The sequence below is a fragment of the Watersipora subatra genome, chromosome 11 (genome assembly GCF_963576615.1).
Source record: "Watersipora subatra chromosome 11, tzWatSuba1.1, whole genome shotgun sequence".
Classification (NCBI taxonomy): Eukaryota; Metazoa; Bryozoa; class Gymnolaemata; order Cheilostomatida; family Watersiporidae; genus Watersipora; species Watersipora subatra.
In genome coordinates, this window is record NC_088718.1 from 16,045,849 (window position 1) to 16,190,027 (window position 144,179).

Genomic DNA, 144,179 nt, shown 5'->3' on the forward strand with positions numbered 1-144,179 from the left:
CCTTGACAACATCATAGTCCAATCACAAGTACTTAAAAACCTTCAACAGCCAATCAGGACCACTCGTAGCACATTAACATAATTATCTAAATAATATCTTAAGTCAACAAGCATACGAGGCAGATTACTCTGCCTTTGTCTTCTGCCACTTCATCTGATGGAAAAGAGATTTTACGAATAATTTAACTTCATTCGCTTTGAGATACTAAACTGACTTCTAGTGTTTCGTTGGTCCTTCAGTTCATCCTTGTTAAGGTTGTTATGGTTACTCATACATCTTGAGTCAGCCAATTAGAGAAGAATTATTTTTTATATAATGGCTTATTGGCATTTGTGCTGACGTTTGCTTTAAGTGAGTAACTTCCAGTGTAAACAATTGTAATGTTTTTATAAGGGAGTCAGCATGATCCTAAATTATGCTTGATGTCAAAACTTGGTAATGAGATGGAAAAATAGCATAGCTCTATCAGGACAGAACTAAAATCTCAGTTTGTCCTTTAATAAACATATTATTTTTACATCAAATTTTTTTACATCAAGTTGACTGCCTTTTGTCGATAAGTTTTAACACATTTAAATCTGCCAGTTACTGTACAATGAAACAAATTTTAAAAGCAGTTCCAAAATTTGTTTAAATTTAATTTTATTTAATTTAATTCAATTTTAAAGTAATTGTGTTAAAGTTCAGTTGCATTCTTATTAGTTGTAAGAGGAAAAGATTTTTTCATGGGAAAATGAAATGAAAAACCAAATGTAAATATACTTTCAGAATCTTCCAACTTGGCACACTAAGTCTATTTTTTCTTTAACTTTTCTGATAGAAAAAAATTGTTCTAGTTTGATGTGAATATAGGAAACAGTGATTGATCGTGTCACACATTATATTTTTGAGTCAGCTCTCTTTTCCAGGTGACCAAGGTAGACAAAAAAGTACAACAGTTGAAAATAATTTTTGATATGAGTTGATTTTTTGCATCGCTAACTTTTAAAAATCAAAATTTAAACATAGTGATTCGTCGATCAACTAAAAAGTTTATTCTATGGTTTATTCTATGGTGAAGCCAATGATACACTCTATTTGCAGCAACCATGTTAATTTAATCAGGTCTATGTTCATTTCTTCCATTATTAATAAATACTTCACAAAGTAAAGTGCTTCCAAAAAGGTTGTAAAATGATTAACTTGTTGAACTGAGTTTAAATTTAACAATAACTGTGTTTAAGGACGTTGAATAACTACAAAACTTTTGAAAATCAAAAGCATCTTAAAGTACTCGTAAGTGAAGATTGTCATAAGGGGGAAATATTAGCAGTTAAAAGAGACAGCATTGTTGTTATAAAGGAGACATCATTGTTGTCATAAGGGAGATATATTAGCAGTTAAAGGAGGCATCATTGTTGTTATAAGGGAGATATATTAACAGTTAAAGGAGACATCATTGTTGTCATAAGAGAGATATATTAGCAGTTGAAAGAGACATCATTGTTGTCATAAGGGAGATATATTAACAGTTAAAGGAGACATCATTGTTGTCATAAGAGAGATATATTAGCAGTTGAAAGAGACATCATTGTTGTCATAAGGGAGATATATTAGCAATTGAATGAGACATCATTGTTGTTATAAGGGAGACATCATTGTTGTCATAAGGGAGATATATTAGCAGCTGAATGAGACATCATTGTTGTTATAAAGGAGACATCATTGTTGTCATAAGGGAGATATATTAGCAGCTGAATGAGACATCATTGTTGTTATAAAGGAGACACCATTGTTGTCATAAGAGAAATATATTAGCAGTTAAAAGAGACATCATTGTTGTTATAAAGGAGACATCATTGTTGTCATAAGGGAGATATATTAGCAGTTAAAAGAGCATCATTGTTGTTATAAAGGAGACATCATTGTTGTCATAAGAGAAATATATTAGCAGTTAAAAGAGACATCATTGTTGTTATAAAGGAGACATCATTGTTGTCATAAGGGAGATATATTAGCAGTTAAAAGAGCATCATTGTTGTTATAAAGGAGACATCATTGTTGTTATAAGGGAAATATATTAGCAGTTAAAAGAGACATCATTTATCTACATTTAGTAAACAGAGCGACGTGCAAATCAATGAAGGTCCAGTTTGTATATCTGAGCCCCCTGTTATGCAGTGCAGTATGCAGTAATTTTGCAATGCCTTACAACTTTCTAATGTGCAGTAGCCATTTACTGTTTCTGCAAATGTGTATTCCTAAAATTTTTAATGCTATGTTATATATTGGCATGGCCACAGTAAACTCATCTGCTTTGGCAATTTGGCAGGAGAAGCAGTTTTAGGTTATATTCTTTCCCAGTGACCACCGGTGATGAACTTTCAGTGGCTCTTTCAAGAATCGAGCTTTGGCTTGTTGACCTTCGACCAAATATTCTAGACTATTAAGCAAGGTGGGTCACTCTTAGTAATGCTGTTTACCTGCATCAATAAATTAATTGCACATTATTGAAAACGGATAATATAAATATAATTGAATGTTTGACTATATTTGCTGTCAACAGTCAAGAGAAAATATTCCACCAACAATTTGATAGATTTACTTTTCGTTGTAAAAATACGTTGTTATTTAAATTTTGAAGACAGCTCAAGTTTAAAAGTAATTTTTAACTCTATGAAATATAGCACCAAGAGTAACTCTATGAAATTTATTACATGTATTAAATCTATGAAATATATCACCTGTGTAAACTCTAGGAAATATATCACCTGGAGTAACTCTAGGAAATATATCACCTGGAGTAACTCTATCAAAGATATCACCTGGATTAACTCAATGAAATTTATTACATGTATTAAATCTATGAAATATATCACCTGTGTTTACTCTAGGAAACATATCACTTGGATTAACTCTATGAAATATATTGGTTGGCCGTGGAAACAATATGATAGTCCGGGAACTACAAGTCTATTCCATCATTTGATGAGTGGTATTAGTCTGTTGAAAAGTGTCTGTTGAAAAGATGAATGGGTCTGTTGAAAAGATGAATGAGTCTGTTGAAAGAAAATGGTGATTTACAGTATATATAACAAGAAGGACATAAGTAGAGGCTGGTTGTCTGAGATTTCTTCAAGAAAAGGGTTGGTTTTTGTCTACTCGTGACACGCATAAGCAAGTGGTTGCAATTTCGCAATTATTTGATTTAATCTATAATAGTGAAACACAAATGAGCAAGGATGATTATTTTGTAAGATTTTTCGAGCCAGAACTTAATCTGCAGTTGTGTTTATTTGCTGAGCAATATTTTTCTGTTAGAACTGGTCATTCGCAAGTCCTAAAAATGCCAAAGGGTAAAAGCAAACTGTGTGCCTTTTTTATGTAAAGACAATCACTTTGGCTGATTTTTTCCTGGTAATTATTTACGCCATTTTCAAAATCTCAGCATGGAAAATATCTGCAAGCTTTCGCACTCGTTTGCGTGTGGTACTAATAGAGAAAAATTAATTAAAATAACATAAGATATAAAGCGTTAATGAATACAATTTATTCAGCAATTAGTCACAAGGAAGACTACTAAGGGAAGCTGTTCTGTTAAGTAGTTGTGGTTAATCTCCTGCTGTGTGTTCAATTCTATCCATTTGTCTTAAATGCAAAACACTGGCTATGATCGCGTCTGTCCAATACTCCAGATGAGTGATGTAGCGTATTTTGTAAGAATGTGTAAACATCCTTCTAATAACATAAATCGTTTTCAAGGTGCAAACAAGAAAATTGCTAGTAATTGTAGCTGCAACGTTTCATGATCTAATTTTCTCCTTTATCCACAAAGGCAAGAGTCGTCTGCAAGCAAATAATTGGGCTAATTACAGCTGTACAGGGACAACCAATGCTCATCTTTGTCAACAAATACCATCACTCAAGCAAACTGCAGGTTTTAGAGCTTTACTCTGTGGAAGATTTACGCTGACCCTTGCTAAACTGCTTCATTGATAGATGTCATTTTAGATGGAAGTACGATGTCGCTAGTAAAAATGTGACTATTTTTTATGGTGAGAGCCACAGAGAGTGTCATGTCAAAAGAAAATTTTCTGAAAGGCTCCAATACTTTAGCCATTACTTGGATCTTGCGGAGCTGGCTTGTCGCTTCTCTTTAGTATATAAGGTTTAGGCAACAACCAAGTTCCATTTTTATTGCTAAACATAGTCAAAGGCTTAAAATCTTTGTAAAAACAGTAATAATTAAAACGTCGCATTATTGCAATTGAAAATCAGGCATTTTTGCCCATTGTCTAATAACTTTACAAATTTGGATTTTAAATATAATTTACTAAGAAGGCTGATTTTTATTTGCTTATGTATTGGGTCTGCTTATACAGAGCTCATTAAATGTTTTATCTAAAAATGAACTGGTGCCGGCTGACTCCGTAAAAAAAAACATAAGAAAATACATAAACATCAGAGTTTGGTAAAAATCTGTCAAAATTTTATAAAAAGTTTTTATTTTTATCTTCATGAATGCACAGTATTGTTCCTTTAAAACATTGTTCTGATTATCATTTTCAAAATTCAATAGTTTATGCTGCAGGTATAAATATTATTTTGTTAAATATTGCTATATCCTTTTCAGTTAAAGGAATATCTCCCATATAACAAGTAATACATTTAATTGAAGCATGAAATATTAGTCTTCTTGTTATTTCTGCGATGCAAGAACTCAAAGTAATTATATTTATTCTGTATTTTTGCACTCATAGTAAATGTAAGGAAAGAGATACATTTATATAGAGTGAACAATAAAACAAAAATACAAAAGTAAACTTAAAATCAAACTACAGTAATAATAAAATAAAAAATACTCTGAAAATTTCAGAGTACATTTTAATTTTTGCTTTATAACTCGTCTTTCCTTTACTACGATGGCAGCTGTTAGTTACTGTACTAGTAGTTAGTTACTGTACTAGTAGTTAGTTACTGTACTAATAGTCAGTTACTGTACTAGTAGTTAGTTACTGTACTAGTAGTTAGTTACTGTACTAATAGTCAGTTACTGTACTAGTAGTTAGTTGCTGTAGGCCTACTACAAATATCTCGCTGTATCTAAAGAGTTCTTGTAGATTTAGTTCACTTACAAATGTGTATTGCTACATACTTTAATATATTTTTAATGTTCCGCTTTCATGTAGGACATTTCAATGAGTGAATTATCACAAAATTCTATATTACAACAGGCTGGTAGTGAAAAGCAGTGATAGCTTTTGTAATGCTGAACTCTATGGCAGTGAAGCAAACCCTCAATATAGAGTATGACGTCTGCACACCCGTTTATGGGACGCCTTGTAAAGAGCCCCAGTTACATGAACAATGGCTCAGTGATCTTGGCTAGACATGCCTGAGCTAGGTAGCAAGAGAACCTTGACAACTAAAAACATGCTTTATGGCCATAGATATATAAATCATAGGCCATAGATATATAGGCCATAGATATATAGGTTTATATACCTATGTTCATGTCAGAGAGCAGCTTCAGGTCGGATGTCATTGCAGTCACCACACGTGGCCTTTTTTGGGAATTGAACACGAACATGTTGTTCGCAAATCAAGCATTCTAGGCCAGTAGGCCGCAGCTGCTGAATTAAAGAGAAAGCTACATGTATGGAATGTGAACTGAAAAGTCTGCCTCATGTATTATGAAAGTATATCATAAGAGCACAATAGCGAGGCAGTGTGTAGTCCCGGGGAAAGTCTATAATGAGTAGATATGCTGACACGAGCTGGCGTGACAGCTCCACGCTTCTAAGCGTGTAATCTCACTGTCATTCTATACCTGACTGTACATGATAAATGTTTATATCAAACTCATTATATAAACTTATGTTATATAACAGTGACTATTCTATACTTGTCAGCGTTATAGGATTATGATATAAGCTGATTTGTTGTTTATCACACGAGAAACGTCAGCGTGAGTTGTGTTCAGTGCTGCCATAAATTATCTATCATTTTCAGCCGTAAAAGAAAGACATTTTTTCGTTAAAAACTGTTAGTTTACTATTAACTAGCAGTAAACACTGAGTTGCGGGTGGTTCGATGGATCCGGAGCCTCTAGGAAGGAAGTTGATAGTTGGGTGCACCGTGATACCTCTAATAGATTGCACTGACCAACTACAAAAATGTTTATTTATCGTTAATAACCTTTGTTTATAATATTAATATTTTTTAATATTAATAATATATGTTAATATTAATAATATATGTTAATATTAATAATATCTGTTAATATTATTAATATCTGTTAATATTATTTATATCTGTTATATTATTAATATCTGTTAATATTATTAATATCTGTTGAACAAACACAGTCTGTATAATTTCCAGCAGTATAAGCTCGGCACTGCCCAGGAGTTTTTTCATTTCTAATCAGATAGCTCGCAGCATGTCTGTAGATTTCCAACACAAATTTCTTTCTTTCTTTGCATTTGCGGCAACAAGCCATGAACACGATGGTTGAAGTAAATTGTGTTTATTGCATGGAGAGAATAAGAGGGAGGTTCTCAAGAACTAGACAGAGTATTGAAATTAAATATTTTAGTGACCTTGCAGAAAGCAGGAGCATATGCGTGTAAAGCTTTGACAAAATCAGCCAAAAAATATGAAATTAAAGTATTTGATTAATACAAGAATTAATATAATACTCAAGCCTATTGCAGCACGCGTGACTCATGGGCCTGAGTGAGTTTTCTACTGTAATATGGGCTTGTGATTATTACTGTAATTAATATTATACTGTACCCTACTGCAGGTATAACTATATGTTACTCTCACATGTATACTGTATATGTATACTGTACCATATTGTAGTCTATAAGTATATGTGGGAGACAGTACAGGCTGTTTAATGTACAGAACTGTACTCAGTTTTCTCTGTTCAGATTTTTCCATTGTCTGTATTAGTTCGAACTAACAAGAGTTGTCTGTATCCATGCGCAGACGACCATTTTATTCAATAGTCATTCATAGGATGTTATTTTAGTCCAAAAAGATTTAGAAATTTTTGTTTTGATATGCCTGAATAAAAAATTCAATAAAAGTATTGATATATATATATTGTTATATATTGATATGTATTTATTAAATCTGGTACCCTGGCAGTCTAGTGTGCCATTTGAGATCAACAGATGTGCAAATAAAGTACAGAGAATAAGTATGTGCACAATTATTCTAACAAACATGAAGGTGAATGATCGGTGCAAGTATGGGCATGGGGGATGTCATGAGTTTGAATCCCAAGTGACACAATCTGTTTTACCCAACTACCAGATAGATGGACGCGGCTCTCATGTTAGCAAAGGTTTTTAGTTCGTAAGCTTTTTGTCAAGCATGAACATGTCATTCTTATATTTAATCATATTAAAAGGAGACCTTAATAAACTAAAGAACATTTTTTTTGAAAAGCTTGTACTAACAAATTTTAACCAATCTGAAAGAATTTAACTTGTTTGTTGAAAGTTCAAGAAAAGTTCTTGTCAGCAAAAGCCTAAATACATGCATGCTTCGTGATCACAAGTGTTAGGTAAGAAAATATTGAGAAAACTCGCAGATAATCTCTTTTTGACAGCTGTAATAAAGAGTTCACCGTGTTAACATAATTCATTTATAGTTTTTGATGATTTAGTTCGATAGAAATTTAAAAGTAAGCTTTTCTTTTAATATAATTTAAGATATTACAAAGGCCAGTTTTTGTAGCAAATAATTTTGCTATTGACTTGTACATACTTTTATATGTTCGACACTGACATGTGGCATGAAAGATATAAGGAAGTACTAGAGGTAAAAAAGTGTTGGCTATCTGGCAATCGTCAGGCTGTCTAGTTGATAAATATTGCAAGAAAGAAAAGTATAACCATTGTAATAGTTCATTTTGGTCATTATCTAAATTAGGAAAAATGTATCTTTGATTCTTATTTATGCGTAATAGAGAGGAACATTTTGGTCGAAATTTAAAAAGGGAAAAGTTAATAGAAGAGTTCAAAAATTATTTATTTATAATAAAAAATCAAGATTTGTTAAAATTATTAGGAATTTTAACAAAAAACTAAAAATTCCTAAACATTTTACGCTAAAATATTTTCTAGTTGCAATCTCTAAATTTAGATAAAATTGAGCTCAGCTGTTAAAAATTGTCGTTCCTACTAAACTTTCCTACATATTTGCTTTTGTTTTTAAAAATGTTTAGTAGACTCCCTACTTTTGTCTGGGCTGGAAAATATTCTAATAAACAAGGTGAGGTGAAAATAGCCATAAATCTTTTTTTGGTTTTCAGTTCAATGAGGCTGTTGTGTAAGTGGCTGATTGGCTTATTTTCTGACATAATTGGTGAAAGTATCAAATAACCGTCTGACAGTTGAGTCTGTCCACAGCAAACTAATATATTATGAATATGAAGAGGTTTATTTACACCCTGTGACATCTGTTGACATGTATTCTTCGTTGCAACAGTTTTTTTCTAAAACACAGGCTAGAAGTTAGCCTCTGTCCTATGTTTCGTTGTTGATATCATAGAACGCTCTTGTGCAGTGTCTACTTGTCTACCGCAGCAAGTTTTTTGGCTAAATATTTCCTGCGTGGGTGGCATTTATTGGTCATATCTTCGGGTAAAACTGAGAGCTCTTTAGAGGGATAAAGGAAATGACACGGTATGATATATTTAAATCCCCACACTTGACACGGATATATCACACTTCAAGCATTCATTTCTGACACGCAATTCATGCAGCGCCTTTGTAGGATTAGTCATCAGGCATCAGAAATAATTAACATATATTTCATTCTCTACAGTCACTCTACTATAGAAATAGCGATATTAGTTATTAGTAACATCAAATCAATTCAGAATAACCGTTTACTCGTAAAATCTGTATTTCGTCACAAACTAGCTGAGCTGAGTGGAATGCCTATAACTCTAATTGGGTGTTAAATTTCAAATTCCTGTTGACTGGTCGCCCTCTGAAAGGTATCTGTTGGGTCGCACAGCCTAGTATCATAAGCAGCTACAAAATAAATGGAAAGTAATAACCTATACTGAACTTACAGTAATACCAAATACATCGAAGTGACAAATAGACATCTATAATAGATCTGTTGAAATTCTAAAGTGTTGAAAAAATGAAAGCTGCAACATAAAGTAAATAAATCTAAAATAAAATGGAACAAATGTTATGCAGTGAAATAGATTTGACATTCTGCCTGCTATTCTTTTTCAAATGTTTTGGTTTTGCTAAACATTATATTATTGAGTAAAATTTTATAATACTTTTAATTTCAAAAGTTTGGTTCGTTGCAAAAATTGACTAAATGCAGTGGTTTAAAAATTATCTTAAAGTACATTGCAAGTGTGTGGCAGTCTAACATTGACTTCAGTTCTACAGTGATTAAAAAGCTATCAAGTTAATAAAAAAAATTTCTAATGCTGAAACAATTAGTTCAGAATGCAAAGACTTGTAGCAGACTAAACAAAGTCTGTTTTTAGTTGCCATGGAGACTCATAAATGTGAGTTGCAATGGAGACTCATAAGCGTGAGGTGGTGGCAAGCAGTAAGTACTCTGTTGGCTATTTAATTTGACAAAAAAACTTCAACAAGTGGTATAGCAAAACGTGCAAGTGACCTTCTGGCAGCGTAAATGCTTAAAAATGCTAAAATCGTCAGTTGTTTTGTTCTGAAATAATAGCTCTATTTACTAATGAGAATTGATTGCAGCCATTCACAGCGACACAAACACCAAAAGCTTTGACTTTTTGGCTTGCTATCACAACTTCATCAATTGACAGGTTCTCGACAGGTGCCCTTCAGCGCTGATAAGCAAGAAAAGGTGGTTTTAATAACTCAAAATTGATGGCACATATTAAATAGTCAAGTATTGAGACAATTTTTACAGTAACTACTGTATATCCTGCAAAAAATATATTCCATGAATTTTCCCCCTACAGCTTATTATATGTTTACACAAGAGCAAAATTATGCAGAAAGTGATTGGAGCGTAGCAACACTGTAATTGATGTGATCACTCTCACTGTAATTTATATGATCACTCTCACTGTAATTCATGTGATCTCTCTCACTGTAATTCATGTGATCACTCTCACTGTAATTCATGTGATCTCTCTCACTGTAATTCATGTGATCACTCTCACTGTAATTCATATGATCACTCTCACTGTAATTCATATGATCACTATCACTGTAATTCATGTGATCACCCTCACTGTACTTTTAGTTACTGTTGAAAAATATCGTAAATACCAAAATCAGATTTAATAAAAATATCAAATGATGTAAGTTGCAGATAATTACAGGTGTATTTAAAATGTATGATACCAAAATTGGCAATATAATACCTATTAGATCTAACTTTGGCTGATATGAATTCTCCCTACTTCTATGCAAATAAGTACATTTAAAGACACCTGCATCTACCTGCGCGGGGGTGGGACTAGCTTTTAATCAGTGTGAAAAAGGGGCGGAGCTAGATTGAAGTGTGCCATGGAATCAATTATATAAATTGTGTGATCGCAGCACGCGCCAGGCACACACCGCTACAGCTATCCAGCAGTAGTTATTTATAGCTAGTAACCATGCCTACAATTCAGCTTATTCCAACCACTGCTACTATTAATGGCACCAAATACACTCAGCTTATCCTCACTCCAGTCTCTCCGCAGCACAAACAGTCCAAGAATATTCTGCCTAAACAAGAACCGCTTAGCCCTAGCTCTAATGGCCATTCAAGTGAGAAGAAGGTCGAGGGGCAGAAGGGAAGGATACACTTCAGTAAGAAAGCTCTGACTCATCCTCGACCTCAATCTATCACGAGGAGAAACACGAGAGAGAGAAACAGAGTGAGGGCCGTTAATCAAGGTAATTTATCAAAGCTAACAGAGTCTGGGTTTTACAGTTTAAAAACATTTTACAAGCAGTTTCATACTACATTTCAACACAACTTAGGCTAAGCTAAGCTTTAGTTAAATCTAAGGCTAAACATTGCAATATAAACAAGAAAAAGTGTTTTTTCATCAAATATCATGCGAGTACAGATTTTATAGCAATTTTTGGTATCATTGACATATAATGTGGGCTGGTAATCATGGTAACCGGTCTAATTTATCAGTTATAATATCAGATTTCACTTTGTGTGCGAAGTTAAGAGTGCTTTTTTGTTTTTGAAAGTTAGCGAGTATATAGAAATCTGAAGATGGAGGCCCTTGACCTCCAATCAGCAAGCTGAAGTTTTATAAAAAATAGATAGTTGGTATGCGCCGAGAGTAGCTTCTTCAAGAATTTTCAACTTGAGATTTTTTTCCTAACAAATAAATAACATAAATTGTTGCCTGAACTTAATAGTTAGAGCAAAATAGCACAACTTTATTAATATATATGAAAAATAATCAACTTTTGTGTAACTTTTACCAAAAGTAAACTACTCTTGTAAGTTAGAATAGTGCACGAGCAATAGCCATACTCGGTCTATGTATTGCACGAGCAATAGTCATACTCAGTCTATGTATTGCACGAGCAATAGTCATACTCGGTCTATGTATTGAAATTTGTGATTCAATGTTTAATTTTATTGCATAAGAATTTGATAAATTTAAACGTGTTTGACAGCTACATGTGGCTGTCAAACGAAATTAGATTTATCTATTAAAAGTTCAAACATCGTGTTTTTGCAAGAGATAAATTCTTATCTATTAAACAAATACTAGAACTATAGCACTTCTAAAAACAGTCAAGGCTTCACCTATGCAAAGTCAGTTATTTTGAAATCCTTCTAAAACTTATATATTTACAAGGGATCAAATTGTCCTGCATGAGATTTGAGTCACACACTTGCCTTGATTAAACAACCATAATAAGCAATCAGAGATACAAATCATACTCTCTCTTTCTATTCACACTTTAGGGGCTGATCAAAGGAAGTTGCTGAACTTCACACAGAGCAGTGTAAACACGTGTGAAAACTAGTGTATGAGCATGCAAGCAGGTACTTGCAGGTGGCTTCCTGTTTGTATCCTCCGTATTACAGAGTGGTATTTCTTTTCTAGGTTTTGTAACGCTGGCTAATCATGTACCTTCTCACCTCAGAAGTAAGAAAATGAGTAAAGTGGACACACTAAAGGCTGCCATAGATTACATACACAGATTGAAGGAAGCCTTAGAATCGAACAATCCGGAAGAGATCTCCGATAATGACACTCAGCCAGAGCCTTCCCTTTCCCCGAGCTGTTCTAGTCCTCAGTCTACTAGTTCTACTGAGGCTAGTCCGACACCAGTTCCTCATTTCTCACCAATTACTTACCAGCAAAACTTCAGTCCTGTAGAAAATGCGAGTCTTCTTCAGACAGCCACCACTAACCTTACTCAAGAGTTGGCGCCAACTCAGTACGCCACACCCGATCTTCAACATTGTCAGCCCGATTTCTACCGAAGCTACGTAGATTCTTTCCCGTCTGACGAGCATTATTACTCCTATGGTCAGTTTCATCAAACGTGCAATAAAGAAGGTTTTCATATTGACTACAGCCGACCCCAAACCATGCCAGAGTTTCCTTCACCCTCCAACTACTCTTCCTCAAGTCCCTCAAGTTCCTCAAGTCAGCACCATTTGTCTTCAGATGATGCCGAGTTTTTAGAATTTGCATCCTCTTGGCTCTGCTGGTGAGAATCTATTTTTTTAGTTTGTTGACATTCAGCAGTGAAATTCAGTAAACTTGTGACATTTTAAATAATACTCATAGTTTTAAAATTAATTGTTTATAATGAGTGGATTCTGTAAAACAAATAAATTTGTAAAAACTGTTGATTTGTGCTATTTTGTGATTATAAACTGAAATATTTTGAAAAGATATGTATAATCTGAGAAAAAAGTAAATTACTAAATAAAACAACTTTTTTAATTTATAAATCTGAACATTAAATAAATATTAATTAATAAAATAACATAATAACAAAAATAGAATTAACAAAATAACTATTTTATTATCTAGGTCTTTACCAAAACTTGCATTTTAAATTTTTGATTAATAATGGGAAATTATTTAAAAAAATTTTAAGCCTTCACTATAATATTCTATTCTAATTTAATAACTTATTCCAACTTTATTATTGCAGTATACTCTTCTATAATATACAATGAAATCTTTTGAAAAGCTCAAGTGTTGAAGTAACTTTGCTGTTTTGCTGTTGTTTGTCAGCTTCATGTAGAACCTTGCACTTGTAGTGGATAGCAGCTAGAACCTTGTACTTGTAGTGGATAGCAGCTAGGACCTTGTACTTGTAGTGGATAGCAGCTAGAACCTTGTATTTGTAGTGGATAGTAGCTAGAACCTTTTACTTGTAGTGGATAGCAGCTAGAACCTTGTACTTGTAGTGGATAGCAGCTAAAACCTTGTATTTGTAGTGGATAGCAGCTAGAACCTTGTACTTGTTGTGAATAGCTCTCTATCTTTGGTTGCAGAACTCCAAGAAATAGCAGAGTCAGCCAACTTCTAAACAGCTATACAAAGTCCCACAATGCAATTGACAAGCAACATTGCAAAACTTCTTCCTTCTTGTACATTTCTACGCTATTTCTATTTTTTGTACAATATTTTTATTAAATTTTTACGGTGTGCGATATATTCTGTTTGCCTTTGTTCTTTCTCAGCAGAAGATCTCGAAAAGCTATTTGCAAGTGTAGATATTTGTGATTTCTGTATTTTTTTCCAGCAGTGCAATATCTTCCCACGCATTCTAATAATCTATTTATTTCATTCTTATAACTCTAATATATTCTTTGATTAGCAACGCTGAGCCTTGCTGTTCTTTGCTGTGATATCACACGGTGTAATCAACTCGAGATAAAATGTTCTAAAAAATCAATAGTCAAGAGTCTCTTAAGGTCCCATGGACTGCATTGTTGATCAGCCTTGGTCATAAAACCAGCTCCCGTGTGTCTTTTCATCTTATGAGTGAGCCATCACTCAGAGACCAAAATTGTTCTGCTTAGCTCACTGTAAGCAAAGGCTTTCCGGGTCTTTAAGAGCCAGTGTTACACAAACAATGGATCTGTGATCTTGGTTGGACATGTCTGAGTACACTGGCAAGGAAATCTTTACATTTGTAGGCATGCCCAGTTTCAGGGAGCAATTTGAGGTTGGATGCCATTCTTACCTTTTTTTGGGATGACCCGAATTTTCAGGTCATGCATTTTAGACTACTGGTCTCTTTTCATCTTAGCAGCACAGTCTACAGAGATTCACAGTTGCCGAAACCTTTAAACCTCAAAGGAAAAAAAAGATGTTGGCTGTACTAAAGGCAATTAAGCAAGACTGTCGGCAAACTTGGTTGTTGATTAGATATCATGTCGAAGTGTAGAAGCAGTTCCGAGTACATGGAAACTTTTTAAAACTCAATGTGACAGAACAAATGACGAAATGTTTAATGTTTTTGTCATAACAAGCTGAGAGCAAAATCTGAGAGTTTAATGTTCTCCCGTTAGGTTAAGTTTTAGCTGTAATGTCACTAAATGCTGAAAATGGCCAGCCTGACTTATTCTACTGCAACACCAAGTTATTTATATCTTTTGACAAATTTCTGATACACCAAAAATAATTTATCGTTGTCTGACACCCAAGTAAGCATGCAGTTGAGTTAGTGAGCTTCGTATAGACCAGGAAATGTGTTATGGGTATCTCAGTTTGCATACACTCCGAATTGATAGCCTGTATCCATAAAATCAAGACATTTTGGTTATGGGCAGCAAAAGCTGAGTGCACAGGCTCGCATACATTAATTAACTCTGGTTTTGCACCTTCAACCTAGCGGTAGCAGTTCTCAAAACTCAACAATTAGACACCTAGTTACAGTGTACAGTTCTATGACTATTGCATGAAGCACAGGCTATCAATAGTTTTAAAACTGTCACCAGACGTGATCAAGTTGTGATTTTAAAAGGCTTTATAGCTATGCTTTAGAGAGTGTTCCATCTAGACCTTCATTCAATTCATTATACTTGTTTGTTATACATTAAAATATATTATATATTATATTTGTTCAATCGTGCGTTGCTGTCTATCTATTGAACAAGTATTTTTGTCTCTGGTTATGCAATTCACTTTTCTCTAGCCTACTATCCGGCAGACAACATCTTTGGTAGAACAAAGTGTACAGTTGATAATGATTTTGATAATGAATGTATGTCACAACTAGTACGAGTGACAAGTGGTGGCAGGTGGCTGTCGATATGATTGGTCAATCTGACAATGGTAGACGCGTGCTCTCTAAGGAGCGTGGCTTGCTTACTAGATTTTAAGCCTGAGATATTGACATTGTTATTGAAGTGGGAGGCAAGCAATGACAACCCGCTCACATTGTTTTGAATGCAGATTGTAGGAAATTCAGTTTTTTATTTATGCGCAGGGCTAAGACAAAGAACATAAAGAATTTAATCTCAAGTGTTTTTTAACCTTATTAGTTTGAACAAGAGCATGAGATTGAAATGTTTAAATTAATGATCAGGACTTTGGCAATAATTGAATCCGAATTGACTTGAGATTATTGAAAAAATTATCTTTTCGCACTATTAAAACACCACATCCAGAGATTCTTCAGCCCACACCCTGCTCCCTTATCGACCTGTTGACATCTGTAACGCCTTTAAATTTTACCCCTTTACACTGCACATCTCTACACTCAGTGTATTCTAGAGTCTAGACTGATGTTCACAGCAATCCTTGAATTAGCAGCGCTTCAAGTCTGATGCCCTTCTCACTGAGACAGTTGCAGAAGTTCATTCTGAACTAATATACCAATAGACCTTAACTCTGTGCAGCAGTTGCAGTAAGGAATGGCATTTCTGGCATTTTATGACAAGTACTGGTGTTTGTGGCAATTGTTGCAAGTAATGGCAGTAATGGCATTACATGTACAAGCATGTACATGGCATGGCATGCAAGTACATGTGATAGCTTTTTTGTCGAGCGATGACAGTGTTGTCAAAATTTATGACAGTTGTGAAAATTGTGGCAGTTGTTGCTAGTGATTGTAGTGGCAGAAAGTGTTGGCAGTTACAGCGACTGACACTGTGCTAAAGAAAATGTTTGTTAAATCTTTTAGTTGGTTAAAAGATAATATTTGCAAATCCCTTTTATATCAAAAAACACCGACTAGAAATTCCATTGGGATCCTATTTTGCCATGTTTTATAGCTCCCATTAAATATATTAAAAACATATATTTAACATATTAAATAAATATATGTAGAAACAAGGATTTGGATTATTTGAATTATAATACTATTATAATTATATAATTATAATACACACATAATACTATTTTATTTACAAAACGTTATTATATCATAATTATAATAATGTCAACATTTGATATGACTATATTTATTATGTTTATTTAGAAAGCAGCCAACAAGCCAACATTAAACTATTGTCATTGTAGCTGTGAATCCCAAGAGACATGGAGCTCTATGTAAAATGTAAATGGCTCTATGTAAATAGCCGTCTTGAGCAAGTGTTTTGCATTTAAGACAAATGGATAGAATTGAACACACAGCAGGAGATTAACCACAACTACTTAACAGAACAGCTTCCCTTAGTAGTCTTCCTTGTGACTAATTGCTGAATAAATTGTATTCATTAACGCTTTATATCTTATGTTATTTTAATTAATTCCCGTTTTATAGCCTCAGAGGCAACAAACACTCATGCATCTACTCAGAACTACTCAATAAGATTAGTTGAACATCTTTATGTATATAAACACCCTACTAACTTTCCTCTCCACACTATGGTAAGTGAATGCTTGCTTCTTGTTACTGTTTGACTTTATCAGTGCTGCCACTCTGGTGCTGCCACCCTGGTGTTGCCACTCTGGTGCTGCCACTCTGGTACTGCCGATCTGGTGCTACCACTCTGGTGCTGCCACTCTGGTGCTGCCACTCTGGTGCTGCTACTCTGGTGCTGCCACTCTGGTGCTGCTACTCTGGTGCGGCTACTCTGGTGTTGCCACTCTAGTGCTGCCACTCTGGTGCTGCCACCATGATGCTGCCATTCTGATGCTGCCACTCTGGTGTTGCCATTCTGGTGCTGTCACTCTGGTGCTGCCAGTCTGGTGCTGCCAGTCTGGTGCTGCCACTCTGTTGTTAGCTAAATTCTTGTAATAATCAGAAAGGTTTTGCAACTAACTAGGCCGATTACTTTAGAAATACTCAGGGTCCTTCATTAGACAGTTGCTGAATAGCCTTCAGGCAGCAACCAAGAAGTTTTTATTTGTAGATGCACCATCTTTGGTATGAATCCACTAAATGTGTGCAAAATTGCTATATAATATTAAGTTTTCATGAGCTTCTAGTGTATAGCTTCAACAACCTGTGCCAGCGTGTCACTTATTGCGTGTCAGACAGTTTTTCACTCTGCTTGCATGTTCTAACGAACACAAAATCTCTTGAATTTTCAATTCTCACGTTTTGTAATTTTTACAAAGCGCTTGGTCAGTTATAATAATTATCATCATGGTTATCCCTGTTATTATTATTACTAGTATTATTAGTACTCCTATGTTATTACTCTTGTTACTACTACTATTATGTTAATGAGTTTAACAGCACTTTGTTTATATGGTTATATGCCTTTTTCTGCCTATTATAATTGCACATGAGTTGAGCAATTAACAAAACCACTGAACAGCTTAATTTTAGCAATTAATACTCGAAATATTGCAGCTTAATCCAACATTTCTCTCTATTATAATTTTTAAGCTACACATGGAAGCTTTATGAACCGGTAACAGGTTTTGAGGTTGTTCAATAACTTGTAATTAGTGTACGGAGACAATAAAAAATAACTTGAAACGTATTTGAAAGTCCTCTAATTGGCTGGCTCAAGTTGTATGAGTAACCTTAAAAAGGATGAACTGAAGGACCAAAGAGACACTAGAAGTCAGTTTAGTATCTCAAAGCGAATGAAGTTAAAATTATTCGTGAAATCTCTTTTCCATCAGATGAAGTGGCAGAAGACAAAGGCAGAGTAATCTGCCTCGTATGCTTGTTGACTTAAGATATCATTTAGATAATTATGTTAATGTGCTACGAGTGGTACTGATTGGCTGTTGAAGGTTTTTAAGTACTTGCGATTGGACTATGATGTTGTCAAGGACATCTTCATCAATCTGAAAGTGTTTGTACAAGAGTGACAGGCGATGTTAGATGAACTCTTATAAGAATTCAGTAAAGCATGGAATGGAGGGTTTGCATATAGACAACTGCTTGCTTTAGGCTACTCTATCAGTAATATGTCAACTTGTGTTTGTCATCTTTCATTTACACAACTGCACTTCTGAAAACAAATAATTAGACTGATGTACAACTGATCTATTTTGTTTAGAGTTTGGGATGTACCTACCAAAGGTTTGGGATGTACCTACCAAAGGTTTGGGATGTACCTACCAAAGGTTTGGGATGTACCTACCAAAGGTTTGGGATGTACCTACCAAAGGTTTGGAGTGTACCTATCAAAGGTTTGGGATGTACCTACCAAAGGTTTGGGATGTACCTACCAAAGGTTTGGGATGTACCTACCAAAGGTTTGGGATGTACCTACCAAAGGTTTGAGAAGTACCTACCAAAGGTTTGGGATGTACCTACCAAAGCTATACCAGTAAAGTATTTCCACAAATGCTGTTTAAATATGGTTTACACTGTTGCTAAAACAAGAACAGAACATGGATAAACTAGTTGTGTTGTAGTTCTACTGTCAGCATCTACAATATACCAATTTGATGTACAAAATTGAATATGATATACAAAGGTAACTCAGATATACAAAGGTAGCGAGTCCAATTCTCTCCGTGCTTTATGCAATTGTGATGTTGAATGATTAGTTTACAGTTTAGTACAGCTTACTTTGCCCTCACTCGCCACTTATGATGCAAATGCTAAAATTTGATGTTATTTTGTGTTAAAAATAAAATGCAGAAATTTTACTCTAACATGGTTTTGCAGCATCTTCACTAAATATTCAACAGTTAACATCCTTGCTATAAAATTAATAATAGAGGTATTTTGCATTTGAGTTTAGCATTGTCACAGTGAGCTAAAGCAATCTCTCTTTTTTCATGACGGTATCCCTTTTCAGTTTGTCAGAAGAAAGCACAGTTTCTCCTCATTTTTATGGCACGACAATTTAGTGCTTGTAATCCTAAATTTAGTTTCTTGAAAATGCTGTCATCAGCTTTTTATCTAGACAAAACTTGGCGGCTTGAGGTTACACGGCCCCAAATAAATTGATTAAAAATGACAAGACTTCAGACGACGGTTTAATCCCTATAGATTCAAAGCTGAGATGTTTTGACAAGGTATGAAAGCATATTCACAGACCTTTGATCGAGCCTGCATTGTGCTGGAAGGCACTCCTAGATACTCCAAGATAGATCCTATTTCAAACATTAAATTTAGTTTGTGTTTAAATTACCTGATAATCCAGCTAAAGTGTTTGCTAGTGCGTGCAGTTATCTACACTTATCTATATTTTGATAATAGCTGTAGGAGTTCGGAAAGGCTGAGTGACTCCGCGTTCCCTAATATGGAGATTTAGACTTAGGATCTTCGTTATATAGCATAGCATTGAGCGATATATCATATCAGTGGGCTAGGATTGGCACATGTTTCTGTTGGGACACGCATCAAGAGCAAACACTGCTGTGTTTACTGTCAACATGATTTCTTACTCGTGTTTATTCAGAGGATTAAAATTTCATGAAATAGGTGAAACTATATAACTTGTTTAGAGATGAATAGCTCGATGGACAGAATAGTGAGTGGCAGACGACTTCTACTTATACAGCAGACGTTTCCTGCTAAGCAGGCTAATATCAATAATAGTTTATCAGGTTTTGGCTTGAAGGAGAAGGCTTATTAGATTGTTAAAGTGGAGGCTAAGTGTAAAAGTAGCGAAGGCTTAAAAACAGACAAAATGGCTGCAGAATAGAAATAGAAATAAGCGGAAGCGTTTGTAATACATTTGGATTGTTTGAAGGGGTCACAAGGTCATTAGTAAATGATGCTTCTAAAAATGTACTTATAGGTACTGATAGGAGCATAATTTCATTGTCATATTCTATTGAATAAGGTTTTCCACTACTAAAAAAAGTAGATATAACACGAGGCAGTGAAATTGTTTGAAAGACGTGCTTCCTCAGGCTCCAACTAGTCAAGACACGTGTGTTTTACTAAGGGTCAGTAAATTTAACAACGAAAAGTTAATTTTATTATTATGTTGATGCACGTTTGGGTCCTACAATAAATCTGACCGTTAGGATGCTTCACATTTATTTTGCATAAGTATAACCATCTCCATTCTTTCTTTGCTGCAAGTGTGCTTCTGTTAGAGATTAACTTACAGAAAATATTAATAGGTTGCATCAGGAAGTATCGGTATTTTTCTACCAATTTGTGATTGGTTTTGGTGTTTGTGGAGAGCTGATTGCGATGATGTTTCAGAATTGAAGTTAACCAAACCTTATCGTGGTTATTTAGTCACTACTTGCGCGGCTGCCTGTCTCTAGTTACTCATATCGGCAGTCGCCGTTCAAGTTGCAACGTTGTACGTCTCTCTTCTTTCGATCTCTTTGCCGAAATGCAACTATAGACATCACAACCGCACTTGAGAGAGTTCCAAGAAAGGATCTCATTCACACTATTATATCTCTGAACTGAGTGGGTCTACAACAAAAAAAAGTATATCAAATTGAAGCTTGCTGTCTTAGCTTTATATTTATATTCTTTTCGTTTGCGTCACTTCATTAGTGCAAATAAAGGCGATGTCCTTTATTTATACTGAGCCTGTACTCAAGGCGATGTCCTTTATTTATACTGAGCCTGTACTCAAGGCGATGTCCTTTATTTATACTGAGCCTGTACTCAAGACAATTTAATAAATCATAATCTTGAAGATGGAGCAGACAAACTATGGCAACCTTTCCCTTTTTATCCCAGTTTTCCCATCGTTCTGTATGAAAGAATAAATATTCAAAACATAATGCAAAACAGACACAGTCAGAATGTATGAAGATAATATGTTATTGGAAGGTCATACTAAGGTCATTCTAAGAAGTATCTAATGTTTTTCACATAGCAACATATAAACAACAACTCACTTTATGATCTTATACTGTCTACCTGTCTTTTCTCTGCATCTGATTGAAATGTGGTTCGTTGTGGCTGAGTGAAATGTGCATATCATTTTCAGGATTGATGGTGTTATGATACATTTTTTTGATATGTAGAAGAGATGAAAGTTGATTCCTTCAAACGCCCCTTCAACCCATACATCGGTAGCGTCAAAAGATTTAGTGGATGCCATCAATCAGGTGGCAAAGGTCATAAATGATGACATCATCACAAGGCCTTGGAATCGCTTGCTTGTGTGGGCAGTCGTAGACCTTGGAATCGCTTGCTTGTGTGGGCAGTCGTAGACCTTGGAATCGTTTGCTTGTGTGGGCAGTCATAGACCTAATTTTAAATTAAAGATTATAAATAAGAAACTATTTGGTAAGTTTTGACTCAATATTTGATGCATTGTGAAACATTTTTTGAACAAGTTATAATGACCTGCGATGCTGTGTTACCATATTGTCTGGGATCTTGGCTAAGCTCTTGGGAGCTGAGACACAGAAGGTAGGAGAAAAGTGCAGAAAAGATATAATGAGCCCATTAAACCCTAAATTAAATGTCAATTAGTTGGGTTTTAGAACGGTAATCCATAAAAAGTAACACATTTGACACAAAGATAGTTCTGCAACTGCCTTGGAACCTAATTGCTTCAAGGTAATGCAAGCTCTATGTAGTGGCATCAATGAGCAGATTGGAAACATAATACATTATATGATTTAAAATAGATTTTTCATAACTGCATAAACTGTAAAGAGTGTGATAACATAATGACATTTGTTTAGGTATAACATTGCATAGGCACATGCTCTAGGTGTAAAGCTGTCATAACACACAAGTTAAGCAGCTCTTATCACTGTCTGTAAATTGAGACAGTACAAATGTCATATAGTGCAGGTTCATCCTATCTCTACCATCTCTTTATTCCATTCCACGAGGAACTCTTTGATGTTGAGGATATCATAAAGTCATATTTGTTGTCTGTTAGCTAATATGAATGTGTAATTGTGTTATAAATACTATTTGAAGTGCCGCACCATTACTAACTTTAACACTAAAGAGTCGCGTGCCTCGGTGAGGCGGTACACGCCAGTTTTACAAACTATTGTCTGTTCTCAATGTGGGCCTCTTCGCATATTTATAGTATTTGTAGGAGCGCGCCAGCGAGTACACCAAACACAAATACAGACAAGATTGCTGGCAGATAATGTCAAGCTTCAATAGCAGCGCATCTAATCGAGAAGGTGACAAGACACAGCGAGTGACATGAAAGGCAAAAAGACAAATGTCAGTTCAATACGGATGGCATGACATGTATGCAATAGAGGATTAGGTTAAGCCTCGATGCATGTCACTTTGAAGTTTATTTACTCAATGGTGATTGTTGGTGTTTTTGTGGCGAGAACCTGCTTTTGAAACTGCTGAGCTGGTCATAGAATGTAAATGATTAACTGCTGCCGATGTCACAAAAGTTCTGCAGTGGGCAGTAAGTCCGTAAGTCCGTGCATAATCATAAATGGTGGCAAGTGCATCTGCTTTCATATATTCCGAACATGCAAAGTGATTATTTATTTGGTCAACCCTTTTTACTAAAAACTATAATTACACAGTGATTGCGCATTATTTAATTTGACTAACCAAATAGTCAATAAACTACACAACTTCTTAAATTTTGAGCATAAATTTTGGTAAATGTTCGAAATGCGATTGTTAATATAAACAAACCTTCAAACATCTGACTTTTGACTTTGCAATTTACTCGGGGCTAATTAATATGGATTTTGGGGCAAGGAAAATTTTTAAACCACTAATCTTTAAGTCTTAAGATCACAAGATTTTACACAAATACTATGCAATAAATTGTTGTAATAATAATTACTATTTCGTTTTAAGTATTAAAAAACTTGCAACCAAAGAAATAGATGAGTGCTGATTTTATAAAAGTATTTATTGAAGTTGAGTTAATTGTTCACAACAGAGTAACAACATTAAAAAAGTTTAACTGTGCAGAAAAAGTGTTGCAATTAAAAATCTTAAAGTTGCATTTGCTCTTTTTCTGAAGATCGTAAGATATTAATAGAATAAAGACAGAATTTCTGTCAAATATACATACAGCATTGAAAGGTTTGCTATGTCAAGGTCAAAGTGTGGTATATTTATCAGTAAAAAATAATTGAGAATACATAAATTACTTATTTGATATGCATATCGCCATATCGAAATATATCTTGCCTATTAATGTCATTCATTATTTCATGATTGACTGGCATTATGGCTCTATAGTGGCAATATTTGCTATAATAAGAGCCATGATCATCCGTCTGCTCGCCTGAAGCCACACTAAAAGCAATAAGAAAAAAAAGCCTCCTACAGAACTTGAAATCATATATTCGGCTCACCAGTCAGGCACTCAACCACCTTACTGTATGGCGGAATAAGTATGCACATAGTTATTACACATGATAGTCTCTCACGGCACATGGAACTGCTAGCGTACTACTAGCTATATAATGTATTGCAGACAGTAATATCAAACACTTCTAGTACACTAGCATCAGCGGCAGCATTGACACGCGCAAATTCCTCTACAAGATTAATTGAAAAATAGATTCGAAGTTATAAAACTGCCAAACCTTGAAGGCGGTAGGCACCCACTAGACACGCGACCGTACTACTCTACATAGAAAAAACCTATTCATAGCGCATGAACATCAAAGTTACCATTTGCATTAGAACACCTGCAGACACCTGCTATTGTAAGCTAATGGAGATGTACAAAAATATTATTTCAAAATCTCATCAATTGAGAGAAAAAGTTAACGAGTGTTTTGTGCTATCCATTAGCGATGAGGAAACAATAGGATGGAGGTATGTAACTGTATTGGAGAAGATGTTAAAATAATGTAATCAGAGGGCATTCAGGGGATAATAAATCAGATAGTCAGCGACAATTGACAATAGCAAAAGGGCTAATTGCAAGGCAAACAAGGTAACTAAGCGCTAGCAATGAACTCGTAGTTAAAAACTTATCAATAGAGATGCTCACTTTGTGTTTTTTAGAATTTTGTTATCCAAATAAATTTTAGTAATTGAAACTTGATTGCTAGTTATTTTAATTGATTTTTTTGAGAAAGCTTAAACAACAATATTAGGCTACGTGTGGACTAGTCTAGCTTGATTGTTGGCATCCTGCCAGATGAATACACAGAAAAGTGTGTCTGTAATAGGAAACTAATGATCTCCGGCATGCTTCTCGCTTCAGTTCCTGGGAAAAATGACACAACTAATTTTTGCTGATAAGAATAGGTCTAGGCTAGTTGTCAATGTTGACATTTGTGTGACAAATTTGAACAAGTGACCGGTCTGAACATGTGACGTATCTACACAAGGTGCAGGTCTATGCAAGTGACAGATCTAGTAAAGTGACAGGTTTACGTAACTGACAGGCTTGTATCAGATGACAGGTATAACCTTGGGAGAGGTTTCAGTAATTAAAAGTTGAAGCAGTGACCATTACTATTTATAGCAACTTTAAGTAGCTGAAGTAAAGATAGACCACTATCTAACATGACTCTAGACATGCCTAAGAGTCTATAAAAATATACATGTATATTACCACGTGCAAATAATTTAGAGTTGTTATTACAGAGATTTTGAATGACTTTGCAAGCAATTTGTTCACGTTGTGTGTTAGTTTAAGTTACAAAATACTCTGAGTTAGTAAATAGTAGTCAATTTCAAGTGACAGATTAGCTAATCAAAGAGCGTAAAAAGAAAAATGTACTCTACCAATGAGAGAAAGCAATAGCAGTAGCATATAGATTGCATAAATACCTGCGTTCACTTAACTCAACTAGTTTCCAAGTAGTACTGGCAAAAGCAGATGATATTTTGGGCCACTCAAGGTCTAATGGTGTGCTGTCAAACCCAAGCTGGAGTTATGCTACCATCTAAATTGAGGTTATGTGTACCGGTAATCTATATATTTATGATGAATAATGGTGAATTTATAACAAAAAACTGATAAATGCTGATGAAGGTAAGTTTAGCTATTAATTCTCTTATAGCCTTAGCTCTAACTACTTATAGACTGATAAAACAAAGTACACCACCTTTTGGTGCATTGATTACAGTTTTGGTTTAATCTATGCTAATACACAAGCTGTGTCCATCCATCCGTTCCTCTGGCCTCAGCTACAGGTTGAAAAAGAAATTACTTTTTGCCGGAATTGAACCCACAACATTCAGCTTGATAGACTGATGCTCTGACACCAGTTCCAATCAACTACCTTCCAGAATTTATAACTAATTGTGGACATACTCTGTGATTTATTAGCCAGCCTGTCAATCTCTGCCAGGATACTCGTAGATTTAAAAGTTAGTATGCACAACATGCATATATAGCTCTGTTTCTTTATCTACAATGTAGCTTACCCAAAATACAGTTTGTTGCACAGGTTTAGGAAGATTTATAATAGAGGAACAAACACGAAAAGTTACATCTAACACTTTATCTTTACTAAATGTGTCATCAATTGCGATTCTAATTTTAGTTTTTAATGTGTCTGTTTCGGCTTATTATTTTAAATATTTATTGTACTGTATTGTTCATCATTTTATTTTTTAATACTATTTTTTTTGAAATTATACAAAGTAATTACAATTCATTCAGTTATTGCTTTGCATAATGATGAAATAATAATTATTCTTTGGTGGTTTTTTATTCAGATAAACCATGATCATTAGTATCTGGTACTGACTTGCATTTAAAACAACTATTTAAGAGAATGGTTTTATTTAAACAAAGTTGGCTAAACAACTGCGAAATGCTTATTTACTTCAATCATACGCAGTCTCTGGTTCTATGAAGGCTGTACGAGTTTCATCAGAATTTTATCAAGTAGTCTGTCAACTTGAAACACAAGCCTGTTATCCAAAAATGTACCTCATTTTCTTTCTTTCAACTTTGGTAAATTGAAAAGTATTTGGATATAGCCATCCTCATGCCATGTTTTACTCACATTAGTTAGGTGACCCATATCTAAACTACAAGAATACCTGTTATCCAGATAAAACCCTGAATTATCTGAATAAAAATACCTCCTGAAGAAATGCTAAAAACTGTATTAGCAGAGAGTGAGAGTGTAGTGAAGTGATGGCTAAAGAAAAGTAGTAGCCAGAAGCAGTGGCCAGAAAATTTTAGAATTTAAGACGTATAAGAATGAGGCCTCAGTGGGCTATATCATACAATAATAATCTTTACTTTTATAAAAGCTGAACCCACCTGTATGTACCCACCTGTTTGTACCCCCTGTCTGTACCCACCTGTCTGTACCCACCTGTCTGTGCCCACCTGTCTGTACCCACCTGTGCCCACCTGTCTGTACCCACCTGTCTGTTCCCACTTGTCTGTACCCACCTGTCTGTACCCACCTGTCTGTACCCACCTGTCTGTACCCACCTGTCTGTACCCACCTGTACCCACCTGTACCCACCTGTCTGTACCCACCTGTACCCACCTGTCTGTACCCACCTGTACCCACCTGTCTGTACCCACCTGTACCCATTTGTCTGAAGCCATGATTGGAGGTTAGGAAAAAAGGAAATCATACAAAAATCGAACCCCTTTTTGCACGGTAAGCAGACACTCTAATCAATGCATCGCTTAACCGTTGACTGGAACTCATACCTTCAAGGAGCATTAATAACTAAAATCACTTCATCTTTTATATTTCCGTGTTCCCATATTCAACAAAAACTCAAAAAGTTGACAAAAATGAAATTTATCTTAAACTTTGATATTAAAAAATTAGGCTGAACACTAATCAACTACTATAATAACAGCTACTAAAAACTAATACAATCTTTAGTTCTACAAACATTTTATTCATTTCAGTGAAAACAAAACTTTTCTAGCAATAGCCAAAGATCTGTTGATTTGTGTAGATTATTCTAAAGTGGCAACCTGACATCTTTATGGCATAAAAAGATCTCAACATCACAAATTCATTCAGTGCAAGCACTTCTGAATTTTGGGTCTATGCTTAGATGCTTTTATATCAAACAAAAGTTACAAAAACAATTTAATTTTTAATGTAAGTAATTTAGCCAAAAATAAAAATTTAGGATTTAATAACTGATCTTTTATTAAAAATTTGTCAAAAAAACTTTGTACCATCTATTTTTTATATTTTAAGCCTCTTGAAAGATATACATTTACGCGACAAGATGCAGCCAATTTGAAAAGAGAACACCAGCTTTAGCTCATCAAATGATATCGCGAGAATAACTTGCCTTTGAAATGGCGGGCGGGGTTAAAATAAGCGTGATTGTGAAATCTGATTCAAGTGCAAACAAACAAAACCTTTCAAAGAGTGAAGATTGTGGCACGCGCTCTTTAGTGTTAAAATTAATCTATTCATCACGCTTCAAGTAATGTTTATAATACAAATTGCCCACTTACATTAGCTAAATATGACAAATATGACTTATCCGCTATCTCCAACATCAAAGATTTTCTCAGAAAGAAACATAAAGAGATGGCAGGGTAATTTGTATTTGCACTGGCTGACTTTGTCGAAGCATTGAGCTAACTTAGCGCTGCGAAGGTGTGATTGTCACTTTGGATCGACACAAACAAGTTTCTGTACCAACAGAAGTTTTATCTTAGCTAGAAGGATATAAAATTGCAAAATCTTTTTTCAATTATTTAACTGCAACAGAATTTCATGATAGTTGATTGGCACTCAAATACCTGAATGTAGTAACAACAGCTATAAAGGTTTCTATTTTTGGTCTAAACGCTTCACATTTTTGTTGACTTGTGGACTTTTGAAAAGACTAAACGTTCAAATACAACTTGGTCATCAAAACTATTTGAGCTCCTCTTTAAAAAGGTGTTTTACCACTTTAATTTTTATTCTAGAATGGCAAAACTAAACAAACTGCGATCACTTGTGAATGTTACAGCAGTCTTTGCGTTGATTTAATGCACTACATAGTCACCAAATTTTCACACAGAAGCTTGAACAAACAACGATTGAGCTTGAATTAATTGATTGATCAATTTTTCAATTTATTTAATGTTTGACGACCTCTGAAATTACTGTGCTCACATTACCTATGAATTTGCTAAAGCCATGACAAAATATAAAATGTTTAATGTTGTTAAATTCTAACTTGTTGACACCTGAAGAAGTTGTCATTATCTGAACCAGGCTGAGATGGCGGCGCAGTAATCAAACTACACTTATCATTTTTTCGACAGGCAAACTTGTTTACAGATTTGGATTATCGGTGAATGGTAAGACAGGAATCATGACATATTAGTTTTTCTTTAGTTTTATTACTTTACATCGACAAGTTTTGTCGATGTAACAGGCATGAGTGAAATCAGTTCATAGTGGTAGTCAAAGGCAGGAAAGATGGAGCATCAATGTACATATTAGCTGGTTGACAAAACTATCGATGCTATGCTTCGAGTAACTTTAACTTTGTGTAGTTGGCACCTAAACAGCGGATACAAACAAATGAGAACAATGTTATAACCACCCATCCTTTAAATATAATATAAGGCTAAATAAGAGATGCTAATGATAAGTTCTCTAAACTTTTCCAGACCTTGAACTAATGACTCTCAAAGACCCGCTTTCAGAGTCATTAGAGATTAACATTTCTTTATTAAGTCTGACAGATGTGTACATGTAGTCCTAGATTACTATCGTTTTTAGAGCTGCTCTCTGTTGTACATCATACCTGATGAACATCTCAGTCAAACAGTTCGGTGAATTTAGCAATGAATATGTTCAACAGTCTTTAAATTTTCTTCTTTGGTTTGATGATGAGGCTGCTTTAAGAGTGCATTGATGTTGATGCATTGAGTAGTTATTGAAATCAATACAAAAATAAGTTTTTCTTTTTTGTTCTACTTTAAAAGGCAAAAAGTAAATGGTTATAGACACTGTGATATACTAATCATAGCAACATATGGCTTAACTTGTACAAATATAAAAACTTTGTTTAATCACAATAACTTTTTACTAATAATCAAACATTATTTTTAAGTTTATTGTCATTAGAATGTAGTGGAAAAAACTCATGCAGGTACATGCATACATTTGGAAAAAGTTGCGTAAAAGTATCAAACATTTGTTTTGCAGTCTAAGTTTTGCTTAGTTTTGCTTAATTTCACGTCTAAGTTTGAAATCTAATTTTTTTTTTAATTTTATAGATTTTTTAGTTATTTTATTTTATTTTAGTTATCGTAAAACTTGCAAAAAGTGTTCACTCAATGACTCAAAGCAGTGTTCTTTATAAATTGTAAATTGCGTGTACAATGTGCGAATAATTGATAAAGCCTTAGTTGTCTTTCCCTTTCGAGAAGCTTCTAAAAACTACGAGTTGTCGGCACGCTATGGAGATTAATATAGGTAGTTTGAAACCTTGTTTTCAAAAATATTATTATTAAATTATAATTTATATAAACAAAAAAATTTAACAAAAATATACGTCCTGTGAGTTTAATCTTTAATACGTATATATGTGTGTATATGCATGCATAATACGTATGTGGGCGCGGTTTTGCGGCTAAGCTAGCTATCGCTAAACGAGCTATGGTGTATTGCTGGTGTAAACTTACGGTTTATTATTTTATAAGTTATCAGAAATGCTGATAGTTAAAGCACTTTGGTGGTTTGAAATATAAGGAAACATGCCGAGAAGTAGAGTGGGTCGAATATTTGAACATTTTGTTTTATTAGGTCTGAAAACTGACAAAGGACTACTTCCGTTTAATGGATTGTTGGAAGGAATAAGCGACATCGAAGACTCAGGTAAATATAGCGACCGATTGCATTCACAAATTTGATATAGAAATATCTTTCTTATTTTTCTTTTTGTTTGATTAGTTGCATAAGAGGGATGCTAACGAACTAAAATTGTAATGCCTATATTATCGAAACAAATGTTCAAGCTGCATTTTGCAAAAATTATAAAATGTCCATTATGCATGAATCGCGACGAACTTGTGTTTCGTGAAGCTGTTTAGATTCCACTTTTCGTCTTTTGCTGATATTGAACTTACTGTTATTGAACAAATATATAATGTTAATGTTGAATTCATTTTAATGTTCATCCCTGTGGAACTACTAGCCTATAGCTTACTGCTGTTACCCTATGATAGTTCGAACTGTCTATTAATACGTTAACATTGCATATTCATTTGCTTTGAAAAGTATCTGTATTTTAGTTTGTGTATGATTGTGATGATATTGATGTTGCAGATCTACAAAATCTCGTTTCCCCATTGCAACAGACCTATCAAGCCTCAGTGTATGCTCACTATCCTTATAAGGATCTATTAACTAAATTAGATCACCAGGCAGTTACTACTGTAAGTCTGTTATAGAAATATGCAAACTGGTACTCTAAGTTTTTAGGTTTTTCCGTTTTCATCATCAATTGAGAAAATGTAGTATATATTAGATATAGATGCTTATATAGATATATCTCATACATATCTAATATAAATATTATATACACAGATATGGTATACAAATAGGTAGATATATTTGCTGTTCTATAATTTTGCCTGTTGTGCAAGGATGTTGAAGGAGTCACTTTATTGACAAATCACATCAGTAGAAGAGCTGCTGTAAAATCGTAAAATGTTAGAGTGTAAATACTTCATGAATCGGTTGAACAGTCATTGTGTATGGCGCCTTACAGTGCCTCGCGTTGCGTGTTCACAACTCGAGTTGTACAACTCGAGTTGCCCAACTCGAGTTGCACAACTCGAGTTGTGAACACGCAACGCGACTTTGTAAAAGTACGGTGCAATATATTGGTATTACGGTAGCATAACCATAGATCTGGTTATATTAACAATGGTACATCAATAGGCACCCGTTAGCTAATAGAAATTAAACTATGTATGTATGTACTGTAAAGCTAGAGCTAATGGCGAATTATAGTGTGCCGAGTTTGCAACTCGAGTTGTACAACTCGGGTTGTACAACTCGAGTTATATTTATCAACTCGAGTTGTACATGTACAACTCGAGTTGTACAACTCGAGTTCATCAAAAATCCAGGCCGAGTTCTTTTAACAGCAACTCCAGTTCAACAACTCGGCATGAGAACATCTCATCATTTCATTTTCTCTAGCTATATTTTTTATATGGAATTTTGGTGCATCATTAAACACCGTTGAAATAATTTCTATGTTCACTTTCGGTGTTCATTCAGTTTTTTGTCAGGTTCTAGAGATATAACTCCTTTTTCATTTGAAAAAAGAAGTGGCCCAGTTCCCACATAGATTGTTTTTTAGTTTGCTTCTTACATTCTACAATTGTTTTTGTCTCGTTATATTTATAGAAATAAATATGCATGCGCAAATATCGCCAATATATATAATTTAAATGTGTATATATATTTAAATTATTATTATTAAATTTCTGTAAATGAGACACTCCAATTACTCACTTTGCTTTTTTTACAAACCCGTGTTAGTTTTGCGTAACACAACTCGAGTTCATCAAAAACCCAGGCCGAGTTGTACAACTCGGCAACTCGAGTTGTACAACTCGAGTTGTACAACTCGAGTTGTACAACTCGAGTTGTACAACTTGAGTTGCTAACACGCAACGCGAGGCACTGTAAGGCGCCATACACTGTGCCTTCATTGCTATGCGAACTAAATGAAAATTAAATAAAAAAATTTGTTTGTTGACAAGATTTAATTTTTATTTCTTTTTGTTTTACTATCGCTTAGGCAAACTTATTAACAATGATGCCATATTGACATTTTCAGAGATTCTACTGACAAATATGGGTGTTCGTTTATTGCCTTTAATCGAAAAATGCAGTTTAAAATATTTAGATATTTCTGTTATAATTTCTGGTCATTATTTTGTAGCTGTGTTTCCCACATGGAGTATCTCTATATGAGCACCCACCAGAGGAAGGAAGTCAATTTCACCCATTCATCATCACAAGAGAAGATGGCTCTAAGGTGCACGGTGCAGCGCTCACATTTTACGAACAGGTTAGTATTGACCGGAATGTATCTGCTTGTAGTTGCGTGTGTCATTGTTAATATAGCGCAAAAGTTATATGTAGTCTATCTATGTAGGGTTCAAGTTCTTGTAATGGGCGTTTATGCGAGCTTGGCACAGGACATTAAACCGTTTATTTTTGTAAACTTCTATTTTTGGTAGTTTTAAAAGGTCACATCCCATTTTTCGCATGAAACATTAGAGGTATTATGATAAAACATGGAAATATGTTTGTGGTATTAAAAAATTAGAATATTTTTACTGATATTTTTAAACAAGTTTTACTTTAGTGAAAGTTCTGATCTGGTTTGAAACAAACTTAACATTTTCTTTTTCCTTTTTAAAGAAAGTAGAAAAATTTTCTAATTTTTGTCTATTCTTGACTGATTAAAAGAAGTCATCTGCTATGACTTCAAGTTCGCTGCTTGAATGATTAGTACATGCATCTCTCTATTTGCATCTTTTTAAAACTTAATTTGGATGTTTTTATGGTTCTTTTTCTTCATAACTCGTTGAACTTCGTACTTGTGCTAGCAAAGTCTGCAAACAGGCGTGCTAAACCACTAGACTACTGGCCATAGCGACAGATAATTGTTTACAGGTTCATTACATTAGTTAAAATACTCACTCTTAATTGCTATTGGTTAGTAACTAGTGCGCCTGATCATTATACTTTAATTATATCATTAATAGCAAAATGGTTATTAAGGTAGGCGCGCACACGGCTCTTATTATAGTAAAACTTTAAACTAGCTTAAGTTACTAACTTGGGCCTACCACGTAAATTACTCAAATTCATTGAGTAGATATTCTATTACTATTAAAAACTAGTCGTAGTCAATATTATTGGGCTCCTTGAGCTGCTAACATAACCTTCATCAAAGACATGCTGCTACTCTAGTGTATAAATGTAGAAGCGATACTCGCAGGGCTCTTTGCAAAGGTGACATCACATGACCTTGAGGTTATCACATGACCTTGAGGGATTATATTCCGGTCATTCTACTTTAACAAAAACTGCTATAGATGGATTTCACCCGACTTTTTAGCCTTAACAATATAACTGCGGGATGTGCCAAGTGGCTACTGGAAAAAATGCTTATTTCAACTGTCTCTAACTAATATACAGTAGGCCCTATTGCAACGTAAATATTCCGTTCTGGGGAAAGTTTATGTTGTAGGGATTTTACGTTATATGAACAGTAAAATATAAGTGAACTGCCTAATCCTATTCTAATATCATCTCAAACTCACCTCTTTGGCCCCTGGAAGAAGAAAAGAGCGAAAAGAAAAACTGTGATATTAACAGTTTGTGTCAACAACTTTTTTAGCACTTTTACTTGGATTAGCTTATATGATTACGGTAATTTTATGTAAGTTAAGGAGAGCGTACAGCTGCAATGTCACTTAGCATCGAATTTTTTCATATTTTCAGACAGTAAGGCTACTATGTAAAGAAAAATTATAGAAAATATTTTATATGTCTACAATAAAGTAAAACAAATACATCTTTAATATAATAAAAGCTATTATATATGTTCGCCTGTCTATCCGTTAGGGTTAGAGGTTAGATAAAATGTAACTTTCGATCAGAGATCAGACTGCCACTCGTGATATTCAGATTGGTATACTGACACTCCTACACCTGCAACAGATCAAATTTGGTCATTTCTGAATAATTGCGCAGCTACTTATTCTCTGTGCTTTACCGACACATATGACGATCTCTCTTGACGATCTCTCACAGCGAACTAGACTGCCAGATTACTAGTGTATATGTTGGAGATAACCTTTGATACTTGCCACTTTACGCTATATGGAATATCTTGCTTAGTACAAAGCGAAAACTTTACATAAATTTTTCACGTCAAGTGGAATTTACATTATAGGAAATTTATGTTATACAGTGGATCCAGGCATACAACACTAATTCGTTCCGGTTTTAGCGTCGTAAAGCAACGATGTCGTATAGAGAGTTATAGTAATATATAGAAACCCATAGTAATTATCTAATGCTAATAACTCCTGGTAAACATCAAAATTTTATGTGCATAACAAATTATTAACAAAATAGCATGTTAACCTTAGTAACTATAGTTACCTACAGTAACTTTAGTGTGTTTAGTGGTTATGATTTGCAATAAAATGTAACATTACCATGCATTATATGCAGTATGTACCGTAGAGAGTTCTTACCTTCGAGACAGAAGTGTAACATGAACTTGGAATTTAACATAAATAAGTTTAGCTTACTGAACACATACTGAAAGCAAAGTTTAAGTACGTAGTTTATAATAATGTATATAGTTTATAATAATATATATAGTTTATAATAATGTATATAGTTTATAATAATATATATATAGTTTATAATAATGTATATAGTTTATAATAATGTATATAGTTTATAATAATGTATATAGTTTATAATAATATATATAGTTTATAATAATATATATTATTTATAATAATATATATAGTTTATAATAATATATATATAGTTTATAATAATATATAGTTTATAATAATATATATAGTTTATAATAATGTATATAGTTTATAAGAATATATATAGTTTATAATAATATATATAGTTTATAATAATATATATAGTTTATAATAATATATATAGTTTATAAGAATATATATAGTTTATAATAATATGGTTCATACTAATAATAGATGAATGCCTGGCACTGCCCGGGTAATAAAATTTTTTTGCACAGAAAATTTATTTTTATTCAACATATACAACAATTACTATTCTATTAAATTTCATATCATGAGAAGAATGTTTTGTGCAGTTCTAATAACTATAGAGAAAAAATAAAACAAATATAAGGGTGTTTAAATGTGAGATAATTAGCAAGTAATGGCTAGATAGTCTGTTCTACTACAATGTAAAATGATTTGATACCAATTGATACAAACTTAGAAAATAAAATAAAGATCATGAATATGTTGAATTAACAATAAGAAAGATTACATAAAAGTGTGTGTATAAAAAGGTTACTGTTACAGCAGAAGCTATCCATCAAAATTTTGATGGTTAGCTTCTGCTTGATGGATACAACGATACTGATATCTCTCGATAATGCAAACTTAAACATGAGATATTAATGTTTACAGCTTTTAGCGATTGTCTTTACTGGAAATTGAAGGAGTGTCACGAGACATTTGAAATTAAAACAGCGCACTTGAAAGATAAGATAGTTGAGATTGATAAGGAAAGCTTAGCGTAATGTTTAGTCCCGCCTGCCTGTAGACTTCGAGGGTTCTGAGTTCAAACCCAGTGCAATGCATTTTTCATTCCTAGATTTTGCTCGCTATAACTTGACACACGGAAGACCAACAAACAGACAGAGGCTTAAATTTATTTATATAGATGCAAGTTTTATAATAATATTTGTACATGTAGTTTATAAAATATATATACAGTGAAACATGGATAACTCGCCCACGGATAGCTCGAACACATGGTTAATTCGAACATTTCCTTTGGTCCGTTCCCACATAATGATAAATTGCTATAGATAACTCGAACTCAACACTGTTAATTCGAACTGTTTTTTGCCCAACGACTACCGAAACGGTTGCTATCGCTTTAAAAAATCACTTTATTCCAAGCCATAGAGGTAAACCTCAACTTTTCGTATTTCATAAGCGTCGTTATTACCACCATTGGCAAAATATTTTTGTCAACGACTTTTCTAAAGGTTTGGTGAAATTTGAATTATACCAAACATCCGTCTAGCGATCGCTCTTCGGAAGCGAGGTAAAGTGAGGTAATCTTTGGATAAACTTCAAGAAAAATCGGCAAAATTGATCGTGGGGAAAACGCTCAAAAGAAAAAGATGTCTTTTCTTTTGAGCATTTCAACAACGATCAAGTTTTGCCAATGTCAATCTAAAAAACGTCCTGGCAATAACATCACCTCAAACAACGAACCAATCTAAAGTGATAGAAAAATCTTTATACTTTTTGATAAAAACATTTTAAACTTTACATTAGAAGCATTTAATTTGAAACAAGCCATTTGTGCTTTTGATTTATATTATAGTTTGTATATGTACTGATGTCTTTTCTTTTGAGCATTTCAACAACGATCAAGTTTTGCCAATGTCAATCTAAAAAATGTCCTTGCAATAACATCACCTCAAACAACAAACCAATCTCAAGTGATAGAAAAATCTCTATACCTTTTAATAAAAACGTTTTAAACTTTACATTAGAAGCATTTAATTTGAAACAAGCCATTTGTGCTTTTGATTTATATTATAGATTGTATATGTACATGTATCTTCTAATGAATAAGTAAATACATGGACTTGTGACAGTGCTCTGATAACTTGAACGCTCTGATAATTCGAACACTTTTGCTCGGTCCCTTGAAGTTTGAGTTATCCGAGTTTCACTGTACTTTAAAATAATGTGATTTGTTTATAAAGATAATAGTAGCTATTAAAGATGCTCGATAAAAATCTATGATTTATTTCATAGGAAACTACAATAATTTAACTAATTCTCACTCTATAAATGCATGAAAACTGGACATGAACTTAGAAATCTCCTAACATTATAGGATCCTATCCTATCATATTACCTATATTTTATAGCTCTGTTCTCTAGCCCAATCTCTTAAATTATAATTATAAGTCAAGACATTCACAATGGAATGAAATTTATTTAACTGACAATTCTGGTGGTTTAAAGGTCAGCAGGCCTATGATTTGGAATTAACAACAGACACAAGCTATAAAACTTTTTATGAACATATTGTTGTAATGGTGTACTAACAGCTTGGAGCTGTTAGTACACCATTAAATGATTAATAGTTTTTGAAGTGCAGTTGTTACGGAGATTCAATGAACAGTTTCTATACAATCATAACAGTTTTATACAGACAATTCAGTCTTCGTTACATCGTCAATATCAATGATATTTTAAGGATCTACAAATATCTTCTAATACAGTGTGGTAGTTGTTAAGCGTGTCACTTGTTAGCGGCGTGACACCATATGATTAACGATATACTGCAAGTGTCATCCACCTTTTTGTTTGGCAAGAAAAGTATTATATTATATATGTTGTTGTATTGTATTTATATTTGTTAAAAGACATCCAAAATCTGTAGTATATGAAGGGTAGTCTGAGCAAGTGCTTTTCGTTTGTAAATCAACCTTGCTTTGTTGGTTGCTGTGTTTGTGGATCTTTATCTCGCCCAATACGCTGTTGCATCTGTTGCATCGAGGCTAATATCAGTCTATTGATGTTCGTTTGAAGCGGTTTTCAAGTGCTTGCATCTCATTGGCTAATTATGTTAGTGCTGAGAATGCTGCCTTTTGCAATGCTTGAATCTCATTGGCCAATCTCGTTAGTGCTCAGAATGCTGCCTTTTGAAGTGCTAGCATCTCATTGGCTAATTATGTTAGTGCAGGGCTTGTCTCCTTGTGAAGTTTGAAAAGTTGTGGAAGTGGTAAGGCCGGCATTGCAATCATTTAGTACAGTAACAAAAAACAGGAATACAAATATGTAGTATATGATTGCGAGGGAAAACAACATTATATTGGTGACCTCTGGCTAATATATAGCTGGTGTCTGTGTTATTAAAAATGCTGTGTTTGTATTAGATGTAACGGAAATTTTGACACGCTTGACTGACCTCCGCTATATTGTCACTAAGACATTCCTTGCCAAACATCACCATTCTAAAGCATATATCACTGTGAGCAACAACAAAACTACTGCAGTGCAATAAAATAAAAACTTGTGTTTGAGCACTGCTGATGGCGCCTGTGATCATCGCAGGAGTTGATTGCTGTCCAACTTTCACCACAGCCACCGATGAAACTTTTCTGAAAGTCATGGTGAAGGCTAGTGCATGCTGCATGAGACTGTTGCCAGTTTTGTAGGTAATATGGGGACCAGATTTGTTAACTTCTATCTTTTTTGAAAATCGCCATTTTCGGCATTACCTAGGCAGTCTGGTCAAGTAATCAATGGTGATGAAGCTTTTTGTATATAAGCCACCATATTTTTACTTGGCATGCTGGCCTCTAGCTTCTTGCCAGCGATATGGGAACCACACAGTAGGCATAGGTCTATGTAGGCCTACATAAGTATGTGTAGGCCTACATAGACCTGTGTGGGTCTGTATAGGCGTTTATAGGCCTGTGTAGGTCTGCGTAAGTCTGTATAGGCCTATGTAGGTCTGCGTAGACCTGTGTAGGTCTACGCAGGTTTATGTAGGTCTGTGTAGGCCTATGTAGGTCTGCATAGGCCTGTGTAGGTCTGCGTAGGTCTATGTAGGTCTGTGTAGACCTGCACAGATCTGTGTAGGGTTGCATATGTCTGTGTAGGCTTGAATATGTCTGTGTAGGTCTATGTAGGCCTGCATAGGTATGATATTTTGTCAGCATAGACCTGCATAGTTTCATTTTGACTCCGACTTCGTTATCGCTCTGATGTCGTCCACTACTGCAGATATATCAAGGTTCATGTCAAAACAATCCTGTTGCATCCTATTTGCTAAGACAACGTTTTGATATTTGTTGACATCCCAGCAGCTACGTTTAGTGCCGCATGGTAGACAGGTGCTGAACTAGGAAACAGTTGGTAACACGAAAAGGATTTATTACAAGCACTAATCTATACCAAACTATCCCTACAAGTCATATAACCGCCACAGTCCTACCATCAAACATTACAATGCGAACCAACAGTTGTTGGTGTCCCACAGATCTCAAATACGATAGTGCGTGTTCATGAATAATTTACTGTGTTTCCAGGGTGTGATAACTCCGCAAGTTTCCACCATCCGCAAGTCCAGCGAGTTTTGTTACTCGTTATTTTTTATGGAATGTTTCATGTTTGTGAAAAATAAAAACGGCTCTGGCGAAAATATACGCAAGAAAATGCCACACAAGCTATTCCAATTTAAACATTTTCCACGCCCTAGTCATTATTATTCCGATTTGAGCAGTTCTGAATACGCGACTATGACCTCTGGCTTAGAAATCTCATTTTTAACAAAGCCCTCGCCTTAATCCATAACATGCAAATGTCCACACCTCAATGTCCACACCTCAATGTCCACACAACTCCAAATTCGCATCAAACTTACAATGGAAACTGGTAAAACGGAAAGGATCAATTACTAAGCTATACAGTCTATAAGCTATATCCAACTACTCTCACAAATCATATGACCATCAAAAAGTGCCATGCGAACTAACAGCTGTGAGTGTCTCACAAATCTCAAATGCAATAGTGCGTGTATTTCATGTGTAATTTAGACAGGACTGTATAACATAATGTACAATGTTTACTCACAAGCGTTTTGTAACCAAAGAGTTGCTAGGATCAATCTCTTGTCATACGTTATCAACCTTTGATCCTGTTGTTTGACACATTCTCAGGGTTCACACTTGCTTGCGTGTGTTTGGACTCTATGTGCGTGATAGCTTTTAAACCCTTTTCATTTGTCCTCTTCAAGCTAATGTTAGTTTAAGATTTAGTCTCGAACAAAAATTTTGGAAAACCTCTTGAAAGGTCAGGAATACAATGAAAATTCTTTCCAAGTTGGTGACTGCAAGCATTCTCCCAGCGTCTTCACGTAGGGTCATCGCACAGAGATTTTTCCTGTTCATGTTGTGAACTATGTTTCAATTGGACCTATTGAAGGCGTAAAGTTTATTTTTATATTGTTTTACTTGGTACATGCACCAATGACATTGTTCATTCGATTAGCTCTTGATTGGACAGAATCACTATGTTTCCATGATGCGCACTGCTTCGGAGTTGCGCCCTCTCCGAATCATGGAAACGGCGTCTTCGCACTGAAATCACTGCGCACTGGTCAGTGCGAAGCCAGTGCAAATTCGCAGCAAGGAAACAGCATTTGCGCAGTGGCTGCGCATAGCTCTCATGCCGTGGAAACAGATTCTTCGAGCGTCATAGACTAGTACAAAAGTTATCCTGCTTATCTTTGTTTTTGCTATTCTCCCGATATTTTTTCACTCAAATTTAATTATGGTCTGCTCCTACGAAGATGATGAAGTGATTACTTTCCTGGACTTTGTTATCGATACCAACACTTTTCGAAAAATAGGTGGCAAGCCCTAAAGTAACATTTCAATAATCTATTACTTAGATAAATATTTATTAAAAATATATTATTTGTAAAAATTGTGTTAAAGTTTGTAAAACATTGTGAATGTGTATTGTAAATAAAAGTATAATGATGACAAAAGCATAAAAAGACCGTTTCTGACGTTCGGTACGCATGATTGATTTCATGTATCCATCCAGCGATTCGATTTATGCAATTTCTCTATTCTGGCTAATTTGCTGAAAACCACTGCACAGCATGGAAACGTACAATCCCTCAACTTCGGAGGGGGCTGCTTCGCAGTACTGCGCATCATGGAAACATAGTGATTGAAACGCTAATTATTATGATTTGTTCATCATAGGATCAGTTTTTCTCTACACCAAACATTGCGATGTTTAATATTATTCTTCTTTGTCTAATGGAAAACCCCCCTACCCACCCCCCCCCCCCCCCCCCCCCCCCGATCGTAAAGTCTACCCATTTGCAAAAATAATTACAGTAGACTAAAACATATTTTAGTTTGAAATAGTGCGTATGTCTAGTCTTTGGATATCAATGATGTGCACAGGCTTAAGAGTCTGGCTCTCAGGCAGAATTTGCTGTGTAATCAACAGGCTTTGGATGCTCTAACACTCAGAAAGCAGACAAAAAACAGGCAAATTTAAATTTAGTTTAAACAAATAAGAGCAAAAAGTTGCGTATTAAAATTTCCATAAATCTCCTGTCACATTTCCTAGAACTGCTGCACATACCATTCAACTTCTTGCTACTTGAGTTCACACATTGTCTTCCATATTAACGTCCAGCAATACATAGTAATATTTTCATTACAAACCTGTTCAGTTTTGTAATACTCTGCATTTCAAGAGTTTTAGATATCAATGACAAACTGAAGATGCGCTTAAGCTAGGCATTTTGGGTAACTTTTGCAGTCAAAATTACAAAAAGGAGATAAGATAACATGCGATTGATGTGCATTGCATCAGCGGTCACATAGTTTTGGCCTTATGCCATCGTTACGGGATTCACACTCGTTTCAGCATAGTAGACTTACACTCTAACTATTGTATCATTCAACCCCTGTGCAGCATTTCAGAATAATTGTACGTATAGTTATTACACCTGACAGTTTCCTACGGCACACCGAAGTGCTAGGGTACTAGTGGCCATAATAAAAGTAAACGTTCTCTTAAAAATAAAAAAAAGTTGTTTTGCGGCAACACTTAAAAATGAGAAATGTGTGATTACTGGAAAGCAATTAAGATCTGCCATAGCTAAATCAATTGCAACAAATCTCCTGAAGCTACTTAGCAAGTATAACGTGTGCAATAGCAGTGCTACTCACTCTTTATAGTTTGTGCATGAGTTTTAGTAGCAGGCGAGTTTACACTAAAAGCCATTCACCAAATCATAGGAACATGCATTTAAAGTTCAATGGAGCTGCAGTGGATTATTACGGTGGGTTCCTGGTAGGGTACTAACACTGACTATAGGGCCAACAACCCTGCTTCCAATGGTGCTCAATTCAGGTTCTATCCATAATATTTTTCGTTGTTATCGCTACAATCCGACAGTCCGACAGTACATGGCGAGTTTCTGGAATCCTGCAGTTTCGTTAATGATGAACTTGCATGTTACCTAGTTCATCATATTTTATAAGAAAGTATCGACTTTTTCCATTATTTGCGATTGCTTTTTATGTCTGAGGTGATGTGACTGCCAGGATGTTTCAAGATTAAAATTGACAAAACTTGAGCATGGTTAAAACGCTCAGAAAAAATGTGCGAAATGACGTCACTAGTTGCTATAGTTGATATCGCCTATTATGTTCAAGTTGCAGCGTTACGCGTCTCTATTTTCTCAGTCTCTTTGCTGTTACCGATGTCGTAATCGCACTTTTGCTTAATCTGACCATTGTAACCGCAATAAAGTTTTATTGATTTTAATCTTGAAACATTCTGGCAGTCAGACCACCTCAAACACCAAAAACTATCACAAATGATAGAAAAATACCGGTACTTTCTAATGAAATCTACTGAAATGTTGTGTGAGTTCAGTTTCACTGTCACTAGTTGGACAACTAGTTGAACAAATCATTTCTTGCATATATATGATTGGGAATGCTAGTTTTGGCAGTCATCTATTTTCTGTTGTCTAGGTGAGAGACGATGGAATCTTAGACCAGATCAATACCCTTTGCAAGGAATTTCACAAGGAGCTACAGAAGACAAGCGTTGGACGCTTATCGAGCTATCGTCCCCTGCAGCAGGTCTATGCTGCCAAGTGCATGTGCTTCGTCATGTCCCTGCCATTCCACCGGTAGGTTGAGTCCCTTTCTTAAATCATGTGCTTTTGATGGCACGGTTAAGACAAGGTACTGAAATATCACTGGGAGGACTGGTGGCAGATTCCCTAAACTAACACATTGCGATGAAATGAGTAGCTATGCTAGTTTCCGCCGATGGGTGAGCACAAGAGTTGGTTGTAAAGGTCAAGGCCAGCACAAGCTGCATGTGACTGTTGTATAAGAGTTTCGTAGCTGATATACGAACCACGCTTATCAACTTTCACCTTCTTTTGGAAATGACTGTTTTTTACGTTACCTTGAAGCAAATGATAGCGAATCGAAAAAAAATCCAATCACAGTCACACCAATATGATCACGGTCACACCAATATGATCACGGTCACACCAATACAATCACAGTCACACCAATATGATCACAGTCACACCAATACGATCACAATTGCACCAATCCAAGCGTGATAGAAATTCTGCCACTTTCTCTGATTATTGGTCTTATTGAGGTGACAAGCGTTTATTAAGCTTTCGTTTTGTAAGCGAGCCCTATTTATGAGATAATAATTGTCTGCTGTTACTGTCTAACCACAATAGACATGGCAGAGTTTATTGCTTTACAAAAACAAAAAAGAGAAGTTTTGTGACGCTTTTAATGAATGCCACTCAAATTCAGTAACCTTGACATTAACCACAGTTGGGCTATAGTTATAGCTATAGTCGGGGATAAATTTATCATCAGTGACCAATGGATAGGTTTTGCTACTCCAAATTTCTTATCCACACAAATAACGAATAACAAATAACGAATACCGTTTTTCTATTCTTTCACACCAACATACTAATGCCTTAATGGATTTACTGATGTCAATAAAAAGAAATCAAAAGTTACATGTGCACCATCCTATAAACTGGCACCAATCACTTTAAATGTTACAGTAGTATTTAGGTGGTTCTAATACGCTAGACATTCTCCACATTTTCTTAAAGGTTGACTTGCAACAAAATTCACATTACAGTTATTTGGTATCAAAAGATTCATTATGTCTTACTCTGCTGTGTTGTAGGTGCAAAATATGTGGAAATATGATTACAAGCTCTTTAAAACTCAAAAGCGAACAGTTAATCGCCGCCATCACAAAACCGCAGTAGATTAGAATATCTTTCCAAAACGGCTCAAATGGGACATAGTTGTACAAAATGGCTTGTTTACACTTTCACGCAACCTCATTCGTCGAAGTATTTTCACAAATATACTTAACGCATTCAAAAAAATTATTGAATGCGTGAAGTATTATTGAACTATTGTTCTTACGCGTCTATTTCATCGTCATTGTAATGTTGTCACTTTCAACACTGATATCTTATAACTTAAACTTAAAATTGGTTTAATTTCTTAACCTTAGCTCAAAGGAGTACATATCATTGTCTAATAATCATGACGAGCCTGTTGGTCACCTGTGATAATCGAAAAGTGCTGCAGAAATTATTTGCGAAGTATTGGGTCACATGATCAGATTACGACTTGACGATTAGACCAAGCCGAAACTAAACTGTAAACTAGCGAGCATCTATATTTACTACAGGGTCTTCGGTAAAACCCAAAGTGTTTGTCATAAACTAGTGCTACGAGGAGTTTTATATTGAGCCTTTTATTGGCCTTTCAATTCACGTGAAAACATCACGTGACAAAACAATAACCAAATGTAATGACATCGGAGAAATAAACTGATTCCAATGTACGGCAATTTTTCGTTTTTGAGCTTTCAAGAGCTAACTCTCGAGCTGAAACTGAATGAGAGTAAATTAGTAGAGACTAGTACTGAGTACTGTAGTACTGTTGTACAATGTACTTATTTAGTCACTGTCTATGACCAAATTAGAACAATTTTCAAATTTATTTTCTGCCACCAATTTTTTTCAAGAGCAATATTTGTATCGATTCAATTTTTAGTGACCTTCGCTGGCACGATGTTGTTCCAACTTCAAAGTAATTTATAGAGTTCTCTTCTGACACAAGTAATTTATAGAGTTCTCTTCTGACACTGGTGGTCACTCTTCTGACGCGTGGTCACTCTTTGCAAATTTATGACCATCATGCAATGGTGTTCAAATGCTGCCAATCTGTGAACCAATCTTATGCTGATCAAATTTGTTTCATTCATAGACAGTGGTTTAACGTGTAAAAGAAGTCAATTTTCTCTTCTCCAATGTGCACCACCATGGGAATTGAATAGGTATGCTGAAGAATAGAATTGTAGTGGTGAATTGTTGAAGTCACGACCCTCGCCGTTGGAATAGAGCATTACAGAAGAAGGTTTTATTACTTGGAAGCCTGGGCCGACACAATTCGGGGAATTGTTTTCCCATCCGGTCTAGCGTAAGAGTAAACTCGGCCTAGTTTTGCTTCCCTTTTCTCTATATTTTCGGGTTACATAGGATGAGGAATTTTTGTTCACTTTCTGCGTATTATGTTTTTGGCAGTGTCGAAGTTTTATGTAGATTGGAATATTTGCTCTTGAGATATCATTGAAATAACGAGGCACTTCTACCCGATTGAGAAATTCAAAATGGCTGCTGACAAAACATTTGTTTGTAATGTAATTCACACTGATTGAAGTTTTTTAGATTCTGAGATATTAGTAAAAGTGCCTTTACCATGCCTTTTTTACAATTTTTTACGTCTACAGGGCGTCCGAAGCTAGCCTCCTCCATCTACACAAAATGGCCATGAAACTATCTGGATCGCTGCCGTTAGAGTCCTACATATATAACCTGTTGTATGAGGTGCAGCTGCCACCGCCTGCAAGGAGCTCACGGCTTTTTGTTGGCAAACGGAACATGAGCTGTTACCGACCAGGTAAGGTCTACATTGTATTCATCGCCTGTGTAGGCGTTACTCCATGTACCCTACGTCATCAGGAATTTTGCAATATTCAAAATGGCATTTGAAGCCGTATTGACCTTTAGCTTTTGTAGGTTTGTTCTTTTCGTTTGTTTAAGGAGGTCAAGAGTTGCCCCTCTTGGACTACCCTCTGAGCACAGTCCTCTCGATGCTTGGCCCGAAGCAGTTGATCACCCTAGTCAATTGTGTCCTTCTTGAACAACGAGTGCTCGTCACATCCTGTAACTACTACAGGTTGGTTTTGTCTGCGGAGCTAGGTTATAGCTGGAGTTGATTTGTGGGTGGGTTTAATTAATATGTGCAGCTAGTTTATGGACAGAGCTGTATCATGAGTGGAGTTAGTCAATGGGCTGAACCAGTTATTTGAGGAGTTAGTCGGTGGGCGGAGTTATTCGATAGGCGGAGTTAGGATATGGGCGGAAATAGTATGTGGGCGGAGATAGTATGTGGGCGGAGATAGTCAATGGACGGAGATAGTCAATGGACGGATATAGTTATTCTTGAACCTGGTTATTTTTTAAATTAGCTGATGGGCGGGGTTAGTCGAGAAGCGTATTTACTCCATGGATGAAGTTAGTCAATGGGCGGAGCTAATCAAAGACAGCTAGTTATTGGTGACTTAGTTAATGGGTGGAGTTAAGTAGTTAGCAATGCTGATTCATTAGTGGAATTAGTTGATGAGCTTAGCTGGTTCATGGACACGATTAGTTCTTGAGTAAGGCGGGTTTGTTGAAGGATCAGTTTTATGTGCCGATGTTATGGATGTTGTACGTCAGAGGAAGATGGTGTGCGGATGTTATGGATGTTGTACGTCAGAGGAAGATGGTGTGCGGATGTTATGGATGTTGTACGTTAGAGGAAGATGGTGTGCGGATGTTATGGATGTTGTACATCAGACGAAGATGATGTGCGGATGTTATGGATGTTGTACGTCAGAGGAAGATGGTGTGCGGATGTTATAGATGTTGTACGTTAGAGGAAGATGATGTGTGGACAGGGCCGTATCCTCCTATACTGCAGCTACTGCCATGGCAGTACCATTTTTTGAGGCTCGAAAAAGGCTCATTTGTGCTTGATTGTAACACTTTGGCTAGGGAAATGACCAAAATGTCGTTTATCGGTTGCGTGGGAAAACGGCACTTATGTCGCTTTCGGTAGACGTTTATAAAGCTGCCATCTCGTATGGATATGAATGCTAGTAAGTTTAAAATATCATCAACAAGATATTAGCCGATAAGTTCCAATATGAAGCGATTATCCGAAAGGCGTTGCTTCGTGCTAAAGAAATCGCGCCTCCTTGGAAAAGAATAAAAGCTGGAAATACCAGTCAACATCGGCTCGACTTTCAAAACGGTAAAATAAAATAGTATTTGAACCTCCGATCATAAGTGATTTTTGGTGTGATTAGAATAACAATAATTCAGATGATAGAACTGATGTAAACTTTTTAGACTTTTATTATGCTTAGAATATACAGAGAAAAACAATCGTTATGGTAGCTCGCACAGCAACGTTATAGCATCGGACTCTACCGAAAGGAATGCTTCCAAGCATTTCATACAGAGACAATTGTACATGGTTGTATTTTTTGTAGTAGTAGATATGTAAATGAATGTTTCTGTACAAAAGATTTTGTTCATAGAAATAAATTTAAGTTTGAGCTATGCATGTAACATGCATAGCTCAAACTTAAATCTACTACTACTTGCTCTGTATTATAGACTATAGTATAAGTGCATTATTTTTAACATCGTGCTCTATTAATTTTACTTTTTAACTCTACAATATTATTTAATTGAATTATTTCATAGGAGACTACTCCTCTCCAACACCATTCAGCATTGTACCCGGTGATAATTCTACCTCATGCTAGCTGTGGCCAACCCCTTTAGCAGTTCTCATTCACATTATATTTTTAATAAGCATTGTTAAAGACAATCTCAATAAACAGTTTTATATTTAGAAAACTGGATTATAATGTCAAATTTGCTGTTAGAACATGTGCCCCATCAGGAGCCAAGTGTGCTAGATTTGCACCATTTTGACTAATTATACTAAAAAATTTTCCGAGGGAGAACCCCCGAACCCCCTCCCCCACCGAGAGGGCGCTCGGCACTTCTCTTGGACTATCCCTGCAGTACCATTTTCAAACAGGTGGATACTTCCCTGTGTGTGGATGTTATGGATGTTGTACGTCAGAGGAAGATGGTGAATGTTGGTAGAATGTTAGCAGAAGTGCAATCAGTTTAACTGTGTACATGGTAGACTATGGAGTTTTTGTTGGGGACCAGTTATTTTTTGATATGACCCAAAAATCATCAAAATGCTATAAAAACTGTGTGTCTGTCTGTGTGGCTTGTGATGTTTAAAAGTGAAGATCCTATGGTAACACATGTAGTTGAGGCGTCATAGCGCTCTATTAATAAAAATACATAGCTTGTCCAAACAATAACGTTTTTGTATCGTCATTGTGTATATTTAGACTGGTTTGATACGTTATGAATTGGTTACTATAGTAATGGTTGTCATACGTTGAGTACTCATTTGGCTGGCGATATTCGGAGCACATCGCGAATTGATCAAGCAAAGCGAGTCATTAGCTGTATCATATTGGTCTATTCAATGTTGAAGGTTTAATCTCTGGTGTGTAGAGATTAGTGGTACTGAAACAGTATATTGTATCACGTTTGAGAAATAGCCAGACGTAATAAAAGTTATATTTGTGGATGAGTTGCTACACGCTAGGACGCCTATGTCATACTGAGGTCATACCAGGAAATCGTTTGCTTGCTTCCTAGTTCTACGCCAGACTATGTGAACTCGCGGCTGTAATATGGATGAAGGCAGTGCGAGACAGATAGGTTTATAAAACCGGCTTTGTAAAGCTGGTCTCTATGCAGTTTCCCTGGCTACTAACAAAAGGATAATTTCTGGTAGGGGCTGTCAGATTGTTTCAGTAAAATACAGCTCTAAGATTTTCCCTTAAGTCTTCTAAAACTAATATTTTCAGTTGGGCTAGCTATAAGCAATATCTGCTGGCAAATTTTTTCTGGAAATCTGTTTTTTGGTAATTATACAAATGAGTGGATGATTCCATATTTGTGTTATCAATGTTTTTATAGTGAGATATAACTGGACCTGATATTTTGAGTCTCTTTTATAGATTTTTCGTGGCTGTTAACATGTTTATAGAGATTATAACATATGCCATTGTTTGTGCAACTGTGGTCTTAAAAACACACCCAGCCTGTGGTGATAATGTGTCCTTTTAATCCCGGGCTAGTGAGTTAGCTAAGCAGATATGACACTGAATCTTCGAGGGATTCCTTGCACACATCCTGCCCTGCTTCAAGGGATTGCTCACAGACTGTGGCCCTGGAAAGTAGACTGTGTCCTGCAGCTCAATGTTACTCATCAAGTCTTCTATCTACCTCTAGTCGTTCATCACTCGCTCTTCTCCTTCTAGCTTCATATTCAAATTTCTCTCTGATGATGTAGGCCTTTAATCCTGGGCTAGTCACTCAACATCAATATTTCTTGCTACGCCGAGTGGCGAGGGGCTTTTAAAGTGAGTTTTGCCAATGATTATTGATTTTCCTCGTGTCTACTCGAGTGGGCCGAAAGTTCTTTCATGTAGACCCCTACCGAGTAACTACAACTGAGGAAAAAGTAATAATTCGATTTTGCAAGAGGTCATTTTGTAGACACTATTGTACGTAGTTCAACTGGGAAAGTCTTGAAATGAATAGCTTTGGTCCAATTTGAATTCGCATAATCACCCTTGAGTTTACATATTAACAAGTGTTGGCTTTAGTTGATGTTTACTAGCTAACATAATTTAGTTGATGTTTACTAGCTAACATAATTTAGTTGATGTTTACTAGCTAACATAATTTAGTTGATGTTAACTAGCTAACATAATTTAGTTGATGTTAACTAGCTAACATAATTTAGTTGATGTTTACTAGCTAACATAATTTAGTTGATGTTAACTAGCTAACATAATTTAGTTGATGTTTACTAGCTAACATAATTTAGTTGATGTTTACTAGCTAACATAATTTAGTTGATGTTAACTAGCTAACATAATTTAGTTGATGTTAACTAGCTAACATAATTTAGTTGATGTTTACTAGCTAACATAATTTAGTTGATGTTAACTAGCTAACATAATTTAGTTGATGTTAACTAGCTAACATAATTTAGTTGATGTTAACTAGCTAACATAATTTAGTTGATGTTAACTAGCTAACATAATTTAGTTGATGTTAACTAGCTAACATAATTTAGTTGATGTTAACTAGCTAACATAATTTAGTTGATGTTAACTAGCTAACATAATTTAGTTGATGTTAACTAGCTAACATAATTTAGTTGATGTTAACTAGCTAACATAATTTAGTTGATGTTAACTAGCTAACATAATTTAGTTGATGTTAACTAGCTAACATAATTTAGTTGATGTTAACTAGCTAACATAATTTAGTTGATGTTTACTAGCTAACATAATTTAGTTGATGTTAACTAGCTAACATAATTTAGTTGATGTTTACTAGCTAACATAATTTTTAGTTTACGTAAAGATAAACTTACACAAATATTCAGTAGATTTTATCAGAAAGTATCATATTAATATACATAATGTGTATATTAATACATAATATGTATATTTAATTATTAATTGAATAATTTAAGTATTCAATTCACACATGTGTGTTTACATTAAATAATTATTTGATATACGCATTATGTATGTGTATATTAAATAACTTAATTGTTTAATATACACATTGTATATAATTATATAATTAAATAATAACTATTTAAACAATAATTATTTAACAATAGTTTTATGATATTTTTCTATCATTTGAGATTGTTTTTGATGCTTCAGGTGATCTGACTGCCAGGATGTTTCTAGATTAAATTTGACAACATTTAATTGCTATTAAAACGCTAGTAAGAAAGATACATGAGAAATGACATGACTAGTTGTTGGCGTGGTAATAGCTGATATCGGCTGTTGTGTTTATATATATCAATATATCTTATTGTGTTTAAGTTGAAGCATTCAGCGTCTCTATTTTGTTGGTCACACTTTGTCATAATCACACTTTTGTTTGATCTGAGTGTTTTAATCACGATCAAGTTTTATCGATGCTTATCTTGAAACATACTGGCAGTCAGATCACCTCAAACAACAACTATCACGAATCATAGAAAAATACCGATACTTTCTGATTAAATCTGCACAAATTTTGTACAAGTATATCTTTGTAAATTTAAACATCATGGCATTAACTGCCTGTAAGGAAAAAGTTCTTTGGTGATTTGGATGCTTTCCGATTTGGAATCATTTACAACTCATAGTCAGGGCTGTATCTACCTGTTTAAAAATGGCACTGCGGGGAGAGTCCGAGAGGGGTGCCGAGCACCCTCTCGGTGGCGGGGGTTCTTCCTCGGGAAATTTTTTAGTATAACTAGTCAAAATGGCACAAATCTAGCAAACTTGGCTCTTGATGGGGCACATGTTCTAACAGCAAATTTGACATTATAAACCACTGTTTTTAAAATATGCAACTGTTTATTGAGATTGTCTTCAACAACGCTTATTAAAAATGTGATGTGAATGAAAACTGCTAAAGGGGTTGGCCACAGCTAGCATGAGGTAAAATTATCACCGGGCACAATGCTGAATGGTGTAGTAGACGAGTAGTCTCCTATGAAATAATTTAAGTTGAATAATATTTAATATTCCTATTTAATTCTTATTTCTAATTCCTATTTAATAATTGCAGTTGAATTTGCAAAAAAATGCACTTGGTGATGAGTGGGATAGTTTAGACATCAATGATACCTCTCGCGAAGCGCGTGACTTAGTGTTGTTACTACAAATACTGATTCAAAATGGCGGCGCTCATAAGTAAAAATGTTGTGTTTTTTCAGCTTTTTAAAGATTTATTAAAATCAAGCAAAAATGATGTGAATTCGGGGATTTTGAGACTCAAAAAATGATACTGCCATGGCAGTAGCTGCAGTATTATAGGAGGGTACAGCCCCGCTCATAGTAAATTACTGTTGAAAATTACCTGCATTACGAGAGGTACTTGAAGCACGGAGGAAGAATACCATAATAAAGGTTTATTCGTATAATTGTCAAGGGCAAAATATTATGCTCATGTCGAGCATGTCGAGCGCCTGCGATGTAATCCGAAGGGCCTTCATCAAGCTACCACAAGCGTTGCATGTTGCCTCTTATTTCATCTTCACCTGGCAGGTCATTATATTTGTAGATTGATGCTGGTGTGTGAGTCTATATCTGCTCTCTTGTTTCCATTCAACTGGGCTCATGTTTACGTGCCAATACTGCCAGCTTCCATGCAGCACTTCCTTGATGCCCCTGTTCCTTTTATTATGGGCCTCTATAAGAAGGGCAGTGATCAGGACTCGGAAGAATTCACTAGCTGCGAGGTACTCAGGCTTTTTAGTTGTTTCATATGAGTGTTTGTATGAGCTTCCATTAGAATCATTGAAGGCTCACTCATGGCGATTTATAAAAGATTTTACCAAAAATTTACATACTTTTCTGTTCTTTAAGATTTTTTGTTGATATTTTCAGTCGTCTTACTGTTAGGATGTTTTAAGATAAATTGGCATCATTTGATCACGGTTGAAATACTCGAAAGAAAAAGTCGTCTCCGTAAAATGACGCCAGTAGTCGTGTTTCCTGTTTGTCCCTCTCGTTATGACATTGGCTATTGCTTTCAAGTTGCAGTGTTACGCATCTCTATTGACATATATTATATTGTGTATTTGCTCATGATTGTTATAATAAACATCACAAATAGCAGCTATACATTGCTTTAGATGTTGAAAATAATTAATCATACATTGATAAAAAAATGTCTCATTTTTTTCGCTAAAAGCTGTGTAAACATATAAGTGTCTGATACTGATGAGACCGCATATTTATTATCACTTATATACAATATGCATGACTACTAACATCATTTTTGAGGAAGTCTGGAAACGTATTTTTCTTTTGTGCAGTTTAGCTGAGATCAAGTTTGGTCGATTTGAATGGCAGGATTTTGAAACATTGTGCCAGTCAGATCACTTCAAACCACTAACAAAATCTCAAATGAAAGAATATCTATATTTTCTGATAAAGTCTTAAAATTTTACGTGAGTGACCCTTTAATCGCGGGAAGATCAGAAAAAAACACATTTAGTAATATAAAGGTAATGCTGACTTCTGGCAGCGATATATAAATGCACTCTAAAAGCCAATCCTAATTTCCTAGATGTCCAAGGGCGAACTTATTTCCTTGACTGGATGCTGCATGCCAGTCGTCGAAGACCTGTACAGAGAGTATTATGGTCATATTATGAACAATATGTTTTGCAATTATTGGTGTTGTCTATTTTCTGCATTTCGCACATAGGTATATAGTAGATTATAATTGCCACTGTCTGATGCAAGAGCCATGCATAACTGATCACAACTTGGATTTTTTCTCGCATGATCCGGGCACTTTATTGAAAACATTTTTGGGAATTGATATAGAAACCCACTGCATTGACGTGTTTGTGGCCGATATATGCATTAATATTCACAAGAAAAAACTGATGGTTTATTCATCTCCAGCTGGAAGCAGTTGAAAATATAGTGCCGTGTGTCAAGTCTGGTGAATGTTTGAATCAACTAAGTGAGACCCTTATATTTATAGTCAAATCTGGTGAATATTTGAATCAACTAAGTGAGACCTTTATATTTATAACTTTGGTTGAATCATCATGGTTTTATATTTTCCAATCTAATTTATTGACTTATCGGAAGCCTCCATGCGGGTGCCCAACCAGAGAACAAATCGGTTAGTCTCTAGTTATGGCAGCATGCTGTATCTGTAGCTCAAGTTACCCCACACAGTTGGTAGGCAACCATAAAATGCCAGTGGATGGTCAATTCACTGGCACGTCAGTGAACGTCAGGTCAATTCTATTCAAACCTCTACATACAGAGTTAATTCAAAAGGGAGATCTGCTTTGTATCTGGAAACTATATTAAATCTCTAAGAATACACAGTCATTTGTCTAATTTGTTCCACAATTATGCATATCATTAAAACCAATCATTTTCTAAAATTATGTAAACCTACAAAATGCATGCGTGAAAAACTAAACTTTTTGTTATAACAAATAAATAAAATAATAATCAATAAAAATATGTTTTTAGTGTTATTTTATCTGAGAGACACGCTTGCAGAAATGTAGGTTTGGTGATGCACCGGTTCAAAGGTAGATCTGGTAACAAGAATATTCAGAGGCAGATCTGATTTGCATATGTATATATACAATATATATATATGTAAATGTAAACTGTTATGGTACTAGTACATGTATATGTAAACTGCTATGGTACTAGTACATGTATATGTAAGCTGCTATGGTACTAGTACATGTATATGTAAACTGCTATGGTACTAGTACATGTATATGTAAACTGCTATGGTACTAGTACATGTATATGTAAGCTGCTATGGTACTAGTACATGTATATGTAAACTGCTATGGCTCTAGTAAATGCATATGTAAACTGCTATGGTACTAGTACATACATATGTAAACCCCTATGGTACTAGTACATGTATATGTACACTGCTATGGTATTAGTACATGTATATGTAAACTGCTATGGTACTAATACATGTATATGTAAACTGCTATCGCACTAGTTGATGTATATGTAAACTGCCATGATACTAGTACATGTATATGTAAACTGCTATGGTACTAGTACGTGCATATGTAGACTGCTATGATACTAGTACATGTATATGTAAACTGCTATGGTACTAGTACATGTACAGTCAAACATGGATAACTCGTCCACGGATAGCTCGAACACATGGTTAATTCGAACATTTCCTTTGGTCCGTTCCCACGTAATGATAAATTGCTATAGATAACTCGAACTCAACACTGTTAATTCGAACTGGTTTTTTGCCCAACGGCTACCGAAACGGTTGTTATCGCTTTAGAAAATCACTTTATTCAAAGCCATAGAGGTAAACTTCATCTTTTCGTAATTCATAAGCGTCGTTATTACCACCATCGGCAAAATATTTTTGTCAACGACTTTTCTAAAAGTTTGGTGAAGTTTGATTTATACTGCGATACGATGAATAACACGGGCTAGCCGGGTCACGCGCGCAAGGATTTTCGCCACGCACATACAAAACAAAAATCGCATGTTGTTTTGTATGTGCGTGGCGAAAATCTTTGAGTGCGTGACCCGGCTAGCCCGTGATGAATAGTTTTCCGACGTTGATTCCGTGTTGAATCGACGTCGGAATGTTGAATGTTTAAAACGTCTTAAAAAATGTTGTAATTAAACGTATACGTTGTCTGAGCTACAAAAAACTATTCATCGTTTGACCTAAACACAGAATACGTGTGTACATTCAATAAGTATCTATTAAAAAAGCGTGAGTGATATAGAATGTACCGTAAAACCTCGTAAAACTTTTAATTGAACTGCCTCGGAGTGTTGCTCTTAACGAATCCCAGGTAAAGTAAGGTAATCTGCATAAACTTCAAGAAAAAACGGCAAAATTGATCGTGGGTAAAACCCCAAAAAAAAAGTCTTTTCTTTTGAGCATTTCAACAACGATCAAGTTTTGCCAATGTCAATCTGAAAAACGTCCTGGCAATAACATCACCTCAAACAACAAACCAATCTCAAGTGATAGAAAAATCTCTATACTTTTTCATGAAAACGTTTTAAACTTTACATTAGAAGCATTTAATTTGAAACAAGCCATTTGTGCTTTTGATTTATATTATAGTTTGCATATGTACATGTATCTACTAATAAATAAGTAAATATATGGACTTGTGACAGTGCTCTGATAACTTGAACGCTCTGATAATTCGAACACTTTTGCTCGGTCCCTTAAAGTTCGAGTTATCCATGTTTGACTGTATATGTAAGATGCAGACAAATTTGTGAATGCTGCAGCACCTATTGCATGTTCGTCTTCTATAATACATGTAAGTAAGATGAGCAATGACTTATGTTTGAGTGTGTCATTTTAGTTCTCATCTTTTACTGTTGCAGATGTGCCGTGTGGACTTGGAGTCATGTACGGTCGAGCCTCCCGAGGAGCTACCGACATTTCCACATTCAGCCGAGATGGCCGAAGAACTGCATCAGCTTGCTGCTAAATATAAGATTGTTCTAGAAGGACGAAGTGAGATGCATGACAGCGAAAGTGGTAGGTCATCAGCGGTATCGCTACAATTTCACAAACGCTGTTAGATGTTACCACTCAACTCATATATGATAAATAGTAGTTAGAAGGCCTTGCCAGTCTTCCTAGCTGTCAGTCGATATTGTTACTAGTGAAGGTGTGGGATGAAGACTTTACAAGCTTCACACAGCGGTAACTTTTTCATATCTTAAACTTATGTTAAAGCCAGATTCAGATATGTATTTCTGAAGCTGTTGCCACATGGCAATCAAAGCATAGAGGTTTGCAGCCGAAGGGTCTCGTCAAAATCAATTTCGGTAGTCACGACTTAAGCTCATTCCAGATTGGACAGATAGCGATTGCAATATTTATTTTACAACATCTCAGGTCATTTATTTACTCGGTACTCAGAATTGAGAAAGTTGAATTGCACAACCTTGAAGCAGGAAATACAGTTGCAACCAAATTAATTTATAGAGTCATGTTCTGACACGCGTGGTCATTCTTTACAAGTTTATGCCCTCCATGTGATGGTGTTCAAATGCTGCCAACATTTTTACCTCTGCCTAAGCATTACTTCCGATTAAGCATATATAGCGAAAAATTGAAAGAGGTTGCTAATTTTATTTTCTTTATAAACGAATAATGGGAGATTTTGCATATATTTAAAACGATTGATGAAAGCAATGAAACTCTAGTTAGTTTTACTGGTAGGAGGCTGCATGTAATAGATTGAATTCCTTACTGAAAGATTAGGTGTGACAGCAGCACACTCATAACTCATTTTATTAGCAGTAGTTATTGTGACAGCTATTAGCTAGTCTCAAACTAAGTGCCACAAATTCTTTGGACAAGGCTTTGTTCATAGCATTCACTTATTTCAGTTGAGTTGATGATCAGACGCATATCTACATATACATGTAGAATGACAATACAGTAACCCCTCATTGTTTGCAGTTAATCAAGACTGGCACCCCCCCTCCTGACCCTCCCCTTCCTGACCCCCCTCCTTCCCCCTGAAAAATGAAATCTGTGAAATTGAAACTAATAAATCGTATCTAATAAAGTCAATTTTTTAATCGTAAGTATTTTCCCTCTTTACGTTCATTAAACAATTTAGAGAGTGGGGAGTGTTTGAGAGGCATGATGAAGGATGTCACAGGTGCTCTGTACTTGTGGCACTTGACAAAACATAGCAGGAAAGCAGTGAACCACGACGACTGCTATTACAATGGTGCTCACTGAGGGATCTGATTGCACCAGAGTATGAGAGAGGTTTATGTATTCTAGTTTTTTATTTTATATTAAATTTTAGTTTCTGTAAGTTTTTTAATGAATATGTTTTACCATACAAAGTACTGAAGCTGAAAAAGGTGAACCACAAAGTACTGAGAGATTACTGTATAAGAACTATGAGTATTGATGTAGACCAGGGGGTACAATATGCAACTTGGTGACGTGCAATTACTGTATAAGAACTATGAGTATTGATGTAGACCAGGGGGGATAATATGCAACTTGGTGACATGCAATTACTGTATAAGAACTATGAGTATTGATGTAGACCAGGGGGGATAATATGCAACTTGGTGACGCGCAATTACTGTATAAGAACTATGAGTATTGATGTAGACCAGGGGGGATAATATGCAACTTGGTGACGTGCAATTACTGTATAAGAACTATGAGTATTGATGTATTTTATGTAGTTTACTTTTTTTATTTTTGTCTAGTTTTTATTTAAAAAAAATTCAATGAACATTATTTTGCCCGCAAAATGCTGAAACCGTCAAAGCTTGAATGCGAACTAGCAAGGGATCATGGTAGTCCATCTACTAGCAAGGAATCATGGTAGTCCATCTACTAGCAAGGGGTCATGGTAGTTCATCTACTAGCAAGGGATCATGGTAGTTCATCTACTAGCAAGGGATCATGGTAGTCCATCTACTAGCAAGGGGTCATGGTAGTTCATCTACTAGCAAGGGATCGTGGTAGTTCATCTACTAGCGAGGGATCGTGGTAGTTCGTGTTTGTCATTGGTCTGATTTACCGCTCTCATTTTTCATGGTGAATGGTGATTGAATGTTTCACGAGGAGACTATTCCTCATTACACTAAAATAAACTTGTAAAATATGCATATTTTAAGTCTCTTCAAGATTGTGTTTATGCTGCTGTTATGGTGAGTTGAACAATGACTGTAGATCTTGACAAATGTATCATGAGCAATGCTTGAATGGATGGTCTTTACACTACTCATAATATCAAAATTAATATGATTATGATAAAAAAATATGATAACAAAATTTGAAAGTCATTCAAATATAAAATTAATAAGGTCATTAAATATATCGTAAAATAATATTAATGATATACATAGCATTGGTAATATAATAAAAATATTTTTTCAGCAGATGGCTTCATCTGAAACATGGTCTTTTTTATGTGGGTCTGACCCCCCAGAAATCCCATCTCTCAAGTTCAGACCATCATTTTTCAAATTATACGAAATGTGGCATTTGCGAAGTCTTCAGATGCCAATTGCATAAACACAGTCAATAGATTTATTTCTGTAGTGCAAATAACTCAATTTTTAAAAATGTCGAGCCAAGGAACTCTCAACAAAAATGACAATCAATATTGACTAATAGACCCAGCGCTATATATGACACCTAGCGCTATCTATGACAGCAGCTTTGCCTGTAATACTGCCAGTATGATGACGTCTTATGAAAATTCAGTTAATTTTATAGTTGCAGTTTTGCGGGTCACACTTATTTTACTGATCCGTGTATCTCTCTTTGTTGGGGAAAAAAGATTAATCTTGTTGGATCGAGTTCGCCTTCATATTCTGTCGACTAAAGTACACTTACAAACGCTCACCCTCTCAGGATTCACTTGTTGTTTATTGACAATGCTGGGTGTTCTTGTTGCTATTGAAAACAACAAATGACACTTGGCTGCACTTGACCCCGAGTGGCGATATCATATATTGGCTGGTAGCTGAGTTGAATATTACTGTTGTTTCTGGGAAATAATGTGTAGGAAGTTTCCAAAATGCATCACTGTACTTTGCACGATTCTCCTGATGATCAGAATTAAAAAAATAATTTTAAGACCACCCAAGATGTTATATAGTTCTCTATCTGAGAGTGACATAGACGCATTGGAACAAAAAGCCCCTCAAAAATGGATTATATTTGATATTTCCTTAGCCTTTTACTACACGAAACGGTCTCACTTCTCTTCAATAGCCTTATTTTGAAATCTGTACCAAAATATCATTTTTTATCAATTTAAAAGCAGAAAAGCTAAATTTATGAAGGTAGTTTTTGCTGAAGATATGAGAAGACAATTCCTGTACAGTAGCATTTTTAACTTGATCATCCACATGATTGCTACTCGGTTGTTTCTCAAAGGATCTTCATCAGCTGAGATTAAATGAGTTATAGAAGCCTTGTACCGGCCAGAAAGGGTTGTCGCTCGTCTAATGAATAGCATCAGCTGCCACACTCCTGACCATCCTCTCCGATTTTTTGTGGCCCTTTTCATGTAAGGAATAACAATTAGTTCATTACTCGCTATTTCAGTTTTTACCAAACCTACACTGTGACGTGGTCGATACATGACTATTTTTTCATGCTTGTGTACAATTATAACTTACCCATTTAAAAGCTTTTAGCTTTAGAACTCTCCTAACGTCAAATAAGTTTATGAATTAATTCAGTATGTCACCAGGAAATTCAATTTAGGATGCTTAGTACATTCGTTGATTATGAAGCTATGTGAAGCTCTGAAGGAAATCGGAATACATCCAACTCGTAATCTAAATGGCTTTCACTAATTGGCTTCAAGCACTTGAGACTAGTCATAATTTCTTATTCAATTGTTGCATTACTGCATTTATTGATTGCTTTCCTGCCATTAGAGTATGTCTACGCTTAAGGTTCCCATAACATCATCTGAAGCCGTGTAAATATCATATTTGATTTTGTTCGCTATTATCTGTAGTTTGTAGTTTTCTAAATTGAGAATAGCGTCTTACGGGACATTAATTTAAGAAGCTGTTATATCTACTAGTAACTACTGTATCTACTAGTAACTACTGTATCTACTAGTAACTACTGTATCTACTAGTAACTACTGTATCTACTAGTAACTACTGTATCTACTAGTAACTACTGTTTCTACTAGTAACTACTCTTTCTACTAGTAACTACTCTTTCTACTAGTAACTACTGTTTCTACTAGTAACTACTGTTTCTACTAGTAACTACTGTATCTACTAGTAACTACTGTATCTACTAGTAACTACTGTATCTACTAGTAACTACTGTATCTACTAGTAACTACTGTATCTACTAGTAGCTACTGTAACTACTAGTAACTACTGTATCTACTAGTAACTACTGTATCTACTAGTAACTACTGTAACTACTAGTAACTACTGTAACTACTAGTACATGTAACTACTGTATCTACTTCAAAAGGGTTTTATAAATTTGGTTGTAAGCAGGTATATACATGTCGGTGCTAGCACACAATGTATATCACTTAGTATAGATTCTAGTATGCAGTATATCATACAGTTTATGGTCTATGCACTACTATGCAGCCTTAATAATTGCGCCGATCAAAGAACTGTGATCTTTAGGTATTACCCAGCAACATGCTGCAGTTAGTACCACTGCTCCACTCACAGAATGCTGCAGTTAGTACCACTGCTCCACTCACAGCATGCTGCAGTTAGTACCACTGCTCCACTCACAACATGCGAGTTGACATTGTCTGTCAAGACTGCTATATAAATGCGAGAGATTAGTGGTCATGGTTGTTGACCAGAGCCTGGAAGGTCACCTCCTTTTAATATTTCATCAGTAAAAGTTATGGAACCACAACCGCTTTCATGCATCCGTTGATGCTTGCACTCGTTAAAATCCTTAGGTATTTTATGTAACTTCTGCTTTTGCAAACACTGGAGTCATTCTTTGCTTTCACCGACTCGTCTTTTGATGCCAACTGCCTTTTCGCTTTCTCAACCATGAAAATATTTTTACATTTCAATACAAGTTTTTCAAAACTTTTACGCTACAAAAGAAAACCCTTCAGAGGGTTCTTTTGACGATGCAATCTTTTTTCTAGCCTCTAATCGTGGCTTTAAACAAATACCACTATTATTATAGTCAAGAATATTAACTTTTCCACTTTTGGCAAGTCCATCATTCAAGTCCAAGGTCATTCATTCAAGGATAGCTCTCATGGGAAAAGCATACCGTAGTTTCTTAGGCCTCCTATGAAAGGCCAATCTTTGAAACGAAGATAGTTTGTCTGTTGATGAGAATGAGTGGCTAGCTGACGAAACCTTTTAAGGAGTTTCACCCTCTTGCATAGTGTTAGACATTGGTCTTAGGTTGCAATAGTAGTGGAACATGTAGTTCTGGATATCATTTGCTTTCGAGTGACCTTCCTGATATATCAGCTTTGTCGCTGTGCTTTAGTACAAGAAAATTTCACCCAAGTTATCAAATTCATGCTGTTATTACCTATTTGGCTGTTGCCTTGGGTTGACTCGTTCAACTGTGTATAGTGTGCCACTCTTTGCTAACATATTCATGTGTAAAAGCTGAACGCTTTCTAGAAAAGCATTGACACCTTAAATATGTGCTCATTTTCTTTGCTGTTGCAATGTTTAAAATGTGGCACGAAAATAACGCTTCCCCACCGTTATTAAATCCAAAACCCACGCGGATTAAGGTTTGTGCCTTAATGCTAACTAGAGAAAGGGATTTAATCCCATATCAGTGCATTCCTTTTTTTGAAGTCTGATCTCATCTGTTGAACTCTGTTAGCCATGGCGTTAAGCTATCAACGGTCATACATGCTTGTAGCGCATCACAAGAATAATTCTATTGTTGTGACAAGGCTGCCTAACATCAATGAATAGTTTCAAGTCCGCCTCGTGATTAGCGTAGAACTCATGATTAGCGTAGAACTGATATAATTGTAAATGTTAAAAGCTATCGCTGGGTCGATACGCCTTGACATTTGGTTTATCTTCATAACGTCATACTATTTTTTCAGCACCTGAAAAGCTTGTCCTTTAAATATGATTGAGGAAAAAACATGGCATATGGTTGGCCACAAAACTCTCAGCTATTGGCATGTCTTATCGGGTGCCACAACTGTCACTGTAAATCAAAGTTATTGATAGAGCGCTTCCATATTTGCAGGAATGAACAGTCAGGACGGAATCTCACTTAAGGATCACAGGCTAACTGAGATAAAGTCGGACATTATTAAGCTAGGCAGCAGCAGTCGACTGGCCGAATTGGAAGGTAGAGAGATTGTAGCTGTAGGAGCCTGAGTCTTTGGAGTTGTCCTACTAACATTTCACCCCTAGTCGGCTCTGTAAAGTTATCTTTAGCCGGTTGTACAGTCTAAAATGAAAAAGACACCTAGCTCTACATAATGGTGATGAAACAACGGTTTTATATTGAATAGGTACCTCAGTTGTTATGGGCACCTGCTTCATGTCATTTTAAACCTTGACATGCGAAGTTAACCTGATCTGATATTTGCTTCACATGTCGATGCTGTCGTATGTTGGATTTAGTGGTAAAGTATGTGATAGCAATTGATAAACTTGACTTACACCAATACAGTTTGAATTAGCTTAATACATGTATTTTTATGCGGTATTTTTAGTTTATATTATATCTATTACCTTTTCCACAGGGTAAAATTGTAATGTTTCAAAATATTTCAGAGCATTACATTAAAAATAGCTTTGTATAATGAGATATTAGCTCAAATTTTAAGTCATATATTGAAAAACTTAAGAGTTTCTATTATTTTTTTAATTTTTGACTGTTTGTAAAATTGTAATGTTTCAAGATATTTTGGATCATCATTAAAAGTTACTCTGTATGTCAAGACAATTATTTTTTCAACTTTTAAATTTTCTGTTGAAAAATTGGTATTTAGGGATTATTACAGGTCGAGTGATACAAACACTCGCTGAACCAATGTCAACAATTGAAATTTTCTACAACACCTGTGTGACGGATTGATCAAAATGGAAAGGTTGATCTTCATAAATTTCAGCCAATATCTGGTTTGGATTAAATTTTCCCTGTGACCTGCTGTATATTAGCTAAAGATATGACAATAATAATAATAATTAATTTCATAATTTGAGCAAGATCTACATTGTCATTAGTTATGACCCGAGTGCAATACTCAAATTCCAAAACTGCTGCAATGCTAACACGGTTAGGATCAGGAAACTCTAAAGATTGTTGGTCATTTTACAGCCATTGTGAAAGGTGTGGGAGTTATCAGCTCTATTGAAGGAAACCTACAGGAAGTGTTGGATGAGAAAAAGCAGAAGGAAGCGGATGATTATAAAGAAAGACAGATGAAAAACAAAGCTCTTCAGGTTGTTTATTTGGTTTGAGTGGACTTGGTATTACTTTGTAACACATATATTTATATATATATATATATATATGTATATTAGCTGTGCTACTCGACGTTGCCCGTGTAATAAAAAAGTTTTGGGTCAGAAAATTGATTTGTATTTAACATATAACAACATTTGCGTGGTGGGTGGGTGTGTGTGGTGTGTGTGTGGTTGCGTGTGTGTGTGTGTGTGGTGTGTGTGGTGTGTGTGTGGTGTGTGTGTGTGTGTGGTGTGCGTGTGTGGTGTGCGTGTGTGGTGTGTGTGTGTGTGGTGTTTGTGTGGTGTGTGTGTGTGTGGTGTGTGTGTGGTGTGTGTGTGTGCGTGCGTACGCGCGTGTGCGTGTGTGTTTGTGTGTGCTAGTATATATATATACTAGCTGTGCTACCCGGCGTTGCCCGGGCAATAGAAGTCTTTGGACAGAAAATTGATTTGTATTTAACATATAACATTTGCCATTCTAACTTTCAAACTACATATCATAAGAAAAGTTTTTTGTGTAGTTGAAATAAATTAAAGGAGAAAAAAAACAACTAAAAGTTTTCAAACTTAGTCAAATAACTTTTAAACTTCATATCATGAGGAAAATGTTTTGTGCAGGTCAAACAAATTTAAAAAAATGAAACGACTGTAAAAAGGTTTAGATGTAAATGCGAAATAATGAGCAAGTAATAGCTAAATTAAGTCGGTTTATTACGATTACAATAAAACATGATTGGGTAATGATGCAATTAATACGAACTGAGAAAACAAAATAAAAATCCTGAATATGTAGAATTAATAATGACAATTTTTACATAGAAGTGTGTGTGTATATAAAAAAGGTTACTGTTCCGCCAGAAGCTATCCATCAAAACTTTGAATACGACGATACGGAGACAATATAATTGTCTGCGTGAAAAGAATTGGCCTTGACCCCAGATATAGTAATTAAACCTTATGAAAAGTATTTTTTAACAGGGGCATCGTAACGCGTGGTCGCATCGATAAAGTAATCAGCGTGTGCTATAGCTATAACCAGAATGACAGACAGATCCACATACTCTGAGAAATATATATATATAGATATAGCCCGGGGATAGCTATTAAAATCTTGCTTATGAAATTTTGCATTCCGATGGATTTGAACTCACGACAAATACCACGAACGCAACAACAAGTGTCTTATCCGGAATCACTACCACTGAGCTAGTCCACAAAGACATTTTCATATACCGTATACACCATGTATATGGTATATGAAAACGTCTTTGATCACTACGTCTTTGATCACCATTATTTTAGCCTTGCGTCCACGAGTTACGATGCCTCTGTTCAGAAATATTTTGGGACCTAAGTATATGCAACACGATGCGTCTTCATTTTTTTTTTGTTGGGGTTAATAATTTATCTCGAACTTAAAATTTTTGCGATTTATGTACTGATTATATACGTTACCAAAATATATACGTTGCATCGACATTTCGTAGTTTACATACTTGCTATTACGAACAGAGATTTATTATACTGACAAAGATTTTGTTCGTTTAAAAAATCTTTTTACGTTATTTCTTTTAGTTCAAATTTTGATAGATAGCTAGCTTCTGATGGAACAGTATGATACATACAGTCAAACATGGATAACTCGAACTTCACGGGATCGAGCAAAAGTGTTCGAATTATCAGAGCGTTCAAGTTATCAGAGCACTGTCACAAGTCCATGTATTTACTTATTTATTAGTAGATACATGTACATATGCAAACTATAATATAAATCAAAAGCACAAATGGCTTGTTTCAAATTAAATGCTTCTAATGTAAAGTTTAAAACGTTTTTATCAAAAAGTATAGAGATTTTTCTATCACTTGAGATTGGTTTGTCGTTTGAGGTGATGTTATTGCCAGGACGTTTTTTTAGATTGACATTGGAAAAACTTGATCGTTGTTGAAATGCTCAAAAGAAAAGACATCTTTTTCTTTTGAGCGTTTTACCCACGATCAATTCTGCCAATTTTTCTTGAAGTTTATGCAACTTCAAGAAAAAGTTACCAAAGAAAAATCCCTTACTTACCTGGGATTCGTTAAGAGCAACACTCCGAGGCAGTTCAATTAAAAGTTTTACGAGGTTTAACGGTACATTGTATATCACTCACGCTTTTTGAATGGATACTTATTGAATGTACACACGTATTCTGTGTTTAGGTCAAACGATGAATAGTTTTTTTAGCTAAGAAAACGTATACGTTTAATAAAAACAATTTTTAGGACGTTTTAAACATTCAACATTCCGACGTTGATTCAACACGGAATCAACGTCGGAAAACTATTCGTCACGGGCTAGCCGGTTCACGCACTCAAGGATTTTCGCCACGCACATACAAAACAACATGCTGTTTTTGTTTTGTATGTGCGTGGCGAAAATCCTTGCGCGCGTGACCCGGCAAGCCCGTGCTATTAATCGTATAGCAGTATAAATCAAATTTGACCAATCCTTTAGAAAAGTCGTTGACAAAATTATTTTGCCGATGGTGGTAATAACAACGCTTATGAATTACGAAAAGATGAGGTTTACCTCTATGGCTTTGAATAAAGTGATTTTCTAAAGCGATAACAACCGTTTCGGTAGCCATTGGGCAAAAAAAAGTTCGAATTAACAGTGTTGAGTTCGAGTTATCTATAGCAATTTATCATTACGTGGGAACGGACCAAAGAAACCGTTCGAATTAACCATGTGTTCGAGCTATCCGTGGACGAGTTATCCATGTTTGACTGTATATTGTTAATATGTAATGTGTTAAATACAAATAAATTTTCTGTCCAAAGACTTTTTTATTACCCGGGCAATGCCGGGTTGTACAGCTAGTACACATATATATATATATATACATATACATGTATATATATATATATACATATATATATATATCAATTGTGATTGATATAAAACCTCTGTAAAACCTCTATTGGAATGCCATGGTTTTTATCCAGCGTTTTAATCATGATCAAGTTTTCTTGTGTTCAATCTTGAAACATCCTGGCAGTCAGATCACCTCAAATATAGAAAAACTATCGCAATTGATAGAAAAATACGGATACTTTCTGATAAAATCCACTAAAATTTTGTGCAAGTTGATCTCTAAGCTTGTGAGAAAATGTTTCCTTGTTCCTTTTTTATTTCGTCTTATCTATTTTTTTTACTCATTTAGGACACAAACCAGCAGAAGTTTTCGGAATGTGTTCGTGAAGTCTTCTTCAACTCACAGCTCCGCCTCTTCGGCCACTACGAAAAGTTTGTTATTTACCCCAGCCAGTGTGACATGGCCTCCTGGCTCTGCAGCCGAGAGATGATCTCTAACTTTGACAAAGAATCCTTTCTCGGGGATCAGCCCGGTATCCGTCAGCCGTTCCTCTGCCGGTTTCTTGGTAAGCGCATCATAGTCTAGGGCTATGTACCGTGTGACGTCTCATTTCGCTTTATTAATACAAAGGTATTCTAGGGCTATGGACTGTGTGACGTCTCATTCCACTTTATTAATACAAAGGGGGTTTAGGGCTGTGTACCGTGTGATGTCTCATTCCACTTTATTAATACAAAGGTAGTCTAGGGCTATGTACTGTGTGACGTCTCATTCCACTTTATTAATACAAAGGTAGTCTAGGGCTATGTACCGTGTGACTTCTCATTCCACTTTATTAATACAAAGGTATTCTAGGGCTATGTACTGTTAACAAGTCTACCAGTGATGTCCCAAATAATCAACTGTAGAATAGCAAGCCTATGCCAAACATGTTAAGGAAGTGATCATGGAAACAACGTGCAACTTATGAGCCAGTCTTCTGTAGTCATTGCCTTCTATTTTTCACTTACTCACACCTGACAAAATACAGCTGTGTGCATTATAATATATTATTATAATTATAATATATTATTATAATTATGGATATGTGTGTGCATTATAATATATTATAATTATGGATATGTGTGTGCATTATAATATATTATTATAATTATGGATATGTTTACCATCAGTGTATTGCCTGTTACTTAATTGTATTTTGTTGAAAAATTCATAGTTACTGTAAAACCTTTAATTGAATGCCATAGCACTTTATTTTTCAACCCTTCCTCTATAGCGGCGGTCAATTGGAAGCAGCGTTCAAATAGAGATTTTACGGCAAGCGTGTTTTCCTACCATAATACTGTAAAATCTACTGAGACCATAGACTGTTTTAGCTAATTCAAAGTTCACCCAGCCCACACTTCTTAAATTTTATTTACAGTTTTCAGGTTTTAAATTGAAAAGAAATTGTTAATCCACAAAGCATTAAAAATATCTTTCAAGCGTGAATACTTGAAATAGTTATATTTTCTCCATGATACTAATTGATAGGCAGGAAATCAATATTGAAGTCAGGTGATGATGTAACACAATGATGTAACACATGGTTGAATTGTAACACTTTTGATGTCTGTAAGTTGGTAGATACCGCGATAATGGTGGCGAATCTCAGCTCCATTTTCCTGTCTACCACCAAAATCTAAAATTTTTTCAGGCATAATTTCAATAGTTGTCGTTCTCCTTTGCTTGTACTTGGTCATTTATCTTTCACATTACTCATAGTGTTGTATTTACCTAGTACCCTGCAGTCTTGTGCGCCATGCGAGATTGTCATGCATAATAACCATACATACAATTATTATATAATGCCCGAAAGGTGATTAGGGTGGTGAACTAGTAAGCTGCATGTCGCAAGTTTGAATCCAGTATGATGCAATCTTTTTTCCCAATTTCTAACCATGGTTCTGATTGGATGGACACGGCTCTTTAGTAGTAAAGATTGCCTAACGATTATATGGCTGCGGAAAAAAGACTTTCTCAAATATTTATGACAGATGGCTGCCCAACAGCACAATGTAAGATCACATTTATTCGTGATAAACGCTTGAAAAACTCGCGCTGTATATTTCATGAGGTAATAAAATTTGTTGCTTAATCATATTTTATATATTTTTATGACTATATGACATGAGTCGTGGCTCACACTTCTTCCTCCACAATTCTGTCTCAGTTCGAATATGACTGGCACTATTTCACTTAGTTCCTCATCACCTAAATGTCTCAACGTTTGTTGTTGTAAGAGTGTGTCAGAAGAGATATTACATAGTCTGTTGGCATATAATAAAGGATAAGTTTTGACCTGTAGAGTAAGTTCCCATGCAGCGAAAGTTTGTTAAAATATTGCATCAGATGGGATTTGAACTCGCAACATACAAATTAGTTGACCAACACTCCAACAGCTGCACCAATCGACTGTCTTATGGTATTTTAGAATACTTGTGCATATACTTATTCTCTGTACTATATTTGGTGGTCTCTCACAGCACACTAGACTGTTTGAGTGTTAGATGTTGCTAACAATTAATAAGTCTACATACGCCGATAGTATAATGGCACCTGGGTGTGACAGTGTCAAAGCGTTACACGGGGCAGACAAGCAGGTAATGTCTCCATAGGGCGCTATATAGTTGTGCGACGCCTTATGTCAAGTTTGCCTTTTTAAGAGGTCAAGGACAATGAAACCATGAAGCAATAGGGAAGCAAGGCCTATACGCACGCATTTGTACGACACTGTTGGTCGCTAAAGCCGTTTCCATGGCACATAGATGGTGCATCACACTAGTGTTTCACTTCCAAAGAGCGACTCTGAACCATGGTAGAATGAGAGCGAGGCAACTGTTTCCATGATGACACATCGCAGCGCCGTATGGGGGGGGGGGGTGTGTCGCTACGCTATCGCTACGTGAAAACTTAACAGTATTAAAGCATGCAGTTGCCAGGAAGTGGCATGAGGCAGGCAGGTTGATGAGAAACTAAATATACAGTTTGAAAAATAACAGTTTAGATACAGTTGTGTTTGTTGTACAAATGTTGACTTGTATCGATATTGTCTTCTGGCAGTTGATGTTATCTACAGGATCAACAGACTTGACTTGATTTTACAGGATCATTTAATTTACAGGATCACAGACTATTCAAATAGCCATGATTTTTTAAGTGTGTGAAAAATCATGGCTATTTGAATAGTCTGTAATCCTGTAAATTGTTTAGAGATGTAGAGGTATACAGCAGTCTTACTATGAAACGCTACTATTAGAACTGCTTTGAATATTCGATACAGCTGAACCGCTGCATACGAATGTTAGTTGCTTCGAGATTTGCTTTGTACATGTATGTTGAAAATATTGTTTGTTGGATCAAATGGCTTCGTAAGAATACACCGTAACTCATTTAATTTGTTCCAATGCACAAACAATATTGGACTACTCCTTGATAAGCACTGCAGTTGCAAATAATTATATTTATGATTTTTTACTGTATAAAAATTAAATTGCATGTAAAAATAAATGAAGGTTTTTATTATTATATTGGAGGCTTGTCAAGGCATTGGCTCATTGGGTAAAGGTAGAGGCGGTAATAGAAGTACGGGACATGGAGGGACGTGACTCACTCCAACATAATAGATGAAGTAAATGTTTAAAAAACGTAGCTTACAGTTTCTTATTATTTTGTTAGTTTTTATATTTTTATTGTTATTTTAGATTTTCACAAAGTTTGATTTTAAACTTTAGCTTTTATTAAGTGTTAAAACATTTGAGCTTTAAAAAAAGATTTTTTGGCACGTAGGAAGAGTGTCATTTTGTTGACGATAACTAATAAGTTATACATGCATATCTCAGCATCTCATCTTTTCTAGCAAAACTGCAGTTTTGAAAACTCTGAACATTGTATGCTGAAAACCACTTATGATTAGAGTCCAATTTGTAAGCTGAGGTGATTGCAATTTGAGGTTTGACTGTAGTGGCAGGCATTAATGATGACATTCTCGCCTCTGAGTACTATTGAAATGAAGTTGTCTCCACCACGAAATAACTTGTATCATTAACCATTACTATACTCATCACTAGTGAATTTAATACTAATTTACTAAATTTATGGATTTGATCTCTTTAAACCTTTGGCTAGACAAACCGATGGTCAGCAAGTGGCATCCGTTAGGCCTCGTGTCTCTGGCGATGCCAGTATGCCGATAGAAAGCTTATTATAACTTATAGCTTGTGGTCTACCTTGTACATCACTAGACATTGCTAAAGTTGAAGACACTCATAGAAACGCATCAAACTAGAGGGAAGGCTTCCTAGAACCACACCCTAATAGAGCAGCAGCTGTGCAGGTAGATGTTTCTAGGTACAGATGTTCAGCAAGGGACACCATGTCTGTACATAATGAAGCAAGAGTAGCTACGCATGCCTACAGTGTAGGATGATGCCTCCTTCATGAGGCATTTTATGTACGAGCTATTTTTAGCACTGTTTAAGCTCGCCGCAGATACACTAATATTTTATAGTGATCCTTTCCTTGTTTAGGGAATTATTCTAGTGAGCGCCTGTTATTTTCAGTAACTTTACAGAATACAAAAAGTATGCTCATTGCTAACAGATATAGCCAATAGCAATGAAAAGCATTTCGGGCATGCACCAGGAAATTTGACCTGCATCAGTGCCAAACATCAGCATATGTAGCCACCCGATAGCACAGCGACATAATAATTCCGCCAACTCAGATGTCAAAGGTCAACAAAATCTGGTGTTCATCAGGGCAGGTGGGCTCTATGTAGCCTTATAAATTTGGTTTTAAGTATTATTATTTACATACAAGTTTTTTTATATCGTTTGAATTAATTTTTTGAGTAACATGATAATTATACTAGTTTGCATGACTGTTTGAGAGTATTTTTAACGTGTTTGCTGTGATAGTGGTGAAAGAAGAAGCCGAGTGAAGCCTGTGTGGTGAATAGCTGTAATCAGTGTGGCAGAGCAAAGTGCCTGCCGCTCGCCAAACTTGATAAGTAGGAACTATTTTGACTTGCTGTCAGATAACATCATCCCTTGGAGTATTGCAAGCGCTCTATGTCTTTATTTTCTCCACGGCACCTGCAGTCGTGTGAACTAATTTATGGTTGTGAGGTTGTTGGGTTGTGAGGTTGTGAGGATGTTGGGTTGTGAGGTTGTCGGGTTGTGAGGTTGTTGGGTTGTGAGGTTGTTGGGTTGTGAGGTTGTGGGGTTGTGGGGTTGTGAGGATGTTGGGTTGTGAGGTTGTGAGGTCGAGGGGTTGTGGGGTTGTGAGGCTGTGGGGTTGTGAGGTTGTGGGATTGTGAGGTTGTGGGGATGTGAGGTTGTGGGGTTGTGAGGTTGTTGGGTTGTGATGTTGTGAGGTTGTGGGGTTGTGAGGTTGTGGGGTTGTGAGGTTGTGGGATTGTGAGGTTGTGGGGATGTGAGGTTGTGGGGTTGTGAGGTTGTAAGGTTGTGATGTTGTGATGTTGTGAGGTTGTGAGGTTGTGAGGTTGTGCGATGAACTACTTGGTAAGTTAGATTAGTGCTCATTGTGGCTTGGGCGTGCGGTCAGCCATCTCATGCCAAATAAGGCTTACCACGAGTGGGCAGCATCTTACCACGAGTGGGCAGCATCTTTTGAAACAAGGGCAAGTGGGCTCGTTGTTGCTCTTTAGCTTATTAGGCAGTTTTGTCAGCAACCAGTTTTCAGTCCTAGCCACCATCAAGCGACCAGACTCAGGCTGCCGAATAGCTAGTAAAGGTCAAGATGCTACATTATTTCTGTAGAAAATAAGCTAAGGTGTATCGACCTGCAGTACCTATATATATAATAAAACTATTGAATATTAAAATTATATATAAATAAATGTATATGAAATGAAACTTATCTGAAAAGCGGATTTTTTCACTACAAATCAGTTTAGCAGAGTTGCTTTCGGGTCTCTTTGTGTCAACGACACATGGTGAGCGGCACCGCGAAAGGAATTTGTAGTGAAAAAAATTCGACTTTTCTGATAGGTTTTAGTATATTGTGTTTTAGTATTAATGCGTATATATATATACAACAAAGTATAGTCTAAAAGTCAGCATAAAGTGCTCGATACTTTTATGCTTTGTCAAATTTTAATATATCTCTTACCAAATATATATATGTGTATATATATATATAATAGTTGAATGCCCGGTGTTGCCCAAATAACAAAAAAGTCTTTGCACAGAAAATTTATTTTTGTCTAACATGTAACAACAGTTACCATTCCAACTTTCAAACTTTATACCACGGGAAATGTTTTGTGCAGTTTAAATAAATTGAGAGAAAACATAAAACCACTGTAAAAGTTTTTGAACTATTCAAACAACTGTAACTTTTAAATTTCATTTAATGGAAAAGTGTTTTCTTAAGAGGAAAAATAAAACGACTGTAAAAGTTTTTAAAGATAGCTGAAATAATTGGCGAGTATTGGCTAAACAAATTCTGTTCTGCTATGACTGCAATAAAAAATTATTTTGTATAAAGTTATATAATTTTAATTTGTTTCAGTGTTGCAGCAAAAATATCGTATAGAGTGATACAGAAACCCATAGTAATTATCTTGTGCAAACACCTCCTGGTAAAAATCATCAAAATTTGATATAAGTGTCGTACGTATTAAAAATAGTAACAAAACAATATGTTAACCTTAGTAACTATGGTTACCTACAATAACTTTAGTGTATTTTGTGGTTGTGATCTGCAAGAAAATGTAACCTTACAATGTACCATGTGCAGTACGTACCGTGGGGAGTACTTACCTTCGATACAGATGTATAACATAAACATTGAATCTAACTTAAATGAATTTAGTTTAATAAACACATACTTAAAGGAAGTTTTAGTTTGTATTTTAGTAAACTTCATTTTTCAACTACAATTTGATCACTTGTCTATTGTCGAATTCATTTTTACTATAACTTGTAACTATAACTTAACTTTAACTTGTAACGAATAACGCTGAACAGAAATAACGAGCGAGGTATATATCTTTCAGGCATTCAGGGAGGGACTTCACCGAATAGCATATTGACATTTTTGTCATTTCATTGTAATTGGTACACCAACTGTCCAATTTTAATTTTGTTGATATCGTAGGCCTATGGCCGAAACCAAATTCACCCTCAGACGAAAAGCATCGTGTTTCATAGAGTAAGGTATAAAATCTTATAACAATGGGTTCATAACCCATTGTTATAACCCATGGGCGCACAGTATTAATTAATAATTTAGCATGTGCAATTGCGAAAAGGGTATGAAGTATATAGAAAGAGCAATGGGAAAGATATGAATAGCGTAGCGTTGTGGTTAGGGGCACATGTCTACAAACTTACGGTTACAATCTTTGTGAGTTCAAATCCAGAAAATGCACTTTTCACCTAGATTTTAATCACTGTAACCGAACAGACACCGAACGACACAGTAATAATCAATAGTGATAATCAACAGTAATAATCAATAGTAATAGTAATAATCAATAGTAATAATCAATAGTAATAATCAATAGTAATAATCAATAGTGATAATCAATAGTGATAATCAATAGTGATAATCAATAGTGATAATCAATAGTAATAGTAATAATCAATAGTAATAATCAATAGTAATAATCAATAGTAATAATCAATAGTAATAATCAATAGTAATAATCAATAGTAATAATCAATAGTAATAATCAATAAAAAGGTTTCTCTTATCCCATTGCCTTGTGTTAAAAACGAACAAATTGAGGTGTAGCTTTGGTGATAGAGAAAAGAGATGGTGCCTCATTTTAATATTGTTAGTGCCTAAATTAGGTCGGAATTGCGTGTAGTGTATAAACACTGATTCACAAAATGTGTTGTTTCAAGAAACTTGACTATTTTGATGTGGGAAGTTACTATGTGTGTTGAGACCGACATTGTACAGTCAAACCGCTACTTATGATTGCTCTAACATATGAATTGTTTGACATGCGATACTGTACATGTGTATGGAGTACTCTCTACCGGTTGTGACAATACTCAGGCTTTAATAAAAACGGTAACCAGAACATTTTAGTTTGTATAGAAAAATCAGTCTTAAAGGTTACGACAGCTTGGCAAAACGCTTATTCCTTTTTGAGGAAGGTTTGCTACTACAAGCAGGTTTCGTTGTACTTAGTACTAACTCTTGGTGTACAATCAAGCATTAATTCTCAAGCACTGTCTGCGTAGCACCTGTTAGTATTGTCAGTCATGACAAGATATCTCTATCAGATATCTCTTGGCCAGTATAATTTCACACTGTATTTTGATGCCACATAAACACATCCATCATTGAGCGGAAATGTTACTCAAAGTACTTGTTTGGTTGGTGGGCTGTGAGCCCCCTTGTTGAGGTAATAGAGGCCCAGGCTACATCTGATTTTAATTAGACCCTTTAGTTCGCACTGAATGGCCAGTCTATGGCCCTTATCACCAGCCATTAGCTACGGGACGCAGGCAGCCGTCAGCTATTCTTTACTGAACATACCCAATACTATGCTATCTACTGTATACATTTAATATTGCCTATAATCAAATTGGTGTTTATCAGTGTTTTAAAGTTAGTCTGATCTCGTAAAAGTATAGCGATTCCTTTTGTTTTCTGGCATGTTTGCTGATCAGGTAGACTATGTTATGGATTTTTTAATCTGTTGGTTCAGAGTTATACCACACCCATCGACCTTTCTTAAATTCTCAGTTTTTCACAGGGCAGAAAGAAACCAGCTGCTTAAGGCTCGTTCAAATTATATCTCTGTATATCAGAGTTGTCTCCTTAGCGATTACTCGTACATGTAGATTATAGATTATGTGCACCGTAAACCAATAGTATGGTAAAGGCAGTGCAGACACATCAGACCAAACCAAACCTTTCTGATTGATCGCCAAGCATCAGCGATGGCCTGCACAATGTGCACCACTTCAACGACAGTGGTTGACTGTTGCGGACTGCGTGATCTATATTCTCTTTCATGACAGTTGCTGCGGGACTAGTATTTCATCATTTTTCCGACCGCATTGTATAATAAGAACACTATGTCCCACAGACTATTTACTGATGTAAACACAGATGGGTCAGTGATAGTGTGAACATTGTTATCACAGTTGATTACCAGAATTAGCATTGACATACGGATATAGTGTGCACCACCCTTGATGACAGTTACATTTGCATGTTAAGTAAGGGTCATGATTTTTTAATAAAAGGTCATGGAAACTCTGTTTCGAATAGATAAACATTATTTGGATATAGTTTAGCGTTGATCAAGATTAGCATGTGGGCAACTTTATATATTTATAGAATGCGGCTTTTAGCTGAGATTTAATAGGCTTGTAATGCTTTGTTGCTCATTTATCTATTCCCTGCAATACCTACATGTATATACGCAAGTAAGATTTGCTCCTCAGTGGTGCAGATAACTCCATTTATAAACATACCCACATAGTGAAACTTCCTTAAGAGTGTTGAGCAGCATCCATACAGTTTCATGGTAACAATAATCATGTAACACCACATCATTATAACACAGCGTTTGGAGTTATTCCACTACTGTTATCAAGGAAGTGAGTTGCATTATACATTTGATAATTGCCTAATTTTTTGCTAAAAAAAATCTTTAGTTGTCACGTTCAAGCGCCTGTTCTCTAAAGATCGCCAGGGTGTCACATAGCATTTCTACAAGATGATACGTCAATTTTCAACAAAGCTTATATTCTGTAAATGTATAACCAAATTCATTAAAGCTGACTATTAATTCTTACAACAAACGTATAGATTGTGTCGATTCTACAATAAATTAATATTTGAGCAACATGTTCAGGTTGAATAAACAATATAAATAAAGGTTGTATTTAGATCTGTAGTTGAATAACATCTAGCATTTTTCTTCATGCGAATGATGAGGATGTTCTATATCTGAATAGCTCAGGTAAACAACAGAACATATCCTTACTGAAATTTGTATTATTTTGTTAAGCTAATGAGCGCATACATGTATTATAGAGTTAGTTGTGTGAGGTAATATATTGTAATAGGATTTAGTTGAGTGGTTACAGTAGATGCTGAACTAGAAGGCATATATTTGGTGTGCTACGGTAGGAGATTGGTTATGTCAGACAATCTCCTCTAATCCCTCATTTATAAGAATTCTTTATGCATTCGCAGTTGTTATTACTTCTCATCGCTGCCGCGCTGCCTGCTGCTTGTGTGTGGTCTATCTCTACTCACGCTGTGCTGTATCTTCCTGCACTAAGAGCTTGCCAAGATTAACTTTTCCTCATCCTTTGGAGTTCTGATGTTAACGTTGTCAGTGGCATTTATCAATTCTTACCTACGAGGAAGAAAGTTTTTTATATCACGCTCTAAAAGTGTTTCTACTTGCGGTACATAAAGCCCGTTGGATTAGGAAAACTAGAAAAAATGGACAAAGGATATTAACTACTACTGTATATAACTTATCTCAGATCTCAGCTATGGTGTCGGTGCTAGCTCCACAGCTTCCGCCATCTCATCTATCCATTCCAAGCGAGAGCTCAGATGACAGTACGGATAGTCCGAGATCTCCGAGATGGGTTAGGCTGAGTGTTGGTCTTTTCACACAGCAGGTTGATGTTGTAGAAACACAGATGTTTGCCACCTTTATCGACAATAAGATCATGTCTCAATGGCAAGACCCTGACAATGCCGTGAAAGTGTTTGACCTGCGCAACTCGGCCAAGGTTGCAGAAGTGGGAGAGGATCATCAACAGAAAGCTATCTATGAGAAACTAGAGAATACGGCAGCTATTGGTGAGTTGTTTGCCACCATCTTATCAAAATATACCAACTTTATTGAACAGCTTAATTTCTGCCCTTTTAAAAGAGTTGAATTAAATTTCATTTTCACTGATTGATTTTATAATGTTAACTCATCTGTTATTCAAGTGTCATTTGGAAGGAAAAGACTGTTTCTTTAGTCAATCGTTAACAATCTGGTTGCGGTGGGTCGGCGCGCTTACGTTGGTTTCACTAGATCAATTGCGTTTTGTTGATTACATATTTGATTTATTAGCATGGTGTGACAATTTCTGTTTGTCTTTAAACTTACTAACAATTTATTTTTGACCCTTTGATTGCCGCATCACTTATTGTTTTGGGTGACCTTAGAGCAAACCAGAAGATAGCGAATACAAAAAAGTCTGCTTTTTGAAATAAAAATGCAACTGGCTGAGCTCCAGTTCATATTTCATAAATGCTAGCCATTTTATTTTGCTGCTAGAAGTGTTGAGACATGAAAACAGTTTGGACAAGCTAGAATAAGTTAATTCAGAATTATATAACATAATAGGAATATAAAACAAACCGGAAATGCAGCTTGAAAAACGTAAGATCATCTAACAAATAAATTTGTATCATACAAAATAGAATTATCGACAGCAGGAACTTCATAAACTTGAAGACAATGAGTGCTTCAACAAAGAACGGTTTCAAGTTTAAGCTGAAAGACGTAACAAAGTTAGATGTAAAACACCGTATAAAAATGTATGTCTTTTTATAGAAACAAATGGTTTTGGTAATTGACTTTTGCAAAACGTCGGTTTTCTTATTGGGGAGAAAAAAATTACCAAGCAAAATAGGGTTTTCTTTTAATACATCATAGATCTATAGAGGTTTATACTGTGTTGAAACTCGGGTTAGGAAAGCTGTCACAAAGTTTGGAAAGTGTTGATAAGTTTTTAAAAAACGTTTGGAACATCGCAATTAAATGGGTGCTATTTGCCGTTATCCATTTCTGTTACCACTATTAATTAAATACTCGCCTTAACTGTGTAAAATTGCTTCATAAACAATATAAATATATTTCTACTGTGAATATATCAGGTCTGTAGATATTATGTAAACATATTATTTTCATTCACCAGTCGTTAAGTTTCATCGACTCTGAGTCACTGCAGATTCACAGAAGGGTAAAATTGGCACTAGGATTGTTCATGCATTTGTGCTGAAATGCAGAAATGGCACCCAAAGATTTACGTGGAAAGGAATATGCCAAGTAAAAATTCTGTATTCCTATTGTACGTTCCAGAACGAATTCTATCGGTCAATATTAAATGAAACCATCGCGCATTAAAAATAGCTGGCTTGAAAATATACATATCTCCTACTCCATTTTGGACTGCAGGTTTCTTGGGTGTTTTGACTGCAAAAATCAAAACTTGGCTCTAAATCTCCTTGACATTTAACATAGTTAAGATTTAACAGATTTTAAATCATGTATCTTCTAACGTTTAGCTTGTTTGTTAGCTAGAGTTTGCCTTTGAAAATGCCTCAAGTATTATTGTTTACTGTTCTGACCACTTGATAGTAAATTGATTTTGACTGTGCAACTGGGAATGAATAATGAGGCAATCATCTGTGAAAGCTGCCTCTGGTAAAAAGAAACATGGGAAAAATGTTAATAGTGGATACACTGAAACTAGACTGACATTGCGGTACGCAATGCACTAAAAGACACTAGGACTCAGTGGTTCTTAACCCTTTCACTGCCAACCATGTACAAATTCGGCTATCGGCCTAGTGCCAGCCATTTTACCGAATATTGCCGCTATTGCTTCATGATAGCCTATGTATACAATATTTTTTCAATTTCAAACTCTATCTAGATCATTTTTGTAACATATTTTATTTTGCCAACATTTTAACTAACACTGCTATGCAAAAATTTCAATGTATCTATAGGCCTACTTTGTGCGATGATAAAGCTATGTGAAGAAGCTAAGACGATCCTCCAAAATGTTCCCTTACTCTGAAAAAACTATTACTTTCACTACTATCAGAGTCACTGCTGCTACTTCAATTATCGGTATAATCACGAAAATCTAAATCTGAATTGGCTATAACATCATCAACATAAGTAATTACCTGGTTTCTAACTCGCGCGGTACTTAGCAAAACTTACACAAAAATCGTTCGTTTTAGGTTAGTAGTTCTCAAACAAAAGTTTAAAATTGCTTCGTTATTTTAGGCTAATTTTATAGAGATATCTTCGTACAACGTTGTCAATATCATGAAAGTCCTAAATACCGTGGGTTATGTTGTCAACGAATAATAAAATGAAGTTACTACGCAGTTGCTAGGAAAGTCGCAAAAATGCGTCTGTGGCACTCGACCCTAAAAAACGCATAAATGCGTCTTTGGCAGCGAAAGGGTTAACCTGGGTGCGAACGAACCCTGGGAGTTTGGTAAGTTTGGGGCGCGGCCGAGGTCTCTCAAAGGCAAAAGCAGAAATCACACTGATTTGCAAGGTCACGTCTTAACGAAAAGAGATAATTTGTTGTGAGTTCATACACTGTATGGTTTTGTTCTTTGAACACAGTGATGTTAATGTACAGTTCATTTTGTGCACCAGTAAAACATAAACTTATGTCTTGAATGGTAAAAAATCCTATGTTATTTTTCAATAAAGAAGGGCTTACTAAAAGCTCATATGAAACCGGTGGGTTCAGTGTGTCCAACAAGGTTAAAAACCGCTGATCTAGGTGGCTTTAAGGCAAGCCAGTCTGTATTTATTTAACTTGCGATTTCCAGAAATCCATCTACAGATGAGGAGTGTACTGCCTGTAAATGCCTGTAAATGCCTGTACCTATCATTAGAAGTGCCCTCATCAAGGACTTAGTATAAACCGAGTGTTTGATTGTTCAATAAAACGGCAGCATCAGTACTGTTAGGTATTTTGGGTTTCTTCTAAACTGTTTGTTTACTAGTAGGTATCCTTTAGTTATAGTCATATTAATTGTTGTTTACTAATATATGAGAACTTACTGCATCCTGCAGGATTGGATGCCTTCACTTGACAAATGTCTTTATTTTTCTTCTAGGAGTATTGCCTCATTTGGTCAAATCACTTTTCCTATAAGATTTCTGAGCATTTTAACCGCGGATCAAGTTTTGTTTGCTTTTGCTTCTAACTTTGAAACATCCTGGCAGTCAGATCACCTCAAACATCAAAAACAATCACAAATGATAGAAAATGCTGATGCCTTCTGATAAAATATGCTGAAAGTTTGTACACGTTCATATTTAACTCTGCGCCTGCAGTCCTATGTGTTCAGCTATTAACTGGCTCATGGCTTACATCTCATAGACCTTACAGTATACGCTGGTGTGTGTAATTATATACGCGTGAGGCATTGTTGCAACTCTATATGCTCTAGTTGGCTTCCTATGAAGGAGCGATACACGCAGGCGCTGCTTGTTATAAAACTGACTCATTTCTACGCCTCCCTAAATATTTGACCTTTGGCAAGTTCAAGAAACATTATATTCACATTTCCTTACATTTATTCTACGCCTCTGCGCCTCCCGGTTAATTTCGGCGTGTCGTTAGGCATTTCCTCGCCAATAACGGTTGTAAATGACCACAGATAATAGGATTCTTTACAGGCAGAGTGACTGAAATGAATATAGACAGCTCAATCCTTTGGCTGGTTTCTCCCCTAGTGGACCATTCAACGCAAATAGATTCAGCTTTCTTTTTTTAAATTAAACTATTTTTTACTTTAGGCTAGCTATATAAATCTGCTTTGCAACCATGAAGGAACCGAAAGGGAAACCCTTTCCTTAGGCTAGCGATATAAATCTGCTTTGCAACCATGAAGGAACCGACAGGGAAACCCTTTCTTTAGGCTAGCTATATAAATCTGCTTTGCAACCATGGAGAGACCAACAGGGGAACCCTTTCCTTAGGCTAGCTATATAAATCTGCTTTGCAACCATGGAGAGACCAACAGGGGAACCCTTTCCTTAGGCTAGCTATATAAATCTGCTTTGCAACCATGAAGGAACCGAAAGGGAAACCCTTTCCTTAGGCTAGCGATATAAATCTGCTTTGCAACCATGAAGGAACCGACAGGGAAACCCTTTCTTTAGGCTAGCTATATAAATCTGCTTTGCAACCATGGAGAGACCAACAGGGGAACCCTTTCCTTAGGCTAGCTATATAAATCTGCTTTGCAACCATGGAGAGACCAACAGGGGAACCCTTTCCTTAGGCTAGCGATATAAATCTGCTTTGCAACCATGAAGGAACCGACAGGGAAACCCTTTCTTTAGGCTAGCTATATAAATCTGCTTTGCAACCATGGAGAGACCAACAGGGAAACCCTTTCTTTAGGCTAGCTATATAAATCTGCTTTGCAACCATGAAGGAACCGACAGGGAAACCCTTTCCTTAGGCTAGCTATATAAATCTGCTTTGCAACCATGGAGAGACCAACAGGGGAACCCTTTCCTTAGGCTAGATATATAAATCTGCTTTGCAACCATGAAGGAACCGACAGGGAAACCCTTTCCTTAGGCTAGATATATAAATCTGCTTTGCAACCGTGGAGAGACCAACAGGGAAACCCTTTTCTTAGGCTATAGCTATATAAATCTGCTTCGCAACCGTGGAGGGACCAACAGGGAAACCCTTTCACATTCTATCACTATGTTTCTATGACGCTGTTAATCCGCAAGATGGCAGCGACAAAAACCCGCAAGTCCAGGGAGTTTTGTTAACCACAAAATTTTTACTGAATGTTTCATGCTTGCAAAATATGGAAATGGCACTTGTGAATAATGCACAAGAAAATACCGTACCAGCTATTCCATTTTAAACATTTGCCATACTTCAGTCTTACGAAGTGTGGAAGTACGAACTCTGGTGTAGAATTCCTCATCCTTTTTAACAAAGGGTCCACGTTAATCCGATAGTGTGAATGTTCATTGAGAAACTTGTCGAGCGATAACTCAATGAGCGCACAACTCCAAATCTGTGTCATGGAAACAGTGATTTATGAGAAGGTAAGCTGTAAAATTGAAGAGTTTGCTATCCACTGCTAGCGGGTTACTCTCGGTGATGATGCAACATCTTGTTTCGAGCCTCACATATGACTCTGACAGCACAGATTACCTTTTATTAGCAAGTTTAAACTCGCAAGATTGTAGAGTTTCAACCTTATTTGTTAGTAGGAGGGGACCTGCTTGATTTGGTGACACAATGATTCAAGTGAGGTTTTGATGCAATTTCTCCACTGTTAATGCTGACTAGCTGAAACTATATAGTGAGGGACTTCATTGCTAGATCCGAGTCACATCGTCTGGTCATGGAATAGTCACCAACTTTATCTTTCATCAAAATGTTTGCCTGCATGTTAATTAAGTTGTCAACTTCTGTCGACTTTTGAAGTGACAAATTTGAGATTAATTTATTTGCAATGGAAAGTATGTGTATAATTGTTCATTTGTCTTCACACAAAAATTTAACCAGTTTTTTATAGCCCAAAGGATAGTTAAGAAAACATTTTAGTGAGTTTTCCTCTCATGAAGGAAGAGAGCCACCGGTTTTTTAAAAGCCTAGGTCATTACTGAGTGCAGAAGAGGAGGTTTTATCGATTTTAGAGAGGTTTTATCAACTTCAAGAGGTATTCTCAACCACAGGGAGGGAGGTATTATCGACCGCAGGGAGGGAGGTATTATCGACTGCAGGGAGGTATTATCGACTGTAGGGAGGGAGGTATTATCGACTGCAGGGAGGGAGGTATTATCGACTGTAGGGAGGGAGGTATTATCGACTGTAGGGAGGGAGGTATTATCGACTGTAGGGAGGGAGGTATTATCAACTGCAGGGAGGGAGGTATCATGGACTGTAGGGAGGGAGGTATTATCGACTGAAGGGAGGGAGGTATTATCAACTGCAGGGAGGGAGGTATCATGGACTGCAGGGAGGGAGGTATCATGGACTGTAGGGAGGGAGGTATTATCGACTGAAGGGAGGGAGGTATTATCAACTGCAGGGAGGGAGGTATCATGGACTGTAGGGAGGGAGGTATTATCGACTGAAGGGAGGGAGGTATTATCAACTGCAGGGAGGGAGGTATTATCGACTGTAGGGAGGGAGGTATTATCGACTGTAGGGAGGGAGGTATTATCGACTGCAAGGAGGGAGGTATTATCAACTGCAGGGAGGGAGGTATTATGGACTGCAGGGAGGGAGGTATTATCAACTGCAGGGAGGGAGGTATTATGGACTGCAGGGAGGTATCGCCTGCAAGAGCAATAGTCTTACTATGAAAAGTGTTAGCATGCTATCCTTCCTCACCCTACTATGTTAAATTATTGAACTGAAAGGAGCTGAAGGTTTTCTACCTTTTACCGGTTGTTCGCGGGCTCCATTTATGTTTGCCCTTGGTACTGCGGTTTCCTTCATGTATAATGATTCTCTAATCATTTTGCATCAGTTTTGCATTAGTTAGAGTGTGTTTATGTTTATCAATAATCAAAACTAACATGCTAGGGTAGTCTTACAAGTATTACCAGACTCCTTTCTCTCTCTCTTCCTTTGTCACTTGGGCGGTGTTAGTACCTCGGTATCACTGTGGAGATAGGGAAGTGCTATTGTGTTTCTATCAGGAAATAGAATTCGCTTTGAATATGGATAGGAAATGTTCAATAGTAAAACGAAGTACATGTATTTTTGAAAACAGTTAATCCTTTCTATGGAATAGAGTAAATAAAATATTTTAGTCTTTAGTAAAGAATATAAAATACTCAAATGACTAGGTTAAGAGCTGATTATTTAGCATCGCATCTGCACCTTAGATCAGTTTGTTGGTTGTTTACTACTCTGGTAGAAACAAGCCATCAATTGACAGGGGCTGAAAAACATCAGCTTAGTTACATAAGATTTATGCATTAACCATGAGTTGTCTGCTCCTTCACTGACGAGAGAATTTCGCAGTAACTTTTCTCAACATTTGTGTGGCAGTCTTTTTCTTTGAGAAATTGGTTCTTCAAATAAGATACTGAGATTGCTTTATATACTTTATCTTCACAAAGGACTCAAATAATTGCATCTCTGTAGCATTCCGTCTCACTCTTCCTATTTATTACATATACATTATATACATTGTAGATGTTGTGGAGGTTATCCGCTTTTGACATTTTAATTCATTTGCAGACGCTATGGTAGACAAAAGAAGTGTGTCAGCAGATTATGTAGCCTTAGCACCTCATATTCTGGAAGGTCTGGAGGAGATGTGCGACCGAGTAGATGGACAGTTCCCAGAGTTGAATTCTCAAGTGCTAGTTCCGCCTGCATCTGAGTGAGTGACTTCTCTGACTTCTCTAACTATTGAAATGGAGAAAAACTGACTTCACTTATACATGAAAGTGTTGTATGAGGATTTTTAGCAGTTTTATACAGTAATAACTTGCTCATGTTCGGATGTACAGCAGAACCAATTATAGATTTGCCTCCCTTGGTCTGCCCTTCGCAAGATGAGCTGTTGGAATGCTAATCATGCCGCAATTTAATTGCTGAGTTTCGTGATACATTCATATATAGTGTATACATTCATACATGCATATATAGTGTATACATTCATACATTCATATATAGTGTATACATTCATACATGCATATATAGTTTATACATTCATACATGCATATATAGTTTATACATTCATACATGCATATATAGTGTATACATTCATACATGCATATATAGTGTATACATTCATACATGCATATATAGTGTATACATTCATACATTCATATATAGTGTATACATTCATACATGCATATATAGTGTATACATTCATACATGCATATATAGTGTATACATTCATACATGCATATATAGTGTATACATTCATACATGCATATATAGTGTATACATTCATACATTCATATATAGTGTATACATTCATACATGCATATATAGTGTATACATTCATACATGCATATATAGTGTATACATTCATACATGCATATATAGTGTATACATTCATACATGCATATATAGTGTATACATTCATACATTCATATATAGTGTATACATTCATACATGCATATATAGTGTATACATTCATACATGCATATATAGTGTATACATTCATACATGCATATATAGTGTATACATTCATACATGCATATATAGTGTATACATTCATACATTCATATATAGTGTACACATTCATACATGCATATATAGTGTATACATTCATACATGCATATATAGTGTATACATTCATACATGCATATATAGTGTATACATTCATACATGCATATATAGTGTATACATTCATACATGCATATATAGTGTATACATTCATACATGCATATATAGTGTATACATTCATACATGCATATATAGTGTATACATTCATACATGCATATATAGTGTATACATTCATACATGCATATATAGTGTATACATTCATACATGCATATATAGTGATATATATGCATATAATATAAAAACCTGTTTAAATTTTCAATGGTAGATGCAACTTTGAAAGCAACGTCATAGAAATAACTACTATCTGTCTCAGGCTAATCATAGTTCCTTGTTCAACTCCGTACTAATACTTCGAAGGGCAAAAACCGGTTTGCAAGTTTTGGACCACAGGTTACGTTTACTAAGCAAACTTTCATGTATTGCATTACTGACTGCTAAATGCAACGCATGAAAGTTTTGCTCTGCTAAAAATTGTTTGGACGCTAATATCGACTAGTTCAGCAGTGCTGAAGAAGAGTTGAGGCCAGAAGATATTGTGGAGAGTATTGAACAACCAGATGTTCGTTCCATCAAAAGCAACAATCAAAACGCAGCTATCCGAGCAAACGATGGAAATATTTTTGGTTTAAAACGGTAATTTTGTTTTTGCGTTTAATATAAGTATGATTCGTTTATGTCACTTGTTTATGAATATATATTTGTATCGTTTGATAGATTATTATTGTATAACTTATAAGTATGCAGATTTATAGCGTGTTATTTAATAGCATTCTTGCCTTGCGGTTATTTTAACACGGCTTACAATGGATCGATGCTCATAACTTCACTTCTATTGCCAGGCCTGTATTCCTTGGTTGCAAGTTGGGGCTGCAAATGTTAGGCGATTAGTTATGAACATCTGGGAGTTTGGGGGCGGTGTAAGCCCCAACGGGGTTTCGGGGCAGCGCTTTGAAGCTCTGGACCTTTCCAGCATCAGCCACCCTCAAAGTATGCATAAATGCAATCAATTGTAAGCATTAATATCTACATATATATATTGTTTATACATGGTAAGCAAAACTTTTTCTTTATTCAACGAACAATATAAAACTCATGACACTAAAGATTTCTGTAAGGGAAACTGACAGAACAAGAGCTGTTACTTCTTTATCGCAATAGCTATTGTTCGCTCAATGTGTCCAAGGCAGAAATCTTTCACAACTGATTCTGTATCTATTTCAACGTCTTTATATATGTGTAATATTAGGAGATTATTTAGACGAGCCTGTCCCATGGTGCTCCTTCATCAATGTTTTGATTCGCTTCAATGCAGAAAACGATCTCTCATTCAATGCATTAGTCGCAGGCAAAACCAATACTAGATTAGTGAGCCTGAAAATTAGTGAGAATGCAAGTTTGGGGGTCTTCTTTACACCCCCACTATAAGCAATAAAGTTCAGTTTCCAAGTCTTAACAAAGTCTGACAAGATCACTCATTTGACGAGATCACCACGTAGACAATATAAAACGCTAGTAAATTAGTTGTTTGAATTTCCAACAGTTGTTGGAATTTCTAATTTGGAAATTCCAAGTGAATGAGTGTATACTGCAATTCTTAGTACTTACTCGCCAAAAATCACTAGGAAGTTAGGGCGGCTCAGCCGCCCAGCCACCCCAGGGAATACGGGCCTGTCTATTGCACATAAATATCTAGTTTTGGCTGCAAATTGTAGCAAACATATCAAAGAACGCAATGAGCTTTTATTCAACAGTGTTAAATATAGATATAAAATAAAAATGTTTTCAAATTTAGAATGAAATAAAAATAAAAAATGCCAACAAATTGCAAAGAAGGATAAAGGCTATAATATCGCTAGAATATTGCTAGCAATAGGTAGAAATATTTCTCGGTTTTTCGATGCACATTTATTAAGAGATATTTGACAAGTTAGGTAAGTTAGCAGATTTATTGCATCCAAAAGCTATCGCTCCTCTGAAAAAAAGAGCAAAATATAGGCGACATTCGCTTCGCCCGTAATAGTGCTAAATTTATTTTAAAATTCTGACGAGCCTTTTGAAAATTGACGAGCCCCTATTTGAACGCCGCCTCCAATTGACCGCCACTATAGAAGAAAGGTTGAAAAATATTGCGCCATGTCATTTAATTAGAGGTTTTACGAGTATTACTCGTATTGTAGACTTGGATAGCCATCAACTTGTAAGTATTGTTATTCTTCTGGATTGAGTTGTCAATATCGTAAATCAGATACAAAACAATAGCTATAGGACTAACGCTTGTCTAGCACACGTACCTACACGATGTAACCGTCGTACCACGAGTAGGGTGGTCTAGCACACGTACCTACATGATGTAACTGTCGTACCACGAGTAGGGTGAATGCATTTTTTGTTGTTGAGGAAACCTGGAGTACACTTAGGGGATCTGAAAATGCCTTAAATAAATTTGATGAAAACAAGATGAAATTGAAGTTATGTTAAACTGTTTGGACTTTCAAGCCATTACAATAGCAATATACTATTACTCGTATTTATAGACAACAATATACCATTACTCGTATTTATAGACACCAATATACTATTATTCGTATTTATAGACACCAATATACTATTACTCGTATTTATAGACAACAATATACTATTACTCGTATTTATAGACACCAATATACTATTACTCGTATTTATAGACACCAATATACTATTATTCGTATTTATAGACAACAATATACTATTACTCATATTTATAGACAGCAATATACTATTACTCGTATTTATAGACACCAATATACTATTATTCGTATTTATAAACAACAATATACCATTACTCGTATTTATAGACACCAATATACTATTACTCGTATTTATAGACAACAATATACTATTACTCATATTTATAGACAGCAATATACTATTACTCGTATTTATAGACACCAATATACTATTACTCGTATTTATAAACAACAATATACCATTACTCGTATTTATAGACACCAATATACTATTACTCATATTTATAGACAACAATATACTATTACTCGTATTTATAGACACCAATATACTATTGCTCGTATTTATAGACAACAATATACTATTACTCGTATTTATAGACAGCCATATACTATTACTCGTATTTATAGACACCAATATACTATTGCTCGTATTTATAGACAACAATATACTATTACTCATATTTATAGACAGCAATATACTATTACTCGTATTTATAGACACCAATATACTATTATTCGTATTTATAAACAACAATATACCATTACTCGTATTTATAGACACCAATATACTATTACTCGTATTTATAGACAACAATATACTATTACTCATATTTATAGACAGCAATATACTATTACTCGTATTTATAGACACCAATATACTATTACTCGTATTTATAGACAGCAATATACTATTACTCGTATTTATAGACACCAATATACTATTACTCGTATTTATAGACAGCAATATACTGTTACTCGTATTTATAGACACCAATATACTATTACTCGTATTTATAGACACCAATATACTATTACTCGTATTTATAGACAACAATATACCATTACTCGTATTTATAGACACCAATATACTATTGCTCGTATTTATAGACACCAATATACTATTACTCGTATTTATAGACACCAATATACTATTACTCGTATTTATAGACACCAATATACTATTACTCGTATTTATAAACAACAATATACCATTACTCGTATTTATAGACACCAATATACTATTACTCGTATTTATAGACACCAATATACTATTACTCGTATTTATAGACACCAATATACTATTACTCGTATCTATAGACAGCAGCAAGCAGTGGACCTAATTCCTTAGCATTGCATATCTGAAGAATTATGTGGGATGATGATGATGCACCCTGGATTATGGTAGAGATAGGATTTCTTTATGTACCGAATATTAGTCAGTTCTCCAAAAGCATCGGACAACAGAAACTGATGGAGCAGTATTGCATTACTCAGAGCATTATATCCTTTAGTTGAGTCGATAGTCAACTACCCACGACTATACTTAATGTCGGTCATTGATCTGTGCTGCTTATTGTATGCAAGTTTAACCAACTGTTATCAATATTTCCATAAAGAAGTTACTATTGATATATTAAGTTAATTAGTTTGACCCACAACAGCTGTCATAAAACGTGTAGATAAAGTATTCCATAAGATATGTGTTGAAAGGTGACAACTTTCTTTATGAAACTCAAAATGACCATGTTCAATCAAAAATGAAACGGAAGGTGTTACGTGAGAAAGTTTTTTCTTGTAAAGTGTTTGTTATTTTGTGACGATAAAACTAAGCAACCAGAAAATATGCTGAGATTTTCCTAAATGCTTCTTCGTGACAGTAATGTTGATGTTTTGTACTTTTTTGTCCAGCTTGTCTGGTTATTGGTAATAACAAGGGGCTTTCACTTACCTCAATATGTGTGGTATTCTTGTACAGTAATATCTTACACACTGAGTCTTTGAGCTGTTCATGTTAATAGTTCGGTCGCATTGTTGGTATTCCAAGTAATAAATTTGTTATTGTTCATATTAAAGAAATTTGTGACTAGCTTGCTGACTGCTAGGTGAACATTGTTTTAGCTAATTTTCCTAGTTATTTGTTGAACCAGTCGAAAATATATTGATACATTTTATTAATATTTATAAATTAGGAATCGTTTGCTCTTGTAATTCATTCGATGTTAGAAAAAGGACAGTCTACTATTCATTAAACTTGCATGAGCAGTTTTCTGAAATTGATTCAAATAGGTCACAAAGTTCTTAATTGTTTGTGAACTCTGAACTTGTCGGCTTAAAATAATGTGAATCTAGCGTGAAAGGATAACTCCGAATGTTTGTTCTCCAGTGATGATCAGGAGGATATATTGACCGCGTTGGTTAGCAAGAGACCATCTAACGGAGAGGCTCCTGTGATGGATAGGAAGGAGTTACATAGACAACCATCACTCGCTTTTGTCAGGAAAAACTCAACTGTCAGTGAGGCCTACATACAGTTTGTTGATGCCCTACTTAAAGAGATAAAGGTCAAGGTGAGAGAGTCGGTTTTAAAGGTTCACGTTTACAACGATATGTATATAAAAATGCTTTCTGTCATACAATGTTCCATGATATAGTACATGTAGATAAACTCGTTTAAAATAAACCAGGTTACCCATGCCAGCAAGACATGTTAAATATAAACCGGGTTACCCATGCCAGCGAGACATGTTAAATATAAACCGGGTTACCCATGCCAGCGAGACATGTTAAATATAAACCAGGTTACCCATGCCAGCGAGACATGTTAAATATAAACCGGGTTACCCATGCCAGCGAGACATGTTAAATATAAACCAGGTTACCCATGCCAGCGAGACATGTTAAATATAAACCAGGTTACCCATGCCAGCGAGGCATGTTAAATATAAACCAGGTTACCCATGCCAGCGAGACACGTTAAATATAAACCAGGTTACCCATGCCAGTGAGACATGTTGAATACAAGCTCAGTTGGTTATAAAGACGCTGTTCTATAGCTAAAATTGACCAGTTTAAGCTGATTTGTATTAAAAAAGCCTTAGTGATATGTGTATATCTTTACTGTGCTCATCAAACTGTACAATTGGAAATCTCCTTATAGCGCTGAAGCTATACCTATCATCAGTACTGCAAACTGTATGGGGCTTTTTTATCCATGAAGCTATCCTCTTAGCCTAACTCCTGTGATCGAACCTCTCTGTGACTCGAACCTCTCTGTGACTCGAACCTTTCTGTGACTCGAACCTCTCTGTGACTCGAACCTCTCTGTGACTCGAACCTCTCTGTGACTCGAACCTCTCTGTGACTCGAACCTCTCTGTGACTCGAACCTCTCTGTGACTCGAACCTCTCTGTGACTCGAACCTCTCTGTGACTCGAACCTCTCTGTGACTCGAACCTCTCTGTGACTCGAACCTCTCTGTGACTCGAACCTCTCTGTGACTCGAACCTCTCTGTGACTCGAACCTCTCTGTGACTCGAACCTCTCTGTGACTCGAACCTCTCTGTGACTCGAACCTCTCTGTGACTCGAACCTCTCTGTGACTCGAACCTATCTGTGACTCGAACTTCTCTGTGACTCGAAACCTCTCTGTGACTCGAAACCTCTCTGTGACTCGACACACTGTCGTAAATAACACTCTCATCTGTGCAGCAGTTTTAGTGTGTTCACGAATAGCATCATGCAAGATGTTCTGGATGCACTTGTTTATACTTCAAAAGAGTTAGTTTTAAAACTAAAACCGTATGCAACTTCTGTTGTTCAATGAAACCGTATGCAACTTCTGTTGCTCAATAAAACCGTATGCAACTTCTGTTGCTCAATGAAACCGTATGCAACTTCTGTTGCTCAATAAGATTCTTATAATATTCTGTAGCGTTCTATTTGTCTTCAATTTGTGTGGAAGGTTTGTTTGAAGCTTCAACACGGTTTTTATCATAACTTTGGTGGCAAACATGAGTTCATTTAGAATATAGTCAGTGTATTTGTAAAGTGTGGCGAAGAAAACATCATGTATGGTCAGGTTTCATCTCCTTTGACAAAAGCATCCCCAAGATAACTCACTAAACATCATGGCTCTAAAGCAGACATGTCCAAAGTCCAGCCCGGGAAGGGGGAGACAAATGCGGCCCGTTGTCAATTTTCATCCGGCCCGCAGCCTATGTCATAAAATCAATAACATCTGGTCCTTGTGCAGAATTAATACATTGGGCAGCAGCGCTGTTACCTGCGTGTTCTAAATGCTGATATCTAGAGGCTGGATTAGGAACAGCAAATTAACCCTTTGAACCCTAACGGCCGGTTTTTCGGCATTGCGTAGGGTGTGTCCGAATCTCGAATGGCCGGTTTTTCGGCATTCACATGGCTTTGTTTACAAAAACTGTTTCTAAGTAACTGCGTTAACCAATCAAATTAATTCTTGCACAGAATGTTAGACTAGAAATTTCACTTCCATTTGTAACAGTTTTCAAATTTCTTTACCCGCTTCCTTCGTTTTAATAACAAATTTTATTAGAGTGATATCCTGAAAAATCGATATGCCTTGTTTATTGATAGGTCATAAATGATTTTAATGCAAATAAAGATTTTTATGATACTAACTATAACTTTCCAATATATTTTGAGTCATGGAATGATGATAAACAAGTGCTCAATAGATATGATGCTATGTACATGTTTTTGCTAGTTTTTTTTAAAATATACAAACTTTTATAGTTTTAGCTTGAATAATGATGAAGTACTGTTTTTTTTATGACATTTGCTGTGGGCTGCCCAACTTTTTTTTACCAAATATCAGCGTATTATGAGCATGTTTAGATATATTTAATAAAAGTTTCAAAACTTCAGATCGTTGGACAGATTTTCTAGGGTTACTGACACGCATCGACAAAAACGGCCAGGGTTCGAAGGTTTAGTACAAGATTAATTGGCTGAATGAACCCCAAAATTTATAAAATGGCAACAATCAACAAAAGAAGGAAAAGTGACTTTGAGGCCGACAGTTCAAGGTCGGGTGGAAATTGGACTGTTTCTTCACTGAAATGCGTAACAACGGTGTCTGCCTCATTTGTAAAGAGACAGTGGCTGTTTTTAAAGAGTTCAATGTGAATCTGCATTGGCAAACAAAACATGCTGACGTATATAAAAAGATCACAGGTAATGAATGCAGCGAGAAACTGAAACATCTTGAAGCTAGTTTAATCTCACAGCAGCAATATTTTACAAGAACTCGAGAATCAAATGAGAATGCTACAAAGGCTAGTTACGAGGTAGCATCGCTGATTACAAAGCATTGCAAAACTTTCACCGAGGGTTAATTTATCAAACACTGTGATGACAATGGTAAATAATATCTGTCCTAAGAAGCAGCAAGCGTTTGCTAAAGTCTGTCTGGCATGTAACACTGTAGTGAAGTGTAAAAAAGTGAAGTCAAGTGAACACTAACCTTCATTTATAATGTCATTTAATATTTTATATGTACATGTATGTTTATATGTGCATATATGTTTATATGTACATGTATGTTTATATGTACATGTATGTTTCAAATGAACCAAAACACGTGCTTAAGATTGCTGAAATTAAAATGAAAAAGCAAATGTAAAACACAGATTGGCTCGGTGAAATTTATTTAATTTAATTGCTGTTATATGTAAAAAACGTCCGCCAAGGTTGGCCCCCTAAATTTTTAACACCCCAAATCTGGCCCCCTGTTATGTTTCTGCACAGAAGCAATTAAATAGAGTATTAAATTAGAGAAATGGTTTATTGCACACTCCAGAGACAACTGATTTGATAACAGAAAACCCAAGTATTTATATGTTTGGTCATAGAAAAGCTTTGTAAAAAGCTACAAGCATTATTAATAGCTATAATGAGACAGTACTATATAATATTAGCTTGTATAAAGCTTTAGCTAAAAAGCATGTTTGTTGGCAAAGTACCAGTAATACTTGGCACTTGCATGACACCTCCTCACTAAGCTAAAGGTTCTTTCTGGTTCTCTTAGACCTTCGGGGTTTGTCTCTGCTATACTCATCTCCATCAGGTAGACGAGGGTTGCGTGGTCTTCTTCTAGACGGAGGTTGCTCTGTTACAGTTGTAGGGGCTGGTAGTTGCAGTTTTGTCTCCTCTGTTATATCAGGTTTATCTCCAGGGTCTTGATCTTCTTCTGTTGAGTATCTTGGTCTGAGTTGTTCAACATGTCTTCTCCAAGTAGGTCCCTTTGGTACCACTTTGACATTGAGACTACGAGTTCCATATATCTTAGTAACAATGGCTGGAACCCATCTAGGTTGTCTGTTGCGTTTAGGTCCATGATACAAGGCATAGCATGGTGCTCCAAGATTGTAGCTGTGTATCTTGCTAACTGTCTTTTCTGCCGATCGGTTGACTTCTCTGGATTGATGAAACTGTGCTATGTGTGCGGGTGATGGCAATAGGGTGTCAATCTTGCATCTCGTCTGTCTTCCATTCAGCAGCTGACCGGGAGAGTATCCTGTAGGAAGTGGTGTCCTTCTATAGTGCATCAGGAACTGTTGTAGTGCAGATTTAGGTGAGAGTGACGATTTCTTCATGGCTTGTTTGAAGGATTGTACTAGTCTTTCAGCTGCGCCATTTGTAGCTGGATGGTAGGGTGCTCCAGTGAGGTGAACAATGCTTCTCTCTTGACACCACTGCTGAAACTCTCCTGAGGTGAAGCTGGTAGCATTGTCAGTGACTATGGTGTGAGGGTATCCAAAGTGTGCGAATATCTCCTCTAAGATGTCTGTGGTAGCTCTGGTAGAAGTAGATGACGTCCTGTGTATGCATGGATACTTTGAGTAGGCATCTATCATCACTAGCCATTGGCTGCCCATGAAGTTCACTGCATGATCTAAGTGAAGACGACTCCATGGCTTCTCAGGTAGCATCCAGGGATGTATAGGATACTTCTGTGGAAGCTTCTGGTGTTCAGCACAGGCAGTGCACTGTCGGCTTGTCTCCTCTATATCAGAGTCAATGCGAGGCCAATAGACAGCAGTTCGAGCTAGCTTCTTCATTCTTTCCATTCCAAAGTGTCCAAGGTGAAGGATCTTTAATACTTCCTGTTGTAACTTGACAGGAATGACTACTCTGTTGCCATATAGAAGACAACCTTCAGTGATAGAAAGTGAATCTGAGATCTTGTGGAAGAGTGACAGCTGAGTCTCCTTCATCTCTTTGTTACCAGGCCATCCTTCTGCTGTGTAGCGCATTACTGTGGCTAGTGTTGTGTCTTTCTTTGTCTCCTTTGCTAGAACATTGTAGTCTGTAGAGTTGAGCTGTTGTCCAATAGTGTGAATAGTGCATACTGTATCCACATCATCCTCATCTTCTCTTGCATCAAACTCTTTATCAGGTCCAACTGGCAGTTTTGAGAGGACATCTGCATTTTGATGATGCTGGGTAGATCTGTATTCTATGGTGTAGTCATACTGATTTAGTACCAGTGCCCATCTTGCTAGTCTGTTGGCTGCTAGAGCTGGAACTCCTTTGGTAGGTCCTAGAAGTGTGAGAAGAGGTCTGTGGTCAGTTACCAAGATAAACCGTCGACCATACAGGTACTGGTGATACTTCTTTAGAGCAAATATGATTGAGAGAGCTTCTTTTTGTATTTGTCCATATTTCCTCTGTGTGCTGGTCAGTGTTTTTGAAACATTGGCTATTGGTCTCTCACTTCCATCAGGATAACGATGAAATAGTACAGCTCCCAGTCCAGCTTCTGAAGCATCACATGAGATTCCAATGTCAAGATCTGGGTTGAAGTGTGCTAAGACACTATCAGTTGATAGCATATCTTTCAGTTTGTTGAAGCTCTTTTCTTGTTCAGTGCCCCACTTCCAGGTCTCTCCTTTGCGTGTCAGTTTGTGCAATGGTCCTGTGAGTTGTGACAGATTGGGTATGAACTTGCTGTAGAATTGTGTAGCTCCTAAGAAAGATCTTAGCTGAGTTAAGTCTGTTGGGACTGGCATCTGTTGTACTGCATCTGCCTTCTTTCCTTTAGTGATTCCCTTTGAAGTGAGTTTGTGTCCCAGATACTCTACTGTAGGTTGAGCAAAACAGCACTTGTCTTTTCTACATCTGAGCCCTCTTTCTTCTAATCTTTGAAGAAGTCGACGTAAGTTTTGTAGATGGCTCTCTGCATTGGCTCCACTCACTAGTATATCATCTAGGTATACTGCTACTCCTGGGAGGTCTTGTGTCAGTTGCTCCATGATTTCTTGAAAATACCCTGGTGCTGAGCTTATGCCAAAGGGCAACCTCTTCTGTAGTAGTACTCCTCGGTGTGTTGATAGTGCTAGTCGTCGTTGACTTTCTGGTGCCAACAATATTTGATTGTAGGCATCTGCTAAATCAATCTTTGTGTAGCAATAGCCTCCACCTAGTTTTCTGATTAGATCTTCTGGTAGTGGGATAGGTTTCCTATGTGTTTCTAGCTGATTATTGATAGTCTTGGAGTAGTCTCCACATACTCTGATCTTCCCTGCAGCTTGACCTGTTGTAGATTTGCGTACAGGTACAACTGGTGTTCCATACTGGTTGAATTGAGTTGGTTCCCATATGCCTTTAGCTACACCTGCTTCGTATGCTTGGTTGAGCTCTTCTGTCAAGGCAATAGGAACTGGTCTGGGTCGGCAGAAGACTGGCTTTGTTGAAGGTTTGAAGTTTATCTCTAGTTCAAAGTTCTTGAGACATCCTAGCTCGTCTTTGAATATTTCTGGAAATTCTTTGCACATCTCCTTACACTTGATTTGTAACCTCCCATCTGGCTGGTTCTCTGTGATTGTTGATACAAGGTTCTGTTGTAGCTTGTCATCAATAGAGATGCCTAGTTGCTGTATAGCAGTTCTTCCTAGTAGGTTGAGATCTTGTACAGCACTAATCACAAATGGTAGTCTGACTTCTTTCTGTGCATCCAAATGGGCAGTTAGCTCACATCTGCCAAGCGTCTCTATGAGATGTCCTGAGGCTGATTTGCAGTTAACTGTAGTAGGTTTTAGGTTTGGCTTTCCTAGCTTCTCCCATATTGATTTACAGATGAAGTTGTCACATGCTCCAGTGTCCAGTTCAAGTGTGAAGTTGTCTCCCTCCAGTTTGATGTTTTCAGCAAGTTTCACCATCTTGGTTGATGTGCATTCTATCATCTTTACTGGTTTTTCTGCTGCAGATGATTTCTTTTTCTTGCATGCTCTTTCTATGTGACCTTGTTTAGAACAAAAGTTGCAGGTGGCTGCTTTGAATCTGCAGTCATCCGCTGTATGGTTAGTTCGGTCACATCTGTAGCATAGCTTTCCTTCCTTCTGCTTGTCAGGTGTAGAGTTGTTTTTCTGGATTGGTTTGTATCTTGATTTCTGTTGAGCAACCTTGTTGACTTTAGACGAGTTTCCATAAACTGTCTCTTTGGCAACTTTAGCTTCTTCTTCTGTTTCCTGTGCTACCTGTATAGCTTTGTTGAAGTTGAGTTCATTGTCCTTGACCTTGAAGAGAGATTTGAGAACTGCTTCATTGTTTACAGAGCAGATAAATCTTGTTCTGAGAGCCTCATCTAATGGATCTGTAATGTCTATGAAGGCACATGTAGTTGCATCCTGACGAATTCTGGCAGCTAACTCTTGAATAGTTTCTCCAGGTTTCCTCTGCATGTCACTCCAATACTTGTAACGCTCTCTAACAATGAAGCGCTTAGGGTCATACTGGTCTTTGAGAAATTCCAGTATTTCATCCATGTTGAGGTCGTTGATCTGCTTGGGTGTTGAAAGCTGAGCTGCCATATTACTAAGCTGCTTGTAGAGTGTAGGCTGTTGGTTGGTGAGAAAAGTGCCAGCAATCTTGTCTTGATGAATAGAATTTGCTGCAATGAATGTGTTGAATCTGTCTATGTAATCTGTTAGTAGCTCTGCTGTTGGGTCAAAACCTGGGAAGGCTGGAACAGCGGTTGCAGCTGTTTCTTGTTTCCGTTGTAGGTTTTGTAGTAGTAGCTCCATCAGTTTCTTATTCTCCTCCATTCTTTCATCTTGCTGACGTCTGTATTCCTCTTGTTGCTGCTTGAACTCCTCATGCTGCTGTTGTCTATGCTCTTCTTGCTGCTTTCTCTGCTCCTCTTGCTGCTGTCTCTGGTCCTCCTGCTGCTTCTGCATTAGCTTGATCAGGTCTGCTACTTCTGCCATTGTAGTGGTGCAATTTTGAACAGTTACTCTTGTAATAAACTAGAACTCTTTGTATCGATTTTATCAATGATAAAATCTGAACAAAACTCTTTGTAACTGTTCAAAAGAGAAATCCTTGTCGCCAATTAGCTTCTGTTTATGTTTCTGCACAGAAGCAATTAAATAGAGTATTAAATTAGGGAAATGGTTTATTGCACACTCCAGAGACAACTGATTTGATAACAGAAAACCCAAGTATTTATATGTTTGGTCATAGAAAAGCTTTGTAAAAAGCTACAAGCATTATTAATAGCTATAATGAGACAGTACTATATAATATTAGCTTGTATAAAGCTTTAGCTAAAAAGCATAATGTTTGTTGGCAAAGTACCAGTAATACTTGGCACTTGCATGACACCCCCTTTGCAAAAAGTTTGGACAGCCACGCTCTAAAGCATCAGTTGTGTAGCCACCTTTTATTTTTACCTCTGTGTCTGGAGTTTGAATTTGAGCTTATCAATTGGTTAATCATCGTTCACATCCCGGTGACGGAGACTTTTTTACTGTTCAAATTTGTAGACGAAGAGAATGTTAGTCGGCAAGATGGGAGAGGAAGCGGTACAGCTTGGTCACGCTGACCCTACACTGCTGGGCTTGGAGGAAAATACTATGATTGCCAGTCTTTGTGATCTGTTGGAGAGAATATGGAGTCACGGTGTCACTCACAAACAGGTGTGTATAAATATATAAGGATGGCCTCAGTCACTCAGGCAAGGCCTTCCATAGAGTGTCAGTGACACTTGCAAGTAGGCGTTCTATGTGTCACTCGGTCACTCATGTACAGGTATCCATAAATTGTTCATAAAGTTTGTGCTTTAGTTAATATGTTTTGGTATGTAATTTATAGGTTCATAGATGAGTTCGATTATCGCAACCGCAAGGTTTGTCGATTTGATATCATCGGTCTCTTATTGTAAGGTTGAGTTTTTCACACTTGCATTCAGCACCCAAGTAATTGTTTGCAACTGATTTGGGCATTGCAGACCTAAAGTAAACAAGTACATGTATCATGCTTATCACTTATCAATGTTTAAGTGATTAAAAAAAGACAATTACTAGATACGGTAATTTTTTCATGCATCGCAATTACAGTATGTTAGCTAGAAGCTCATAGCAATATTGTCTCTAATTAAAACCTTGGGAAGAAATAAGTCATTCGGAGAGCTCTGTTGCGTAGAGGGATTCATGTCCCATATTGCTGTGTGTTTCAGAGCAAGTCTCCTCTCTGGGCACACCTACAGGAGTTTTCACAGCTCACCAACATGGTCTCATGGACCCAGATGGTTGACACATTTACACCCAAGGCTGCTGAGCCAGGAGCTTTTACAGGTTGGTTCTCTGGCAAATAGCTCATTCTCTAAGTCTATGATATGATATGTCTATGCTTGAGGAATGTAGTGATGAGTTTTTTGTTAGTTGAATATTTATATTCATCGAGACCTTCTCTCAACTTAATTGGTGATTGAACAATTGGGAGTAGGCGGTGCTTATTAAGAAAGGGGCTGTGTTTGGCATGATAGACTGCAGCAAACAGAAGCTGTAGAAGAAAACATGTGTTTCCTGTTTGCGAGCTATTAGCAATGTTCTGTGCAGGTTTTGTCATTCACAATGTGACCTGTGCCGACCTTTACAGAGGCTGCAGAGTCTTGCGTAGACAACGGTAGGCCATGCTGCATTGGTAATAATCGTTGTACGTACATTTTTTATTGTAACGCTCCTCATGTGTAACATCGCTGCTATAAAAACTTGTTAGACATATAATTGCGCTGACCCGTGTCGTTACTGTACAGTATATACATTTCCCTGTTGTTGCTTTTAACCGGAGTGCATTGTTGTTTTTGTTTTGAAGGCATGATAAGCGGATTACAGGAATGTATGTTTTTCCAGCCAATCGGTTTATCTTCCACCCCTTTAGCCATTTTACAAATGGTTCAGTTGATAACTAACTGACCTAAATTACAGTCAAACATCTACATACGAATAAGTACATGTATGTATGTAGTATGTGGGTATTGTCATACGTTGTCATACGTTGTCATGCGTTGTCATGCGTTGTCATGCGTTGTCATGCGTTGTCATGCGTTGTCATGCGTTGTCATGCGTTGTCATGTGTTGTCATGTGTTGGAGCTAATACCTCCATTAAACATAAACTTACACAAAATTCTAGTAGATTTTATCAAAAGATTTCGGTGATTTTCTATCATAGACAATTGTTTTTCATGTTTGTCTGACTTCTAGGATGTTTTAAGATTAAAAGATATCAACGATAGTGACAATGATAATAACGAGAGACACAGGAGGCAGTGCAACTAGTGACGTCATTTTGACAAGTACATGTAACTTTCTCTGAACATTGAAAACATGATGAAGTTTTGTCGATTTTAATCTTGAAACATTCTGGCAGTCAGGTCACCTCAAATATAGAAAAACAATGGCAAATGATAGACAAATACTGATACTTTCTGATAAAATCCACTAAAATTTTGTGCACGCTCATGTTTAAAATACACTCGTTCATTCAAGTTGTTCTGCAGATGAAAGACTTGTGATAATTACTTATTGAATACTGTAGATAGTTGAACACAGCAATGAAACTGATGTATTATGAAAGAAAAATGCAAAGAAATACATATACTAATAAAACAGTAATAATTAATGAAGGTTTTTTATTGTTTCTGTACCTCGGAGACATGCAAACAAAAAGTAGGTTTTCACTCTGCAGGAGACGAATGGTTTGTATGTTGAGACGAATTGTGTGTATGTTGAAACGAATGGTGTGTATGTCGAGACGAATGGTGTGTATGTTGAGACTCAACTTGGACTATTTGAAGTTAAAACCAAGAAGTTAAAACCAATTTGACATTTTTTTGTCATCATTTACATTTTTTGGTTATATTTTTCACATTCCCCATAAGCTTCATTTACTCCTACGAAATCGTAATGTTTCAGAAAACTTCAAATGTCATATTTTAAAAATTACAGTGGGTTTAAAGTTAGTTGTACTAGTATGCTGGCAGTCCGGTGCACCGTGAGAGATCATCCTGTGTAATAAGTATGTACACAATTATTCCAAATGGCAGCAATGAGGTTGAGTTGTGCAGATGGTAGTGTACCTAGTGCTAAATCAAAAGTTGTGAGTTCGAATCCTAGTGAGAGCAGTTTTTTTCTTAACCTCTAATCATGGCTTCAGACTGACGGACGTATGTGGGTCTTGTTATAGTAAAGTCTAGTACGCTGGCAGTCGTCTTCAATGAGAGATCCTCATCTGTAATAAGTGTGTGCACAATTATTCGACTGTGCAGCAAGGTGGTCGAGTAGTGCAGTTGGTAGCGCTTTTGGCTACAAAACAGAATATCTGCGTTCAATTCCCTTGTGAGGCCATCTTTTGTTCCTAACGCTGTTAGCTTGTCTTCAGACAGACAGAAACGGCTCTTATTATAGTAAAATGCATGTTGGGAAGTGGTTATGTAACGACATTCGCATGTAGCTGTTTGACTGTATTTTGATAGACTGAGGACTGTTTGTACAATGGCCAATGTGTGTCGCTGTCGACTCACTCTATTGTGTGGTTCCATATTATTTTGCCTCTGTTGCTAGCACTTACTGTGTGTAAAGAAATCATGTTGTGTGGCTTCTTTTCTTTTGCTCAGCTCTCAAGCTATTTAGCGTCTCTCCCATTAGGCTGGCTAGACCGGGTTCCTTGCCTAAGCACTAAGCGATTGGCTCATTTGGTAACCAAGTTATTAAGATCAAATCATTTTGCTCACGTGAGACCTGAGTATAAAAGGAGGCAACTCCACATACCTTCATCTATTCGATGATAATTCACTTTCATCTCAGTCAAATCTCATTGGCTGTGATGTGTGAGAGTACATCGATATTTGGATAGTTTTAATATCACCGCGAGGATAACTCCGGAAATAATTTTTCGTGTTCTGAATGAAATCATCTTTTCTTGACTTGAATTAAACCGTGAGTGTTTAAATTCCTCGAAATAGCAACTACATGTATTTATAAACAGCTGTTTATAAAATGATATTTCCTACTCTATAAAATATGAAGATATGGTATGGTGCTCAGGCTAACAAAGTCTATGACATTTGAAGATATGGTGCTCAGGCTAACAAAGAGCTGCCTTATTACCGAGTTATGAATCCAAGTGATGAGCAATATTAGGGGGAAACTGAATTGGTTGAGTAGTTATTGCTTATTGTATTAAAAACAACTTGGATATTACAGCATGTTGAGGAAAAAATATCCTGGTACATATATTCACTAACGTATTCATTTTAGGTTTCACAACTCGCATAGATGTGTTGGTAATCATAATGGATACTCAGATATTTCAAAACCTAATTCATGTTACTGTTGACCGTAGCTCACTTTTTAACAACCCTTTTAGAGTTGTCAGCACCTGTCCCGGTGTCATTATTTGAAATTAGAAACTCTTTGCTAGACTCTCTGAGTTGTACAGTTTAGCTTTAAATTTTCATCTCTATAGTGGCTTCAATTCTTCAGCACCCTTTATTAGATCAGGGTCAAAAAATATTTAGTAATGGTTATTTTGGTGTCAGTACATCCGTTAATCAGCGTACGTATAGAAGTGGGGTAAGTACGTAGGTTAAGTAGCACAGCCTGAATTGATGTAAGCTCCAACTAGTGTTCCTTTGGTTGATATATTGTCTTGTAAGTTTGGAGTTATGCTTCCATGGATCTATGAATTTGGATACTAACAATCGTTGGCTAGTCTTGAGTAGAGTACTAACAGAGCATGCTGCCTAGTCGTACTAGCGTGAATAGATATCTTAACCTAAGTTCCTTAATTTTATTCTCGTGTGAATCATTGCCTTTTGATAAATGTGCATATGTAAACTTGTTCCGAGGAGAGTGTTTTTCCTCTCACCTACCAACTTGCATGAGCATTGTCAGTTGCCCTTTATATTCTATATTTTAGCTGTGCTTATATCGGCCGGCATGAGATTGCTTTACGACTTCAGTGAGTTGGTACATGTGGGCTTGTGGTACTAAACATTTGTGTATACACTTCTTTAACTCTCTGGTAGTTGTCTTCTCTTTCTTTTCATCAACTGTGTGCCAATACTCTTGCGTGATTTAGCCTACGTTATCGTACGAGTGTTTGTCAGTAGAGATTAGTACGCGGTAACTTTCACTTGTAGCGATACTTCTTTGTCTTGTCACCTTGAAACTAAGATTCTAGTTCTAAGCGGTGAGTGTGTTGCTCTATTTCTGCTCCCGCTAGAAATACAAGAAACTTGAATGTGCGCACTCTACTTACTACTAATAAGAAAATTATCAAATTTCATGATTTACACTACGCGGGATAAAAGCGTTTTGATAAAAATGAGTTTATTTAATTTTTATCTAATGTCCAATCAAATCTATTGCAAAGGCAAGATCATAGTTTGGTGTTATAATCTTCCACCTTGTGGGTCTTTGACATTTACTTAACGACAGTTTATATAATTTCTTAAAGTAACTGGATTTGGGACTTTTTAGCGTGGGATTTGGTATTAGGACCTACATTTGGCATGAATCAAAGATAGGTGACCATATTTCGTTCATCTAATGTCAAAGTTTGGTGTTTTGACATTACCTTGAATCTTACTTCTGCGCCATGGTTGGTTTATTTTCTGTTCCAAGTATCATTTAAAGGGGGATTAGTTGGACAGTGACCATTTTCTGCACATTTTTTCAACTTGAATACGCGAGGTAGAGTTCAGAGGGGGGATGTTTTTTTATGTTCTCTTACCTAAATCAGTCTTCATTAGCTCAAGTCCTCTGGCATCTCTACCCTTTCAGCCAAGACCTCTTCTGACGAGGAAGAGGATGATGTCGCCATTCATCACGAAAAAACATCCGCAGGTTATTGCTGTCTTGCGCAGCTCTTCGCGCTCTTGTTTTAACACTGGTGGTGGTGGTGGTGGAGCTCGTCTCCCATCTTCTTCTGCTTTTTTCGGTCAACATATTTAAAAAGTCAACAACTGCCACATATTGTTAAAACGTTGGTTGCTGTCTAATATTATTACAATTTGTGGTTGGTTGTCAACGAATTTTCTAAACACAGCAAAATTGGGACATCCAATTATCTGCATTTTAGTTAAAAGATCTCAAACCGTATAAATAATTCTTTGAAATGCTTGCAATTAAATAAGAATGCAATTGGAATGTTCTCTTTTGTGTACCATTATTTTACTCTTCGATTAGTTCAATTTATTTCTTTAAAACTTGTGTGTATATGTCCTCTATTCAAGCTCTACAGTTCAAACTTGTGTGTAATGGTATAGCTAAGTATAGCGGTAGTGTATAGTAAACCTTGTCAATGTCCGTCTCGATGCTCGGTGTCTCAGCTGTCTGTCTCGGTGCTCGTGTCTCAAGTACAATCTTGTCCCCGAAGCAGTTTTGGGTTTCTTATGCAAAATAATCGTTCAATTGGAAACAGTCTTTGATTATGCTCTAAGATATTTTCCGCTCCTTGGACATACCTTTTCTTTGTCACTCAAAGAGCTGATTATTCTCATCAAACTGACTTGTGCCTGCGTGATTGCCCCATACTCACCCTACTAACCCTTGCTATTTCCATAGTCTAGCTTCTCGTGTCAAGTTTTAACAAAATTTAACTACGCTTTCGCACATGCCTTCCGATATATTTTCAAAATTACTCACTTTATCAATAATAGTTTGTTGTTTACTACTAAACAATTAGTTTGCAACTGTATTTAATTTTTTAGATGTAAGCAATTTTCTTCCTGCGGAAGCGGCTGACAAAGTTCTTACCCATAGGAGAAAGGGGAGTAATCCTGAGAGACCGAGAGTACTTGAACCCTTGCCGGACAATCTATTAGTCGATGTGAAGTATGTTTGCTATTTTCAGCTGCCTTGTATTAACATAATTTTTTACCCAAAAGTAGTTGTCTGACCCTGCAACAGTTGTCTGACCCAGCAGCAGTTGTCTGATCCATCGGTAGTTGTCTCACCCATTAGTAATTTTTGACCTGTCATTAGTCTAACTCCTCAGCTGTTTGACCTATTAGAAGATCAGTTAGTTGAGGTATCTGACCTGATCTATCAGTAGGTCAGGTCAGCCGTTGTCTTTCCACTTGGTAGTCTCGCTCAGCAGTTGTTCATCCCATTAATATGTCTGCTATAGCGGCAACTGTCTGACCCATTGGTCCATGTAGTTTATCCCATTAGTAGTTCTCCTACCCTTGAGTAGTTGTCTTACCTATTAGTAGTTGTCTTACTCTCTAGTAGTTGTGTAACCTTCAATTGCGGGTCAATCATCAGCAGTTGTTTGACCAGACATCGAGTGTTCACCTTTACAGTAGTTGTCTTCTAACAAATATAGTACTTTGTATATTACGACTTGATCAAGGTCCTAATCATATTCATCTGTATTCGTGATAATGAACATCTGGCATACTCCCAACTGCGTGGTTATAGACACATACAAGAGATGAAGGATATCAAGACAGACATAGGTAGAGCGAGAGCATTCATCAGATTATCACTAGAAAAGAAGCTGTTGGCTGCTCATTTTAAAGAATTATTAGCCAATCAGGAGCTCCTCAAGTGAGTACTTCCATCTGATTGGTCGATATTGTTGCCTAATATATTTTTGTGAGTTTTTCTTCACGGAAAGAGTCAAGACTGTTGTGAAAAGTTTTTTGGAATAATATAGAAATATTCCTGTCCTTGAGATGTACTTGACATAAACACATAAAGATGTAGATGGAATGGCGAATGGACAATAAAATACTTTTACAATACAATACTTTTGGTGAGATAATATATAAGCATTAAATTTACAGCGGGCAGTTTCTGTCATGAGTTTTTATTTTGTTGTTTTGTATGTTTATCAAGTGGAGTCTTTTGACTATACCTTTGAATGTTTATTTATTTCAGAAATATTTCAACTGTTAAACAATATGTGATACCTGAGAACATGCTAACATTAGTATCTGGTTCCAGCTCCACTAGTTAATTTATTTTGTCTCACTTGTTTGAGTATTGTTTTACTCTGGCTGTAGTAGTTATCTGCTCATGGTTAGATCAACAAATATGTAGCCAATAACATACTGTGATTATCTTAATGTCAATAGATATCCCATTTTTCTTCCGCAATCGACAATCTCAGAGTAATTGCAAAATTAAAAAGTAACAACTTCCTTACAAAATATCTACATGTTTATCAGGAGCAGACCATTTTGGTGTTTCAATAGAGCTATTAACCTTGACACATTGAGGTTTACTTTGTAACATATATTAATATTACTTAAAGGTTGACTTGCAACAAAATTCACATTACAGTTATTTGGTATCAAAAGATTCACCATGTCTTACTCTGTTGTGTTGTAGGTGCCAAATATGTGGGAATGTGATTACAAGCTCTTAAAAGCTCAAAAACGAACAGTTAATCGCAGCCACACGAGACCGCCGTAGTTTGGATTCTCTTTCCAAAACGGTTTTAAGAGCTTGTATTCACATTCCCACATATTTTGCACCTACAACACAACAGAGTAAGACATGGTGAATCTTTTGATACCAAATAACTGTAATGTGAATTTTGTTGCAAGTCAACCTTTAATAGAGCCGGTAAGAAGTATTTCATATTGCAACGCATCATGCTTCTAAACTATATCGACCTAGGATATATATATACGTAAAACCCGTATTGGAACGCCCTGCCGCTCCCACTTTTCAACCATTCCCTTCGGGTGGCGCTTTATTCGAGGTGACATTTAAATAAAGGGTGGCGTTGTATTTTTCAAACCCATCGTCAGCATGTTGAGAACTTATCTCCAACTTGTAGATCTTTAAATAAACATGCACAAGGAAGTTGATAGATGTTTCTACCAGTTGATCGTGGAGAAATATCATCATAGGTTAATTGCTTACAATTAACCTATGATGATATTATAGCCTGCATTGCAATGTATTAGTCCTTTAAAGTTTTTTATTTAATCTTAAGTTAAAAGTATATTTCCATTTTATAACTATATTTAAAAAGGTTGCATAAAAGCTTTTTGCACTCATCGATATGTTTGCTACAGTTTGGAGCCAAAACTGGCTCGTTATATGCAATTGAACAGGAATTACGAGCATCAATCTATCTTAAGTTTAGTCCAGATTACCGCTATCATGCTATCAAATAGTATAACTAACGTTAATATCAAATAATATAACTGTAACCAAATAATGATGCTAGCGTTCAAGCACTTTTTAGCAGAGCAAAACTTTTACAAGATGCCATCTTGAATAGAAACTTCTAGCCCGAATAAAGAGAAACCGTCTGTAATCAAAATAGTCTCGAAATTATTGTCTCAAAATACATAGTAGCACATTTTCCATTGTAAATGTGCATGGCTTTACAAAGATTGTCAACTAATGGTAGGCCTGGACAAAGTCGTATAGCTTCACAGAGTCCCGCGACAAAAACCAGAAACAAAAATGCCTGTTTCCAAACAAACCCGATCGACGTACAGATCTCTAATGGAATATTCATAACTCGCTCTCAATATCGCTCTTTTTTGCATTTACTTTACATTTTTACAAAACATTATTGGTGGCTCCTTGTAGGGCATTTCGTCTTCTTTTTAGTGGTATATGATACAATGATCAATTTCAAAGCGACTGCCAATGGGAGTAATTTTTGTTGGTTAATGTTGCGGTCTCTCCATTATAACTTTTATAAAAATAGTGGGCTGTTTGTTTGGAAACGAGCGAGCCCCCATATTGGCTTCCGTTCGTCACGGGACTCTGTGAAGCTATATTGCGCCGGGCCTGGAGATGCCCTGGAGATGTCCTGGAGATACCCTGGAGATGTCCTGGAGATGTCCTGGAGATGTCCTGAAGATACCCTGGATGCCCTGGAGATGTCCTGAAGATGCCCTGGAGATGCCCTGGATGCCCTGGAGATACCCTGGATACCCTGGATGCCCTGGAGATGTCCTGGAGATGCCCCATATTTCTTTCATTGTCAATCAGATGGCCTGCAGCTTGCGTGTAGATTTTCAACACAAATTGCTTCACTGCTTCGAGAACAACAATCTATGAACTCGTTTATTGAGGACAGTAGTCCTCATGTATACGAAGGCGAAGATGCGTTCTTGAGTTTCTAATCATATGGGTGTTTAAGAGGCTGGTTCACTGGAATCAGGAGTTTTGAAACCAAGTACTTTGGTTATCTGATGGAAGGCACAGAGCATATGGGTGTGAAGTTTGGATAAACTTGGCAAAAAAGGTAGAAACAGGTAGTGTTTACACAGACAAACAGACAGGCATCAGTGATTGCTTGTCAATGCCGCTGATTTTAAGACCTTATAGGCTGTGCTTCAAGTATATGCTCGTATGATGATGATATCACATTGACACAGTTGCTCTTGTTCAGGAGTCTGTACAAAGGAGTTGCCTTCCTCCGATGTGAGGATGAGAGGGAGCAAGCCCTCTATCACCTGCTGTCTCTCAACACTGCTGACTTTCGATGCTTCACCAATGCATTTACCAGTACAGGTTGGTTAATCCAACTTTTAGACAAACAGTAGTTTATTTAACAATCTCGATGAGCTATAGCTTTTGATTGGCTGAGCTTAATACTCTCCGGCTTCTGATTGGTTTCATTGTATAATTTGTGGTTCAACATAGTTAATTAATAAAAATATGACGGATGAAATATTTGATTTCATAATAAAAGTTGAAAAGTGCATTTATTAGTAATGAAATCACCAAAGGGACAGAAGCGATGGAAGATAGTGTTCAACAAATACCAACATGCTGTAGCTAATGTAAGAGCCATCAGAAACATAGGCTAAAAATCACCATGAGAAAGCAACTCTTGAAAGTTTACTTCAAGGTTTATAAAGGTTTATCGCAAAGTATAGATATCTTTCTATTATTGGAGATGTTGTTTGTAGTTTTTAGTGATCTGTTTGCCAGCATGTTTCAAGTTTAAAATCAACAATTCCTGTTTATCCCTCTCGTTATGACATCAGTTATGTTAAAGTTGCAGTGTTATGCCTCCCTATTGACATATATTTTAATGTGTATTAGCTCATGATTGTTAAAATAAAACATTAAATAAAGTCTCGGATACATTGCCATGTTTTCTGAGATACGTTTCAAATAATTTAATGGTAAGTTTGTTAGAAATTTTCCTATTTTTTTCCTTGTAAATGCTGCGTAAACATATGGGTATCTGATGCCAATGAAACTGTATATTTATCACTTATATACAATATGGGCAACTACTATCATTTCTTGATAGCTATTTCTGGGCATGTTATTTTTTCTGAACGTTTTAACCACAATCAAGTTTTGTTGATTTTAATCTTGAAACATCCTGTCAGTCAGATCACTTGAAGCATCAAACAAATTCTCAGATAATAGAAAAATATCTATACATTCTGATGAAAAAATTTTAAAATTTTACGTGAGTCAATGTTTAATCCTTAAACTAGGTATGATCCATTCCGCGTGATGCTAGCAATGACATCATCAATATTCAATTTATGAACATTATATATTCGTTGTTTGACATGCTGTCTGCACGCAGCCCTCTAGAAACCATTCAAGGATCAAAAAGTTGTAGAATGCACCACATTACCTGAAAATGTCATACCGTTGATGTTTCCTGTTTGCTTCTAATGTCGGTAACACCGATTAGTAATGCTGTGGTGTATGTCTTTTAGAATTGTCCTACAGAGTGTTAGTCGTTCCCGGTAAACGATTTGCTGGTGGCATCTCTACTACCACTGCCAATGCCTGGATCTCAGTTGCTGGCAAACTGAGGGATTCTGACAGAAAATGGCTTCCAAAGAATGTCTATGATTTCAGTTTTGAGGTGGGAATCCCACGTTTGTCTCAGAGCTCTAATTGTAAATTTACAATAATAACCTCTTCTGGTAAAACTGCTACTGAAGCAGCACACCTTTACTTTGGTTGATGGATCTATGTGTTATATCAGAATCTCTATGTCTAGGGATTATGTGTCTGGGGTGAATGCATGGAGTTCCAATTCCTTAGCAGAGTTGTGGTAGTCTTATGATAATTAGGTGTACGATGGTACGTTAGAGTCTCGTCTTACAGACCTCCTTTGCAGTGTATCTCTGTAGCAGACCATTATAATAATGACACAAAAAGTGCTGCAACGTCTTTACTGTTTAGTAACTGTAGCCTGCAGTACTGACCGCTGTCATAAAAAGTGTGTTCAGTGTTCAGGGGTATATACAGCTGGTCTGTATTACATGTGGGTTCAATTAGGTGAGAGGTGTATGTGGCTGGTCTGTTTTGTAGAGTAAGAACCTAGGACAACTGAGCACGGTGCGTATCGGGCATGACAACAGCGGGCTCGCACCCAAATGGCTTATAGACCATGTCATTGTAAGAAATGAGACAACCGGTCTTATTACCAGGTAAATGAGAACTCTCACCAGTTTTCAACCATCTTACATTGATAACTTATTTTTGACTAGAAACAGCCAATCCGTGAAAGATGGTAGGCATTTACTACTATCTACCATCTACTACTACTACTGTTACTACTACTATTACTATTACTACTACTACTGTTACTACTACTACTATTACTACTATTATTACTACTATTATTACTACTACTATTACTACGACTACTATTACTACGACTACTATTATTACTACTGCTATTACTTGATGATGTAATGATTGATTTCTAATACCATTCAATGATTTATTTTATAATACTCATAATACTTAGCTTTAATTAAAATTCACTAAAACTAGCCGTCGCTAAATTGTCTGTCTTAATTAATCAGATTCGATGGGTTGAAATAAAATTCTGGTTAGTTGTTTTGAAGTCAACTCGTATCTAAGACTTGTTTCTACTTGTAATTAAAACTTATCCAACACCCTCAGATCCTTTCTTACCTCAACGTAAAGCAATTCTACAAGTTAGATGAGGGATGTCAAAGTCATGGATTGTGGCCTATAAATAATTTAGCTACAAGCCTGAGACACTGAGGCCACTGAGAGACTGAGACACTGAGGCCACTGAGAGACTGAGACACTGAGGCCATTAAGAGACTGAGACATTGAGACACTGAGGCCACTGAGGTCACTGAAGCCACTGAGACACTGAGGCCACTGAAACACTGAGGCCACTGAGACTCTGAGACACTGAGAGACTGAGACCACTGAGACACTGAGGTCACTGAAGCCACTGAGACTCTGAGACACTGAAAGACTGAGGCCACTGAGACACTGAGGCCACTGAGAGACTGAGGCCACTGAGACACTGAGGACACTGAGACACTGAGGCCACTGAGAGACTGAGACCACTGAGGTCACTGAGAGACTGAGGACACTGAGGCCACTGAGAGACTAAGGACACTGAGAGACTGAGGCCACTGAGACACTGAGGACACTGAGACTCTGAGGACACTGAGAGACTGAGGCCACTGAGACACTGAGGTCGCGGATACCACTGAGACACTGAGGCCACTGAGACACTGAGGTCACTGAGACACTGAGGTCACTGAGACACTGAAGCCACTGAGACACTGAGGCCACTGAAACACTGAGGCCACTGAGACTCTGAGACACTGAGAGACTGAGACCACTGAGACACTGAGGTCACTGAAGCCACTGAGACACTGAGACTCTGAGACACTGAAAGACTGAGGCCACTGAGGACACTGAGGCCACTGAGAGACTGAGGCTACTGAGAGACTAAGGACACTGAGAGACTAAGGACACTGAGACACTGAGGAAACTGAGACACTGAGGCCACTTAGACACTGAGGCCACTGAAACACTGAGGACACTGAGACACTGAGGACACTGAGGCCACTGAGATACTGAGGACACTGAGGCCACTGAGAGACTGAGGACACTGAGAGACTGAGGACACTGAGAGACTGAGGACACTGAGGCCACTGAGACACTGAGGCCACTGAGACACTGAGGTCACTGAAACACTGAGGCCACTGAGACACTGAGGCTCTGAGACACTGAGGCCACTGAGACACTGAGGCCACTGAGACACTGAGGCCACTGAGACTCTGAGACACCGAGGCCACTGAGACTCGGAGGCCACTGAGACACTGAGGCCACTGAGACACTGAGGCCACTGAGACACTAAAGCTACTGAGGCCACTGAGACACTGAGGCCACTGAGACACTGAGGCCACTGAGACACTGAGGCCACAGAGACTCTGAGGCTCTGAGGACACTGAGAGACTGAGGTCACTGAGGCCACTGAGACACTGAGACACTGAGGACACTGAGACTCTGAGGACACTGAGAGACTGAGGACACTGAGACACTGAGGTCGCGGATACCACTGATACACTGAGGACACTGAGAGACTGAGGCCACTGAGACACTGAGGACACTGAGACACTGAGGACACTGAGACTCTGAGGTCACTGAGAGACTGAGGCCACTGAGACACTGAGGTCACTGAGACACTGAGGCCACTGAGACAGTGAGGCCACTGAGACACTGAGGCCACTGAGACACTGAGGTCGCTGATACCACTGAGACACTGAGGACACTGAGAGACTGAGGACACTGAGACACTGAGGTCACTGAGGCCACTGAGACACTGAGGTCCCTGAGGCTACTGAGACACTGAGGCCACTGAGACACTGAGGTCACTGAGGACACTGAGGTCACTGAGGCCACTGAGACAGTGAGACACTGAGGCCACTGAGACACTGAGACTCTGAGGACACTGAGAGACTGAGGACACTGAGGACACTGAGACACTGAGGTCGCGAATACCACTGATACACTGAGGACACTGAGAGACTGAAGACCCTGAGGCCACTGAGACACTGAGACACTGAGGACACTGAGACTCTGAGGTCACTGAGAGACTGAGGCCACTGAGACACTGAGGTCACTGAGACACTGAGGACACTGAGGCCACGGAGACAGTGAGGCCACTGAGGACACTGAGGCCACTGAGACACTGAGGTCGCTGATACCACTGAGACACTGAGGACACTGAGAGACTGAGGACACTGAGACACTGAGACACTGAGGTCACTGAGGCCACTGAGACACTGAGGCCACTGAGACACTGAGGCCACTGAGACACTGAGGCCACTGAGGTCCCTGAGGCTACTGAGACACTGAGACACTGAGGTCACTGAGGCCACTGAGACACTGAGGTCACTGAGACACTGAGGCCACTGAGACACTGAGGTCACTGAGACCACTGAGACACTGAGGCCACTGAGAGACTGAGGCCACTGAGACTCTGAAGCCACTGAGACACTGAGGCCACTGCCACTCTGAGACTCTGAGGCTCTGACAGTCTTTAATTTTCAACAGGCACAAAAGTTAAATCTTATTTATAAAAATACCCATAATGTAAACATTTAATGAAAGAAGTACCAACATCTGGCAAAGCATTGTGGGATTTGAAGCATTAGCAACACAGCACATACCCGCAGCCAGCTCAAATGTCCATATAATTTAATCTCAATTATAATTACACCTCAGGCAAAATTTGGCCCACAAGCCTTAATTTGACACACGAGTTAGATGAAGTGTATGCACTATTTACAAATAGCTACCAGCATTATGTACAGCAGGAGATGTATTTAGGGGATATGTGGCAGGTGCTTTTTGTGTCACTCAAAAATTAATAGAATGTATATAAATGTTAGTGCTGGTAGTTCCGTGCACAATTAGCACACATTTGATCCGCTCTTTCCAGGTTTCCTTGTGGCCGATGGTTGGGCAGGGGAGTGGATGATGACAGCACGGAGCGAATCCTGGTAGGAGAGACAATCACATACAGTCAGATTATAGATACTCAAAGCGATACCTCACAGAGCTTTCCTGGTCGACAGAAGGACTCTCCGAAGCCCGTCAGAAGGCCGAGTACAATCAGTAAGGCTGTTCCATACTGACTAGAATATTTCTGTAGTCTCTTTTTTAATTATATTTTATTACAGTATATGATAACTCCTCAATGGAATGTGTACTCATGCAGTAGTATGATAACTCCTCAATGAAATGTGTACTTATGCAGTTGTATGATAACTCCTCAATGGAATGTGTACTTATGCAGTAGTATGATAACTCCTCAATGGAATGTGTACTTATGCAGTAGTATGATAGCTCCTCAATGAAATGTGTACTTATGCAGTAGTATAATAACTCCTCAATGAACTGTGTACTTATGCAGTAGTATGATAACTCAATGAAATGTGTACTTATGCAGTAGAATGATAACTCCTCAATGAAATGTGTACTTATGCAGTAGTATGATAACTCCTCAATGAAATGTGTACTTATGAAGTAGTATGATAACTCCTCAATGAAATGTGTACTTACGCAGTAGTACAGTCTGTTTGGTAAGCTATGAGCTTTGTAGGAAGTTATGGAGGAGAGATCACATTTGATGACACACTGTAGTAGTCCACTAAAAAGCAGGTGTTTTCACTGGCTTCCGAGCTCATATATGACCTTGTTATTGACCTTGTGTCTGCATGTTAGTTTCGTGTCAAGTACTCATATTCAGTTGGAAACAGCGCAGTAGCTAAAGTTGTTTCAGGGCTGGTCTACTGATATCAGCTTCTCTTAGGGTAGTCATATGACCAGCTCAGTTAAATCACGTGTATACAGTAAACAGGACTAAACAGTAAACAGGAGAAAACAGGAATGTGCCATATTAATATCGTCTCTAAGTCATCATTCGTTGTTGTAGAGAGATCAAAGAGTCACATGCAGCAGGTGCTGAGCGATTCTGTTAACCGCCTACTTAAATACGTTCACAAACCCGAGAAAGAGGTAACTACTCTGGCCTACATATAGCCTGCTCCTTCATGAACATCGGTCAATCTTCTTACATATGTCTGGTTTAGTCACTAGTAAAGCTAGGTTAGCCCCCTGTCTCTTACCTGTGACCAATGTTGCTTCTTACATATACCTGGCTTAGTCACTAGTAAGGCTAGGTTGGACCCCTGTCTCTGACCTGTGACCGCTGTTGCTTCTTACATATGCCTGGCTTAGTCACTAGTGAGGCTAGGTTGGACCCCTGTCTCTGACCTGTGACCACTGTTGTTTGTGTGGAACTAAAAGTGTGCACATTCTTTTAGATATGAAAAGCATTTTCTTTTCAATATTTCTAATTATATCTCAAAAAAGTAAAGGCTCTAAAACATGTAACGCAGTGACAGTCAGTTGTATTATATAGTAGGGGATAAATGAAATCTGAGACAATATTTATGGATCGGAAAAATTGGTCTCTTCGAATGATGTTCTTTACAGCTTGAAAATATTTGCCAACATGGTTAATTAAAATTTTTGCATCTCATATGCATTGTATTGCATCTGCTGCAAACTGCTGCTGCTGCTCCCATGAGTTTGATAAATTACATTAAAATATGGCATGAATTACTGCTCACAAATTTAGAGTTGTCTAGCTCTATATTTCATTATTGACAAAAGATGACTACTCCTTGTGCTGTGTCTTACTGAGTTCATTCACTAAACTTGTGAGAATATGTGTCTAAATAGCTATTCTGTTAATCGTCTGGTGAAGGGGTCTTGAACTGCCCTATTAATATTCTCAATTATAGAAATATAACAGCTGCTACAAAAAGGAGTAATTAATATATCGGAATGGCATTGCGTTGTGCTTTGTATTCAATGCAGAGCCTCACAATGCGCATAGTAGACTTGGTTATGATGTACCTGAAGGTGTGAGATGCCCAGGTGTAAGTCTCATTAGTTTTAACTTACTTTTTTCGTAGTAGATATCACAGCCTATTTGAGGATGGTCTAAGATGTATGTGTCAGAACCCCAATAAGAAATATAAACATGTTCCAGTCATAAGCTCTGTTATGTTTGTTGTTTTGCTCAATTTGTACCAAGTTTGTACAAAGCAGTTCATATCACAGGCTTTTATTCTCCTGATGACTACCTATGTTGTTGTAGATATTATAGGAAACTACTGAGTGCTTTGGTGGGCTGATCATACTTCAGTCCACCTGATATGGCTATTATTTTACGAGTTTTATTCTCTTTAATGTATGGCGGTGTTTGTAGAGGGAGAGTGTTACTCTTTTATTATGCGGAGACTCGGGCCTCTGTACTACTTTAGAAACCATGCTTTCTCTCGGCTTCAAAAGCTCACGCTTCTTCAGAAACAACCTCTACATCTGGGATTACTTAGGTCAGGCTCTGTCTATTCATTCTATGGTCTATTACAAAGTTTTATGATTTTGGCACATGCTTGTTTAACTCATCGCTAGTTAAGTCGGTAAGGTTACTTGTAGCGAACCAGCCATTCCGACTAAATATAATTTTTGCTATAATAAGGGTCGTGTTCGTATGGAGCCACAGCTGAAGATTGGAAAATAGATTGCATCATACAGTATTTGAACCCATAAAATTTGACTTGACCACCCGACACCTACCACCTGTGCTATCCAGCATATTAGAATTAGTATTAGAAGTATTGTTAGAACATGTTTATTCCCTGTTTTATTGCCTGCCGGAGCGCAAGTCTTTCCTATAATTAGGACCGTATTCGTTCGTCTGTCCGTAGCCAGGGTTAGAGGTCGGTCCGAAATATTCCTTTGTCTGAGATTTGAACTCGTGACATCCAGTTTTACAGCCAGACACTCTAACACTCGCGCGAACAAATCGCCTTCCAGCATTTCAGAACATTTGTGTGCATACTTATTGCCTAGACTATGTACTAGATTACTAATGTACTAGTATTAAATACATTCAAGCTGGATTTGTTCGATATATTATAACAGGGAGCTGAGTTGACACGTTTTTCATCTTGACAATATGAAATAATTCAAATTGTAAATATATCTTGGCTCCATAAATTTCTTAGATATTTCCTTTTAAAAGGAAATTGTCAGAAAATCTGTTATTTCTCATGTGAACATTTTAGACCACACACTTAGTTGCTCAGACCTTTCATTGGTTTTGCAGAGAATGTGCATAGGTACCTACTGACACACGACCTTGAACCCTGCAGGTCATTAGTGGCCAATATCACCATTATTAACAATTCTTTACAAGACGTCGGCAAGGATGGCAAACTCCAGCTTTTGCTGTGCATCGCTGTACGGTATGTACATACTGTATATCCACAACTATTCTCTAGATTGTCTCTATACTGTGCATCGCTGTACGGTATGTACATACTGTATATCCACAACTATTCTCTAGATTGTCTCTATACTGTGCATCGCTGTACGGTATGTACATACTGTATATCCACAACTATTCTCTAGATTGTCTCTAGACTGTGCATCGCTGTACGGTATGTACATACTGTATATCCACAACTATTCTCTAGATTGTCTCTATACTGTGCATCGCTGTACGGTATGTACATACTGTATATCCACAACTATTCTCTAGATTGTCTCTAGACTGTGCATCGCTGTACGGTATGTACATACTGTATATCCACAAATATTCTCTAGATTGTCTCTAGACTGTCTCTAGACTATCTCTAGATTGTCTCTAGATTGTCTCTAGACTGTCTCTAGACTGTCTCGAGATTGTCTCTAGGCTGTCTCTAGACTGTCTCTAGATTGTCTCTAGACTGTTTCTGTTGTTTCTGTTAATAGCAGCGAGATCTCGAGCTCATCAGTACATGAACCTTCCTACGCCTCTTGCTCTATGTAAACCATGCTTAGACTTTCTGTTTTGTGTCTTAGCCTTGTTTCTTAGCTTTGTTTCTTAGCCTTGTTTCTTAGCCTTGTTTCTTGGCGCTGTTAACCCTGATCAAGTTTTTTCTATTTTAATCTTTAAACATTTTCATAGTCCGCCTAAAACAACAAACAAAATCTCAATTGCTAAAAATATTCTGTTAAAAATATTCTGTTAAAAATATTCTGTTAAAAATATTCTGTTAAAAATATTCTGTTAAAATCTACTAGATTTTGAAGTGGTCATATCTTGAACTATATTTAAAGTTTTTATGAACAGTTACTGATAGTGCTTCAATTTAATTGTTCCAATAAAACATAACAATATAACATAGTCAAAGTGTACTCAGTGATCAAGGAAACAGTTTAAAGGCAGAGTATTGATGGTGAAGACTTCTGATTTGGCAATCAACTCGTGTGATTTGGCAATCAACTCGTGGGATTTGGCAATCAACTCGTGTGACTTGGCAATCAACTCGTGTGACTTGGCAATCAACTCGTGTGACTTAGCAATCAACTTGTGTGACTTGGCAATCAAGTCATGTGACTTTGTAATCAATTCAAGTGACTTGGTGATTTTAAGTTGAAATAAGTGAGTCAATGGTTTTCGGTAAGATTGTGTTCAAGTAATCAAAACTTCTTGTCTAGGATTCTGTGTTCCATGCTGAACTATTGCTTACTGATTGGTCTTTGCTAAAGTGATAGCATTTTTATATCAACCATCTGTATTTGCAGCGACCACTTGCTCCCCGAGTGGCTGACCTACTTACACTATTGTCCAATCACCAAACAGATGTATGATAATGATGCTTTCTTATTGGATGAACCCCAAGTCCAGTTTCTAGTCAATTTAGTCAGCATGCTAAGGTCATATCACATAAGTCTAGAACCTTCCATCACTCAAGGTTTGGATATCTGAATGGCATCCCATTTTATTCTTTGTACTCGCTCTAATTCCATAGACAACATCGTCCATGTTTCATGGGCTTTTTAATCGTATCTGTTTTACGATAGCCTTGGATTTACTAGTATCAGTTTTACGTGAGTTTTAGTGATATTTTTATAGGCATTCACGAAGGCCAAAGACCATTTTACTTCTTTAATTTTGTTGCATGTTGAGCTCGGTGCAGCAATCTTTTGTATTTCAGCCCCATATACTGTAATTTTACACATGACACATGATATACCACTCGTAGTAAAATACCTGATTGTCACAATAATTGTGCCTTAACAATACTATTGCTACTGCAATGCGCATAAAGAATACCAGTTGACCATGTCACTAAGCATTGCTTCCGAATCAAAATCTTTTTTGTACATTTATGTTGCTAACAAAAGAGTTGCAAGGAGCAGACAACTCCTAAACTTTATCATTTTTGTATTATGTGGTGCTAAGAGTTGCATATTGTATTAGACATTAGCACTCTATGCTGGTTGGCTAACTCATACTGAGGATGAAGATGACGTGGTGACAAATATATGTAAGAATACCTAACACGTGTCTTGTTGTACATTTCACAGTCACATGTCTACCTTGTTCATGCTACTCACTTGTCTGTTCCCTGCTCTCACACTTTAATATGGTTATTCTTGCGCGTGTGTAGAGGACAATTAGGTTGTACAAAGGATGCTTGCCATTTAGTTCATTTAGTTGTCACTAGTTCTTGTCAATGAGTACGTTGGACCATAGAAAACCAGAGTTTCTGAGCCAGTTGCTGTGGTAAGTTGTATTCATCGTCACATTTCTATAATTTTATTCATCTTCATGTTTCTATTCATTGATAAAACTGCTGTTAGGGTTGCCTAGATCAGCCATGACCTAGTGGTCTAGAATGCTTTAAGTGTAACCAGCAGGTTGAGGTTCAATTCCTAAAAAAGGCCATTTGTGGTGAAAGGAATGATATTCAACTTTAAAATTACTCTCTGCAACAAGGCAACTCATCTGCAATGATGGGCAACTCATCTGCAATGATGGGCAACTCGTCTGCAATGATGGGCAACTCGTCTGCAATGATGGGCAACTCGTCTGCAATGATGGGCAACTCGTCTGCAATGATGGGCAACTCGTCTGCAATGATGGGCAACTCATCTGCAATGATCGGCAACTCGTCTGCAATGATGGGCAACTCATCTGCAATGATGGGCAACTCATCTGCAATGATGGGCAACTCATCTGCAATGATGGGCAACTCATCTGCAATGATGGGCATGTCTTCAGTTATTGAGCTTCTTTTGCCACTTGACTCAGACATGTCCCGATAATGTCACATAGACATTGTTTGTGCAGTAATGCTTTTTAAAACACTGCGCATTTTCTATATAAGCTAGTTCTTATGTTTTGCTAACAATGGAATTTGGTAGATATGTTTTAGATGATCAACACGGGATTTATTGCAACGCATATAAACACTAGGGTTTTATTTGCTGGACTATGCTGACGTAGTATCAGGCCAGTTATGTGGGATAGAAATATTTATGTAATCTTGGCAAAAGGTGCAGCGGACTCTCTGTACACCTTGGTACAACTCCGGATTAACTGGTTAATGGGCTCTCGGTACACTCGGGTACAACTCCTGATTAACTGGTTTTGAACAGTTTAACATTTTGGCGCCTGGGTCCTGAGATGATTCAAGGAGTTGTTTTCTCACCAGTTCCTACGTCTGAGCAAACTCGGATGCGTAGTTGAGCCTTTTTTCTTCTACTTTCGGTTTATGTAGGATTGTGGAATTTTGGCCGCTCTGCGCATGACACGATTTTAGTATAATTTCAAAGTTTCAAGTAATTTGGACTACTAATATTTGAGATGCCACGAAATACCGAGGGTGCTTCTAAACGACTGAGAAATACCGAGGGTGCTTCTAAACGACTGAGAAATGAAAGACGGCTGACAGTACACTAGTTTCTAATGACACACTGATTGAAGTACTTGGTAATGGAGGCTGCAAATAATCAAATCTAGAAAACTTCTCAGCAACAAGAGTTTCTGTTTATAAAATGACACATTATCTTTTAGCTTTGATCTACTTCAAGAATTCTGTTTCTTCAGTTACTTCTAAACATCAGTTTTCGTGAGAGAGTAAAATAAGCACTATTCACCTGATTTAATTTTTGTTTCTCTAATTGTGTTCTGCAAGCTTAAAGCTATTATATTGTATCCAGTTTAAAAGGAATTGTGCCCTTCCAAGTGCTTTCACATTCCATGGAGAGTTTGTACTATTGTCTGATTGTATATACAAAACTAAGCTTCATAGTGTTAATATGAATTTCCATTTCTAGATTCTTATCAAGTTTCTTAGTTTGTTTTCTTCATGGCCATTTGTACATACGGTCGTATGTACACTTAACATGCGCTAACATACACTAACTTATTCTTCAACTCCTTATGTGCATACACTAACATGCCCCATCCGTATGTGTTAAAATGTCACAAACTTTGAACTGGGTAGGTTTCTTTAAAAAACAAACAGATTAAAGGCGGTGGTTGACTTAGAAGTTGTCTTCTTTTATTGAAAACCTTTACACTGACCTAGAAGTAGTTTGTTGATTCACGTAGTAAATTTTTATTCATCACTCCGATCTTTTATGTTGCTGTCTAGGGTACAATATAAAAAATATTTATATTGCCAAAGTTGTCGCTTCGGGCAGTTTAGAATTAGTTCTCCAAGACATGATGAACACCGTTAAAAGATCATTTCTTGTTGGACTATCTAGTGCTGATATAGTAATAGCGGTATTTTTACTAGAAATATTGATTGAAAAATCTATCATCTGGCTTCAGGATTTGTCAGAGTCTGCTATTATCCTATCACAGCGCTTCCCTATTTATTTTCACCGCTGTACCCATTATGACTTGTTGTTACATCTTGTACATTACAACTCTTGTTAGGAATGAAACAAAAAGGCTAAAAACATAATGAAGAACAGACATTCAGAATATATGTAAACAATATATTATTTGAAGGTCTTTCTAAGAAGTATCTAATATTGTCACACAGCAACATATAAACCACAACTCACTTTTTGGTCTTAGACTGTTTTCCTGCCTCTTCTCTGCATCTCATTGAAATGTGGTTCCTTGTGGCTGAGTGAGATTTGTAGATTATTTCCAGTATTGATGGTGTTATTATATTTATTTTTGATGCATAGAAGGGATGAAAATAGATTCATGCACCCTCGCGAACAACAGTTCACACCTCTCATGGGGTGTGAACACCTCTCATGGGGTGTGAGCACCTCTCATGGGGTGTGAGCACCTCTCATGGGGTGTGAGCACCTCTCATGGGGTGTGAGCACCTCTCATAGGGTATGAGCACCTCTCATGGGGTGTGACCACCTCTCATGGGGTGTGAGCACCTCTCATGGGTTGTGAGCACCTCTCATGGGTTGTGAGCACCTCTCATTGGGTGTGAGCACCTCTCATGGGGTGCAAGCACCTCTCATGGTGTGTGAGCACCTCTCATGGGGTGTGAGCACCTCTCATGGGTTGTGAGCACCTCTCATGGGTTGTGAGCACCTCTCATTGGGTGTGAGCACCTCTCATGGGGTGCGAGCACCTCTCATGGGGAAGCCCTGCCCTATCGCAGTATTCATTGGCAGGCCACATGTTGAGGTCATACTCTAAGGATAGGTGATAGGTTGACACCAATATTGGTAGTTGGATACAGCTAGACCTACTCATCAGTTGCCACGATTTTGGTATCGGTGCCGATATGAGTGTTAAGTATCGGTATCGGTGCCGATATGAGTGTTAAGTATCGGTGCCGATATGGGTGTTAAGTATCGGTATCGGTGCCGGTATGGGTGTTAAGTATCGGTGCCGATATGGGTGTTAAGTATCGGTGCCAATATGGGTGTTAAGTATCGGTATCGGTGCCGGTATGGGTGTTAAGTATCGGTATCGGTGCCGATATGGGTGTTAAGTATCGGTATCGGCCAATCTTTTCTTTAAAAAGATGAAACTTCAGATACTTTTTACAGGTAAAGTATTTAGCAGAAAACAGTACTTTAGCCTGCTACACTAATAAAGATCACCAGCTGCAAGCTCCTTACTCTTACCTAATGAATTTCGGGCCTGCCACACTATTTACATGTATTTAATGTCTATAGCCTGATCAACATCAACACAGCTGAGGAACAATTTTGCTTTAGTCAGAATGTGATCACAAAGTGTGGTATTCTTAAGTACAGCGATGGGAACAAAGATAGCAAAAAGGGGAAACAAGAATGCGGTGTAATATTTTTATTTACTAGCATTACGAAAGTAATTTGAGCATACGATGCATAAAGTTATCTATCTCTCTCTTCATCCTGACGATACATAGCTTGTTTGTTGGGTTGTGTTGTGTTGGGAACGTAATTTGTTTCTCTCTTTTATTATATTTATTTGTACATTAACTTTTGAAGTTTCTCTAAATAATCATGGTCCTATAGATCATTTTATGAGCTTGTTCTTGTGAGTAGACTATTGCAGGTCTTACTGTAAGTTTAAAAAGCGCTGTTCTTTCACATGTGCTGCTAACGATGTTGTTGTTTTTGTTGACAACAATAAAAACGACAACAACAATTTTTCAATAAGAATCGGTCGGTATCTGAATCGGCTGGTGAATTTAGAATCGGTGCATCTCTACTGCTCATCTCCTTCATGATGATGCTCTGAACGAGTGTGTATTTATGTGTCCAAAAAAGAGAAACAAATTGTCTGTTGGTATTCTAGTGCGCATGCATCATGGTTTCCCCATCTGCATAGAGTGGCTTTTCTTGCAATCCTTGATATGCGAATGTTTAAAAATTACATAATGATTAGGAATGCTGCACATTTTGAAGATTGGTTATCGTATTATAACAAAAAGCAATTTGAAGCGTAAAACGTTGATAGTGGGGATCACTGGAACAGATTTCAAAATTTGGTGTTGGCTCATACAGCTCGTCCTTGGGGGAATGTCAAAGCCAGGTCTTTGACTCCGGTAAGTGTCAATAACTTTTCGTTAATCTTTACAGATTAATATGTTTTTGAGTTACTAAGTATTTATAAGTTGGCTTACTGTTCCTGCATTTAATATATCAAATTATTGGTGACTCAATGCGCATGCTATCTGTCAAATCGATTTTGGCAAGCATGTATATGATATTGCAAATCAGCCAGCATGATTTGTTTTTTAAATATTCAAAATGCAAATTTAAATTTCTATTAATAGTTGTTGATGCAAATTTTCTGTGAATTACCTGTAAGTAGTAGATGCTTTCGCCATTCAAAATCCAAATATCAACTTGTTGAGAGGAAGCAACTTGTCAGAGGGTGTCACATTGGCAAAACCTGCTGGGCAATGTCTGGTTAATATTATTCATCCTTGCTGGTACCTCTGATACATCGCGCAGCGGGACCTCATTACACTCCTAATTTCACCAATTCGTAAGGTCAGGGTCAACAGACGGAAAATGATTGAAAATGTTTGTAGACATTACATATCATAATGGGTGTTTGGAGTTGTCCATAGTCGTAGGAAGTAATTGGTGTTTGGAGTTGTCCATAGTCGTAGGAAGTAATTGGTGTTTGGAGTTGTCCATAGTCGTAGGAAGTAATTGGTGTTTGGAGTTGTCCATAGTGGTAGGAAGTAATGGGTGTTTGGAGTTGTCCATAGTCGTAGGAAGTAATTGGTGTTTGAGTTGTCCATAGTCGTAAGAAGTAATGGGTGTTTGGAGTTGTCCATAGTGGTAGGAAGTAATGGGTGTTTGGAGTTGTCCATAGTGGTAGAAAGTAATGGGTGTTTGGAGTTGTCCATAGTCGTAGGAAGTAATTGGTGTTTGAGTTGTCCATAGTGGTAGGAAGTAATGGGTGTTTGGAGTTGTCCATAGTGGTAGGAAGTAATGGGTGTTTGGAGTTGTCCATAGTCGTAGGAAGTAATTGGTGTTTGAGTTGTCCATAGTGGTAGGAAGTAATGGGTGTTTGGAGTTGTCCATAGTGGTAGGAAGTAATGGGTGTTTGGAGTTGTCCATAGTCGTAGGAAGTAATGGGTGTTTGAGTTGTCCATAGTCGTAGGAAGTAATGTCTTACAGGTTGTTTAATCCTAGCGTAGTTGTTAATGTTCACCAATCTGATTATAAATAAGCATTACAAAAATTGTTTATTAATAAATAATTTAATAGCCAGAATTATTAATAATTCTGACACTATATATAGTCAGAATTACTTTATATTATGGTCATATAGAGTAGTCTAACTGGTTATTTATGCATGAGATTAGTCTTGATATTATCCTCCCTGGTCAAATACGTGTTTCCTTTAAACATCAGCAATAGCCTGGAAGTCCTATTATGATGGCCTGTATTTTGGCTTAAATTTGCTGACCTTTTATGAAGTTGATAATAAAGTTAAGTTTTCAAATTTGGCTCAGAGACTGTCAAAAATTGAGTCAGCTTACAGATGGAACAAGTTCATCATTTTTGTCAAATGTCTAAATTTTGTGTTGATCTTTAAAATGTTGCAAAATAACATTCGTATTTTTCTTGAATATTATTCAGTTAAAAACCGTTCATTCTTTTCATATTTAGTATAAAATTCAGATGCCTAACCTTATACTCTTCCGTAAAATACTACTAAAATTTATTTATAATCTGTACAGATTATATGAGGAAGTCTGATATTAGCGATCACTTTTGCTATAATGTAAACGAGTTAATAATAAAATACCTTGTGACATCCAAAAAACTAATGACAACACAGATATTTTATCCTCAAAAATCTGGTCAATTTACCTGAGCAGTTGCAATAGAAAGGAAATCAAATAATTAAAAGGTAGCACTAAAAAAGCAATAAATGTGACTAGTTGTGGTATTGTTTGTATTACCTGTTTGTTAGACCACATAAACATACAGTACTCGGTTATATCATTTTTCTTTGTTCATATCAGCATAGCTGTCTGCAGCGTATTCCTTTAGATAGAACATTAAATGAACTTTTATTTGTAGCTATGGTCTTTAGCAACTTGATTTAGACAAATTTTGATTGCTGAGGTATATACACGTGTATATATACATGTATATATACATGTGTATATATACATGTATATATACACGTGTATATATACATTTATATATACATGTGTATATATGCTGAGGTATATACATGTATATATGCTGAGGTATATACACGTGTTTATATACAGAGGTATATACATGTATATATGCTGAGGTATATACACGTGTATATATACAGAGGTATATACATGTATATATGCTGAGGTATATACACGTGTATATATACAGAGGTATATACATGTATATATGCTGAGGTATATACACGTGTATATATACAGAGGTATATACATGTATATATGCTGAGGTATATACACGTGTATATATACAGAGGTATATACTGTATATACATGTATATATGCTGAGGTATATACACGTGTTTATATACAGAGGTATATACATGTATATATGCTGAGGTATATACACGTGTATATATACAGAGGTATATACATGTATATATGCTGAGGCATATATACATGTAAAGCCTCATACTGAATACATAGATTCTAGTGCATAAGACATCATGCTCTCTTAATATGTTTAGGAAATCTTTGTTTTTAGATATCTATTTGACTCTCATGAGATTTCTAAAGTTACAAATTCTTGATAGAATGTGAGCATCTAATCATAGCGTAGCTATTATTAACTTTAGTTAAAATGGTGTAAGCTTCTTCAAATCTTTGTTTCTAGTCATGCATTTGGCACATTCCATTGCACCGATGTAATATTATTATTTACACCAGGTTGACCTGCACTGCAACCAGGCTTGACAGACTCAATTCATCCTATTGCTGGTGTCACTGTATCATAATATACTCGGTCTATCTGATCTTATTTCAAAGGTGACAAGGCTTTAGTCGAGTCTGTTCACACCCCGGCGTCAGGTCTTATGTAAATATCATTTAGGACCCTTTCAGTTTTGCTGGCGGTGACTTTCAAAAAGCTGTGATTGTATTGAAAGTTTACGAGTACTTGAAGTGTGACTGCAGTGAGAAGAAGGTGTCTCAAGCGTGATGAGCATTGATACGAGTCTCGTCTTCACTATCAGGCTAAGAACAAGCATCAAATCGCGATTAAAATTCAAACGCTTCCAACAACAAATTGTGAAAAGTTATGAATATGCAATTTTGGGATTCGGTGCAACTCCAGTCTGTTTGGTGATTCACTAGACGAATGGAGAAATGGACTTGCACCAAGCCAGACTTCATCCTTTGTCAATTGCAAAAATAATATATTGCTTGAAGTAGCTTGTCTACTTGTACGTGTGTTTAACCTTTTATTGTCTGTAGTAAATCATCAATGGATATGATGTTGCCCAATTAATACATACCAAAATAAGAAATGCTAAGCCAGAAATCAGGAATTATTGTGTGACTTTTAAAAGTTGATAATCTAATAGTATTGCGGAGGAGTTGGGATAGTGAAGTGAAGGTTGTATTAACAGAAAATTCATAAACTAAAACATGTGATGGTGGATATAGTATGTTGGTGTCACGGAATAGGAAACAATGTTTGTCATACACGTATGTGTGGAAGAATAAAATGTTGGTTATACACGTATGTGAGTAAAGATGAATACAAATATTCTGGGCATAGTTTATGCAGGATTTTGAAACCTGTAACACAAATGCAGAAATGAACAAGTTGTGGGATAAGGCATTATGTTCAAAGATTTTGTGATGTGATTGGTGGAAGTGAGGTAAGTTGTGATACGTGTTCGATAGTACACAAGTCCTTGTATAGATTTCTGTCAGTAATATGATTTCTGCTGTCGGGATGGTAAGACGGGGAAATATATTTATATCAACATCATTGATCAGATGACAATTCATAAACTGGAAATAAAACAACATCGCTGTCTTATTATTCATAAAGTATTCAGTCTAGACATAGTTTATGCAAGATTTTGAGCCTATTCAAAAAGCTTCTCGATACTTCGTATATTACATATTTACATATTTTACAAACTTACAAATCTTTCTAGCATCTCATCTTCTACTACCAGGAGGTATCATAAAGTGCAATTTTATGTTACTTGTCTTTACATAATTGCGGTTCAACTAACTTATGTCTGTTTATACCTGACCTGATAAGCTTGCAAAGTCATCTAAAAATTTACTTTTTTAAGCAGAAATCTGGTTCGTTTTTATTTGCAATTAATGAAAATGCTTGCAACTAATCACAGGCTAGGAATGCAGTGCAATTACAGGCTAGGAACGCAGTGCAATCCTTTTAGTTACTAGAATTACCAAACTCAATCAAATTAACTAAATCTTATTCCTATTTTAATACATTAAACAGTAAATAAGCGTTTATGGTCATACCTGCTGTGGTAAGAAATGCACCCAACCATGCCACGAGAAGAAATCTGAATCGTGTTGGGTTTAATGAGCATTGGTATTTCGAATCTGGGTATCTCTACTGTAGCATTTTATTCAAGAATGTTTGCTGTCTCATAGCAAACAGTACTTCGCAAATTTCATATTGGTCGTTGGAAATATTTTAAACAGTCGGCATTGCTCAGTCAAAAATGAACTTACAAAAAATTTTCATAAATTCTGTCAGCAAGTATCGGCATTTTTCTATCACTTGCAATTGTTTTTCATGTTTGAGGTGATGTGATTGCCGGATGTTTCTAGAATAAAACTGATAAAACTAAAATGCTTAGACCAATCAAAAGTGAGATGATGACATCTATAATCCCAAAGAGATGAACAGAATAGAGACTCGTAACATTGCAACTTCGAGACAATAGCTGATGTCAACTATAGCAACGGTAACGACTAATGATGTCATTTCTCACAAGTTTTTCTGAGCATTTTAACCATGAGGAAGTTTTGTCAGTTTTAATCTGAAACATCCTGGCAATCAGATCGTTTCAAACATGAAAAACAATCACGAGTAGACAGATGCCGATACTTGGTAATCAAATGTACAAAAATTTGGCGTAAGTTCATCTTCAATGGCCAGTGAGCACAAAAATGTTTGAATTTAATACAAGTAGAATAACACAGACAAATGATAGGTTTTCAGAGACATAAGTCATAGTTTGCAATACTATGCTCTGCGATATGATTATCAGTGTTGGTACTATGTACTCAAATGAAAGATAATGTGACATAATTTCTTCTTAGATTTCATAAATTTTTAAAAAGAAGTGATTAATTGTTAAAATTTGTCACAACTTCAGAAAAAGAAGCTGTGGTCTTGATTAGCTGAATGTTGTTAAACTATCCAAAATGTCTAATAAATAGGTATTTAACGATTTATACTTGTATTTATATACAATATATAAATATATATAAAAAGAATGCGTTCTGTCGCAGGCATTAGCATTTACTGGAAAGTGTGGTCAGCGGTTGACAGGTCAATGAGAGTATTACCTCAATGTTCATACCTACAACATCTATTCAAAGGCAGCATGTGTCGTTACTCGTCAATAACAAAAATGGTAATGACTCGTGATAAGAGATAAGTATAATCGTCACTCAATAATAAACAGCAACAAATAATGATAATACTAATTTGATTAAATGGAGCCCTTCGATTTACAACTTCATGCATTTGTGTTGTAAATGTTTTGTATAAACTCGCTGCTGTGAGCTGTTGTTATTTTTTTGTTGATATTTCAGCTTACCAATCCTCTGTTCTCTTTGTACCTAGTAGCCTACTGAAAATATTGAAACTGGATTTATTATTATATTCAGACAGCATTGTGATTCGATAAAGATGTAACCGATAAGACATTCCCTAAACAAAATCGTTACTAGAAATACACTAGAGCCGAACACATCTATGTTTCCTTGCTTGAGGTATCATATAGTAATAAGCTTATGTTATCTGGATATTAGAACCAGCATCTTGATTGTTATCTGGATATTAGAACCAGCATCTTGATATACTAGCAGATCATAAAACCCACTGAATATAGGTCATGTTGCAATGGTTTACTTTTTATTATGTTTCCGTGAAGAACTAAAGCTAATATAATTTTGGGCGAATCGTTCAAACAATAATATCTCTTATGATCGCCATAAGAGCACATAAATTTTAAGGAATTAGTAATACTTCAACTCGGTACAATTCTCAAAGACTAGAATGGGCTCGAAAGATGTGAAAATTAAAAATGTGATCATGTGTACTTACTGTAAATTTCAACTGTCATGTATAATATGACTGAGGATGAGAGACTGGTTACCAATATATCGGTAAAGCTAGTTTAATACTCATTTGAGATATCAATGGGAATTTTACTGTGAATTTTCTTATTTTTGTTTCTTTTTACATTCATAAAATTTAACATGAACCTGCCATATATACTCCCATATACTAAGATCTCATATACAAGTCGATAGGTATATACTCCCATATACCGTGATATCATATACAAGTCGATAGGTATATACTCCCATATACCATGATATCATATACAAGTCGATAGGTATATACTCCCATATACCGTGATATCATATACAAGTCGATAGGTATATACTCCCATATACCGTGATATCATATACAAGTCGATAGGTATGTACTCCCATATACCATGATATCATATACAAGTCGATAGGTGTTTTAAGAAAAATAATTGCATTATTATACATGCAGGTATTACTCATGTATCTATCAACTTCGCGATTTCAGAATCTTGGAATATATCAAATCTGAATCGATTTTTATTATTCTAGAACAATAAACATAATTTTCAGCATTTAAATTTTTTTACTCAATAAATCAAGTTTTTGAAATGTTTTAAATGAGGTTTGGGATGACCTTGCAGTATTATTTGTGCAAATGTTGCCTGTTCTCAATCATGTGTTTGTTACTCTGTACTTGACAAACAAATAAAAATCAATCGTGTATATATCTATAGATCAATGTTTATTTGTATCAGACTTTATTCAAAATCTACTGAGGTAAAATTCTGCTTAACATTCTCTCAAATTTATTACATTACAATTACAATTACAGTTACATTTAAAACCAGATGGTGGCAGCACAGCACAACAATGGCTGCTTCTATATTATGTTTGAGCATGCCTTCAAAAGCTTGTTTACTTGTAATATATACAATATTTTCACTGATATTTGATACCAGTAATTCTGTGAAGTAATTTGAGCGTTTAGATTACTTCACTTTATATACTAATTTACATTTTAAGATAATTTACTGCTTTTTTTGTCTCATGGTCAGATTTGCTCTGAACGACCTTGACCCGTGTGAATAAGGGTAATATCTTTATATCTATTTATATGAGAAGCCCCATTAATATGATTGTTTGTTAAGACTTCATACCGAGATGTGTATATTATATCATAATATATTATATTGCATGTATAATAGTAGTTTTCCTTTTATATTCACATTTTATTCGACTCGGCAGCAACACCTCCATAACCATCGCTCATGAATAAGTCGACCCCCAAAATTTTACATTAATATCATTTCCTTGTAACTCGACTTATAAACAAGTACATGCAGAAATAACCAAAAAATATCGCTGTTGTCAAATAAAACGAGTATTTATTAGTAGTAGTTTGTTGCCACTAATTGACTATGAAATGTAATCTGAGTAATATAAAGCTTGCCTCATTATTAATGATTAATTTAGTATTGCACAACTAGCTGTGTTTTCTTAGTAAACTAGCACCCTGACAGTCTCGGTTGCCGTGAGGGGTCACCATGTGTAATAACTATGTGCACAATTATTACATAGTGAATCAAAGTGACATATTGGTGCAGTTGATAGCAAGTTTGGCCGAGAATCTGAAGATCTGGGTTTGATTCCGGTGTGGTGCAAATGCTTTTTCTAGTGATCTTAGTGTGGCTTTGTAGGGTCGTAGGGTCAAGGCTCTTATTATAGTGAGGATTGTGAAAAACAACTTTATATCCCTCAATAAAAACAATACTCCATATCTTGAACTAATACAGAACTTGAACTAATCCAGAACTTGAACTAATATCTTGAGCTAATAATAATTAATAAAGGGTTAATAAAGGGTTTATCTTGAAGGCTCAGGTTTTATTAACAGTTATGGTATGCTTTGAATTCAAATAATCAAAGCAATAATGGGCCCCGGTTACTCCTGATATTTCTGCAGTTCTGCAACAAAAACAAGTTTTCTATGAACTGTTAACCTTCGTTATAGTTTTTAACCTCACAAAAGTTAGGAGAGCTATATATATATATATATATATATATATATACATATATACATATATATATATATACATATATATACATATATACATATATATATATATATATATGTATATGTGTATATGTGTATATATGTATATATATATATATATATGTATATATATATGTATATATATATTATATATATACATGTAGATTGATTTGAGAAGCTTGTCACCCTCTCCAACTAAAATATAGCCTTAGGATAAACGTCTGTTTTAAAACTTCTATTGGAACCTGGTTCTAATCGTTCTCTTGATTCTATTTTATTTTATTACATTCCTCATTCTAATTAAAACTTGTTTAAATCAATTTACATCGTCAACTATAAGATGCGTTTTTGCTATTGTATTCCTTCTAGTTTCATTTAATGAGTTGTTTTAATTGCAGGTAATTTTAAATCAATTTACAGCTTTGATGAAATATTTCATAAATAAACGATTTCTGCATTATTTTGATAGATAATTCGTTTCTTTATTTGGCCTGCCTAATTAGGTATTAAAATAAATGGAAAGAATAGCTAATTAGTAAACTTTGATTGGTTTAATATAATAGATATTTAAAGCGACTATCTAGGAAGTAGAATTGCCACCCAGGTTGTTAATACGAACCATCAAAAGAGATACGCGAGCTGCTCTATTATTTGCTAGTATCCTGGCAGTCAGTTGCACAGTGGAAGATGATCATGTGTAATAAATATGTGCACAATTATTCTTAGTTGTGGAGAGGTGGTTGATCAGTGCAGAAGTAGTGTCAGTCTACCAAAGGGAAGGTTAGGAGTTCGAATCCAGTACAATGCAGTCTTTTTTACTAATATCTGATCACAGCTTTGGACAAAAGGATAGACATGGCTCCTATTATAGCAGAGATTAAATATTATGATAACATATTATTACAATTATTACAATTATCTGATCAAAAATAAAGATTTGGCAAAAATGCTTGTCATGTGAGCCAATGGAGTAAAGAGAGTAAGTACGCGTACAATTACGTTAAAACAGTTGAAGGTAGATGGTTGGCGCAGGTGATATTGTGAAAGGTAGCAAAGCCGCATGTTGTGGGTTGGATTCACATACAAAGCAGTCTTTTTGCCCAACTTTCAAGTCTGGCTTCAACAGACAGATGGATTTTAGTTAGGCCTACAATCTTTATAACAGTTTTGTATAGCAGCTCAGTAATTGGTTTTGCTCCATCTCTTTTCCAATCAAATAAATTGATTAATTTATTGATTAATTATATTAGTCATGGGCCCTGTTTAGGTTATTAGCCGAGATGCCAGATATTTGGGATTTAGTATCTAATACGATTGGTTCATTTGTCAACATGAATATCTAATGTTAAATATGTAATCACATCAATATCTGATGAATTTTAATCAGAAAGTATATATATTTTTATATTTTTTGAGATTTGGTTTGTTGTTTTAGGTGATTTGACTTTCAAGATGTTTCAAGAGGAAAATAGACTAAATTTGATCACAGTTAAAATGCTCAAATCAAGCGAAAGTACGGTAATGATGTCTATGATCGTAAAGAGACCGACAGAATAGAGACACGTAACGATGCAACTTCAAGTCAATAGCCGATATCAACTACAGCAATGATAGCAACTAGTGATGTCATTTCTCATGTATCTTTAATCTGAGCATTTTAACTGTGATCAAGTTTTCTGGATTTTAATCTTGAAACATCTCAACAATTAGATTACATAAAACAACAAACAAAATCTCAAATGATTGAACAATATACATTGTGATAAAACCTGCTAGAGCTTTTATGAAGCCATCTTTAAGGCATCTCAACCATGTCTGTGTGGCCAAACCTCAAACGCTAAATGTTGGATCTCAACAGAAACTTTGACTGATTAATAATGAGAGAGAAGCTTTCTAATTTTTATAGATAATCTAAAGAATTTTGCACTAGTGTCTGTTTTATTTATTTTAAATTGAATTGCGAGATGCGGAGGCGGCGGGTTGTCCACGGTGAATGGCCCTCTGATCAGATGCATTCAATCAGTACAAAGGGAAACACTCGAGTGAACATCCAGAGGGAATTACAATGCATATTCTAGGCGATTAAGAAAATAAATCACTGCTCCGTATGTGTGTACAAATATGGAGAGCCCTTGAATCGAGATTTGTAAGCGGCTGGTAAGCTCGTCTCCCGTGTGTGATCATCCCTTTTAATCGCGTGATTACTATAATAATGGCGTGATTTCAACTACCGCGTACGACCTTTGCGAATGCTTGATCAAACGAATGGTTGTTTAACCTCTCTAGTCTAATGGCTGCAATATTACTCGTCAACGATCGCATTAGCGCCTTTTATAGCCCTTTCGTAAACAAAGATTCAAGAGCGTTCTTCGGAATTCATAATTTATAAATATCTAGGCAAAACTTGTCATCTGGTGTCTGTGTAAGTCGCGTTATGGCTGTCTCGAGATGCTCGTATAAATCCTAACAATGAGATCTGCTGGTAACTTGTTTGTCAAAAGAGATGTTTATAGCAGCAGGCACCAAGCCTGTCCGTCAAATATTTGATAACGGGGTGAGTCATTCTAGCAAGACACTAAAGATTGCCTAGAACATTACATGTGACACAATGGACAACAACACAAAAAATCGTAAAAAGAAATTATTTCGGCCTAAGCACTTCATGGAGACAATAAATGTGTCATATCTGTGATGGATTGCTATCGTGCATAGTCTAAATCCTATTGGTTAATTATTTCTCAAAAAACATTATCTATTTTCCATAATTGCGAATGATTTCGCATCGTATTCCAGAGCGCAGTAAGAAGAACGTTAGAATTGACCAATCAACTTCAGAGGCTTGAATATCACTTGTCACAATGTAAATGATTCTTGCATTCGTCTTCATGAAGGTAGAGTTTGTGGCCACCCAGCTCTAAAACTAAATATAGATAACAATGCAACCAACAGTTGGATTGCCGCCACATAGGAAAATTGAATATGTAATGAGCTTGGATATTCGGTCACTTCTTGACTTAAATAACAATTAATAATATTTAAATATCGTAACTACCGGCTCAATTTATATAACCTGACGCAATCCTCGTTCTTGAATATGTTTATTTAAGTAAAACAATACAATTGTTCGTAATAAATCTCTGTTTAAACTTTGCTACATCGTAGTTGATATGAGATCATCGAATTAATTCCGTGTCACCTAAGTGATTTACATACATGTCGCAAATGGCTGGAAGGTTTTTGAGTCGATAATCTCGGATGATTTCATAAGCAGACGTGGGATTTCTACGCCATATTCTCATGTACTCTAATGAACTGCAATATTGTGTTTATACTTCATCAAACTTGCATCGGTTGGGTGTATGATACAAAATAATTAATAGTGCTCATGCACTCTAGCAAATTTGTTTGCCAAAATTACAAACATTAGAATTTTTATGACCATTTGCATTGGTTTGCATTGAAAGCTAGAGAGAATGATTGGATTACATAACATCATAACATACAATCATAACAATGTGGTTTTCAGTTGGTTACAAAGAGATGTAACTGCATGAATAAATTTTTATAAGTTTTTTAATGTAATTTATAAAATTTTACTTTATTCTTTTATAACATAAAATTTTAGCCTATTTTGTTTTGCGATATTTACATGTACAAATGTATATCATTTTACTATAATATATTCTATCACACTTTGCTCCGTTTGAAACAAAAAGTATATATTTACTTAGCTGCATGAATGTCGGCTGTATAAGTCTAGATCTGGTCTATTGCGCTTGTTGTGGTGTCCATGACAACAGAATAGACAGCTGCTAGCAGGTGGCTATTAGTCACTAAAGCAATCAATTGTAATATTATTAAGCCAAGAGTTGACAATTATATATGAAGCATAATCAGCTTGGTTCTTTAGTTAGCAAGAATAAAATGTCAACATTATGGAGGTTCAATAAAATTGTTATGGACTGTTCAACCTTGTGCTATTAATGTGTATCCGCAAATCTGCCTAAACATGTCAACCTTCTTACTGGACTATTTAGAATAAAAGGTTGTCATATCCAAAGTATCGTATCAATTTGTAGTGTGGCATATAAAATGATGAAAACTGACACATATTTGACCTTGTCATTAAAAGTGTTATTCTTCAGTACCCTTGATAGATCATTAGACCCGGGCTAACACTCAATTCTGATGAAAAAGAGAGAGACAACCAAGTTTGTATCTCTTCCATAAATTGGTGCTGATTTAATATTCTACTTTTCAGTTCTCTGGTGAGTCATAGCTGAGCGATTAATCTAGTAAAATAATGGTTATGGAATTGTTTATGTTTCCAAGCTCTTATTACACAACACGGTGTTGTTAGTTTACGCCTCTAATCATTAATTATAGTATAACATGGTCTTTACTTACATTGGTATTAATGTAACTATGATGCAAAAAAAACATTTACCTTAATAATATAACTCTTCAGTATAAATATGATATTTTAAAATACAAGTAATGTAACTAAATCAGGTTGCAAATGTTATGCAGCAGTTGAACAATGTTTGAAAAAAGGGAAACTTTGAAAAACAAGAAAGGTTTTTTCATATGGCTTTAGTGAACTAAATTGTGGGGTAACTTTTTGAGCCCATATTTTGAATGCTACTATAATAGTATACAAATAATATACCTTAATAATATATTATGATATATTATAATTATTATTATTATTATAACAACCAGTGGCTCAGACAGTTTAGGATGTGAGAGATAGTCAGGTGTTAAAACTACATGAACAGCTAATCCGAAGTTGCGAAAAGTGTTAAATTGGTGCGTTGATTGTCAAGGCTACCATGCCAAATGTCCTGAGTTGAAATCCTGTACGATGTTATCTTTTTTCTAAAGTTCAACTGCGAATTTGGACAAATGGACAGACATGACTTTCGCTATAGCAAAGGTTTTATTTAAGCGTTGCTAGCTGCTTTAAAAAGTTGGTGGAAAACAACTGACAAAAACTGACTGGAAAATAATACTCCGACTGTTTTTAAAAATTTTGGCTAAAAAAATAAAATTCTGCATTTCTGTTTGGGCTAAACTATTTCTTGAATAATGATGTAATCTGATTAGTGATAAATTTATTGCCTTTTTTTAAATCTATAGAAATACAAACCGTAGCGATGCAAATGATTTGCATTCATCATAATAATGGGAAATATATCTGACCAATTTTATTTGAATAGTGGTTAGGATTTATACAATCATCACATACAAAGATCATGTACAAAATATTCCCCCAACTTAGTGTGCCATTAACTTCTCCCATATTTAAACAGACTTGACAAATGTTGACAATCTTGTAAATGTTTGTACAAATAGAAAGCAAACACATGCCTCTTCCTTCTAAAGCTATTTCTAAGAAACTTGTAGAATTGTATTGAAAATATAATGTATATAATATTATATATTGCGAATATAAAAAATTATGGAAACACCTTATGTTTACATGGACTAACAGACACATATAATAACAAAGTCTAATTTATTACTATAGATCATAATATACTATATTATATTACTAATATTGTATTACTAATAGTATACTATATTATTACAATATACTAGTAATATACTATATCGTACTACTAATATACTACATAATATAATAGAATAAATACTATATAATATGTTTTATATATCAGAATATAAATACAAAGGGTAGGTAGCAGAGGTTAAGTCAGAGATAGCTATCACCAGTAGCCTATCTCTTAATAACACTAAAATACACCAAAGTCAGCGATGCCTTCTTAACCAGCATCGGTCATTGGACTTCAACTCTGAATCAAGGTCATCCATTCAATATAAAATGACTATATAAGTAGTGAATGGTATACAAGCAATCTCACTGATGTAATTATTACTATATTCGTAGATTGCCTAGTAATGATTTTTAAACTAATTTTTAGATTTCAAATTATCTTTTATGTTTTAATGATTTTTGGATGCTTCTAGAAGCTTTAGATGTTTCTAAATGCTGGTTGTTTGGAAGATTATTTGTAGATTTACTCTGGAAAAAGTAGTTTTGTGAAGTCACTAAAGGGTTAAGCATGGTGGAGTGTTCTTCACAGAGTGGCTCTCATGTTGAATCACTCGTTGCAACAGGTTGGTGTGGAAGTATTCTAGGAGAGGTATTTCTATGGTTTTAGTAGCTATCCGTGGCTCAAAATATCAAAGTGAGAATCGGCAAATTGATAGTGAAAATTTGGCTTCATTCTCAAAGTTTATGTAGCGATTTGAAGTATTTTTTATTAATTTATTATTATAATGTGTCAGAAAGTGTGTATTAAAGACCTTGTTGAGATGGTTAGGAGATAAGAATCACACCTCACAGAGAGAGCTATAGTGCCAATTGCAAGCGGATGACCACTTTTCCTTTGTCGCCATATTCTCTATGGAGGGCTTTTCATAATTAATGTCTAGTTAACACTTTCTCTGTGAACATAACGGTGGTAAAGATCGCTATCTCCTCAAGTGGCGCCAGTCCTACACAATTCACCCACCTTCTAGAAATGAAGTTATGCAGTGATTTATCAATGTGGCACGCTTTGACTGAAAAAATTGACGGCTGCATTGAGGGCAATTGAGGGCACATTTACAGTTTCAGCTTGACATACTCCTCTCTTGAGATAATGTGCCGTCTTTGAAATGCCAACCATTGGATATCGATGAGAGAGCCAGGAAGTAATCATAAATCTATATATGGTTTTCGGCAATGGCTATTTACAGTCTTTATGAGAAGCAGCAAATTTCACCAAGCTGATACTTGGAAAGGTTGTAGTAAGAAAAACGAGCTTTTACGTCTTTTGTTGAAGGATCATCTCATGTGATAATCGATTAATATGTTGTGAGAAGTCTAGCTTGTGCTAAGTACGTGGTGAGATACTGCCAAAGGATTCTACTCGACTGAGTTAAGCTTAAATAATCGCATAAGCAAACTTTTTCAAGGTCGTGCTGTCGCGAGGTCATCAAGTTCGTACCGCCCTGATGCTTAGATCTAGCGCTTGGCTCCTTGAAAGCGTGCAGGGTTGATTTAAAAAATGCTTTGACTTGGCTGTCAGTTTTGAATAAAAAAATTGGGTGTCAAATCTATTATTATGAGTTTGAAAATTAATCAAAAAATTCATAAGCAAAATATATAAAGTTTTTAAAAATCATTATCGGTAGCTTGTGAATTATTGATTTATTACACAATATACATCAATAAATCCCGCATTGTCACTGTGGCGTCAGTTAATCCACGTAAACACTACTCATTCCCAAATATTTGGACTGATTTCATCCAAACTTGACACCCATAGGCTTCGTGCCTTCCACCTGGTCGCTAAAATATTTGGTTTCAAAACTACGCCTGGTCCCTGAGACCCAGCCTTCCTAGGCAGCACTGGGCTTACAGCTTTTTTGTAGTAACTTTCTCTTGCCTGCTTCATATATATTATTATTGCACTGTTGGTATCCTCTGCATACATGTGAAAGAGGATTATTTTTCAATTTATGGGCAGCTCAGTTGTTGACTTTTTGAGGCAAAAATAGATTCAGATATCTTCGGTAATTAATTCAAGGCTGTTCATAACAGATCAATTATGATTGATAAAAATTGAAACGGAGAAAATTTATTATAATTTCATACCAAATGAGCGGTAAGCCCATTCATGCCAGAAACTGTTTTTATTACCAATCAGGTAGCCAGCAGGTGGGTGTTTAGGAACCTGGTTCTCCGGAACCAAGACATTTTAGCAACCTGGTAAAAGGCATCAGGCATATGTGCCGACAGTTTGGATAAAATCAGTTTTCACCCACACAATAACAAAGTGGATATTATTACCACAGATATTTAAAACGTAAATCATTTTAGAAAGTTGCACATGAACTAGAGTAGTGGCAAGTGTAGTGTGTTCAGCTGTGATGAACATATTATATTTGAATGATCTGCTTCAAATATACAAGCTTACAAGCTTCTAGCTTTTTGAACTTCCAATTTCGTAACATATTTGCTTGAAGGCGTTTAGTACTGCAATATAATATTTGCAATCTTTAAATATTATGAAACTTTTTACTATGGGAAGTATATTTTAAACTGCTTAAATATGGAATCCAAAGTTTAAAGGTAAAAATGACACGCGAAAACAGTTGTTAGAAAAGAGGCAATTCTAAGGAATTTTGGATATTACTGAAAGGAAGACAGAAATGCTACAAGGTGCATATTAAATACTATACATAGACATCTAGATTAGCTTGTTGTGTCCCAAAGATTTTTAAATCATTCAGTTTATGTTTTGCTGTTACCAGGTTTTTAAACATACAGTTATTAAAGTTGGTAGATTCCTGCTATTTAACTTTGCTTTGAATCATCTTGGCTTTTATGAAAATAATTAAATGTTCATGCTGTTTGCCACGATACTATTCAGCCTTGATGAGAAATTAATTTAAATACATGAGGATGTATGTTTAGTGTGTTTCTTTTCTTTCACAAAGCTTTGTTTAGTGTAGCCACAGCGATAGATATGTTTAGTGTAGCCACAGCGATAGATATGTTTAGTGTAGCCACAGTGATAGATATGTTTAGTGTAGCCACAGTGATAGATATGTTTAGTGTAGCCACAGCGATAGATATGTTTAGTGTAGCCACAGCGATAGATATGTTTAGTGTAGCCACAGTGATAGATATGTTTAGTGTAGCCACAGCGATAGATATGTTTAGTGTAGCCACAGCGATAGATATGTTTAGTGTAGCCACAGCGATAGATATGTTTAGTGTAGCCACAGTGATAGATATGTTTAGTGTAGCCACAGCGATAGATATGTGTAGTGTAGCCACAGTGATAGATATGTTTAGTGTAGCCACAGCGATAGATATGTTTTACAAACCGAGCAGACAAGAAATTGTAGATTACACAAAAATGATGCAGTCATTGGCAAACTGACACTGTGCTGTGATGATGACTTTAAATAGACATGTATGTATATTTATAGATTATTATATTTATTTAGGGTATGTATATTTATAGATTATTATATTTATTTAGGGTATGTATATTTATAGATTATTATAGTTATTTAGGGTATGTATATTTATAGATTATTATAGTTATATGTAGTATGTAAATTTTGTATAAGCAAAGGTGAGACAAGGTGTGCTTTATTTGTTTATAAGCTAAAATAGGAATGAATGCACTGAAATATTTGATAACGTAGATCATTGTCAGAAGTTTTTTGGTCTGTTAGCGGTAGAAGCTTTCTTACAGAGGAATCTTATCTGTTCAAGTTTACGTGTTTTTAAACGCTATCAAAATAGATCTCCACCATTCATACTGTTCTATTTTAGCCTTAGATTTACAATTATTGTGAGCACGCAAACCAAATTGCAAACTGATACTTAGTAACTTTTAAAGACATATGCTAGGGTATCATAAAGCATAAAGCGGTAAAATCTAACGTCTTATAAAACAATGAGTATAATGAGAAGATCTCCATCTCGATGCTCTCTCACCCATATAATATATAATTACGCAGTCTCCTTTGGGTCTATCAAGAAGATCGGTGTGCATTGTAACGCGTGCGTAAGCGTGTCGCATTGTAGACGAGTATGCCCTTAATTGTATGGTCAGGCTTTCCTTTGACACCCGACTCCCTCCCTTGATACCATCTCTCCCTCATAGACGACCCTTTCACTGTGTTGGGTGTACAAGGCTAGATTTCTAATTGAGTTTTATTAAGTGGAATGTTTTGCGTTATTGAGATGTGGTAAGTTACACAAATAAAATTATCAAAAGAATACATCTGTCTCGCTTTGGCTGTAGGAAGATTTGTAGAAACCAAAAGTTAACCGTAGCAGGGCTTCAGTTCAGAGTATCATGGCCTGAGGCAAGTTGTACGGCAGTGAGAATCAATTGGGTGCACTAGTCAAGAATAGATCAGGCTATACTGTACTATACTATCAACTATACCGCTGACCAGCAAGGTTATCCGTGTACTAACTACATAGAAAACAGGCATAATAATTGAAGCAAATGTTCACAATGAGCCGTGAAATCGAACCAAAAAATCAAAAATTTTTGTTCACTACTAAGAAATCCTCCAATGAAACTTACCAAAAAATGATTTTATTTTCTTCTTAAGAGTCTAATACTATTCCTGGTATTATTGCTTCATCTATAATAGTTATATTTTAGTGAATAAATGAGCGGAGAAGAAATAGAGTGACAATTGAATTATTAATCAAACTCAGCAGTAAACATTATCTTCTCGAGAGTCACACATGTTCTGACATACCTTGACTTATTCTTGTTTAATTACTATATTTGCAAACACTCAGAATGAATAAATACAATATAGTAGTGAATATAGTAGTGAATATACTAGTGAATATACTAGTGAATATAGTAGTGAATATAGTAGTGAATATACTAGTGAATATACTAGTGAATATACTAGTGAATATAGTAGTGAATATACTAGTGAATATACTAGTGAATATAGTAGTGAATATAGTAGTGAATATAGTAGTGAATATACTAGTGAATATACTAGTGAATACAGTAGTGAATATAGTAGTGAATATACTAGTGAATATACTAGTGAATATAGTAGTGAATATAGTAGTGAATATAGTAGTGAATATACTAGTGAATATAGTAGTGAATATAGTAGTGAATATAGTAGTGAATATACTAGTGAATATACTAGTGAATATACTAGTGAATATACTAGTGAATATACTAGTGAATATACTAGTGAATATACTAGTGAATATAGTAGTGAATATACTAGTGAATATAGTAGTCACCTGAGTGATGATTAAATTTACTAGCACTAAACTAACCGATTAAGTTTGAGCTGTAAGAATGAAAGTTGTTCAGTTTGAAGTTTATTGTTATCAGGTATTTCTCGTAACTGATACTTGCTATGTTCATCTTAGCGGCTGCAGGAGCAGCTCTTCATACTAACATTGAACATGGCAACTATTACATTTACATGTAGATTTATTTCGTTCTAAAATCTGCTTTGTATGCCAAATCAAATATTCTCATATGAATGTATTGAATTTCAATTATTTTGTTCCGCAATTCAAAAGACTATACTAACTTTTTAATAAATACTGCGAAAGCTTTTACATAATATTCAACTAAATGCATTATTTTAATTATATAATATAAAATAAATGCATTATATAATAATATGACATAAAATAAATGCATTATATAATAACATGACATAAAATAAGTACATTATATAATAATATGATATGAAATAAGTGCATTATATAATAATATGATATAAAATAAGTGCATTATATAATAATATGATATAAAATAAGTGCATTATATAATAATATGATATAAAATAAGTGCATTATATAATAATATGATATAAAATAAGTGCATTATATAATAATATGATATAAAATAGGTGCATTATATAATAATATATTGCATGCGCATTATATGATAATATAATAGTATATATTAGGTGCTCTATACGAGTTGCATTTTTAAATTAAAAAGAGAGTTTTAAAAGCGATGCTAAATATTATTTGACCATTGAAGATCCAATTGGTATGAAAAACTATGTACACTACTGATCTACTCATTGCTGGGTTGTGTCCTCCTGACATGCTGCCGTCTAGCAAGCAGTAAGTCAGGAAACTTGAAACTGCAATGCTTCAAGCACATGTATGTGTATGTTGAAAATTACTTCAGGTGTTGAATCAAACGTGTTCTCTTGTATTTCACATCTTATTTGTATGTTGAGGTAATCATAGACGATCTCTTGTATTTTACATCTTATTGGTATGTTGAGGTAATCATAAGTGATCTCTTGTATTTTACATCTTATTTGTATGTTGAGGTAATCATAAGTGGTGTCTTGTATTTTACACCTTATTTGTATGTTGAGGTAATCATAAGTGGTCTCTTGTATTTTACATCTTATTTGTATGTTGAGGTAATCATAAGTAGTCTCCATTGTATATCTTTGCTCTATTTTTGATGTAAAACTTATGTTTGTTTTCACTCTGTAGGTTCCAGTGATTGAAGCGTAGAAGTTGTTTCTATTTCTAGGGTTTCTGAAACAACTTGAGCTGTCTTTATTAATTTCATACACTTGTTACCGTGAAGTGTTCTGCAATTACAGTAAATACTTTCTAAAAAATGACTATGTTTTAAGATGTAAGTTTTACTTTTTTTCCAAAAATCATAAAGCAGTTTACTTTTTG

The 144,179-nt window shown here is 36.1% G+C and overlaps 3 protein-coding genes across 5 annotated transcripts; 2 read left to right on the top strand and 1 right to left on the bottom strand.

Moving 5' to 3' along the window:
• Positions 1–10,619: 10,619 nt before the first annotated feature.
• Positions 10,620–13,759, top strand: LOC137407857 (achaete-scute complex protein T3-like). Its single transcript, XM_068094238.1, has 3 exons — positions 10,620–10,902; positions 12,087–12,699; positions 13,499–13,759. Coding segments are annotated over exons 1-3 (897 nt in total). The 3' UTR covers positions 13,500–13,759.
• A 16,070-nt stretch (positions 13,760–29,829) lies between these two features.
• LOC137408144 (DENN domain-containing protein 5B-like) lies at positions 29,830–119,204 on the top strand. Of its 3 annotated transcripts, XM_068094532.1 has the most exons (28): positions 29,830–30,032; positions 30,483–30,592; positions 32,116–32,244; positions 42,526–42,686; positions 45,356–45,525; positions 45,669–45,804; positions 51,864–52,041; positions 55,691–55,847; positions 62,052–62,156; positions 63,135–63,259; positions 66,466–66,682; positions 76,804–76,974; positions 84,165–84,309; positions 90,117–90,300; positions 98,536–98,688; positions 99,228–99,345; positions 102,972–103,013; positions 103,838–103,900; positions 104,767–104,890; positions 105,479–105,607; positions 108,426–108,547; positions 109,723–109,874; positions 110,327–110,445; positions 113,739–113,914; positions 114,735–114,817; positions 116,079–116,205; positions 116,982–117,120; positions 118,445–119,204. In XM_068094532.1, exons 1-28 carry the CDS (start codon positions 29,912–29,914, stop codon positions 118,626–118,628), a joined length of 3,840 nt encoding a protein of 1,279 aa, XP_067950633.1. In that variant the 5' UTR covers positions 29,830–29,911; the 3' UTR covers positions 118,629–119,204. The 3 variants fall into 3 exon arrangements, with proteins under 3 accessions (XP_067950633.1, XP_067950634.1, XP_067950635.1); XM_068094533.1 differs by lacking the exon at positions 103,838–103,900; XM_068094534.1 differs by lacking the exons at positions 102,972–103,013; positions 103,838–103,900.
• On the bottom strand, positions 111,008–113,601 carry LOC137408637 (uncharacterized). Its single transcript, XM_068095226.1, has 5 exons — positions 113,596–113,601; positions 112,711–113,334; positions 111,807–112,616; positions 111,419–111,637; positions 111,008–111,331 (listed from the first exon to the last, which is right to left on the bottom strand). Exons 1-5 carry the CDS (start codon positions 113,599–113,601, stop codon positions 111,008–111,010), a joined length of 1,983 nt encoding a protein of 660 aa, XP_067951327.1.
• Positions 119,205–144,179: the final 24,975 nt, after the last annotated feature.

What these genes read in the sequence shown, in the direction of transcription:
- LOC137408637 (XM_068095226.1), bottom strand. An exon ending in AGTGTCTCAGTGGCCTCAGT is followed by an intron (nt 112,617 to 112,710) that starts GTCTCACTGTCT and finishes CAGGGACCTCAG; the next exon opens with TGTCTCAGTGGCCTCAGTGA. An exon ending in TCAGTGTCCTCAGTGTCTCA is followed by an intron (nt 111,332 to 111,418) that starts GTGGCCTCAGTC and finishes TCAGTCTCTCAG; the next exon opens with TGGCCTCAGTGTCTCAGTGT.
- LOC137408144 (XM_068094532.1), top strand. Translation starts at nt 29,912, where the DNA reads ATGCCGAGAAGTAGAGTGGGTCGAATATTTGAACATTTTGTTTTATTA. An exon ending in ATCACCAGGCAGTTACTACT is followed by an intron (nt 30,593 to 32,115) that starts GTAAGTCTGTTA and finishes ATTATTTTGTAG; the next exon opens with CTGTGTTTCCCACATGGAGT. An exon ending in ACATCCTGTAACTACTACAG is followed by an intron (nt 45,805 to 51,863) that starts GTTGGTTTTGTC and finishes TTATATTTGTAG; the next exon opens with ATTGATGCTGGTGTGTGAGT.
- LOC137407857 (XM_068094238.1), top strand. Translation starts at nt 10,620, where the DNA reads ATGCCTACAATTCAGCTTATTCCAACCACTGCTACTATTAATGGCACC. An exon ending in AGTGAGGGCCGTTAATCAAG is followed by an intron (nt 10,903 to 12,086) that starts GTAATTTATCAA and finishes TTTCTTTTCTAG; the next exon opens with GTTTTGTAACGCTGGCTAAT.